Source organism: Carcharodon carcharias, chromosome 11 (genome assembly GCF_017639515.1).
Source record: "Carcharodon carcharias isolate sCarCar2 chromosome 11, sCarCar2.pri, whole genome shotgun sequence".
NCBI classification, from domain to species: Eukaryota; Metazoa; Chordata; class Chondrichthyes; order Lamniformes; family Lamnidae; genus Carcharodon; species Carcharodon carcharias.
The window spans coordinates 45,434,979-45,579,157 of record NC_054477.1 but is presented as its reverse complement, the minus strand read 5'-3'; the positions used below and the strand labels follow the sequence as shown (position 1 = coordinate 45,579,157).

General features: G+C 42.6%; 2 protein-coding genes, 1 long non-coding RNA gene and 3 other non-coding genes across 12 annotated transcripts; 2 read left to right on the top strand and 4 right to left on the bottom strand.

The window, feature by feature from the left end:
* Positions 1-26,808: 26,808 nt before the first annotated feature.
* Positions 26,809-39,360, bottom strand: LOC121283960. The gene is made up of 3 exons (XR_005944409.1): positions 39,313-39,360; positions 37,572-37,651; positions 26,809-27,328 (listed from the first exon to the last, which is right to left on the bottom strand). It is a non-coding gene; the product is annotated as an uncharacterized LOC121283960 (long non-coding RNA).
* Positions 38,898-70,764, top strand: uspl1 (ubiquitin specific peptidase like 1). Of its 7 annotated transcripts, none has more exons than XM_041198784.1 (9): positions 38,898-39,037; positions 46,200-46,371; positions 46,891-47,019; positions 48,496-49,117; positions 52,837-52,950; positions 56,014-56,143; positions 57,720-57,845; positions 57,927-58,087; positions 67,164-70,764. In XM_041198784.1, the coding sequence occupies exons 2-9, from the start codon at positions 46,246-46,248 to the stop codon at positions 69,236-69,238; spliced, it is 3,483 nt and encodes a 1,160-aa protein (XP_041054718.1). In that variant the 5' UTR covers positions 38,898-39,037; positions 46,200-46,245; the 3' UTR covers positions 69,239-70,764. The 7 variants fall into 7 exon arrangements, with proteins under 7 accessions (XP_041054718.1, XP_041054717.1, XP_041054719.1 ...); XM_041198783.1 differs by having other exon boundaries at positions 38,931-39,069; XM_041198785.1 differs by lacking the exon at positions 38,898-39,037 and adding an exon at positions 44,113-44,133.
* Positions 70,765-94,977: 24,213 nt separating this feature from the next.
* trnav-aac lies at positions 94,978-95,050 on the bottom strand. The gene has a single exon. It is a non-coding gene; the product is annotated as a tRNA-Val (tRNA).
* A 192-nt stretch (positions 95,051-95,242) lies between these two features.
* On the bottom strand, positions 95,243-95,316 carry trnan-guu. The gene has a single exon. It is a non-coding gene; the product is annotated as a tRNA-Asn (tRNA).
* Positions 95,317-101,752: 6,436 nt separating this feature from the next.
* trnae-uuc lies at positions 101,753-101,824 on the bottom strand. Its single transcript has one exon. It is a non-coding gene; the product is annotated as a tRNA-Glu (tRNA).
* Positions 101,825-129,146: 27,322 nt separating this feature from the next.
* Positions 129,147-141,930, top strand: LOC121284252 (arachidonate 5-lipoxygenase-activating protein). The gene is made up of 5 exons (XM_041199580.1): positions 129,147-129,303; positions 129,425-129,506; positions 135,644-135,714; positions 139,303-139,384; positions 141,602-141,930. Exons 1-5 carry the CDS (start codon positions 129,234-129,236, stop codon positions 141,762-141,764), a joined length of 468 nt encoding a protein of 155 aa, XP_041055514.1. The 5' UTR covers positions 129,147-129,233; the 3' UTR covers positions 141,765-141,930.
* Positions 141,931-144,179: the final 2,249 nt, after the last annotated feature.

Below are 144,179 nucleotides of genomic sequence, written 5' to 3'. Positions count from 1 at the left end.
TTCCAGTAGATTTGTCAAGCATGATTTCCCTTTCATAAGTCCATGCTGACTCTGTCCAATTCTACCACTGTTTTCCACATGCTCAGCTATTAAATCTTTTATAATGGAGTCAAGAATTTTCCCCACTATCGACGTGAGGCTGACTGGTCTATAATTCTCTGTTTTCTCTCTGCCTCCCTTTTTAACTAGTGGGGTTACATTAGCTACCCTCCAATCTGTAGGAACTGTTCCACAGTCCATAGAATCTTGGAAGATGACCACGAATGCATCCACTATTTCTAGGGCCACTGCCTGAAGTACACTGGGATGTGGATTATCAGGCCCTGGGGATTTATCGGTTTTCAATCCCATCAATTTCCCCAATACCATTTCCCAATACTGATTTCTTTCAGTTCCTCCCTCTCACTAAACCCTGTGATCTGCAATACTTCATGCCACTAGGTGTTGTTGCAAAACTTATAGAATATTGGCCACTCAGTATGATGAATTTAGCACCAATTCCTGGCAAGCAATTGTTTTTGAGACAGTTAATTCCTATTTTTCAAAACAGATTGTGCATCATGAATATGCTTTGATGTTAAGTTTTAAACCAAAGATGTTGCTCCTTTACTTGTAATTTATATTCTGAAATGTAGATGTTAATGGTTGTTCTTGTGGGGCACTGATACTTTAATAAGTGCAGTTACTTCTATTCAAAGTAACAAAGGGCATATCATCTGAAGACCATCATGTCTAAACTTGTACTTAGAGTTTTATGTCAGGTTCAAGCATTGTCAGTTACAAGTTGGCTTCTTATATTCAGTAATGCCACCATTTCATAAATCAGGAGAAAAACTCTTGAAAATCAAGGGCAGGATTTTCCGCTTGTTGTGCGGGCGCAGGCCCAACACGCCCGAACATGAAATAGCTTGCAGTGAGGTCGGGCAAGCATCCCAACATCATCGCACACTCACTCAATATTTCAGTCAGTGGGTGCGTACAAGAGTCAGCAGCACACCCACCGACAATTAAGAGGCCTATTAAGGCCATTAACTGTAATTTTTGCTGCCCATCCAATGTTATGGTTGGCGGGCAGACAAATTGGCAGGCGGCCTTTGGATTTTTGAGGAAACCTCAACAATGGGCAGGATGAGGTTTCTGTAATTAAATTTTAAAAATACAAATTTTTGGACAGAATTTTTCAAATATACATGTTAAGGTGAGTGAGTCCGCTGTATGGATGTCTTTTTCTGGAATTTTAAAAACTTTATTAATTGGTTTAAAATAATTCAGCTCCCTGAGGCAGCTCTCTACCTTCAGGGAGCTTTCATTGCACGCTCCCCACCAATGCGCAGACTTCAGCGCTCACCCTCCTCCCACACCCACCCTGGCAACGCTAAGCTCAGCGTGCCTTTCATGCTGGCTGGCTGTTAATTGGCCAGCCAGCGTGAAATAGCAGTCAGGGGCCGATTGCAAGTAGCAGGCCATTTCCTGGCCATTCCCGGGCCCACCCACCATCCTGCCCGAAGAGATTTGCTATAAAAATCATGGGTTGCTACCTTTTTTCCAAAAATAAACAATATAGACTGACAGTTGTTTATAAAACTCATTGCTGGTGGCATACTTAATCTCTGGCAGGTCAGAGCTATTTACAAAAACTATGATACTTCCATTTGGGTGTAACATGGCATAATTTCAAGAACCAACATTCTGTATCCCAGAAGAACGTCTTATCCAACATTGAGTCAGACCACTTTTCAGGCATCCAGAGTGAATGCCTAAGACCAGGCATTTGACCTCCTACATAAACTTCTTGGCATTTTTTCATGACGAAGAAAGGACGAAGTGCTCCAGAGATTTTAGAGTCATAGAGTCATAGAGGTCTACAGCACAGAAAAAGGCCATTCGGCCCATCGAGTCTGCCCCGATCAAACAAGTACCTAACTAATCTAATCCCATTTTCCAACACTAGGCCCATAGCCTTGTATGCCAAGGCATTGCAAGTGCACAACTAAATACTTCTTAAATGTTATGAGGGCTTCTGCCTCTACCACCCTTTCAGGCAATGAGTTCCAGATTCCCACCACCCTCTGGGTGAAAAAAGTTTTCCCCAAATCCCATCTAAATTTCCTGCCCTTTACCTTAAATCTATGCCCCCTGGTCCCACCTCAGCCTACTTTGCTCTAAGGAAAACAACCTTAGCCTATGTAGTCTCTCTTCGTAGCTGAAACACTCCAGCCCAGGCAATATCCTGGTGAATCTCCTCTGCACCTTCTCTAGTACAATCACATCCTTCCTATAGTGTGGCGACTAGAACTGCACACAGTACTCCAGAAGTGGCCTAACTAATGTTTTATACAGTTCCAGCATAACTTCCCTGTTCTTGTATTCAATGCCTCAGCTAATAACGGCAAGTATCCCATATGCCTTCTTAACCACCTTATCTACCTGTCCTGCTGCCTTCAAGGATCAATGGATATGCACACCAAGGTCCCTCTGATCCTCTGTACTTCCTAGGGTCCTACCATTCATCATGTATTTAAATGAACACTTGAAACAACATAACATACAGGGCTACAGGCCAAGTGCTGGAAAATGGGATTAGAATAGATAGGGTCTTGATGCCAGCGTGGAAACGATGAGCCGAAGGGCCTCTTTCCATGCTCTAAAACTCCATGACTCTATGACTCTATGATCTAGCTGTATGTCTCATGGCCTTCAGAGAGTGGAAACGAAGGAGAAGAGAGCAACAGAGGTGTCTGGCTGGGCAAAGGGAGGATAAGCACACTCAGGAAGAAGGGACAGCTGGGGCTCCTGCATATGCCGCTGAAGAGTCACAGCGAGCCATCGCTGGTCAGCACCTAGCTGGTCCAAGGCCCATGGGCACCACCTTTCATTCCTGCCGATGACCAAGAACCAGTGTCGGCGAAGATTGCACATGTCTAGGGAACTGGTCGGTCATGACTGCCAGCTACTGCAGGATTTGGCACCACAGGGACATGGAGGGCATCCACTGCCTTTGGGCGTGAAAGTGACCTTGGTGTTCAATTTTTACGCCAATGGCTCCTTTCAGGGCTTCACAGGTGACCTCTATAGGATATCTCAAGTCTTCACCCACAAATGCATCCATGGACGCCATCTTCACAAAGGCACACAGCTTTGTGCACTTCTCCCAGGATCAGGAAAGCCAGAAAGCGACAATGCTGGGATTTGCTCAGATCTTTCACAGATGCCGGGTGCCATCGACTGCACTCACGTGGATCTCCGTGGCAACAAAGGGTCAACTATATCAACCGCAAAAGCTTTTGTTCAGCTGGTAAGTGAGCACCACAAATGCATCCTGCAGGTCTGCGCACAGTTCCCGGGGAGCATTTATGACTCCTACATGCTCAGTAGGTCTCAAATCCCTGACATCTTTCGGGGTCCACAGAGGCTACAGGGAAGGCTCATCAGGATCAATATAGTCCACAGAGGATGTCAGGCATCGTCGTCACCTGCTGTGCCCTTTACAACCTGGCACTACAACGGATGAGGAGCTGGCTGAGGAGGAGATGGAGGAGCTGGACTTTCCTCTGATGCGGAGGACGTCAACAGGGATAAGGGTAAGGATAACGGCGATGAGGCCATTGCACTGGCCAGATGAGGCGGGCGTGCTTGGGAAGCTCTCATAGCTGCTAGATTTGTGGAGGATGATGACAACATACAGTGAGGAGACACCATAGATCCTCACATAGCCTCTGTGTGAAGATTTGACTCCAGTCTGGCTGATGGCAGCGCACATACCCTCTGTGATAAGGCTGCTGTCATGGAGATGCAGCGGAGGTCCTAAGAATCACTCAATTCCAGGAGGATGATGACGACATGCAGTGAGGACACTCCATAGGTCTTTGCGTGGCCTCTGAGAATGTCTCACTCCAGTCTGGCTGAGGGAAGCTCGCTTGCGCTCTGTGATCAGGGTCATATCATGAAGGTGCAGCCGTCAAACTTTAAATGCACCTGATCCTTTGTCCACCTTCAGCACCTGAGCCCTTCAGGAGCACAGCATCACCGGTCACAGATGCTGACAAGATGGGGGCCAGTCCTACTTCAAAGATGCTGAGAGCATACAGAGAGAATGACGCAATTCCTTGACATATGTCCACAAAGTTCTGGCAGCAATGACAAGCAATATCGAGGTGCAGGCATCAGTAACTTATTCAGTGAGTGTGAAGCCAGGTGATCACTCCGGTCTAAAGGTTACACACTGCACAGGGAAGAGGCCCTGGACTGAGACACCCGCTTTTATCTTATGCAGAAACTAAGGTGTCTCATCTGAGTGACATGAACATTGCTCATCTGAATAAGGAGCCATAGACAAGGAGACATTCTTGGGAATTTAGTTACAATAGTGAGCATTATGTACAAGTGATTAACACCCATTCCTTGGCTGTGCCTTCCTAACCATGGTCGCCCGGCATCCACAGCGGAAGTGGAGGCAGTCTGCTGACTGCTACGCCCTATCTGTGATGACGTTGACAGACATCCTCTGGAGGACCGAGACCTGGAGGGCCCCGGCCTGCTTTCGGGACCTGTTGTGTGGCAGTGGTGCCCTCCTCAGCCTGTGGGGCTGGGGCTGCTGGGGTCACAGGAAGAGGGGATTCAGATGGGCAGGACACTCCTGGAGTCACCTGGATAGATGGTCCTGAGGTGTGCACCTGCTGATCCTCTCCCCTATGGGTGCCAAAGGGCCTCTGGCTGACTCCTTGTGGAGAAGGGGAAGCTGGAGAGAGATCGAGCCACTCAGCACACAGTTGGAGGCCAACTATGGCATCAGCGATGGAGTTCAGCCTGCACAGCAGGAAAAGACCGATGTCCTGGACCAAGGTCTCCATGGCGGCTGCCATCCTACCAACGTTGACCTCAGTGTGATGACATGCTGGCTCTATCACCTCAGCCTGAAAGCGGACGGACTCCTCCAAGTGTCTTGCAATCCGAGGAAAGCAGTGAACATCCCTTCCTGATGTGCCTGAGTTTGCCTTTGCAGCTCCAGCAACTGAGGTATGACCAAGTCCAGAGGCTCCTCATCTGACTCGGACTCAGCAGATTTCTGGCCTCCAGAGGTCCTCTGAGTCCTGGAAACCTGGGAAGTCCCTGCCGCTGCGTGCTGTGGATCAGACAGTGCGATGTGCTCACCAGATTGTGACTGCGAGGCTACTCTAGAACTAGGTCCCACCGAGGTGTGTGTCTCTGGGCTGGTGAAGGGTGTGGGTGGGTGCTGTGATGGGTCTTCAATGAGGGTGCCTTCAGATTCTTCTTTCAATTTGCCTTCAGGGCTTGATTAGAGTCCCTGGGTAGTGGACTCCCTTGGCTGTTTCCCAGATGTGCCAGTGAAAGCAAGGACAGGTAATTAGTGCATCAATAAGAGCTTGGCTGTCTGATGAATGGTCCACTCCTGGACCCTCACTAGGTAGAGCATCACCGACCTCACCATTAGCACAGGAACTGACCAGATCTTCGGTGACCAGCTGTATGATTCTATTTTCAAAGTCCATGAGGACCTTGATTTTAGGCATTCCTCCACCAGTCTGCGACCTCTCCCTCTTGTTGTCCGTCAGCTTGTCCTGCATGCATACAGATGCTGCCAGACCTGCTGAGTTTTTCCAGGTATTTTTGTTTTTGTTGCAGATGATAAATACATCTGGCCTGTGTGGGTGGTAAGTGGTCCCATGGACAGGATGAGGACATTGAAGGTGTGTATAAGAGAGAGTGAATGGTGATGTCCCTTGAACTGGCAGTGAGTGAGATCTCTGTGGATGTGTGATGGATTTGTGAGCGTGTGAGTTGAGAGTGATGAGAAGAGTGACCTACCCTGGCAGAATGGATGATATCACTCATCCTCTTGCGGCACTGGGTGGCTGTCCTCTTTTGCAGGGCGTTGGCACTGACCACCACTGCCACCGCCTCCCATGCTGGACTGGTGATGTTGCTGCTGCTCCTGCGGCCAGACCGGGGGTAGAGGACATAACTGCGGGCCTCCACGGTGTCCATAAGGTGCTCGAAGGGCACATCACTAAACCGGGGAGGCTGCAGTCTTTTTGCCTTCCAGGGCCATGTCTTCTTTGCAGCAGTCCTGGGCTGGAAGCACTGAGAGATGTGTGCATGGCTGGATTTTAAATATGGCGCCCGGCGTGATGAAGCAGTGAGGTGATAGCGTGGCGGGCGAATTGGAGGCCACCCGCCATCGAAACAGATGTTTCCCGGGAATGCATAATTAATGCAGCGGGATTGAGAGGAGTAGCCAGCGTTGTGATCTGTCAGGCTGCCTTGCTCCGAGACACAGACCTCACTCAGGGCCGCTATATTGAGGTCTAGCCTGGCTAGCCCATGCTCCACCAGGGCTGAGCATATTATTATCACCAGAGTTGAGTATTGCTCTCACATTCCAGCAGGTTAGCTTCAGAATTTTTCTCCTTTTCCAACCTTTTGAAGTGAGGTTAAAAGTTCACATTTTCTTCTCTGTTGTAGTTTGGCTGCATTAAAAGATGCCCTTTGATCATGGCAGCCAACTGGGTGGTGGGGAGACGAGCATTTGTTTAGGCCACCTTTCCTCGACACTTCTCCAATTCAGGAGCAAGCAGTGCTGTCCTTCAAAAAGGTTGCTTGGTTGCTCAGGGTGCTACTGAGTGATGATGCCTTTAGGTCACCATCAAAACGAACAATATCCTACATGCAGGATTGGAACTATAGCTGCCAGTATCATCTTACACCTGCTGTTTCTGCCCCTTTCCCATCGCTCCAGCACTTTCTTGTTGAGTTGAAGTTGGGGTGGACATTTTTTCCTTCCTACCTGAGCAGTGGAGCTTTAAAGTGGAGTACAGTTTGCTCTGATTGACCCACCCTTTAACCCTGGAGTTCATCTTTCGTGGCGCAGCAAACTAGGAGGGCGGCAGTGAGGTCTCCAAGCCATAGGTTGGGATTCAGAGTTTCCCTCTCCAAAGTAGGTTGCCCATCAAGGCTTGAAGGGACTCTCCTCACCTAATTATTTTATCCATAGCTGGTATACCAACAACTATAGTGCATGCAATGGCGTGGCACACCTTTGGTCCAGAACATGATGGTCATTTGAGCCACATGCAATCCTTCTGCCCTGGCCGTTATCTTTATCAAGGAAGACATCCACCTAGTGGTGTCATGTTCATTAGTTCTCTCCTCACTACGTTTTACCTGTCATCTGAGACAGTGTGCCAGGGTGTGGCGCTTGGAGCCAGCAATGAGAGTTGGGTATAATGAAGGGATTTAAGTTCACCCTACAATTAAGACACAGCTGAATGGAAATACAAGGGTACTACCTCTATCTGAACACCCACACACCCCTCTTACATAGACTAATGAGGAGTTTAATGCCTGATTTGGGACCCCCTTCGTGAAACTGGGGTGTAGTCCAAACCCCCAAATTTTGTTGTGATCCCGTTTAGGGACCACTAACTTTTGTTGTAAAATTGGCAGAATTTGAAATCCTGGTTATTTACTAAGGGAATGAAGCCACATGATTCCATGATTTTAAACAAACAGAAGAAATGTTACTATACAAAAGTCAGTAAAGCAAACAATCAACATTATCTATCTTATACTCTAACATCCGGAATTATAGGTAAACATAAATTAACAGACAAACTGTGGTTGGATACAGCGAAAACTGCTTATTAAATAGCAGACACAACCAAGACAGTCCCAAGAATTTTTCAACAACCCAGCCAGGAATCAGTGATCACGGTGAGTCACATAAACCTTTAAAAACTCAGCCTTCCTCATGAAGAATTCCAGATCCTCTCTTTAGAGGCTATAGCTTCTGATTTTTCTCAACAGCCAGTCTGATTCAGACTATCCCAACGACTGTTCACATCGTGGTTATTCAATCGCTCCTCCTGGCTAAATTTGACTGAAAAATTGTGTCTCTGACAATCAATTGGGAGAGAAAGCAACCCTTTATGTTTGAAAATAGTATTCAATATTTAAACATTTCCTGAGAAAACTGTAGGTTCTTATTTGGCTTTTCTTATCAGTAATACTGCATTATCCAAAGCATGAAATTAAATAACTTGTGCATAAACACAAATAGTACCCAACTAAGGAATCCTTCTTCAGACAATATAACTTGGTATTCTGTGAGCCCTGACAGTTTCACCTTAACCCTTAAAGTACAAGCATTTTTTATTTGTGCACAAAGAATAACAAAACAATTATGCCTTTATGTAGCACCTTTAACATAGTAAAACGACACATGGTGCTTTATAAGAGTAATCAAGTAAAATTTGACATTGAAGAACATAAAGGAGGTCTTAGGCCAGATAAACAAAATCATTATCAAAGAGGTCGTGTTTAAGTTCTTAAGATTTGGGGAGGGAATTCCAGATGCTAGGGCCTTAACAGCTGAAAGTGCATCCACCAATGGCGAGGTGATTAAAATCAGGAATGTTCAAGGGGCCAGACTTGGCAGAATGCAGATACCTTGGATAGCTGTAAGGCCTGAGGAGATCACAGAGCTAGGGTGGCATGGGGCCATGAAGGCATTTGAAAATAAGGATGAGGTCTTTAAAACTTTTATTAAAGTTTAAGTTTTAAGATCAGAATTAAAGCTGAAAGAGTGTTTTTAATGCTGCTACCTCTTTGTTAGATAAATCCTTATGTCAGAACACCAAGACATATTAATATCTATAGCTTAAAATGTATTTAAATTAATGAAAACATTGATTTAAGCTTTATATTGGCCCCCAGGCTCCAAAGCATGCATTTAAGTGGCCCATGAAGACAAAGGACGTTGACATTATTGCAGCACAACTAATTGGCTCACTCCCAAAATAGTACAGGTTAATTTGCATGTTACGGACAGGAGAAAGCGGCAAACTGAACTCCTTTATTTTTCTCGCTATCTGTCCATAAGCATAGATGTTTCAATTTTTGAAATAGTCTGTGGCTCATTTCCACAAACCCTGTGTTTGTGAAGTCAGTTTTAAATTTTGCAGCAAACTCTATTTAGGGTTAAAACAGAAGTATGTTTATTCATACATTTAAACCCGGGGATGGTTATTGCAATTGCATACACACACACAAGCACACAAGGAGATAGCAAAGAAAATAGTTTTACAACTAGGGATAACTTAAAACAAAAAAAACCCAAAGATATGGATATTAATTCATGTGAATATCAGAGTCCAGAAGTCAGTCCAGTGAGTGTTCCTTCACGTTGGAGTTAAAGCTCAGGCAGGTTCAGCTAGCTGAAAGCAGGAGTTGAAAAGTTCCTTCAAAGTTGGTGATAATGCAGCAAGATGAGGTTGATATACAGAGGCTTGGCCCACTCTACAGGAGATGGCAGGAATCTTCCAATGAACCAGGCTTCGAGGAAGCTTAAACTTGAGGCTTAGACTTGATTTTGTGGTCAGACTGGAGTCCTGTTTTGGAGTTGACAAACTGGATGTTAACAGCAGATTGCTCTGGGGTCCAGGAATGTAACATTAAAACTTTCCAAAGGCCAAAGTAGCTTCGGTCATGTGGTGTTACCCATTGCTGTGTCCATTTCAGGTTAACAACCAGTTTACATGTCTCTGGTCAAAATCCATTTTTCACCTGAGGAAATAGATGGTGGTTATTAGTGCCTTCACAGATATAACAAGTTTCGATGGCTTTCTCTCTTTGTCATAAAAAGGCTGAGGAGATAGACCGCCTGCTGCTCCCTTGTTTCATTGATTGTAATGGGTCCACCCAATGACAGATTTGAGATTCCACAAGGATGAGGGTTGATCTTTGTCCTGTAATTACTGTTGGAAGTTTCCAGAACTGCAGCCAACTTGCAAATCATGTGAACTGTAGCAACCATGTTTTTTGGTCCAGCAAAATCCATTTTTAAATAAGCAGAAAGTCAGGTTTGATTTAAACAGTTTAAGATCTCTTTCATGTCTTATGGACATGACACTGCATCATGAAAATGTTATAACATTATAATGAAACCATTATAACATTTAACTGATTAGTCTGCAAGCACATACTATTCTGTTCAATTGCAATTTTGAAGCCTTGATGAAATTTGCTGATCTCAGCCAGTTAATTAGGATTCTACAATTGGCCTTGGCACCCCAGGGATGGGGAGAATCAAATAGAATTCTCACTATTCGATATCATTTACAGCAAAGGGCAGAAAATTGACAGTAGCGATTGGTCTCCTGTTACACACAATGCTTTATTTTCTTTTTCTTTGCATTTGGAATTGTAAATGTAACCACATATGTAACTGCCATTGACCCACCACCACCAGATTTCCACCCCTGAGGAAACTGGGAATGAAACCCTGATTGATGCATTCTTCTTTTTGATGTAAATGTACCAATCATATACCAAGGATTGGTAAAACAATAATCTGGGTTCTTTACTTGAAGATAAGATTATACACAGACAATGTTAACTGGGAGGCTATGTAGACATAAAAACAAAAAAACTGCGGATGCTGGAAATCCAAAACAAAAACAAAAACAGAATTACCTGGAAAAACTCAGCAGGTCTGGCAGCATCGGCGGAGAAGAAAAAAGTTAAAGTTTCGAGTCCTCATGACCCTTCGACAGAACTTGAGTTCGAGTTCAAGAAAAAAAGACATGTAGACATGTCTGTCCTGTAGGACTGCTGCTGTATTCTGGCTGAAGAATCGTGGGATTATACATCACGATCTGTCTCATGGTGGATAATGATAGACAGCAGTTTAAGGTACACTCCCTTAAAGGTACATGGACATCATATCATGACACTGATTGCTATCGAATGACTCATGGTGCAATGTATACATGTGAACATTGGATGAGAATAGGATCTAGGTTGGCTGTGCTTCCCTTCATGGTCAGATAGTCTGCCAACGCTCACTGGCTAGTTCACACACAAATAGGCACTTGGGAGAGGCATTGGTGGTTAGATCCTGTCAAATTGTACCTTGATAAGAATTGGCTTTTTTGAGAGAGAAAGGGAGCAACTATAAGAAACATGTAAATAAAATACAACATAATGCTTCTGAATATAATCTATAATATCCCATTAATAATTGAATATATTTTCCAAACAAAACTCAATAACTATCATGTGATGATTGTACCATCAAATGATAATTACTTTTAGAGGTGAAGGGGTTAATCTTTGTGTTCTTCAAAGTAAGAGATGTCAATGCTAGGGAAATTTACCTCTCGAGGTAAGACTGAGCACTTCTAAGACCAATATAGCACAGATCAGATGCAGACCCAAGTTCCCGGTATTCTGCCCAACACGAACAACTATTGGGGTACTTGGGAATGATGGGCAGAATTTTCCCAAATTAGCACTAAGTGTGGTAGCAGGCGGGCAAAATGGCGTCCTACCCGCCAATGGCGATGGTAGGTTTTCACACCATATCGTCCCCAACCCACCACATTATTAATGCATTCCATGGAAACACGCCATTTCCATGGCGGGCAGGCTCTCACTCGCCCTCCCACCATTGCATCACACCGGCCGCCATGTTTAAAAAGCAGCTGCCAGCACACCGCTCATCGTTTCCAGCTCACCATCGCTGCTTGGGAGACATAGACAGAAAAGGCTGTTTAGCAGATGTGGCTGCGAAAGCAAGGAGGGATAATTAGTACATGGCAGTGGCCTGTGAAAAAGGACACATCACTCAGAGCGTCCGGCAGTGCAACAGCCCCCTGGTTTAATGACAGGTCCCTCAAGCGACTGCTGGATGCCGTGGATGCTCGCTGGGATGTCCAGTACCCCCGCTCTGGCCACAGGATGGGCAGCAATGTGACCAATCCAGCTAGGGAGGTGGTCAGCACCAATGCCCTTCAAAAGAGGACAGCCACCCAATGCCATGAATGATCTCTTCCGTTCTGCCAGGGTAAGTCACTCTTTTTATCACTCCCAACTCTTGCACTCACAAACCCAGCACACATCCACAGGGCCCTCACTCACTGCCAGTTCAAGGGACATCGCCATTTACCCTCTCACACACATTGTCCTTCATTGTCCTCAGCCCGTCCATGGGACCACACACCAACTGCACAGGCCAGGCATATTTAACATCTGGCCTGGCAGGCGTCCTGTTTGCACTTGCTCCATCGCAGAACAAGCTGGCACACAACAAGAGAGAGGGGTCGCAGACAGGTGGCGGGATGCCAGAAATCAAGGTGCTCATGGACTTTGAAAACAGAGCCATCCAGCTGGCCAACGATGACTGGGACCGGTCCTGTGCTGATGGTTACGAAAGGGAGGAGATCTGAAGGGTGAGCAGTTTTTGGAGCGGTTGAAGCAGAGTTTAAGCGGGGAGCTGAGCCAAGTGGAGGAAGGAGATCTGGAGGTTTGCAGGCCCACAGGCAACATCACAGTGAGGGGCACGGGGTGACAGGCTCAACCGAAGACAACAAGGCCGCAACCGCAGCCCTTCACGAAAATCGACCACCCACAACCACGCCCTCCACCCAACTGAAGAACCTTTACAAATTCCACATACCAGAACCACGTGGAGACGGCACGCTGCAGAGGACACAAAGAGCGTACCCCAAAACTGCAACCGGCTTACCTGGCTGGATTTCGAACTGTCAAGGAACCCTGGTTGGTGAGCATGATCCCTGACCTCTCCCAGTTCAATTTAGTTAGGTTTTGGGGGTGGGACAAGGCTAAGGGGATTAGTAGCATGATTTTCCCTCATTATGCCGTGTGTTCCCCATTCTTAACTAAGTGTACTTTGTAGGTCTGTATAATCTAGGTGTAATCCTAATGTTATAAGTTCATTTGTAACTTCAATAAACCCACTTTATTTTCTTGAACCAAAGCCAGTTGTCTGCTGCACTTTGTCACAACCCCGAAATAAGTCCAAGGTCTAGAACCCAGGGAGTGGGAGTGATTTGGGCCACTAAGAAGTCAGAGGTGAAGCTGACACACACCACCACCCCCTACACTCATAGACTTTGAAAACAGAGCTATCCAGCTGGCCGGTGATGACCGGGACCTGTCCTGTGCTGACGGTGAGTTCGGCGCTGCTCTACCAAGTGAGGATCCAGCAGTGCAACATCCATCAGACAACAATGCCATGAGTGATGTGTCCTCTTTCTCAGACCACTGTCATGCACTAATTTGCTTTCGCAGTCACATCTGCCAAACAGCTAACAGAGTCCGTGACCCAGGGCCTCCAATCAAGCTCCGAAGAAACCTCCAAAGAGGAATCTAAAGGCACCCTCCTTGAAGTCCCATTACAGCGCTCACCCACACCCTCCACCAGCGCAGAGACGCACACCTTGGTGGGACCTAGTTTTAGAGTGGCCTCATGATCACAATCTAGTGAGCACATCGCACTGTCTGATCCACAGCAGGCGGCGGCAGGGACTTCCCAGAGTCCTGGCACTCGGAGGATTGCTGGGAGCCAGAAATTTGCTGAGTCCAAGTCAGATGACGAGCCTCTGGACTCAGTCATGTCACTGTTGCTGGAGCTGCAAAGGCAAGCTAGGGAACATCGGGAAGGGAAGACTGCTGCACTCCTCAGATTCCAAGGCACGATGGAGGAGTCCATCCACCTTCAGGTTGAGGTGATAGCGCCAGCAAGTCAACACACCGAGGTCAACACTCAGTTGGATGGCGGCCACCATGGAGACATTGGTCCAGGACATCACTCCTGCACTGCTGCATGGGCTCAAATCCATCACTGACACCATAGTTGGCCTCCAACAATCTGTACACAAGAAGGGTGCGGGGCTGCTCAGTCTCACTGCTGCTACCCCTTCCCCTTAAAAAGTCAACCAGGGGCCCACAGGCACCCGTAGGGAGGAGGATCAGCAGATGTACACTCTGGGCCCATCCACCCAGGTGACCCAGGAGTGACCAGCCCATCCAAAGCCCCTCTTTCTGTGACCTCAGCAACTCCAGCTTCACAGGCCGAGGAGGGTGCCACTGCCACACAACAGGACCCCGAAAGCAGGCTGGGGCCTTCCAAGTCTCGGCCCTCCAAAGGATGCCCACCAAAGTCATAGAGTCATAGAGCTATATGGCACAGAAACAGGCCCTTCGGCCCATCATGTCCGTGCTGATCATCAAACACCTATCTATTCTAAACCCATTTTCCAGCACTTGGCCCGTAGCCCTGTATGCTATGGCATTTCAAGTGCTCATCAAAATACTTCTTAAATGTTGTGAGGGTTCCTGCCTCTACCATCCCCTCAGGTAGTGTGTTCCAGATTCCAACCTCCCTCTGGGTAGAAAATATTTTCGTCAAATGCCCTCTAAACCTCCCGCCGGTTATCTTAAGTCCCCCTCAGCCTTCTCTGTTCTTAGGGAAACAACCCTAGCCTATCCAATTTCTCTTCATAGCCGAAACACTTCAGCCCAGGCAACGTCCTGGTGAATCTCCTCTGCACCGTCTCAGGGGAATCACATCCTTACTATAATGTGGTGATCAGAACTGTACACAGGACTCCAACTGTGGCCTAACTAGCGTTTTATACAGCTCCATCATAACCTCCCTGCTCTTATATTCTATGCCTCAGATAATAAAGGCAAGTATCCCGTATGCCTTCTTAACCACCTTATCTCCCTATGCTGCTGCCTTCAGGGATCTACGAACATGTACACCAAGATCCCTCTGATCTTCTGTACTTCCTAGGGTCCTATCCTTCATTGTGTATTCCCTTGCCTCATCACAAATAGGGTGTTACAGTCAGCAGGCGGCCTCCACCTCTGCTGTGGATGTCTGGGGAGCACAAGACGTGGCAGCAGGGTTAGGAAAGTTAAGGAGAATTAGTTGTACAGCCTGTGAATGTGTGTTAATCACTTGTACATACTGTTCACTGTCGTCAATAAACTCTCAAGAATGTCTCCTTGCCCATGGCTCCTTGTTCTGATGAGCAGTGTTCTAGTCACTCAGATGTGAAACCTTGGTTCCTGCACAAGATAAGGGCAGGTGTCTCAGTCCAGGGTCTCTTCCCTGTGCAATGTGTAACCTTCAGACCAAAGTTATGGTCCAGCCTCACAATCCCTGAAGATATTACTGATGCCTGCACCATGGCGATGCTGGTCATTGCTGCCAGAATGTAGAGGGCAGGCGCCACAGAGTTCCCTCATTCTCTTGATGTGCTCTCAGCAACTTTAAGGTGGGGCTGGCCCCCATCTCTTCAGCATCTGTGACGACTGATGCTGTGCTCCAGCTCCTGAAGGGCTCAGGTGCTGAAGGCAGACAAAGCATCAGATGTTTCTAAAGTTTCATGGCTGCATCTCTATGATATGACCTTGATCACAGAGTGCAAGCGAGCTGCTCTCAGCAAGACGGGAGTCAGACATTCTCAGAGGCTGTGCGAAGATTTGTGGAGTGTCCTCACTGCATGTTGTCATCATCCTCCTGCAATTGAGTGACAATTAGGGCCTCCACTGCATCTCCATGACAGGAGCGTTCTCACAGAGGGTATTCATGCTGCCAGAATCCAGACTGGAGTCAAACATTCACAAATGCGATGTGAGGTTCTATGGGGACACCTCACTGCATGTCGTCATCATCCTCCACAAATCTAGCAGCTATGGATGCCTCCCGAGCACGCCTGCCTCGTCTAGCCAGAGCGAAAGCCTCATCCCCTTCATCGTCGCCTCCGAGGACACGCTCACCCTCATCTCCATCGGGGAAGTCCTCATCTGAAGAGACATGCAGCTCCTCCATCTCCTCCTCAACCAGCCAGTCTCCCCATTGGAGTGCCAGATTGTAGAGGACGCAGCAGACAATGACCATGTGTGACCCCCTCCACAGACTGTATTGCAGGGCTCCACCAGACCTGTCCAGGCACCGGAAATACATCTTCAACATCCTGTCAGTCTGCTCCACTAACTTGTGAGCTGTTGCATGAGACTCATTATAACATTGCTCTGACTGCCGCACGGGTGTCATCAACCACGCCCACTATCGGTAGCCATTGTCCCCGAGGAGCCATCTTTGCAGCTTCTATAGACCCTGGAAGACACCAGGGATCTGTGCCCAACTGAAGTTGTGGGTATCATGCACACTCCCTGGAAACCGTGCGCACTCCTGCAGCATGTGTTTCTGATTAAATGTATCCCAGTCTGTTGAGTGAGGCAAGGGAGGAGACAGCAGGGACGCTGACAATAATTTTCAATACCTCGCTGGCCACAGGAGAGGTGTCAGAGGACTGGAGGACAGCCAATGTGGTATCATTATTCAAGAAGGGAGGAATGGATAAACCAGGGAACTACAGGCCAGTCAGTCTAGCCTCAGTGGTGGGGAAACTATTGGAAACAATTCTGAGGGACAGAATTAATCTACATTTGGAGAGGCAGGGATCAATCAAGGACAGTCACCATGGTTTTGTTAAGGGGAGGTCATGTCTGACCAATTTGATTGAATTTATCGAAGAGGTGACAAGGTGTGTAGATGAGGACAATGTATTTGATGTAGTCTACTTGGACTTCAGCAAGGCTATTGATAAGGTCCCGCATGGGAGACTGATAACGAAGGTAAGAGCCCATGGGATCCAAGGCAATTTGGCAAATTGGATCCAGAATTGGCTGAGTGGCAGGAAGCAGAGGGTGATGGTTGAGGGGTGTTTTTGTGACTGGATGCCTGTGTCCAGTGGGGCTCCACAGAGATCGGTGTTGGGTCCCTTGCTGTTTGTGGTATATATAAACGATTTAGACTTGAATGTAGAAGGGTTGATCAGTAAGTTCGCGGATGACACGAAAATTGCTGGGGTGGTAAACAGTGAGGAGGATAGCCTTAGATTACAGGAGGATATAGACGGGCTGGTCAGGAGGGCTGATCAGAGGCAAATGGAATTTAATCCAGATAAGTGTGAGGTGATGCACTTAGGCAGGGCAAACAAGGCACAGGAATACATGATGAATGGTAGGACCCTGGGAAGTACCGAGGATCAGAGGGACCTTGGTGTGCATGTCCACCAGTCTTTTAAGGTAGTGGAACAGGTAGATAAGGTGATTAAGAAGGCATATGGGATACTTGCCTTTATTAGCTGAGGCTTAGAATACAAGAGCAGGGAGGTTATGCTGGAACTGTGTAAAACGCTGGTTAAGTCACAGCTAGAGTATTGCATGCAGTTCTGGAATCTGCATTATAGCAAGGATGTGATTGCACTAGAGAGAATGCAGAGGTGATTTACCAGGATGTTACCTGGGCTGGAGAGTTTTAGTTATGATGAGAGATTGGATAGACTGGGGTTATTTTCCCTGGAGCAGAGGAGATTGAGGGGGGACATGATTAAGTCATAAAATTATGAGGGGCATAGATAGGGTAGACAGGAAGGAAATTTTCCCCTTGGTGGATGGATCAACAACCAGGGAGCATAGATTTAAAGTAAGGGGCAGAAGGTTTAGAGGGGATGTGAGGAAGAGTTTTTTTCACCCAGAGGGTGGTGGGAATCTGGAACTCACTGCCTGAATAGGTGGTAGAGTTAGGGTTAGGGTTAGGGTTAGGATTAGGTTTAGGTTCATAACATTTAAGAAGTATTTGGATGTGCACTTGCGATGCCATGACATACAAGGCTATTGGCCTAGTGCTGGAAAATGGGAATAGAATAGTTAGGTACTTGTTTGATTGACACAGACTCGATGGACCGAAGGGCCTTTATCTGTGCTGTGGCCCTCTATGACTCTTTGGCTGTGGTATACCAGCTGCATATTCAGTGAGTAGAATCCCTTGCAGTTGATGTAGTCTACTGTGCGCAGTAACAGAGACCTGAGCGTCACATGAGTATAGTTGATCGCATCCTGCTCCTGTGGGAATCCCAAGATTCAGGCGAATCCAATCGACCTTGTATCCTGGCTGTCCCAGTCCCGGGCGGAATGCACAAAATTGTGTGCCATGGAGAAGATGGTATCTGTGACCTCATGGATGCATTTGTGGGTGGCGGATTGTGAAATCCCACAGGGGTCACCTGTGCAGCCCTGAAAGGAGCCACTGGAATAGAAATTGAGCACCACGGACACTTTCACAGCCACTGGCAGTCGATGGCCTCCATGTCCCTTTGGCACCAAGTCCTGCAATAAGTGATGGATATGAACAAACTGGTCCCTAGACATACACAGTCAGCATCGACACTGGCTCTCAGTCATCTGCAGGAATGAAAGGCGGCGTCTATAGACCCTGGGTGTCGCTAGGCTCGCTGTTGCTTCTGGGTAGCGTACGCAGAAGCCCCTGCTGCCTCTTCTTCCTGATGTTGCTGCTCCTGCCTTTGCACAACCAGACACCTCAGTCACGCTCTCCTCCATCTTCTTCGCTCTCTGTAGGCCATCAGGCATAAAGCTAGGTCACCAGGATTCATGCTCCTGATGTGATCCTCCTGCAGCATGAAAGAACGAGAGAGAGAGAGAGAGACGTGGTTATCATGGCTGTACTTAGCACCTTTCCAGGCCCTGTGTGACTGCCCCTTAATGCTTCCCGGAGAGTGCTGGTCACCCCTCGGATGGCCAGAGATGAGTGCGCTGCTTGACCGCCCTGTCAACCTGCGACATGGGGGACACTGGTCCAAATCAGGATGCTAAGATTGCAAGAGGCTGTGGGAGCCTCCAGCAGTGACTGCTACATGGTCAGCGTTGGCGAGAAGATTGTACGTGTGCAGTCCAACCGCCTTGCGGTCCAATAAATTGGTCGCAGACTCACAGTCTGTGCCGGGGAGCAGGGGGGGTTCAGGGGTGGGGCAGGGGGGATGGGTAAGGTATGGAGTGCTTGGTGGCCCTTTGTTGCCCCTGCATTGCTTGCATGGAGGCAGGCTAGGAGCCCAATCTCAGTCATATCACTGTGGCTGCACCTGATCTGTCTTAGTTGCAGAGGAATGGTCTGTTTATCCAGGTGTCCCTAATGTGTGGCCACTTCCCTCACCTACCCTGCCCCCCATCTCAATTTCTGCGCAGGATCCAACACCAGGGCAGCATTTGCCTCCAGACACCCAACCCTGAAATCAGTCACCTCCAAGGCAGGGTGGCACTTCACCCAGGCCCCTGCGGTGCCCCCGAAGCCTGCAAAGCAACAGGCAACTCTGGCAAGCTGCGGAAAATGCTACTGCTCACTCATCTCAGGTCCCCAAAGTGAAGGCTGCAAAGTGCACATCGCCTGTGCGCTGTTGTAAAACACGTAAGCGTGCTTTCCCGCCAACGTAGATGGATGATATGGAGGGGTTCCAAAAGCCTGGCAGGATGGCATTTTAATGATATGCTGGTGCTTTACAGTGAGCTCCCCAACAACAGTTGGCGGGAAATGTGGCCCACCGTTGGCGGGCTGAGCAGAAGAATGTGACCTGCCTTCCCACCATCATGAAACTGATCACGCCATATGGTCTGCACATGCCACCTATCACGCCCGCCGCCAGCGGGCACGGAAAATCCCATCAGATGTTTATACCTCAGCACTCTCATCACGTGAAGCTGTACATGAGAAGCGTTATATTGTTAAATTTATGTCAATGGCTCCTAATGCGAAGCCCAAGAAATTGATCGTGTATGGCCTTTGTCAGGGCAAATTCATCCAAATTCCACAACACAAAACCATGCATGCAGGGGACTCTTACTTTGTAAGCTTTCTTTAATTTAAAAAAACGCACATCTAAAGAAAGAAAGATTTGCATTCATACAGCAGCCAGGATGGCCCAAAGCGCTTTACAGCCAATTAAATACTTTTGAAGTTTAGTCTATGTTGTAATGTGGGAAATCCAGTACCCAATTTGTCTATGGCAAGGTCCCAAAGACACCAGTGAGATAATGACCAGATCATTGTGATGTTGCTTGAGGGATAAATATCAGCTAAGACACTGAGGAGAACTCACCTCCTCTCCATGGAAATAACACCACTCCCAATAAGTACTTTTACACTTCAACAAAAACCTCAATGTAGCCTCTGACCGTACAGGACCCTGTCACTGGATTTTGTGCTCAGCCTAAATTTTGTGCTCAACTCTCTGGAGTGGGAAGACAGAATTACCTGGAAAAACTCAGCAGGTCTGGCAGCATCGGCGGAGAAGAAAAGAGTTGACGTTTCAAGTCCTCATGACTCTTCAACAGAACTGAGCGTCATGAGGACTCGAAACGTCAACTCTTTTCTTCTCCGCTGATGCTGCCAGACCTGCTGAGTTTTTCCAGGTAATTCTGTTTTTGTTTTGGATTTCCAGCATCCGCAGTTTTTTTGTTTTTATCTCTGGAGTGGGACTTCAACCCACAATCTTCCAACTTGAGACCTGAGTGTGCTACTATTGAACTTCGAAAACCACAAAGCTCTCATTGCCTGATAGGACTTTTATCATAGGCCACACCTTTCCAACTTATACTTTCCCTGGATCTCTTTCTGGTTTTTATTGTGTATATAGAAGTGTGAATTCCTCAAGAAAAATCCTGACATCCTGTGTGAAGAGAAGATTATTTTTTTTCTTGTGAGGGGTTTGCCCAGGGAAATACAGCTACTGAGTTTTGTAAGGTTGAAAAGTTGCTGCATTTGACTCTTAGATCATAGCTGTCATTTTCATTCAGGCCCTGAACACCAATGTCAGCACTGTCATCTCTGTCAGAAGGCCATGTGTTAAAGTCCCACTCCAGTTACTTGAACACAGTCAATGATTTTTAGTGCAGTATGGGGTAAGTGTTACTATAGTACTATAGTTTTGAAAGTGTTGTTTACCTGATAAGATGTTGAACCAATTCTCTGCCTGCCTATCCATTTATGTAGGTGGAAAAGATCCTTGGCAATTTTCAAAAGAGAGAAGTTCTCTCAGTAACCTGGCCAATAATAATTGGTTTGAATTCTAGTTTATACATAAAGAAAAGAAAAACAGCTGCTGTAAACATTGAAAATCTATTACCAAGTATAAAGACTTACCCTTTTTCATTCTCCTCAGCTGTGTTTGTGTTTAGCTTTCTTACCATCCTTGCCAACTCTATTTGTAACATATTAACTAATATATAACATGCACTATTTTTGGTTTCAAAATTCATCAGAAAAAATGATCCTGTTTTTTATGTTTTATGAAGAAAAACAAAATTAAATTACTTTAACAAATGCCAAAAATATCTTGGCTACATGATTTCATCTGTAGAGACTTGAATACAGAGGTGTGCAAAGGCGACAAGTCTTTTAACAACAATTTATATTTATGTAGGGCCTTTAGCATCGTTTAAATATCCCAAAGTGCTTTGGGACAACTAGCAACGGCACTCTGAACGGTTAGTCTCTAGTGCCAACTAATTCTGTGGATTGTGATTACATGTCCTCACTGGGAGCTGTAATTGAAAACCAGTGCACCTGCCAGCTGATCAACTGAGCTGATCACAGTGTAGAAGAGGCCCTTCGGCCCATCGAGTCTGCACCGAAACATGAGAAACACCTGACCTATCTACCTAATCCCATTTACCAGCAATTGGCCCACAGCCTTCAATGTTATGATATGCCAAGTGCTCATCTAGGTACTTTTTAAAGGATGTGAGGCAACCCGCCTCCATCACCCTCCCAGGCAGTGCATTCCAGATTGTCACCACCCACTGGGTAAAAAGTTTTTCCTCACATCCCCCCTAAACCTCCTGCCCCTCACCTTGAACTCATGTCCCCTTGTGACTGACCCTTCAACTAAGGGGAACAGCTGCTCCCTATCCACCCCGTCCATGCCCCTCATAATCTTGTACACCTCAATCAGGTCGCCCCTCATTCTTCTCTGCTCCAACGAAAACAACCCAAGTCTATCCAACCTCTCTTCATAATTTAAATGTTTCATCCCAGGCAACATCCTGATGAATCTCCTCTGCACCCCCTCCAGTGCAATCACATCCTTCCTATAATGTGGTGACCAGAACTGCACACAGTACTCCAGCTGTGGCCTCACTAAGGTTCTATACAACTCCAACATGACCTCCCTACTTTTGTAATCTATAACTTGATTGATAAAGGCAAGTGTCCCATATGCCTTTTTCACCACCCCACTAACATGCCCCTCTGCCTTCAGAGATCTATGGACACACACACCAAAGCCCCTTTGTTCCTCAGAACTTCCTAGTGTCATGCCATGCATTGAATACTTCCTTGTCAAATTACTCCTTCCAATCACCTCACACTTTTCAGGGTCAAATTCCATCTGCCACTTATCTGCCCATTTGACCATCCCGTCTATATCTTCCTGTAGCCCAAGACACTCAACCTCACTGTTAACCACCCAGCCAATCTTTGTGTCATCCGCAAACTTATTAATCCTACCCCCCACGTAGTAATCATTTATATAAATATAAGGGGACCCAGCACAGATCCCTGTGGTACGCCACTGGACACTGGCTTCCAGTCACTAAAGCATCTTTCTGTCATCACCCTCTACCTCCTACAATCAAGCCAATTTTGAATCCACCTTATCAAATTACCCTGTATCCCATGTGCATTTGCCTTCTTTATTAGTCTCCCATGTGGGACTTTGTCAAAGGTTTTGCTGAAATCCATATAAACTGCATCAACTGTACTACCCTCATCTACACACCTGGTCACCTCCTCAAAAAATTCAATCAAAGTGTCAATCAAAAAATTCAATCAAAATGATGTTTGGGCATTTGTTGCACAGGGTGAACAGATCAGGAGACCTACTGGTGAATCTGCATCTGGGCCTAGAGATATTTGCTGTGTACAGATTCTTGATTCAGAAGTAGAAGATCAGGAAAGGAAAGGTCCATTTTCCCCAAAAATATACTTTATTAATAAAATTTGTAACACTACATTACAGTAGAATCATAGAATGGTTACAGCACAGAAGAAAGCTATTTGGCCCATCATATTCTCACCAGCTCTTTGGAAGAGCAACTCACCTACTTCCACCACCCCACCTTCCAATTACAGCCCTGCAATTTCTTATCTCCAGCAGGTGATTATCCAATTCACTTCTGAAGGCATTGATTGAATTTGCCTCCACCACACTCTCAGAAGTGCATTCCAGATCCTAACCACTCACTATGAAAAATGATTTTCCTCATGTCACCATTGCTTCTTTTACTGACCGCCTTAAATCAGCGTCCTCTGGTTCTTGACCTTTTTTCCGAAGTGAACTGTTTTCTCCTATCAATTCTGTCCAGGTGCCTCATGATCTTGTAAAATTGTATCAAATCGCCTCTTAATCTTTTCTTCTCCCTGGGGAACAGCCCTAGCTTTTCCAATCTATCCACATAGATCCCTGTTCCAATTCAATTAAATTCAAATCTGGCAGTTCGCATTGTGTAATATGGATCAATTGCTTAAATACAGAATGTGGCACCAAAGGGTGTCTCGCTGCACTTACAATGCAGATTGCATCTACATTTACATTATATCAACTATTTCCTAATGTATATAGCCCAAGGGTTTTAACATGATTCAAGCATCTTGGTGTACTTTTTTTATCTTCATTCACGGGATGTGGGTGTTGCTGCCTAGGCCAGCATCATTGTCTATCCCTAACTGCTCTTGAGAAGGTGGTGCTGAGCCGTCTTCTTGAACAACTGCAGTCCATGTAGTGTAGGTACACCCACAGTGCTGTTAGGGAGGGAGTTCCAGGATTTTGACCCAGCGACAGTGAAGGAACGGTGATATATTCCCAAGTCAGGATGGTGTGTGACCTTGGAGGGGAACATCCAGGTGATGGTGTCCCCATGCATCTACTGTCCTTGTCCTTCTAGTCAGGCTTGTCCAACAAACTCTGATTGGAGGAGCAGCGAACACTGGCATTGGTAAGTGTGCTGAGGGCTGCAGGCCAAAGGAAGCAAAGGAGTGGCGGGGTTGAAGCCCAAGGAGACAAGCCACAGCGGGGCTGGACACCGGGGAGACAAGCAATGGTGGGGCTGGAGTCGGGAAAGCCAGATATGTTAGGCCTGGGCAAAATCTAGACCTGGGAGGTCAAAGTCACATCAGGCCAGGGGATGGCAAAGTTCTGGCAGCCTGGGAGGGCAAAGTTGCGTTGGGTGGACCTGGGGAAGGTGAAGTTTTGGCGGGCCTGGGGAGACCAAAATTTTGGAAGGCTTGGGGAGGAGACGGTGTGTGGGAGTGAGAGAGTTTGTTTGCGTATGTGTGTGTGTGTAGAGTAAGAGAGTGAATGCATGTGAGTGTTAGAAGATATGTCTGTGAATGTGTGTGGGAGTGAGTGTGTGCTTGGGAGTGAGAGAATGTGTGTGTGTGTGTGGGAGCAAAACAATGTGTGTGAGTGAGAGTGAATGACTGTGTGTGTGTGGAAGTGAGAGTGAGTGACTGAGTGTGTGTATGTGGGAGTGAGGGATTGACTGAATGTCTGGGAGGGAGTGAGAGTGAGTTACTGAGTGCGTGAGAGGGAGTGAGAGTGAGTGACTGAGTGCATGTGTGAATGAGAGTGAATGACTGAGCGTATGTGAGTGAGAGAGAATGACTAAGTGTGTGTGTGGGAGTGAGTGACTGAATATGTGTATGTGTGTGTGTGTGTGGGAGCGAGAGTGAATGATTGAGTCTGTGTGGGAGTGAGAGATTGACTGAATGTGTGGGAGGGATTGAGAGTGAGCGACTGAGTGCATGAGAGGGAGTGAGAGTGAGTAACTGTGTGTGGGAGTCAGGGTGAGTGACTGAGTGTGTGTGTGTTTGTGGGAGTGAGACTGAATGACTGAGTGTATGCGTGGGAGTGAGAGTGAGTGACTGAGCATGTGTAGGGAAGTGAGACTGAGTGAGTGTGTGTATGGGACTGAGATTGAGTGTGTGGGAAGAGTGCAAGAGACTGAGTGACTGAGTCTGTGGGAGGGAATGAGAGTGAGTAAATGTGTGGGAGAAGTGAGTGACTGAGTCTGTGCGGAAGTGAGAGTGAGTGAGTGATTGAGCATGTGTGGGAGTGAGAGTGAGTGAGTGGGTGTATGGGATGGAGTGAGAGTGAGTGAGTGACTGAGTCTGTGCGGGAGTGAGAATGAGTGAGTGGGTGTATGGGATGGAGTGAGAGTGAGTGGGTGACTGAGCATGTGTGGGAGTGAGAGTGAGTTACTGAGTATGTGGGAAGAAGCAAGAGCAAGTGACTAAGTGTGTGGGGGGGAGTGAGAGACTGAGTAGCTGGTAGCTGAGTGTATTGGGGGGGGGGGGGGGGGCGGTGAGGGGGGGGGGGGGGGGGGGGGGGGGGGGGGGGGGTGAGTCTGCCTTGCGCCCAGCCTCAAGTTTTCTCACTCACTCTCATTACCCCACACCAACACATACACACACCTTCAGCACAGAAGGTGAGGGTGAGTGAGTGAGCACCATGAGACTGGGAATGAACCTGGCACACACACACACTCTGACCCGCTGACACTCTGGTTATTTTTATTAATTACTCTGTTTTAACTTAACAATTTATTGCTATGATATTGCTGTATTTTTGCTCAGCAATTGTTTCTTTCCTTAAAACTTCAGTTTTTTTTTAAATTGAGTTTATTGTTGTACTAAACCTCATCTTCCCAAAATTTGCTCATCAGCCCCTTGAGTGAGAAAAATATGCAAATGTGGCCCCCCGACTGAAAAGGTTGGACAAACCTGTTCTAGGTGGTGGTGTTCATAGGTTTGGAAGGTGCTGTTGAAGGAACCTTGGTGAGTTGCTGCAGTGTGTCTTGTAGATGGTGCAAACTGCTGCCACTGTGCATCAGTGGGGGAGGGAATGAATGTTGAAGATGGTGGATGAGGTGCCAGTCAAGCAGGCTGCTTTGTCCTGAATGGTGTCAACCTTCTTGAGTGTTGTTTGAGTTGCATCATCCAGGCAAATGGAGAGTATTCCAACACACTCCCGGCTTGTGGGCAGGCTCTGTGGAGTCAGGAGGTGAGTTACTCACCACAGAATTCCCAGCCCCTGACCTGCTTTTGTAGCCACAGTTGATGTTCTTCCAGCAACAGCTGATGTTTATCTCAGTGTACATTCCTGGAAACAGCCCATAGAGCACCTGTCTTATGGCGCTGCTCGGGATGAATCTTGACAAAAACCACTGCATCCTTCCGGATGTTCCTTGCAAATGCACATTCCAGAAAGGGGTATGGGTCAGACCTATGCCACATACAGCAACACCTAGGGCATATTGCACCTGATGTCCAGGTTCTTACCTGCAATCGAGAGGAAACATTGCTCTCACATTCCCATTTACTGCTTTATCTTAGCTACATGATTCTCCCAGTTCTTGGTGAATGCTCCAGTGCCTCCAAACCAAATTCCAATGCCTTCAGGTAAACTGATTTGACAGTGGAGGGGACGAAGAATCAGTAGATCCAGTTCCTAAAGAATATGCCCTTGCTTTTGCTGTGATTTTCTCTGGCTCCCAAGGCAGTCTCAAATTAGTTAAAGATGCACATCAATCTGTAAACTGACAGTGGAGCTGAGGTGATGTTGTGCATGTTCAAAGAGGCCTTGACCTGAATATTGCCGCTGCCTTCCCACATTCTTCCTGATGGACTTGGCAAAAGGTCTGTTACGCACAGAAACAAGATGGAGGAGAGAAAACAGCCCAACCTGTTTTGAGATTTTATCAGAAAGTTTTGCATTTTCAATTCATTGCTTAAAATAGTGCTTAAGTGTTTGTGTAGAGTAGTTGGATCCAAATGTGGATTCCCTCCCCAAACAGCATTTTGGAAAGTCTGCCCATCATATACGTGTGCGATATTCTATTAAAGGCCTTCTTATGATTCAAGCTGATAAGGCAAGTATCCACTCTCGACTCTACGATGCTGCCAGACCTGCTGAGTTTTTCCAGGTAATTCTGTTTTTGTTTTGGATTTCCAGCATCCGCAGTTTTTTTGTTTTTATTTTTTGTTTTTATCCACTCTCCTGTCCTGCACCTAAGTGATCATATCCTTGACTTGCACAAGTTAGCAGAAATCTTGCTGCTGGGTATGGCATAGGTCTGATGCACATGGATCAACAGTTCCAGGGCAGACTTGACCTGACTGGTGATGGCCTTGGATAGAATTTTGTCATGAAACGGGCTGCCCATTTCAAATCTCTTCCTTCTCCCTCCTTTGCTTGTATATGATGGCTTTCCTCATCTGATTATGATTCTGATTATGCTGCCAGCCAGGTGCTTGGTTCCATACACTTTCAGTGTGTTAGGATTGTTCCAGTCCCACAGTCCAAAAAACTTGACCAGCACATTGTTGCTTCTGAGAGTTTTGCTCTTCTCAAAGGACCAGAGGCCTTTGTCAACATGTCTAGAGATAGCGGGTGATCAAGACTCTCCTGCTTGCTGCCATATAAAACCTCCTGGATGGGGGACAGGAAGGACAAGTGTCAGTGGGTTTCATGTCGTACAGCCTGACATTAACTGATTTGCTGATCCTTAGTATGTCAGCCTGTGAGGACACCAGTGAATCATCTTCTTCCTTCAGCCATTGATCTTAGAATCCTGTGTGAACCTTTTGAAAAAAGAAACAGAAGCATGACTCATCCTGCTCCATGGAGTGAACTCTGGACCAGAGGAAGATATTGGAGGACTCTGAGACAAAGAGAGAGGCTTGCTGACTTCTTGGAGTTCCTCATCTACTGTTATGGACAGGGACGGAAGAGAACTAAAACCCTTGCGAACATACGACCATACGAATTAGGAGCAGGAGTAGGCCCCTCAAGCCTGCTCCATCGTTCAATAAGATCAAAGCTGATCTTGTTTTAACTTCATATTCTTGCCTAACCCTGATAACCTTTCACCTCCTTGCTTATCAAACCCCCTTGCTTGTCAAACCGCCTTGTCCTCTTTCCCGTAATCGGTTGGCAGAGATCGCAGGTACATTTCTCAAGCTTGGAGTGTGTGTTAACTTTTAAATAATCAGCAGCAAACTTTCATGGGGTTAAATTAAGATTCACCTAAAAGTCTAAATGCTATGCCACTTACTCAAGCACACACACTCAAGAAAGATATAGCTCGAGAGGTTCAGATAGGTCAGGTTCTGATCTATTGATGATTCTTATTTCTAGGATGATAGTGAGTGATGTACCTCCTGCACTTTGTCTCCAGCGAGTCCTGAAGCTGAATTGCTGGGTTTGATTCGAACCTTGAACTTGACCATTTGGCCCTTCAGTGGGAAATTCTACACTGGCTGCACTTGTGTTTCCCTCAGGGATTTCACAAGTGCTGTTCATCTTATGGCATATCACCTTCCCTTTTTCCTTTACTTTGGGCATGGGTTTTCCTCTGGGGCAACTTGTAAGCAGAAGTTGCTGTCCAGCTTCCACTGCTCTCCCCTGTAGCACTTCAGCTAGGTGAGGCATCTCCTTCACTCTCTCCCTGCCTGCTTGGGAACTTTCTTGGTCCCTATTTAAATTCTGGAAGAAGGTTTCTACCAATCACACCTCTGGTGCATCCTCTTCAATCTCTGCTGCTTTTATCCCAGTCTCTTGGCATTCCTTTGGCCTTGTCTTGGCCACTTTAAATTCTACAAGCTCTACCTTGGCCCATGTAAATTCTGCGGGTTCTATCCTGGTCCTTTAAATTCTATTGGCTTTCCATTAACCTCCCTAATTCTTACTGGCTCAATTGCCCCCTGTAGGATCTCTGAAACTTCCTCAGCCCTCTCTGCAGCAGAACAGGGCAGAATTTTGCTGGTTTGCATCATTTTCCCCCGTCTCTGTGGACTGCTCTGGTCCCAAGACTTGACATCCCACCAAATCATTGCCCAGCAATAGGTTGGCCCCTGCACTGGTAAGCTTAGAATGACCTTGACCGTCACTACCTTGGTAACCAACTTACGCTGCAGGTAAATTTTTATTAAAGGAACCTTTACATATTCTCCTGTGAGTCTCTTCATCTGGACTTTGTCATCCACTCTGATTTTGGGCAGAAATTCCCCATGTGTGCCCATGAGCAGTGTTCGCCAGCAACCAGTATCCCCGAGGATGCTGATCTCCCTTTCTGACTTTGTGGAAAAGCTAGGGGTCATTTGCCCCTTAAACAAAAAATCTTGACAAATGCCTGGATTGGTGATTGTAACATTTGAACATAAACTGACCATTTTTATTGCCACAGTTACTGGGTTGGCTACAGGTCACCCTGTTGGTCTTTTGGCATGTCAATAATTTCCCCTCTGGCACCCAGGCTTTCCACACTGAAAACACCCTGGGCGGACTCCTGCTGGTTTACCATCCAGGTTCCTTCTTTTGAAACTCACATACTGATCTGGTTCTTCTTCCCCGCTCTCCTTATCTCTGGAACCTGTTTCCGTTTCATCCACCTCCACCCTATCTGCCCCTAGCTTGTAAGTGTTACAAGATCCAAATTTATTGAGTTCGTGGTTTGTGGGTTAAGGCATAAGTCATCTGCTATGATGGTTGCCTCCCTGGCTTTTGAAACTCTTTGTTCCTCTATGTGAGTTTTAAGGCTGTATAGAAAGCAAATTTTGAACTCCTCTAATAGGATTATTTCCCTTAATCCCTCATTAGCGCAGACAATTTTGATTGCTCACACCCACAAGTAAAATGCAAGTTATTTAACTCCTTCAAATTCAAGGAATGTTTAAGTGGGCTTTTTTGCAAGGATTCTTATACTTTTGATAGTATGATTCCAGCACTAATTCATAAGCACTCAGTTAGCATTTTTCATTTGTTCATAACTCGCAGAGCTCTCTGCAGGCAACATGGAATAAAACTCAGCAGGTCTGACAGCATCTGCAGAGAGGAGCACAGTTAACGTTTCAAGTCCATATGACTCTTCAACAGAACTAAGGAAAAATAGAAAAGAGGTGAAATATATTTTCTATTTTTCCTTAGTTCTGTTGAAGAGTCATATGGACTCGAAACGTTAACTGTGTTCCTCTCCGCAGATGCTGTCAGACCCGCTGAGTTTTTCCAGGTATTTTTATTTTTGCTTTGGATTTCCAGCATCTGCAGTTTTTTGCTTTTATATTATGGAATAAACCTTGCAGGCTTTCCCTGCTATGTGACCCTGCATTCAGAGTCCAAATCTCTGCCAGCTATGTTAACTCTTTTGCCAGCTTCTCAAAGGATACAAAGAAGATTTCAATGTCATCTTCTTCAAATTTGGATTCTAATTGGGAATACTTTAAGAAATCAAAGCTTGCCTTTCAGCCAGGGTTATTTGAATTACCAGCAGCTTCTCCACTACATAAAGACAATATTTCCCTATCTGGCACAATCTGCGTTATCTCACTGTCTATTTGTGCTTATAATATCTTCTCAAGTTTTTCCCTCTGGGATTCTCTCTGTCAATTCTTTTCCTGGAATCCTCTCTCTCTCTCCTGCCTTTCTCATCCCTCCTTTCTTGCTTGAAACTGTAACTCTAGCCTCCATTCTTCTAGGTGAATTTTTGCTAAAGTAGCCTGGTCTGTTTTGGGTTCTATATCTTCTGCCTGTTCCAATTCTAGGGCGAGGTCAAAATGCTCAGCGAGCATTATTAGCACCTCGAGCCTTCATGCCCGTTTTCTCACATTAAATTCCAACTAGTCTGCTGTTGCTCTAAACTGTTCCTTGTTAAATCCTCCTGTTCTACAAGTGACTTCACATTAAATTTGGCCATACTATTTTCTAGTTAATATATGCGAAGCCTGCTGCTGTAGTCCTTTTTGGAAAAGAAACAATTTCAACTATTGAACTTTCCCTTTCTGTTTCCAATCTATTCTTTTATTGTCAGATTCAGCTCATTTTAGTCCAATTGATTCAGATGCAGCCCCAAATTCTGTTATGGACAGGGACAGGAGAAGGCACATTTTCATTTCCTAAACCATTGGTGATCATGCAAAGATTCAAGCTCAACTCTAGAGTAAGGGTCCGCAGTGAGCTGATCGCAACATACATTGCGAGGTTAAAACAGCTAATGGAGCACTGTGATTATGGAGGTGATCTAAATGACATGTTGCAAGATTGTTTGGTTTATGTTGTACACAATGACGTCATTCAACTGACCTGCAGAAGTTAATATTGACCTGAAGCACGCCTTGGAGATAGTGCTAGCAATGGAGAACGCTGAGAGGGACCCACTGGCTTTGAAGAGTGTGCAACATGGTGCTGTTTTTCAGTTAGGGTGGGAACCTGCCACTGGGCGTGGCGCAAAGACCAGGGAGACTGCCGCGAAGCAGGACATGGTCCCTACCACTCAAAAATCAAAAGGAAATACTGGAAGCAGCTCACTAGTAATTCAGAAATTAAGGTGTTACTGATGTGGGGGTTTTCATGTACCCAGAAACATGCAGAGTCCAGAACTAGGGGGCACTGTTTTAAAATTAGGGGATGCCCTTTTAGGACAGAGATGAGGAGAATTTTTTTCTCTCAGAGGGTTGTGCGACTTTGGAATTCTCTGCCTCAGAAGGTGTTGGAGGAGGGGTCATTGAATATTTTTAAGGCAGAAGTACATAGGTTCTTGTTAGGCAAGGGAATCAAAGGTTATCGGGGTTAGATGGGAACGTGGAACTCAAATCACAAGATCAGCCATGATCTTATTGAATGGCGGAGCAGGCTCGAGCGGCCGAATGGTCTACTCCTGTTCCTATTTCTTATGTTCTTATAGCATTACACATGGTTCCAGTACCTCAAGAAGTTGTAATTGTGTTGAATTTCCTTGACTTCTCATTGGTCTGTGTGAAGCAGGTAAAGAATTGGGCAAACTGGGATCCAATTTTAGCAAGAATCCGAGAACAGGTATTGCATGGATGGTCAAATGCACAAGTCTTTGAAGAATTAAAACCATTCTATGCCTGTAAATCTGAATTAAGTTGTTAAAATGGTATGTTGTTGTGGGGAGCAAGAGTTGTTGTCCCTTTGAAAGGAAGGGAACCACTAATGGTAGACCACAATAGTGCACATCCAGGCATTTCGAAAATGAAGATGCTCGCAAGAAATTATATTTGATGGCCAGGTATAGACAGTGATGTAGAAAAAATGGTTAAACACTGTCTCCGGTGTCAGCAACAGCAGAAGCTGCCCATCTTAGTTCGACTGCATCCATTGGAGTGGCCTGGTTGACCCTGGGTTAGACTACACATAAACTATTTAGGTCAATATTAGGTACCATGTTTTTAGTGATCAACGGGCATTCAGAGTGGTTGGTTGTGTATGAACTGAGATCACCTACATCGTGTGCTACTATTGAAAAGTTGCACCAATGTTTTAGTGTACATGGGCTACCAGATGAAACTGTTTTGGATAATAGTACTGCTTTCGCTAGTATGAAATTCGAGAGATTCTTGAACCTAAATGGGATTGAACATGTCAGAACAGCACCGTAGCATCCCTCACCCAATGGATTAGCAGAAAGAGCAATACAAACCTTTAAAACAGGCATGCAGAAACTATCTGAAGAAACGTTAGAAACACGAATTTCAAGATTTCTTTTCAATTATCGCGTGGCTCCTCATGCAACAATGGGTCCAACACCATCTGAATTGCTAATGAAACACCACCTTCGTACAAGATTAAGTCTAGTATTCCCTAACTTAGAGGGAAAGGTGGAGAAAAACCAGAGTAGTCAGAAAGTGAATTCTGGTGTTCACTGTAAAAGATCGAGAATTTTTGTGCGAAATTTTGCAATTGGACTGAGATGGGTTCCTGGTATAATCATCTCTAAAACAAAGCCCTTTTCATACCAGGTAGAAATGGGAAACAGGATTGTTAGAAAACACATGGATCATCTCAGAAGTAGAAAGACACTCCAACAACCAGTTACTCCAACCGAAATTGAAGTCGAACCTTTGATCCCTGAGGTGCCAGATCGACAAAGAATACACATCCCTGATATTTCTGTTTAAGTAAATAATTCTGAACTGCCATTGTCTAAGGGTGTCCCGGATGCTGCAGTTCCTGGTCAAGTTGATCCAATGGAAGAGTCTCAAGTTGTACGGTTGCGTCGCTCTACCTGAATCAGGAAACCAAGCCAAAAACTTAATCAATAATTGCATTGTACCAGAATGCTGCTTTGGGCTGCATCAGAGCGCTTCAGTTGGAGTTTGGTGAGATAGGGACTTTTAAGCATTAATTTCTATCTAAAGCCTAACATTTCTTTAATTTAGCAACTAATTAAAAGTTGCTCTTTGAGTAGGGAGAAGGTGAGTTTTAGTCCAGCTTTAAAACAGAGGTTATACAGACTCTGCTTGCAGCTGCAGCCAGTAAATTAGTAAACTGGCTTAAACAGGTTTTCAGAAGCTCGATTCTAACAGCATAAAAGCAAGCCATCTACAGTGCTGCTTTTGTCTGCACTGGAGTGCTGCTTTGGGCTGCATTAGAGCACTTCAGTTGGAGTTTAGTGGGAGAGGGTGTTTGGTGAAGAGGGAAAGAGATGATCCTTTCATTTTCTATCTTTCCTCAGTAAGAAGAGCAGGGGCCTTGGTATGTAGGACCTGGTTCCTTCTGTCTTTAATGTTCTAGAGGAAGTAAAAGTAAAGGGAGTAATTTCAGGGTAACTCATGGCAGGGCAGCTCGGCCAAGCAGAATGCTCCTCCTGTGTGATGTGGGAGGTCAGGGACACTTCCAGTGTGCAGGGCAACCATGCGTGCAGGAAGTGTCTCCAACTGCAGCTACTTGAAATCCATGTTTCGGAGCTGGAGTTGCACCTAGTCACTGTGGAGCATCTGCAAGAATGAGATCTATGTGTTTAGCATGTGCAGTGAGGTGGTCACGCTGCAGGTAAAGAGTGCACAGGTAGAAATGGAATGGGTGACCACCAGACAGAGTAAATGCACTAGGCAGGTAGTGCAGGAGTCTCCTGGGTTCATCTCCCTCTCCAACAGATTTTCCATTTTGGATACTGTTGGGGCAGATGGTTTCTCAGGGGAATGCGGCAAGAGCCAAGTCCATGGCACCATGAGTGGCTCAGCTGCACAGAGAGGAGAGAAATAAGAGTGGGAGAGCAATAGTGATAGGGGGTTCTATCATAAAGGGAACAGATAGACATTTCTGTGACCACAGAGGTGACACCAGGATGGTATGTTGCCTCCCTGGTGCCAGGGTCAAGGATGTCACTGAGCAGCTGCAGGACATTCTGAAGAGGGAGGGTGAACAGCCAGAGGTTGTGGTCCATATCGCTACCAATGGCATAGGTGAAAAGAGGGATGAGGTCATGAAAGCAGAATATAGGGAGCTAGGAAATAAATTAAAAAGCAGGATCTCAAAGGTAGTAATATCAGGACTACTCCCAGTGCCACGTGCTAGTGTGATCAGGAACAGGAGAATAAACCAGATGAATGTGTGGCTGGAGAGGTGGTGTAGGAAGGAAGAATTTAGATCCCTGAAGCATTGGGACTGATTCTGGGGAAGATGGGACCTGTACAAGCAGGACTGGGACTAATATCCTCGCAGGGATATTAGCTAGTACTGTGGTGGAGGGTTTAAACTAGATTGGCAGAGGGATGGGAACCCGAGAGTGGAGACACAAGAGAGGGAAATAAAGATAGGAGTGAAAGACAAAAAGGTAGAAAGCAAAAGGGGATGCAGAGGAAACAAGGACTAGCCGCAAGTAGGGCAAAAGAACATTAAAATGTGTAAAAATGTTAAAAAGACAAGTCTAAAGGCACTGTACCTGAATGCACGGAGCATTCTCAATAAGGTAAATGAATTAACAGCGCAAATAGATGTAAACAGGTACAATATGATTGCAATTACAGAGACATGGCTGCAGGGTGACCAAGGCTGGGAACCAAATATCTAAGGGTACTCGATATTTAGGATAGACAGGCAAAAAAGGAAAAGGAGTTGGGGTGATGTTGTTAGTTAGGGATGAAATCAATGTAATAGTGAGAGAGGATATTGGCTCAGGAAATCTAGATGTAGAATGAGTCTGGGTGGAGCTAAGTAGCAACAAAGGGCAGAAAACATTAGTGGAAGTTGTCTATAGTTCTCCAAACAGTAGTGATAAGGTGACGGCATTAAACAGGAAATTACAGATGCATGTAACAAGGGTGCTACAGTAATCGTGGGTGACTTTAATCTACATGTAGATTGGGCAAACCAAGTTAGCAATAATACTGTGGTGAATGAATTCCTGGAGTGTGTATGAGATGGTTTTTTTAGACCAGTATGTTGAAGAACCGACTGGGGAACAGGCTATCCTAGATTTGGTATTGTGCAATGAGAAGATTTAATTAGTAATCTTGTTGTAAGGGGTCCTTTAGGGAACGGCTACCATAACATGATAGAATTCTTCATTAGGATGGAAAGTGAAGTGGTCCGATCTGACATTAGTGTCCTAAATCTAAACAATGGAAACTATGAAGGAATGAGGCATGAATTGGCTAAGATAGATTGGGGAACTTCATTAAATGGCATAACAGTGGATAGTAAATGGCTAATATTTAAGGAATAGATGTATGCATTGCAACAATTATACATTCCTTTCTGGTGCAAAAACACAACAGGAAAAGTGGCCCAACCATGGCTAACAAAAGATATTAAGGGTAGTATTAGATCCAAAGAGGAGTCATATAAAGTTGTTAGAGAAAGTAGCAAGTCTGAGGATGGGAGCAGTTTAGAATTCAGCAAAGGAGGACCAAGAGATAGATTAAGAGGGGAAAAATAGTATGAGAGTAAACTTGCAAGGAACATAAAAGCAGACTGTAAAAGCTTCTATAAGTATGTAAAAAGAAGATTGGTGAAGACAAATATAGGTCCCTTACAGTCTGAAACAGGAGAATTTATAATAGAAAAAAACAAAATGGCAGAGCAATTAAACAATTACTTTAGTTCTGTCTTCATGGAGGAAGACACAAATAACTTCCTGGAAGTACTAGGGAACCAAGGGTCTAATGAGAAGGAGGAATTGAAGGAAATTAGTATTAATAAAATAATAGTGCTGGAGAAATTAATGGGACTGAAAGCAGATAAATCCCCAGGGCCTGATAATCTACATCCCAGGGTACTAAAGGAGGTGGCCATGGAAATGGTGGATGCGTTGGTTGTCATCTTCCAAAATTCAGAAGTTTCTGGAACAGTCCCGGCAGATTGGAGGGTGGCAAATGTAACCCCTTTAGTTAAAAAAAGAGTGATGCAGAAAACAGTGAATTACAGACCAGTTAGCCTAACCTCAGTAGTAGTGAAAATGCTATAGTCTATTATAAAGGATGTGATAACAGGACACTTAGAAAATATCAATGGGCTTAGACAAAATCAGCATGGATTTTTGAAAGGGAAAATCATGTCTGACAAGCCTACTGGAGTTCTTTGAGGACGTAATAGCAGAATGGATAAGGGGAACTAGTGGATGTGGTACAGTGGATTTTCAAAAAGCTCTTGATAAAGTCCCACATTAGAAATTAATGTGTAAAATTAAGGTACATAGGATTGGGCCAATATATCGGCATGGACTGGGAATTGGTTGGCAGACAGGAAATAGGGAATAGGAATAATTGGGTCATTTTCATAGTGACAGGCAGTGTCTAGTGGGGTACCATGGGGATCAGTGCTTGGGCCTCAGCTATTCACAATATACATCAATGATTTGGATGAGGGAACAAAATGTAATATTTCCAAGTTTGCTGACGACACAAAACACAGTGGGAATGTGAGCAATGAGGAGCATGTTAAGTGGCTTCAAGGCGATTTAGATAGGTTGAGTGAGTGGGCAAATACGTGGCAGATGCAGTATAAAGTGGATAAGTACAAAGTTATCCACTTTGGTAGGAGAAACAGAATGGCAGAGTATTATTTAAAGGTTGATAGATTGGGAAATGTTGATGTACAAAGGGATCTGGGTATCCTTGTACACCAATCACTGAAAGCAAGCATGCAGGTTCAGCAAGCAGTTAAGAAAGCAACTGGTATGTTGGCCTTCATTGCGAGAGGATTTGAGTACAGGAGCAAGGATGCCTTACTGCAGCTGTACAGGGCCTTGGTGAGACCACACCTGGAGTAATGTTTGCAGTTTTGGTATCCTTACCTAAGAAAGTATATACTTGACATAGAGGGAATGTAGCAAAGGTTCACCAGACTGACTTCTGAGATGGCAGGACTGTCGTATGAAAAGGGATTGGGTCGACTAGGCCTGGATTCACTGGCGTTTAGAAGCATGAGAGGATATCTCATTGAAATATATAAGATTCTGACAGGGCTGGACAGTCTGGGTGTAGGGATGACACTTCCTCTGGCTGGGGGTTCTAGAACAAAGGGTCACAGTCTCAGGATATGGGGTAGACCATTTAGGACTGAGATGAGGAGAAACACCATCACTCAGAGAGTGGTGAACCTGTGGAATTCTCTACCACAGAAGACTGCGGAGGCCGTCACTGAATATATTTAAGAAGGAAATAGATAGATTTCTGGACTCTAAAGGCGTCAAGGGGTATGGGGAAGATTGCAGGAGTATGGCATTGAGATAGAGGATCATCAATGATCATATGCATGGCAGAGCAGGCTTAAAGGGCCGAATGACATTTTCCTGCTCCTATTTTCTATGTTTCTATGAACTGTATATAGTTGTATATGATATGGGTTAAGATAAATTTGCAAATAAGAAAGGTAAAACAAAATTAAAGGGGGAGGAATGTAGTAATTGTAAGTAAAACCTTTCATACTGTTATGGGGATCATGTGACTGTACAGACGAATTAGTCCTAAATGTGGGTAATCTTAGGGCCTTGGGCTTGGTGCAAGCATGTAGATTCATCAGCAGCTCGGAAGTAAAGTTTACTGTTTTTAACAAGAAACCTGTTTGGTACCTCAGGTTTATTACCTTTTTGAGTTACTCATTGTTTTCTGGAGTCAGTGGTTTCATGTTCAGGTTCCATGTCCCTCTGCCAACCCTCTGGTTTCCTGCAAGAGACGGTCGACTAGTTGGAGACAGTGGTCAAAGAACATTGGCTTGTCAATGGTGGATCTGAGCGTGAGTACTTTGAACATAAACAGGAAGCCTATCCTGGGAGGGATGGGCCTGTTTTGTGTCATCCACATGTAACTACACATGCTCCCACTGCATGGTTGCTGAAAACATCATGCAGCTTGGTGTCTTTTATCACTTTCATCAGAACTCTGGACTTTGCTGTTGATTCTGCTGGATCTCCAGCCTCATTAATGATACAGTAAAGTCACTGTCCAGAAGAACAGGACATTGCCAGGAGCACAGGAGCTGTGAGGAAGAGTCTCCCCAGATGACCATATTTCTTAAGAAAGGTCCTTGACCTACAAAGTTAACTGTTTCTCTCTCCACATGTGCTGCCAAACCTGCTGAGTATTTCCAGCATTTTCAGTTTTTATGTCAGATTTCCAGTCTTTGCAGTATTTTGCTTCCGCCTATATTTCAATCTCTGGTGAACAACTGGGTGATTAAAGAACATAAAGAGAGGTATTCACTGACTCACTTGAAAATTTATACGACCAGTGGACTCCAAAATGCATTTAACTATATTAATTGGTAAAACTCATCAAACTATGATATATATATAGTACTAAGCACACTTTTTTAATTTGGACAGGCTGCACTAAAATTGCCCAACAGCCTGAACAAGAGGGAATCCCAACTGAAAATTAGAGTTTGATAGCTCTGAGAAACCTTCTTTAATTCTAGGATTTTCATACAGGCACCGAGACACAGATTTTATTTAGACTCGCTCGCTGCTTCATGTTCTTGAAGCCGTTCCCGCTCAGAAAACAAGGGGACACAGATTTAAAGTGATTTTCAAAAGAAGCAACTGTGACCGGAGGGAAAACTTTTTCACACAGCACGTGGTTTGGGTCTGGATTGTATTGCCTGGGAGTGTGGTGGAAGCAGGTTCAATCGAGTCATTCAGGAGGGCATTGGATAATTATAGATTGAAACAATGTGCAGGGGTACGGGGAAAAGGCAGGGCAATGGCAGTAGGTCATAATGCTCATCTGGAGAACTGGTGCAGACACGACGGGCCGAATGATCTCCTTCAGCGCCGTTAAAGCTCTGTCATTCTGTCTTTAGGTTCGGTGACCGACTGTCACACCCTGTACTAAACAGCAGGCGGAAACTTAAATCCGGACCAGGGTTGCAGTCAAACCGGAAGTGGAAGGGGACTGCCGGAAGTGGAGGGCTGAAAACGTTAGGCGAACGTCGGAGCAAAGGCGGCGGCGGTAGCGGCGGGAGAGACAGACAGACCGACCAACCGCGGCTCGCGGGAGCGGAGGGACCGGGGGGCGCGCGAGCACCGCCGGCGCGGGACCCAGGAGCAGAAGGTGCGAGAAAATCGGCAGCGCCACAGGCACAGGTTAGGGCCGGTTTCACGTGAATTCTCCATGTGTTTGGAGCCCCAGCCCGAGTCTGGCCCCACGGAGGCCGGTGGAAGCGGTTAAGGTTGAGGGAGGGAGAGGCTGCGTTTATGTGGGTTCGGTTTACACACACGCACACACGTTACACCTTCAGCCTCTCTGGGGCAGAAGCTTCAGGTCCGCGGCTCTTTGAACTTGGGTTGATGCCAGGCCCGCTGGAGCCTGTCATTTTGGATATTCACCTTGCTTTGGGAGATCTCACTTTGACGCATTCTCTTCCAGCGCAAATCTCATCCCCTGACGCCCCCCTGCTTGAATGCTCGGAACTATTCCTTTGGTCTGGGGTTCTGCGCAGTGGCATGTGATGGTTTCTAACCAGAATGATAGAATGGTTCCAGCACAGGAGGAGGTCATATGGCTTACGAAAACAAAAATTGTTGGAAAAACTCAGCAGGTCTGACAGCGTCTGTGGAGAAAGAAAGAGATTTAACGTTTCGAGTCCGTGTGACTCTTCAGATCTAAAGGGAGGTAGAGATGTGGTGAAATATATACTGATCAAGGGAGGGGCAGGGGGGAGGTGCGATGGAACCGGTGAAGCTGAATAGAGGGCCAGCAATAGTTGGAGGCAAAGGAGAGATGGCAAAAAGATGTCATAAACAAAAGGTCAAAAAGTAGTTAATGGTGGTGGTACTGGCTAAATGAGTTGCTCATGGTAATATTTAGAAAGCAAAATGTGATTATGGCCAGACCAAAGTAAGCACTCTGGAAAGTGACATGGCCCTATTGGGGGTGGTGGGGGGGGCAGGGGTGGGGGGGGCAGGGGTGGGGGGGGGGGGGCAGGGGTGGGGGGGGGGGGGGGCAGGGGTGGGGGGGGGGGGGCAGGGGTGGGGGGGGGCAGGGGTGGGGGGGGGTGCGGGGGGGGGCGGTGGGGGGGGCATGGGGGGTTTGGGGGGGGCGGTGGGGGGGGACGTTGGTGGGAAGTAAGATTGAAAATAGGCTAAAAGCTGGGGATAAAACAATGAATGAAAATGGAAATAAATTTTAAAAATAATAATGAAAATAAGTGGAAAAAAATTAATACTTTTTTTTTAAAATGAATATGGAAAGGGGGGGTGGGAATGGAGGAGAGAGTTCATGCTCTGAAGTTATTGAACTCAGTGTTAAGTCCGGAAGGCTGAAAAGTGCCTAATCGCAAGATGAGGTGCTGTTCCTCCAGTTTGTGTTGAGCTTCACTGGAACATTGCAGCAGGCCAAGGATGGACGTGTGGGCATGAGCGCAGGAAGGGGTGTTGAAATGGCAAGCGACAGGAAGATCTGGGTCATGCTTGTGAACAGACCAAAGTTGTTCTACAAAACGGTCACCCAGTCTGCATTTGGTCTCTCCAATGTAGAGGCCACATTGGGAGCAGTGAGTGCAGTAGATCAAATTGAAGGAGGTGCAAGTGAAGCGCTGCTTCGCTTGAAAGAAGCGTTTGGGCCCTTGGATGGTGAGGAGGGAGGATGTAAAGGGGCAGGTGTTGCACCTTCTGTGGTTGCATGGGAAGGGGGTTGAGGTGTTGGGGGTGATGGAGGAGTGGACCAGGGTGTCCCGGAAGGAAGGTCCCTATGGAATGCTGATGGGGGTGGGGTGGGGGAGAGGAGAGAGATGTTGGCGGAAATGGTGGAGGATGATCCTTTGAATGCGGAGGCTAGTGGGGTGAAAAGTGAGGATGGGGGGAACCTATCATGGTTCTGGGAGGGAGAGGAAGGCGTAAGGGCAGAGGTGCAAGAAATGGGTTGGACACGGTTGAGGGCCTTGTCAACTGCCGTGGGTGGGAAACCTTGGTTAAGGAAGACATGTCAAAAGCACTGTTTTGGAAAGTGGCATAATCGGAACCGATGCAAAGGAACTGATAGAATGGGATGGAGTCCTTACAGGAGTCAGGGTGTGAGGAGCTGTAGCTATGGGAGTCGGTGGGCTTGTAATGAATATTGGTGGACAGTCTATCACCAGAAATTGAGACAGGGGTCAAGGAAGGGAAGGGAAGTGTTGGAGATGGACCATGTGAAAGTGATGGGGGGGTGGACATTGGAAGCAAAATTGATAAATTTTTCCAGGTCCGGGCGAGAGAATGAATCGGCACCAAAACAATCATCAATGTACCGAAAGAAGAGTTGTGGGAGGAGGCCTGAGTCAGACTGGTGTTCCACATATCCCATAAAGAGACAGGCATGTGGGGCCCATGCAGGTACTCATAGCCACACCTTTTATTTGGAGAAAGTGAGGCAAGTTTAAGGAGAAATTGTTCAGTGAGGGAACAAGTTCAGCCAGATGGAAGATAGTGGTGGTGGATGGGGATTGTTCTGGCCTCTTCAAGGAAGAAGCGGAGAGCCCTCAGACCATTTGGCTTGTTGTCTTTGTGTCAGCTTTCTTGCCTGAGCTGCTCATCTGGCCCCACTTTCCTGCCTTTTCCAATAGCCCTGCATTTTTGTCTCTTCACATAATTGTTCAATTCTCTTTTGAAGGCCTTGATTGAATCTGCCTCCATCATACTGTAAGGTAGTGTATTCCAGATCCTAACCACTGGCTGTTTCTTCCTCATGATACCTCATGGTTTTGAACACCTCTATCAAATCTCTTAATGTTCTCTTCGAGGAGAACAACCTCAGCTTTTCCAATTTATGCAAGTAATTGACGTTCCTCATGTCTGGAGCTCTTCTCATGAATCTTTTCTGCACCATTTCTAATGTCTTTGCATGTTTCCTAAAACTTGGTGCCCAGAACTGGATACACTGCTCCAAATGAGACTGAACCTGTGATTTATGCAGGTTGATCATAACTTTCTTGCTTTTGTACTCTATGCCCCTATTTATAAAACCTAGGATCCTGTTTGCTTTATTAACTGCTCTTTCAACCTGCCACTTTCAATGATTTGTGCACATGTACCCCCAGATCTCTCTGCTCCTGCACTCCCTTTAGAATTGTCCTCTTTTATTTTATGTTGCCTCGTCTCATTCTTTCTACCAAAATGAATCACTTCAGACTTCTGCCTTAAATTTCATTTGACAATTGTCCGCCTATTCCACCAGCTTGTCTGTGTCCTCTTGAAGTCTATCACTATTCTCCTCATAATTCACAAAACTTGAAGTTTTGTGTCCTCTGCGTATTTTTAAATTGTCCCATGCACCCAAGTCTAGGTTATTAATGTATATGAGGAAAAATGGGTCTTAACACTGACCCTTGGGGAACCCACTCTATAGCTTCCTGCAGTCTGAAAAACAACAGGAGACTTTTACTCTTGTTTCCTGTCACTCAGCTGACATTCACTATATCTCGTCTTCTCCTTCAAGCTATTTATTTCCTTGTCACTGCCTTTTTAAATAAAACTTATTGATTTACTCACCATACCTGATTTATCTTGAAGCTTATGATTCATTCATACATGGGTATGAATACCAAGGAGCCCCCAGCACACTTCTCTCCTTGTGCATTTTACCTGTGTCATCTTAACGTGTGAATATGTATCATTCAGGGAGCATTACAACACAGCTAGCTGCTAATTTTCACATTAAATTTTTCATTATGCCTCACCGGGTAGCAAAAGGTACAGTGGAATAAGTTATTGATTCCATCTCCTTTTCCATTTTTATACCCAATAATCCCACCTGATATTGATAAATTCAGTGCAGACCATGATAGAATATGAGGCATTTTTGGATCCTAAGGCTGAGATGTGATCACAGTTCAAAAAAGCCTAACTATATGGTTTTAGTGTATCTGGGCTGCTTGTGGTTTGTTTATTTCTCCCTCATAAAAAAGGAAAAAAGTATGTTTTAACCTCATCCATCTAATCCTGAAAAACAATATAAAGTCAAAACACACATTATTTCTTTTTTCCCATCTATGTAAACAGTTCAGGATCTTTTCTTTGACAATGTTGAATAGAAAGATGGATTCTAATTCAAAATATATTCATTAATTTACAGTGTACTATTGTATCCTGCAGGCATGTGTGCTTCTTGCAAGAAATTTATTTTGTGATGCCCAAAGAAAGTCCCTGCTTTGAGTTTAATCTCCTTTCCCTCTTCTCCATGTCAGTCATGCTGTGCTCTATATGAGTATTGCTGTCACTTGATATTTACTGTATTTTTTAAAGTAGAGGGCCACGGAAGCCTCGTGCTGATGTCCAACTTAAACAGTTTATTCTACTCAGAATAATTGGCTCATGGAATGGGTGACCTGAAGTATAGAAACTCACCTAGATTTTTAAAGAACAAATTTTGTTTAAAAACTGTTCCATTGTTAGGCCTGATTAGTGCATGTATCCATGTTTGGGAGTGTTTTCCCACTGGAATTTTGTTATGTTGACCTTCCTGTTGTAACACATTCTGTGATGGTAAAGTATCATGGCCAGTTGAAATAGGTAGAAATTTTGATAGCTTCTCTCAAAGCACATAATTCTGATTCAGATGTTTTCATTCTTTAGAACTGCAATGGAGGTAAACAAGTGTGGTTAATCAAAACACAGATTTAGGGGCAAATATTACACTTGGAGCTCTGCTACAAGAGCACTTTTCCTATTAGTCATGATTCCCAAAAAGCAGACTTTGGACTGTGCTTCCTACTGGTGGAAAAAGCTTTCACTGAGGCAAGAAGAGTAAAAACTGGTTTAAAAATGACAAATCTGTATAGCTCAACAGCTATTGTCCTCTTGGTCCATCTGAAATAATTTGAGGATAATGTTAAATCTAAAGCAAATCTTAAAATACTGACTGTGAGTGCATAGTATCAAGAATAGGCCAGTTGGAGATAACAGCAAATCATGTGGGGAGGAAGAGTGAACAGGTAGAAGTTGGTGAAAGGTAAGTCTTATGTAATATTTTTACATTATATTGTCTGGGCTTTTCTGTGTGGTAAAACTGTTTTCTCAAAAATGTACCCATTATAGTTTAAAAAGCAGAAAAGGTTGGGTTGATTAGTGGTTGCTTGATATTTGACCTAACAGTGGGAGCACTTTGTTATTCTGACTGCAATTGGATGGAATTAGGATACAGATGACAGATTATTGCATTTCTTAAACAAGGTGAGTGAAATTTAAAGCTCAATTTTGGTAATGGCAGTTACACTTGTAAAACAATCTTAATGATGTGTAGCCCCTGCAGATGTTGCTAATGCTAATCAATAGAGCATTCTTTTCAGCCTTTCATTTGAACCAAAGGCTGGTAAAATGCAGACATAAATTGGCTTGATTCGTGATTTTTTGATGGCACCCTGTTTAAAGCATTGGGCTTTGCAAGTGTGCTGACTTGATTTTTTTTTAAATAGCTCTGGAACTGCAATGTTATCTACCAAAGTTAACGCAAAATAGTTCAATTTTTGGAAGGGATTTTTAAATGTAACAGGCTATCGATGGTCTTCAAAATATGGTGCAAAATTTTTTGTTGCATTAGAATTTTCAATTTTAAGCTAGGATTGATGCGGGATATGGATAAATCACAATAATGTCAAGTAATGTGCAAGAGTCAGCACAGAAGGAACCTTTTGACCCATTGTGCCTTTGTTGATGCTTTGAAAGAGCGATCACGCTTAGCTCCACAGTCCCCTTTTTTTCTGCAACCTGTCTCAGTTCCTCATCCTCAAGTACCTGTTCAACTTACTTTTGTTTTTGGCGTCAGCTTCCACCACCATTTCAGGCAGAACATTCTAGATCCTAATGGCACAGTGAAAATAATTCTTCTCATCTTACCTCTATATCTTTTGGAATGATTTTGACAATTGCCACTGGTTATTGACCTACTACCCAGATAGAATACTTTCTGTATCTATTCTGTTGAAACCTCAATGGTCACCTCAATTTTCCCTGTTCCAAGGAGTACAATTCTAACTTTACCAGCCTCCATTCATAACTGAATTTCCTCATTCCTCGTAATATTCTGGTAAACTTCCTCTGTACCCTTTCTGAGACCTTTGCATCTTTCCTGAAGTGTGATGCTCCAAATCATTCACAGTATGTCAGCTTAAACAGTGATTTATAAAGTTCTATGACGATCTCTCTCTTTTATATTCAGTTCCTTGATTTCTGAAAGTACTTATTACTCTGCATTTGACCTGAGGCTACAGGGCTTCACTTCCATTGAGCACAAATATATACTGCCAACTTTATCCTGCGTTTCCTTTACTATTGAATTCCAGTAAATCAAAGAAGCAATTGTTTATAGAGTTTTTTTATTTCACCTTTCTGCTCTTTTTCCCACCTTTCTTAGATTTTCTACTTTCATCCAGAAAACATTGACTTATGGGATACAATTAATAAGATACCAGCGTTACTCTGGTACCTCACTTATGTGAGCTTGGACAGCAGGTGTTGTCAGATTATTCAATTACTGTGTAATCCTGTTCTCACTTAGTGTCCAGTAATTCACTTGCTAGTGGCATTCATTGCATAACAATGCTGACTGATTTTAGTTCTCTCTCCCACTACCACCTATCCTAGCAACACTTTAGCCAATTGGCTCGTCGGGCTTACATTGACAAGTACAAATTATTGTATTTTGCCTTTAGTGTGAAGTGGTAGTTCTAAAGAAATTTTGGAAACAGGTTGCATTATAGCTGTTTGAGGACAAAAGTGCTAATAGAGGTTAAAGTGACTTTTCTGTTCCCTTGCATCCACCTGTAAATATATTCATTCAAGTTTCAAGCAGGTATAAGATTTCTATGATTTCAAAGACCACCAATTAGATTATGAAAGCCATAGATTTCATTTTGAAGACCTAGATGGGCCTCCAGGCCTAACCTTTTGGAGGAAAACCTTAGTGTTACAACTTTTTCTTTTGTCCATCAATTTTAATAATGTCATTTTGAGGAAGTGAACGAGAACTTGGCTACACCTCTCATTAAGATGGCAATGGGATTAATCTCAATTTAACACTCTGGTGAGCTGATAGTAGCTAACTGAATTTGATCTGGATTTATTTCAAAATATCTTAAACTAAATGTCATTTTGAATTTGTGCTTGATGTATATTTTTAGTATGATACTCAGTATGAGTGCTTGCATTTTAACAGTTTTAAGTTTACTGATTACTTGCAATTTAAAAAATATTAGGTTTTATATATCCTCTAATGATATCTTCAACTTTTATTTTAACAGCATATTCTGAGAAGTTCCTGATGGTGTACTTCAAATCACCGGTGAGATGGTAAAGGTTAGCCTTTGGCTCAGCATGGCGGATAAACAGAAGACCAAGACTGGTTTGCCACTGAGTGGTCCAGACACTGATATAAATGTGTCTTCCATCCACACGGTGGGGTATTTGGGAAAAGTCAGTAAAACTGTTTATTCCTCTCTAAACTGAGCAAAGTTCTAAATTTTATTACATTTTCAAATTATTTTGAATCTATTGTCTTTTCTGGAAAAGGTGAAGAAATATGGAACATTCTAAACTCATTCAAAGTGACACGGAAATCTTGCACAAAGTGCTATGGCGAAAGATTTGTCTGAAGTGAAAACATGGTTACCATGGTAATCCTCTAACTACTGAGTAGTTGTTGAAACATGCACCTGAGGGCACTGAGTCTTACTTTCAAATGAAAACCAGAATATGAAAGTAAACTTAGCTTAAACGATACTGTGTGTCATTTTTGTCCGACTTAAAACCGTCCTTGAGTGTGCACTTCATCTTCAGTATACTGAAGATGAAAATATATGAAATGGATTTTAAGTCTATCTGGTCATGAACAGATGAATGGTGTAAAATATTTGATTTTTTTTTTTTAAAAACCCCGAATTGTAAACATTACAGGTAACTTTTCTTGCTCCAATTTTTTTTTTCCCTGTGCAGTTTTCTGAAATCACCTCAGTCAGTCTACAGGAATACTGTCCTACCTGTGCTACAAAAGGAGAAAAGAAAGCTTTACGCAGATATTATATTAGCTTGGAGGAATCCATTCTTCTTTGTGAAAATCCACAGGTAAAGGAAATTTTAGATGTGAGTTTGTTGATGCTTTTCCTGGAAACTCACTGGAATGTTTTCCATACAATAAGCTGCTACAAAGCGGTTAGTCATATTTAAGATTAATCAATTTGCTAAATTCAGAGGTTATTCAACATTGTTAGCCAATATAGTAAGTTCTCACAAAGTTGTAGTTGTGTTCTGGAAAATTGTGGCTTTAAGTGAAACGACTTTAAGCAAATCACATTTTCCCATTAAAACCAATGTAAAAACTGAGGTTAGCTTCTGTAGGACCTTCCTCATCAGGGAAAAAAATTAAAACATTACACCCTTTACGTTGAAATACTTACAAAGTTCCTATATTAACTTTAGAAATAAACTTAAATATAAAAAAAAGGTAAGTTTCTACTTACAATACCTCCTGCTTGCTGCCGCACTTGCTCGTCCTTGTGACCTTCCTGGTCACTGCTGGCCCTTCTTCTCACCGACCCTCTGGTTCATGGCCTTTCTGGCTCCTAACCCACCCTCTTGCTGCCAAACCTCTGACTTGCGGCCTTTGCCATTCCCTAACACCTCGCTGATTCTTGCTTTTCCTGAACCTCCCACTCCCTATCAGTACTGCTCGCCACTTCCCTGCTATGAGCCCTTGCTGTGAGCGTGGGCTCTGGAGATGAGCAGTGAGAAGCAGGAGGAGCAGCTTCAACTTGCAGGAGGCAAGTTCTCTTCAAGTGGGTTTGTGATCAGCTTCAGCCCTTTTTGATCAAAAATCTCCCTATCCACCCCTGTCCAGGTTTTAAAGCCGACAGGAGAGGCTTCCACATCCATAGCACGGGCGGTCGCAGTGGAGAGGAGTTGAGTCCCAGGCCAGGGTCCCAATTCAATCTATTGAGTAAATTGTTTCATGGTAATATATCCCTGATCCTGACAGATTTCTGATCACAAACCCACTTGAAGAGAACTTGCCTCCTGCAAGTTGAAGCTGCTCTTCCTGCCTTTCACTGCTCATCTCCAGAGTTCTCACTCACAGCAGGGGTTCAAGACAGGGAAGCAATGAATGGGAGATTCAGCAAGAACAAGGATTGGTGAGAGGATGAGTCAGGGAGTGGCAGAGGCCACTCCAAAATGGCACTGATCAAGCCATGCAGCCCTACATCAGACCAGCAGGTAATGACATTAAAATTAACCTGCGATGCTAAATGAGATAACAGGCACCATTAACTTACATTAAAGTGAAACAATGTTAAACGGGGATTTTCTGTGCTTGTAATTCATTACACCTACATCTGCAACATAGTTCACAGGTCCCTTAGGTGGTTACTATAGCATTGATCTGCAGTTTTGAAAAACAGTTCTCTTTTCCAGCTATGCAATTGTAACATGTTTGTGGCGAAATTTCTAACGATTAGATTAGACACACAAAGATAGTGTTTGCATTTATTCGGTCATTAATTACGTTTCTGATTTTAACTAAATGTTTTCTTTAAATCCTTTTAGTGTGTCTTTCCTTTGGGATGTAAACCATTAAATGAGATCCTCATTTCACCTACCTTACCTCGACCATCAAATAATGCTGTGAAGAGCACCTGTGGACCAGGTTCACTAATTCCGCTGTGTAAACGGAATGTAAAACGACAGAAAACTTCTAATTGTAATAATAAAGACATTTGGAATGGTTTCACTGATGCACCCAAGGATGTTGCATTTCAACCATTAGAAAATAGCTTAAACAAAATCAACAGTTTTGTCCCTTGTTCAGAAAATGGAAGCAGCCATAAGTCAGTTAATTCAGGTGAAAGAAATGGCATGGTTGTCCCAGACAAGCCAATTCTTATGGTGCCTGGTCAATTATGTGGCAAGAGAAAGGAGCCACCAACTGAATTTGATCAGACTAGATTGGAAGTTCCAAATGAGGGGTCGCAGATTGAACAATTATTTCTTCAGTGGAAGAACACATCTGCTCTCTGCTGGCTAGACTGCATATTGACAGCTTTGGTCCACTTGAAAGTGATAAGAGAAGTCATGTCTAATCTAGGAACAGAAATGGAATCTCCAGTTAAGAAATTATGCACAGAATATGATCAGGCATGCGCACTAATATCTAACTGCCAAAGCAAAGGTAGGAGTTGATACCTGGTGTTCTGTATTACTTAAGAAAATCGTTGACATACTATAATGTATGTGAGTCAATATCTTGCATTGCTGTTTACGCATCGACACTTGTTTTGAAACATTAATCCTGTCCAAGAAAACTCCTGTTACTATTTTCCAACCCCACAACTGCTACCATCTTGATGGGCAAGGGCAGCAGACACATGGGAACACAACCACCTGGAAGTTTCCCTTCAAGTCTTTCACCATCCAGACTTATATTTCTATCATAAATGTTTCAGTGCCATACATCCCGTATATCCCAAAAACAGCATGTCCCAGCCGCTATTTGCATCGGGCATGGTAGAAGTCGTACCCAACCAGCCCGTGCTTGCAAAACTCGCAACAGTGTCCAATGTTAGATGTGATTCTGCAATTAGACAACATTTTGCTAAATAATCCTCTGTGCTAAGAATTGCGCTGGCAGCCAAAATAAGATTGTCAGTCAGTGTGGTGCATTTGCATGTACAGGAAGCTGTATATATTAATACACAAGGCCCTGTTCTTTGCAGACAGAAATAATGTGTGTACACCGCCTGTTTCAGCTAAACAAAATAAGTGAGAGCATTTGCTGACTCATTCCTCAGGGCAGTGCCTTGACCAATCAGGGTCAAGCTGCCTGGTTGAAATTGAACAATGCTTGGCAGTTGACTGTCAGTCACCATTGAGGGAGGCAATGGCATAGTGGTATTGTCACTGGACCCAAGGTAATGCTCTGGGGACCCAGGTTCGAATCCTGCCGCAGCAGGTGGCAGAATTTGAATTCAATTAAAAGTCTAATAACCATGAATTTTTGAATTGTAAAAACCCCATCTGGTTCACTAATGTCCTTTTAGGGAAGGAAATCTGTCCTGGCCTGATCTGGCCTACATGTCACTCCAGACCCCACAGCAATGTGGTTGACTCTTAAATGCCCTATGAACTAGGGTAATAATTGCTGGCTTGGCTGGCGATGCCACTTGCCAACCATTCAGCACTCTTCACATACAATATAAATTGTTGTTTTTCCCTTAATATTGGTATTCTTGCAAGGTGTCCTGGTGATTGCAAGACTCAAAGCTTAAACATGTCACTGTTTTTCAGCAATACTCAAGACTGGGAAATGTTGAGGTATAAAGGGACTTGGGTGTCCTTGTACACCAGTCACTGAAAGCAAGCATGCAGGTGCAGCAAGCAGTTAGGAAGACAAATGGTATGTTGGCTTTCATTGCAAGAGGATTTGAGTACAGGAGCAAGAATGTCTTACTGTAGCTGAACAGGGCCTTGGTGAGACCACACCTAGAGTACTGTATGCAGTTCTGGTCTCCTTACCTAAAATAGGGAGGGCAGCGGCGGTTCACCAGACTGATTCCTGGGATGACAGGATTGAAGAGATTGGGCTGACTAGGCTTGTATTCACTGGAGTTTAGAAGAATGAAAGGGCATTTAATTGAAACATATAAAATTCTTGGAGGGCTGGACAGAATGGCTGCAGGGATGATGTTTCCTCTGGCTGGTGGGGGGTCTAGAACAAGGGGTCACAATCTCAGGACACAGGATAGGCCATTTAGAATTGAGATGAGGATAAATTTCTTCACTCGGGGCTTGAATCTGTAGAATTCTCTACCACAGAAGGCTGTGGAGGCCAAGTCACAGTATATTTTTGAAGGAAATGGATTTATAGACACCAAATGTGTGAAGGGTATGGGGAGAGAACGGGGGTATGGTATTGAAATAGAAGATCAACCATGATATTGAATGGCTCGAAGGACCGAGTGACCTACTCCTCTTGTTTTCTATATTTCTATGTATATACAGTGTGATTTTTATGTAAGACACTCTGGATACTGTATCCCGAGCCACCAAAAATTAAACTAAAGCAGAGCACTCTGGAATAATTAACTATAGTCTGTACCATCAGAAGAAGAGGGGTTTCTGGATTGTATTATTCAGAGTGTGATTGAGCTCCTCAGGATGGTGTCCTAGGCCTAACCATCTTCACCTGTTTCATCAATGACCTTATCTCCATCATAAGGTCAGAAGTAGGGATGTTCACTGATGATTTCACCATGTTCATAACCATTTGTGACTCCTGCAGAACTGAAGCAGTCCTTATCCATATGCAGGAAGACCTGGACAATATTCAAGCTTGGGCTGTTAAGTGACGAGTGCCAGGCAATGATCATCTCCAACAAGAGAGAATCTGACCACCTCCTCTTGACTTTCAATGGCATTACTGTCGCTGAATGCCCCACTATCAACATCCTGGGGGTTACCATTGATCAGAAACTGAACTGGGCTAGCTATATAAATACCATGGCTATAAGAGCGGGTCAGAGGCTTGGAATTCTGTCGAGAATAGCTCACCTCCTGACTCCCCAAAGCCTGTCCAAGACACAAGTCAGGACTGTGATGGAACTTGCCTGGATGAGTGCAGCTCCGACAACATGAAGAAACTCCACACTATCCAGGACACAGCCCGCTTGATTAGCACCACATCCATCTCCTTCAGCATTCACTCCCTCCATCACCTATGCACAGTGGCAGCAGTGTGTACCATCTACAAGATGCGTTACAACAGCTCGCCAAACTCCTTCGACAGCAACTTACAAACCTGTGGCCTTTACCACCTGCAAGGACAAGGACAGTAGATTAATGGGAACACCACCACCTGCAAGCTCTCCTCCAAGTCGCACACCATCCTGACTTGGAACTCTTATTGCCATTCCTTCGTTGTCGCTGAGTCAAAATCCTAGAACTCCCAAACAGCATTGTGGGTGTACTGACACCACATGGACTCCAGCAGTTCAAGAAGGCAGCTCACCGCCACCTTAAGAGCAATTGGGGATGGGCAATAAGTGACTGCTTAGCCAGTGATGTCCACATCCCATGAACAAATTTGTCAGGGATGAGGGGGAACGAGCAGCGGTTGATCATTTAAGATTAAGGGGTGGTGTTTTAAGAAAAATGGTTAAGTACCTTGAAACAGAGAGAGGGACGGAGACACTGGGAACAAGGATCTCCAAATTACCTAACCTGTCCAACAGATGAAGTAGTTGATAGTGTTGGATAAATAAGGTGGATAATTATTCTGGGGGGTAGGCAGGAGCAAAGTTAGGACATTGCGGAGCGAAGGAATTCCCAGAGAGATGAAAAGCAGTTGGTCCACAGGAATAGGATAATAGACAGAAATTCTATAGTCAGTGAATAGTGCTTTTTGACTAAGTATGTCCGATTGAAGGTGTAAGAACAGAATGAATGGAAGGGAAAGTGGTCAAAAGTCATTGTCCCAGTTGGAATCAGTGGCTAAGTTAGTTAATTTTTTAAAATCTTGCTGAAAGAATTTAAGGTGCTTGATTGAAACACAATGCCTTACGGGTGTTAGCCCTCCCACCTCCTGACCACCCCCCACCGTGTTCCAACATCCAAAGCCAACCACTTAGCACTTGACCTCACCATGACCATCTCCACAACAGATCTGTGCATGCTCATTAGAGTAAAAAAAAAGGATCCAGACTATGCTACGTGTTAACATTGACACTTCCATGTGACGTGCTGCATCATTATGCTTTAAGTTGAGTTTGACTTCAATTTCAATTTCTTGTCACCATTATAGAAGTAAAATTTCCACTAATTTTAGACTCTTTGCCACCAGTTTTGGGGATTTTTATCTTTCTGGTGATTTACTGAACTTTTTTATGTTTGTAGGTAATGGCTTGCGGAAGATTCCTCGTAAAACACATGCTCAGATTGAATTACTACTGAACAATGTACGAGAGAGCCTCTTCCAGCTTCTTCAACCAAAACTGAAATGTGAATTGGGTAATTGTTACATATACAAAATTAAAAGATCTCTTTGTTTTTACAAAAGTGCATTTTTGTTTAATTTACTGATTAGATTACTATTATTGTAATAAAAGCAAAAATGCTGAAAATATTCAGCAGGTGTGGCAACATTTGTGGAGAGAGACACGATTAATGTTTCAGCTTAATGACCTATCATTGGAACTCAAAAAAAGTCAAAATGTAATAAGTTTTGAGCAAGTGAAAGGTGAGAGGGTGGGACGAACAAAAGGAAAGGTCCGTGATAGGAGGCAAGGAGAGGTTAAATGACAAAAGGTTTAATGGTGCAAGGCCAAAGCGAATGTAATAGGACAAGTAAAGAAACAAAAAGATGTCTTGGAGATGTGAATGACAGAATACTGAATATCTGCCACCAGTAAGCAATGTAAGGAAATATGAGAGAAAAATCCAAACCAGCAAAGAAGCACAAAACAAAATGGGTAGCAAAGGTTACGGTTTAAAATTGTCGCACTCAGTGTTGAGTTCAGCAAGCTGGAAAAGTGCCCAGTCAAAAGATGAGGTGCTGTTCCTTGAGCTTGTATTGAGCTTTACCAGAACACTACAGTTGGCCAAGGGCAGAAAAATCAGAGTAGGAGAAAGGCGTTAGAATTAAAATGAAAGGCAAGTGAGAGCTTGGGGTCATGTTGACGTACTGGTGTTCCACAAAGTGGTTGCCTAGTCTATGTTTGACTTCCCCACTGTAGAGGAGACTACATTGTGAGCAGCGAATAAAATATACTAAATTGAAAGAAATGCAAGTAAATCACTGCGTGCCCATTAGAGTAAAAAAAGGATCCAGACTATGCTACATGTTAATATTGACGTTTCCCTGTGACTTGCTGCATCGTTGTACTTTAAGTTGAGTTTGACTTCAATTTCTTGTCACCAGTGTAGAACTAAGAATTCCACTAATTTTAGATCCTTTGTCACAAGTTTTGAGGACTTTTATCTTTTTGGCGATTTATTGAACTAGTTTTACATTTGTCGGTAATGGCTTGTGGAGTAAATCACTTTCATCTAGAAGGAATGTTTGGGATCTTGATCATTGGGAAGGGAGGAGGTTATAGGGCAGGTGTTGCATCTTCTATGCTTGCCTGGAAAGGTACAGTCAGAAAGGGTAGTGTTAAGGGTGACCGAGAATGGACCAGGGATCTCTGGAGGGAACGGTTTCTTCAGAATGCTGAAAGGGAGGGGAAGATGTGTTTGGTAGTGGCATTGTGCTAAAGATGGCGAGAATGGTGGAGGATTATCAGTTGAATACAGGGGGCTGAGAGGTGGGAGGGTGATGAAAAGGGCTGAGTGAAGTAGAATGGACACGATCGAGGGCCCTGTCAGTTGTGGTTGAAGTTGGAGTCCTCTGTTGAAGAAAAAGACAGCATATTGGAAACTTCCTTTTCAACACTCTGCAGGGACCATTTTTTTATGCCCTTTGCTTTCAGGGACAGCAGCTATTCAGATCCTATCATTCACATCTCCTTTAGACAAGTCTTTGTTTCTTTACTTGTCCCATTATCAATCCATTTGGTCTTGTACCTTGAGCACATCTGTCATTTAATCGATACTGCCCTCCACCCTATCACAGTCATTCTCTTCTAGTAGTTCTTCCCATTCTTCCTCTCCCACCCCGCAACCCCTTTCACTTCAACAAAATCTATTCCATTTCTAACGTCACCAGTTCTGATGAAAAGTTGCGAAACTGAAACATTAACTCTGTTTCTCCACAGATGCTGCCAGACCTGCTAAGAATTTTCAGCATCTGCAGAATTTTGTCTTTATACTATTTTTGTACTTCTATGTAAAACAAGTAAAAGAGCATATACTCCGATGTTGCAGCTGTGCTTTCTTCCCAGCATCAGTCTTAGCACTTGACCTATCGGAATTGTCTTCCTTACCCTTCTCCCATCAACATTCTCCCTCTCTTGAAGGTGCCACTTCACGCCAGGGTATTATTGTGTAAGAATTCTCCAGTAGCACTTAGTTCAATTTCAGGGCACGTCAGCAATGTCAGGCTGCAGAGGAAGAGTGGAGGAATTGCACTGCACTGTACTGGATAAGTTACTGGTTACCATAACTAATGTACCTTTCCTGGTGTGGTAATATTGAAGTTGACTGTAGTACTTTTATGAATGCCCTGGCCCAATATTAGATAATGCGATACAGGTTAATGAGTAGCTATGGTGCCTTCAGGAATATCTGTCCATGCAATTGCAGATTATTTTGAAATTTTTCATCCAATCATCTTGCTCTAATTATATTAGCAATCCTAGGAATGGCAGTTTTTAATTTTTTCAACAAACCTTTTTTCTCCCAGTTCTCTCATCTAATTTTTCTTGCCTATTGCAGAACTAAAAAAGGAACTTGGGTTGGTATAGTACCTAATCACATCCTAAAACTTTGTCCACACGTAGCGTGGGCAACTGCCTATATCAGGCAAAAAATGTTAACTACTTGTCAATGCCGTGGGGTCAATTACAGATGCACCATTATAAAGCTATATTAAGTGTGCCGACTATTTTGGGCAATAAATACTTAACCGTACTTATTTTTTTGAAAAACCAAAACAGCCAAAGTCAGAGTTTCAGTTATTAAAAGCACAATCACCTTGGTAATGAGATTCTGAATACAGCTGCTAACTGTAGGGAGAGGAAATTGCAAAGCAAGATGTCCTGAACTTCTGTTAGTATGCTGGTTACTTTTTAGTTTTAGCAACTGCCCCATATAGTGGGCATATCATGTTGACACTAACATACTTACTATTAGTGGGGACTGTTCTTAAATTGTGCAATTGCTGTTGTCTCAATCTTTCTGACCTCATTCAGTGCACATTTATAACTAGATGCTAGAAGATATGCAAGGGCAATCTGCACTGATTGGGTCTACATCATTTTCCCCTCCTATTGATGATGAGCTATACTTTGAAACTCTCTGTCCAGTACCACCCCCCCCAAAAAAAATTGACTGTCATTGGAGCTGCAGTGTATATTAAACAGAGCTTGTGTGGATGTAGTCTGTATCATAATGTGCATTTTTTCTTTCTTTCAGGAGTGCCCGATAGCCCAGTTTTTGCTTTTCCACATCTCCTACAGCAGGATCCATATGTTGAGGAACTGTTCATGCAGTCTTATATTTGGAGCTTTGAATGTATGAAGTGTGGCTATAAATATGATGAGAGGCAAGTGTATTTTTTTTTGAATTAAAACGTATTGCCAGCAAGATTCATTGTTCTATATCAAATTATTACAACATAGATACCAGATGAACCCATGTCTTTATTGAAAATAATTATAAATAAATATTGGAAATTCAAAAGCATTTTTAGCCTGGAAAGTTTTATGTTGCCTATTGTAATGCCATAAAATTTCAATTCAGTTTTATCGTTCATCAATGGCAAAACCATGCAGGAGTAAAATCAGATGTTAATGCAGTTTGATGCACTCTGTTTTTGAAAGCTTATGCAGATCTAATGAGTATGAGTAAAGCTAGGCAAAGCCCAAGAGCAATGGGATCTGCTTCAACCAAAGATTTCCCCCAAGTTAGTTCTGTTAACTTAATCTACTGAACAATAGTACATAAATTATGTCTCTTCTAACTTAAAATATTTGAATACTTCTTCATTTGGTTTTCTCCCCTGGACATAAACTAGGCTAGGTGCATCATTTTGAAGAATCCATTTAGAAAATGTCTAAGTGTTCATGCACTCTGTTACTTAAAGAAATTTACAGTTATTTGTGAATTTTATTTACTGTGTTGCCAAAATTCAAAACAGTCTCATTTGCTGTTATTTTTAGTCAATCCACATTTCTTCTTTCTAAAGAAACTAATTAAAATTTAGAGCTTTATCAATGATGAATTCTGTATTTTGATCAATGTTTCTGGCACAGCTAGGGAAAAAGCAGACATACAGGCCAAGATATACAAGACATGCCAGGGCTTCCAGCTTGTGCACCATTGTCCAACAATTCATAATCACATTCTGACTTGAACATGAGACAACTATCATGCATTGAAATTTTTTTGGAACGTAGAAGACAAGAGTAGGGGTAAAGGAAATCGATTCTGATTGGCAGAATGTGATTAATTCCCTGGAATCTGCACTGGGCCTGCAGCTTTTTAACTATATATTTAAATGTCTTGGATAAAGGAAAAGAGAGCTTTTAAATCCAAGTTACAGATGATACTAAGGAGGCACAGTAAGATACATAGATGGGAGCAGAAACTTAAGGGACATAGACAAAATAAACCAGTGGACAAAACTGGCAGGTGGAGTTCAACTTGGAGAAATGTGAGGTAATCCACTTTGGATCCAAAAAAAATAAAATTCAGAATACCTCATGGGTGACTAGTATCTTTGGAAGAACAGGTACAAATAGCAATCAAAAAGGCAATTGGAATATTGGGATTTTACCGCAAAGAATCTGTAATATTAAGGGTAAAAAGCGATGCTTCAGACGTTCAGAGCCACTGATCAGACCTCAGCTGGAGTACTAAGTACAATTTTACAACGTGTTTGCTTCCCCCTTTAAAACATTACCTGGGTTAAAAGGAGTTGAATTTAATGTGTGAGGGAGATATCATTGCAAACAATGAGGCCCGTAACAAGTGGACAATTTATTTTGCTGTAAAAATTATCTTTAAATATACAGTGTAAACTCCCTTTTTAGTTTAAGTCAGACATAAATATGGAGCAGACATGTTTACTGAAATGAAACATTTGCGTGTGGTGCTTATGGAACATTTTCTTTTTATAGGTGTATGAAAACCTTGACTACATTTACAAAAATAGTTTCAGATTGGCACCCACTGAATGCTATTCATAAATCACCCTGCAATAAATGTCAAGATGAAGATCAAAGAAGGAAAATGCTTTTAGATCGGTAGGTACACTGTTTATGAATATTTCTGCTTATATTGAATTGTGATTTGGAACTACTAAAATCAAATTCTGTTTCTCCTAGTGTATCGTCATTATATATGCTACATTTTGTGGATGGCCTACCACATACAGACTTGGATACTTATAGATTTGACTTTCAGGGGAACTCTTACAGAATCTGTACCATTATTCAGTATTTACAAGCTGTGAAGCACTTTGTGACATGGATTCAGAACCCTGATGGTATGTATTGCTTTTTCAGACACTAATTTTCAGGATTTTGATTAATATTTGAGCCCTGTTAGTAGTTACATTGCATTTCTGTTGATGCTTGAAATGGTTTTGTGAAAGGGAAATCATGTTTAACCAATTTATTGAAGTTCTTTGAAGGAGTCACATGTCCTGTGGATAAAGGGGAGCCAGTGCACGTACTGTACTTAGATTTCCAGAAGGCGTTTGATAAAGTGCCACATGAAAGGTTATTGCGGAAATCAAAAGCTTATGGTATGGGGGTAACATATTGACATGGATAGAAGATTGGCTAGCTAACTGGAAGCAGAGAGTAGGCACAAATGGGTCTTTTTCTGGTTGGCAGAATGTGACGAGTGATGTGCCACAGGGATCAGTGCTGCGGCCTCAACTTTTTGCAATTTATATAAATGTCTTGTGTGAAGGGACCGAAGGAATGATTGCTAAATTTGCTGACAATGCAAAGTTAGGTAGGAAAATAAATTGTGAAGAGGACATAAGGAGGCTATGAAGGGGCATAGGTTGTGAGTGGGCAAAGATCTGGCAAATGGACTATAATGTGGGCAAATGTGAAATTGTGCATTTTGGCAGGAAGAATAAAAAAGAAGCTCATTATCTAAATCGTGAGAGATTGCAGAGCTCTGAGGTTGAGGGGTCTGGGTGTCCTAGTGCATGAATCATGCAAGACTAGAATACAGATACAGCAAGTAATTAGGAATGCCAATAGAATGTTATTGTTTATTGTGAGGAGAATTGATTACAAAAGTAGTGTGGTTTTGCTTCAGTTGTACAATGCACTGGTGGGACCACATCTGGAGTATTGTGCACTGTACTGGTCTCCTTATTTAAGGCAAGATCTAAATGCATTAGAAGCAGTTCAGAGAAGTTTACTACACTAATACCAGGAATGGGTGGGTTGTCTTATGAGGAAAGGTTGGACAGGTTAGGCTTAAATCCACTGGAGATTAGAAGAGTAAGAGACGACTTGCTTGAAACCTTTACGATCCTGAGGGGTCTTGACAGAGTGCATGTGATGAGGATGTGTCCTCTTGTGGGAGAATCTAGAACTAGGGATGACTGTTTAAAAAGAAGGGGTCGCTCATTTAAGACAGGAGTGAGGAGAAATTTTTCTGAGGGTTGAGAGTCTTTGGAACTCTCTTCCTCAAAAGACAGTGAAAGCCGAGCCTTTGAATATTTTTAAGGCAGAGCTAGATAGATTCTTAATTAATGAGGGGGTGAAAGGTTATCGGGGGTAGGCAGGAATGTGGGGTTGAAGTTGCAATCAGATCAGCCATGATCTTATTGAATGGTGGAGTAGGCTCAAGGGGCCGAGTGGCCTATTCCTCCTCCTCATTTGTACATTCATATCATGTTGGAAAAGCAGGAATATAAAACACTAAAAGGTTCTTTTGTGTTGCAACTGCTGGACTGGGTGGGGAGAGGGAGTCAGGAGCCACAGTTTCAGTTCCTGTCCCCGAATTGTCCCTTTGCATCCAGATATAATATTATTCTCTGTCTCCCAGCAGTCACCAGCGTCAAATTTGTCCAGAATTTATTTTATCTCTGACTGTACCTTGCCCTACATATTATGGGAGCCTTGTTTATTTTCATATTTTGTGCTTCATAAAAATAAAACTTAAGGGCTTGTTACTACACTTTTAAAATCTAAGTACTGTAGCAGTAAAGACAAAAATTAGGGCTTGAACTTAGTCGGGTTAATTAACAAAGGCTTCAACATTTCTAGTGTTTATGGAATTCTTGTATCTCCTTCATTTTTTTTCTTTCACTGGGTATGGGTGTCTCTGACTAGGCCAGCCCTAATTGCCCTTGAGAAGGTGGTGCCACCACCTTGAATCACTGCATGCCATGTGGTGTAGGTATATTCTGTTGTTAGGAAGGTAGTTTCAGGATTTTGACCCAGTGACAGTGAAGGAACAGTGATTATTGTACCAAGTGTCGTGGTGGTTGTGTTCCTATGCATCTGCTGCCCTTGAACTTCGAGGTGGTAGAGATTACGGGTTTGGAAAGTGCTGTCAAAGGAACCTTGGTGAGTTGCTGCAAATGGTACACATTGCCTGCCTGTTTGCCAAGGGTAGAGAGAGTGAATGTTTAAAGTGGTGAATGGGGTGACATTCAAGCTGGCAGCTTTTTCCTGGATGGTGTCAAGCTTCTTGAATGACTGCAGCTCCAGAAACATTCAGGCAAGTGGAGAGAATTCTATCACACTCCTGACATGAGTTTTTTTAGATGGTGGACAGGCTTTGGGGAGTCAAGAGGGGTGACTTACTCACTGCAGAGTTCCTAGCCTTTGACCAGCTCTTGTAGCCACAGTATTTATATGGCTGGTCCAGTTCAGTTTCTAGTCAAAGGTAATTCCTGAATGTTGGCAGTGGGGCATTCAGTGATAGTAATGCCATTGAATGTCATGGGGCAATGATTAGATTCTCTTGTTGGAGATGGTCATTGCCTGGCACTCGTGTGGCATGTTACTTGTCACTTATCAGCCCAAGCCTGAATGTTGCCCAGGTCTTGCTGCATTTGGACATGAACTGTTTCAGTATCTGAGGAGCTGTGAATGGTGCTGAACATTCTGCAATCGTCAGCGAACATCCCCACTTCTGACCTTATGGAGGGAAAGTCACTAATGAAGCAGCTGAAGATGGTTGGGCCTAGGACGTAACCTTGAGGTTATGCAGCAGTGATATCCTGGAACTACGACAATTGACCTCCAACAACCACAACCATCTTCCTTTGTGCCAGATAGGACTCCAACCTGTGGAGAGTTTTCCCCCGATTCCCATTGACTTCAGCTTTTCTAGGGCTCCCTGATGCTATCCGGTCAAGGGCAGTCACTCTCGTCTCACTTGAGTTCAGCTTTTTGGTCCATGTTTGGACCAAGGTTACAATGAGGTCATGAGCTGAGTGGTCTTAGTGGGACCCAAATTGAGCGTCACTGAGCAGGCTATTGCTTAATTGCTGGTTGATAACACTGTCGGCGACCCCTTCCATCATCTTGCTATTGATTGAGAGTAGACTGAGTGCGGAAGGTGGAGATTAGCCAGGTTGGATTAGTCCTGCTTTTTGTGGACAGGACATGCCTGGGCAATTTTCCACATTGCATGGTAGATGCCAGTGTTGTAAGCTGCACTGGAATAGCTTGGTTAGGGGTGTGACTAGTTCTGGAGCACAAGCCTTCAGTCCTATTGCTAGAATGTTGTCAGGGCCCTTAGCTTTTCCCATGTCCAGCGCTTTTCGAGCCTGATTTTTCTGTTTAAAAATCGTACTCAATTTAAAAATTATTTACAACAAGGGCACTTAAATGACAACAGCAGCCTTGAACTAAAGACTGAAAACAAGCTGAGGTTATCTATTCCACTCGGGTTATCTTTTAGAGATAACTTCACAATAGTGAAAACTTAGTTGCATACTGAGGTTACATACAAAACTAGAACTGGCTGATTTAAAGATTGCTAGGCTGATTCCTGGAATGATGGGGTTGACTTGTGAGGAAAGATTGCAGGTTGGGCCTACACTCACTGGAGTTTAGATGAATCAGAGGTGATCTTATTGAAGATTCTGAGGGGACTTGACAGGGTAGGTGATGAGAGGATGTTTCCTCTTGTGGGGTAATCTAGAGCTAGGGGACATAGTTTCAAATTAAGGGCTCTCCCATTTACGATTGAGATGAGGAATTTCTTCTGAGGGCTGTTGGTCTTTGGATTCTTTTCCACAGAGAGCTGGACAATTGAATATATTCAGGGCAGGTTAGATAGAATTTTGATCTGCAAGAGAGTCAAGGGTTCTGAGAAGCAGGCAGAAAAGTGGAGTTAAGGTCACAATCACATTGAATGGTGGAGCAGGCTTGATGGGCTAAATGGCCTACTCCAGCTCCTAGTTCTTTTGATCTTATGAAGTAGGATTTTGAAGCATTGAGTCCATTTGGTTAATGCAAAATTGATTCCATTGTCCAGGTACTTTTCAGTCCTGTATCTTCACCTGGTTCCAATGTTTATCTTTTTTATTTTCCATAAATGCTGAAGTGGGATCCCTGCCTCAACCCCTCCAATGGTAAGCATTCCATTGTCCAACAACTTTGCATAAAGCAATGTCTTTAATATATTTCTCCTCACCTCTTGGTAATTTTAAATTGATGATTCTTCATTGCTAACTCCCCAACTGGTGGAACTAGTCTTTTGCCATTTCTAAAACTTCTATTATATCTCCCGTTAGCCACTTTTGCTCCAGTGGAAATAACCCTAGTGTATCACCTTATTTCTATAGTTTCCAATCGCTGGCATCACCTAGTGAATGTATGCTATGTACACACTGGCTTTAATTTATTTTCTATAATGGGGTGTCCAACCCTTGAGTGCAATAACTAATATTTTAGTGAATTTAATATTGGTCTTTATTCCTGTACTCTATGCTCCTACTTGTAAAATCTCAAGTCTAAACCATTAAATTTAATCTTTAAAGATTGAATTTAAAGAATTTTTGAGGAAAGAATGAGGGACTACATTCAATTAGACAACATAAACATACATTACAAAATTTCCTGTATTTTAATGCCCATGCTGCAAGCATGTGGCTTCAGAACAGGGCTTTAGGAGAAAATATGCTAGATAATGAGCTGGTTTATATGTTTTTAAAAAAAAGACCAAGTACAGATTGCCTCTTAACATTTTAGGACAACTTGAAGCCTGATTAGGGTCTGAATAGATGTTGATTACTATTTGAAGCTTGACTAGTGAGTAATCTCAGCTCACCTCAGCTCTGTTTAAGAAAGGGACGATTAGAAGCATATGATCAGTGAGCTTGCACACGAGCAGGGGAGAGACCTCATCATGAGTAAGAGACAGCCAGAGTGAGTGTGGGTATTGGCAATTTGGTGCATAGTGGGAATTCAGTGCAGAGAGGTGCATTTTTTCTTTGCTATCCAACTTCTTAAAATTTCAGAGTGGTCTTGTCCTGCTGCAGCAGTAGAGGCTACAAGGGAGAGAAATGACTGGTAAGTAGTGGGTGAGATCGGGTAAGTATTTACTACTTTTATCGCTTATAGTTTAAGGTCTTTTTGTGGTTTATAGTTTGTATATTCTGTAGTAACGAGGATCAGGAAAGAAGGGCCCTAAAGTAATTGATTTAAAAGGTTTAATTTAAAGGGATAATACATGGCAGGAGAGCTCAAAGCCGTGGTGTGCTCCATGTGGGAAGCCGGGAACATGTCCAGTGCCCAGGACTAGCATGTGTGCAGGAAGTGTGTCCAGCCGCAGCTCCTGGAAGCTCGGGTTTCAGAGCTGTAACGGTGGCTGGGGGCACTGGAGCATCCGCGAGTCTGAGAGCATCGTGGACAGTACGTTTAGAGAGGTGGTCACACCACAGCTGAAGGGACTTGAGGAAGGAAGGGAACGGGTGACCACCAGGCAGTCCAAGAGAAACAGGCAGTTAGCTCAGGAGTTCCCGGGTCCCGCTCGCAAATTGATATTCCATTTTGGAGGCTTATGAGGGCGCTGGTTCCTCCAAGGAGTGCAAACAGAGCCAAGCTTCTGGCACCACAAGCAGCCTGTCTGTAGAGGAGGGGAGGAAGAGAGGAAGAGCAATAGTAATAGGGGATCCTATATTCAGGGGAACAGATAGGCGCTACTGTGGCTGTCAACGTGGCTCCAGGATGGTGTGTTGCCTCCCTGGTGCCAGGGTCTGGGATGTCACCGAACGGCTGCAGGGCATCCTGAAGGGGGAGGATGATAAGGTAGAGGTCATGGTACATGTTGGTACCAATGATATGGGTAGAATGAGGGATGGGGTCTTACATCAAGAATTCAGGGAGTTAGGCAGTAGACTAAAAAGCAGGACCTCTCGGGTTGTAATCTCTGGATTACTCCCAGTGCCACGTGAACTAACGTCCTGGAGGGCGGGTTTGCTAGTGCTATTGGGAGGAGTTTAAACTAATTCTGCAGGGGGAAGGAACACAATGCTAGCAGAATAGGGGCACATCATAATACAGCAAAATCAAGTCAGAGAGAGTACAGCTGCATTAAGTTTCAAGGGAGTAAGGCAAGGCTGGATGGCCTCTACTTTAATGCCAGGAGTATTACAGGTAAAACAGATGAATGAAGGGTGAGGATTGACACATGGAATTGTGATATAGTAGCCATCACTGAGACATTGTTGAGGGAGGGGCAGGATTGGCAGCTCAACATTCTGGGATATAGAATCTTCAGGCAAGACAGGGGACGGGGTAAAAGAGGAGGAGGCATTGCATTATTAGTTAAGGAGTCAGTTACTGCAGTAAGGAGAGATGATATCTTGGAGGGGGTCTTCGAATGAAGCTTTGTGGGTAGAGCTTAGGAATACAAAAGGGGCAGCCACATTGTTATGTGTTTATTATAGATCCCCAGATAGTCAGCAGGAAATTGAGGAGTAAATATGTGTACAATTCACGGAGGTGTGTAAAAACAATAACAACAGGGTAATTATATTAAGTGATTTCAACTTTCCCAACATTAATTGGGATAGACGTGGTGTTAAGGGCTTGGATGGAGTGGATTTCTTCAAATGTGTACAGGAGAACTTTTTAGGTCAATATGTAGAGGGTCCAACAAGGGACGGCGCAGTGCTGGACCTAATTCTGGGGAATGAAGCCGGGCAGGTGTCTGAGGTGGTGGTGGGGGAGCATTTTAGTGATAGAGACCACAACATGGTACAATTTAAGCTTGTTATGGACAAAGAAATAGGCAAATTGCAAAAAAATGTTTTGGATTGGGGGAGAGCGGATTTTAGTAAAATAAGGCAGGATCTGGCCAAGGTAGACTGGGAACAGTTACTTATGGGGAAATCCACAGAAGAGCAGTGGGGGGGGCATTCAAAAATGAAATGGGGAGGATACAGGCTTAACATGTTCCCACTAGGGTGACGGGAAGGAGTAACAAGTCCAGAGAACCATGGATGATCAGAGATATTCAGGATAAGATGAGAAGGAAAAGAGAGACTTTTAGCAGTACAAGGGAAGCAAATCAGCGGAGGCATTAGTGGAGTACAGAAAGTGTAGGATGGAGCTTAAGAAAGCAGTTTGGGTCTCCTAAAAGGGGATATGAGAAAGCTCTGGCTTTTAAAAGTAGGGGAAATCCCAAGATATTCTATAAGTATATCAATGGGAAGAGGATAACCAGGGAACGAGTAGGGACCAAGGGGGCAATCTATGCGTGGAGCCAGAGGACATCGCTAGAGTGTTGAACGAATACTTCGCATTCATCTTCACCCAAGAGAATGAGGATGAAGGTATGAATCTCGGGGAGAGAGACTGCGAGGTTCTTGAGCAATTTGATATAGGGAATGACAAGGTATTGGAGGTGTTGGCCAGCTTAAGAGTGGACAAATCCCCAGGTCCGGATGATTTGTGCCCCAGACTGCTGAGGGAGGCAAGGGAGGAGACACAGGGGCTCTGACCTAAATTTTTAATTCTTCTCTGGCCACGGGGGAGGTGCCAGAGGACTGGAGAACAGCTAATGTGGTTCTGCTATTTAAGATGGGTTGTAGAGATAAGCCAGGGAAATACAGGCCAGTGAGTCTCACGTCAGTGGTAGGGAAACTATTGGAGAAAATTCTGAAGGAGAGAATCTATCTCCTCTTGGAGAGGCAAGATTGATCAGGGATAGTCAGCATGGCTTTGTCAGAGGGAGGTCATGCCTAACAAATTTGATTGAATTTTTTGAGGGGGTGACCAGGTGTGTAGATGAGGGTAGTGCAGTTGATGTAGTTTATATGGCTTTCAGCTAAGCCTTTGACAAGGTCCCACATGGGAGACTTATAAAGAAGGCAAATGCACATGGGAGACAGGGTAATTTGAAAAGGTGGATTCAAAATTGGCTTAGTTGTAGGAGACAGAGGGTGATGAAGAAGGCTGCTTTAGTGACTGGAAGCCAGGGTCCAGTGGCGTACCAGAGGGATCTGTGCTGGGTCCCCTATTATTCGTCATTTATATAGACATAGATGACTATGTGGAGGGTAAGATTTGTAAATTTGCGGATGACATAAAGATTAGCCGGGTGGTTAACAGTGAGGTTGAGTGTCTTGGGCTACAGGAAGCTATAGACGGGATGGTCAGATGGGCAAATAAGTGGCAGATGCAATTTAACCCTGAAAAGTGTGAGGTGATACACTTTGGAAGAAATAATTTGACAAGGAAGTATTCAATGAACAGCATGACACTAGGAAGTTCTGAAGGACAAAGTGACCTTGGCGTGTGTCCGTAGATCTCTGAAGGCAGAGGGACATGTTTGTAAGGTGGTGAGAAAGGCATATGGGACACTTGCTATTATCAATTGAAGCATAGTAGGGAGGTCATGTTGGAGTTGTATAGAACCTTGGTGAGGCCACAGCTGGAGCACTGTGTGCAGTTCTGGTCGCCACATTATAGGAAGGATGTGATTGCACTGGAGGGGGTGTAGAGGAGATTCACTAGGATGTTGCCTGGGGTGAAACATTTAAGTTATGAAGAGAGTTTGGATAGACTTGGGTTGTTTTTGTGGGAGCAGAGAAGACTGAGGGGTGACCTGATGGAGGTATATAAGATTATGAGGGGCATGGACAAGGTGGATAGGGAGCAGCTGTTCCCCTTAGTTGAAGGGTCAGCCACAAGGTGACACAAGTTCAAGGTGAAGGGCAGGAGGCTTAGGGGGGATGTGAGGAAAAACCTTTTTACCCAAAGGGTGGTGACGGCCTGGAATGAGCTGCCTGGGAGGGTGATGGAGGCGGGTTGCCTCAAATCCTTTAAAAAGTACCTGGACGAGCACTTGGCACATCATAACATTGAAGGCTATGGACCAAGTGCTTGTAAATGGGATTAGGTAGGTAGTTCAGGTGTTTCTCATGTATCGGTGCAGACTCGATGGCCAAAAGGCCTCTTCTGCACTGAGAGATTCTGTGATTCTGTGACATGGTGATTGTGAGTAAATACTATATTTTTTAAAGGCTATTAATATTTTATATTTTCTAGTTAGTTAACAAAGTGCAATTGTTTTTAATTTATTATGTATTTGTACTTCTAAAGGTTTTTTGTTGTCTCATTTTACAGGGTCATGGCTTGAATGTGATGACTTGAAAGGTTCCAGCAGTTGCAGACATTCAACTTTAAAAGTTTCTGCACATGAAGTTCATATTGTAGTCTGGGAAAAGAGTGACCTTGAAAATACAACTCAGAGCAGCAATATGCTTCCATTTAGTAACTCATCCTCTGTGACATGCATCAATACCCCGACCTTCAAGAGTGATGACACTTCCTTTGTATCGCAGCTGCTCTGTGAAACATCATTGAATAGCCCTATCCAGTTAAGTCCAGTTAAGAAACCGATGTTCAGTACATTTGCAGAGGTTACTGCACCAAATATAAACTGTGTAAAGGAAAATGAACAAGGAATTTTAAATAGTAACTTACTTTCAGGTCTGGAGCACCTGGCAGATGATGCAATGGTAACACTGAATCTTGTAGAAATTAAAGTGGACAGTGAAGGGAACCCAATAAACAATAATCAATTCATACCAAGTGTTGAACAATGTGATTTACAGAGACAGAAGACCCTACCTTTACAAAATTCATCTCTTGCGACTCAGATGACTGTTGATCATATTGTACCTGTACAGCCTTTTGCTGAGGAACAGTATTCTAATGAAATTTGCCAACAAATGGACCAGATTGTAAAACCTGAAGTACCTCAAAAATATATTTTACAGTCTGAAGCACCTTCCTGGTCACCTAGAACATCTCAACAACAAGCAACTGATGCTGCTGGTGTTAATCCTACCATGTTACAAAAGGATGCTGCTGTGAAAAAGTTAACAATGAGCCCAGCTGCCTGTCCTATGCAAGAAATAGAAACTACATCCGTTGGTTCAGAAATACAGTCTTGTAGAAAAACACAAAAGAAAAGTCCCATCAAAATCCCAGCGTCACGGATGTTGAAAACATCGACTATAAATGGGTCACCAGCTGAAATTTCTCGGCCTCTAGCAGCTAACAGAAGCTTTGCGGTAGGCTGGACAAAGAGCTTGTTGAACCGTCACCTTTCAACATTGGCCAGCAATGAACCTAGAATATTGCCTCGGAATGAAGTTAAGAATGCTCATAAAGGCAATGCTTTGCTAAAAGTGACTGATCCTAAGCACCCTATAAAGGAACATTTTGATGGGTTCAAAACCAAATATCTCTCAAAATACAATCAGAGAGTCAAAAAATTACCCAGCTCTCAAGATTCAAATATTCCTAATGTTGCTTGCGTACAGAATGCCAACCATTTGCCTCCAGACTCTGGTATTATGAAGGAAAACTACAAAGTATTGTTGTCCAGGACAGCATCTTCTGGTGTCCACACTTTAAACAAAGCATTTTTTTCTAATTCATCAAAATGTGGTTATCCCACAATGTATGAAACAGGGACTACTAATATGAAGAAAGAGAGCTCCGACCCAGTCAAGAAAACCGAACTGAATCATCTTGACTCAAAAGCTCATGGCCTTCGTCTCAAGTTGCTCAAAAAACTTCAAGTCAAAAAAGATCAACTAGCTTCACTTGACCAACTAATGAAGACTAAGCAATATGGTGAATTTGCTACCGAATATGTTAGTACTTCTAGTCTTGAAGGACAGTTAAACATTGCAAATGATGGAAGCACGTTGTATGATGATGTATTGAATGAACTCTGGCGTGAGCTTGGTGTTGAAGATAGTAAGTCTGTTTGTACAACCAGTTCTAGTGCTTCATTAAGTAGCAGCCCAAGCCATGATGAATTACTTGCAGAATTGTTCATTCCAGCTACAACCACTATATCTAATTATATGCAAAGTGATGACTTAAGGCTTTCTGGAGTGTCAGCAGATGGAGCAGCAAACTGTAAACTGAGTAATGGGTGTACCATAGATCCAAGGACTGCTAATGGTGATCACCCATCACCTATTTCAGCTTTACAGATGGAGCACCATGCTTATAAAAATGAGTCTATCAGTGTAACTAATACCTGTGCATCAGTTTACGAGAGTCCCACAAAGGAGGAAATGTTGGTAGATTTGTTGTCCACTTCAACTCTTAATTCTTTAGCAGGAGATCATGAAGATGAATTGCCTAACTTTGATGAAAATCTTTTTGAAAACTGCTAGGAAATGGTAATTTTATGAAAGCAGTGAGAATCTTTGTTTTAATTATAGTTTTGTTATTTCTCATTATTTGTTGTCTATAATTTGGAACATATTAAGAGTAAATTGTTCCCAGTCCCCCGCATGTTTAAAGATTATGGTTCCTTCTTTTTGAAATTTCATGGCAAGTAGGTAGTTTGTGCATTCTGTGAATGTACCTACTTTGTTTTCAGGTCGTTTCATGGTATTTGAAGGATATGTAAGGCTATAATGACACTACTGAATAAAATGTTGGTTACCTACATTTGATGCAATGTTGCTAATGTTTGTTTAAGAAACTGAACCAGATGTGCTGTTTTTACAAATGGAATTCAACTTGCTGAAATTTGCTTTAACGTATTCACATGAATACAAAATGTTGTCAAAATTCATTTGAAGAAATGTGTAACTTGTCAATCCTTATTCTTTGTGAGCTGCAAATATTTATATAAACTTACAGTGATTATATTATCAGTCTTTCCCTGTAACACTTATTACAGACATAGGCACAACAAACAAAACTTGCGTGAAACTAATTTAACAATATACTATAAAAATAGATTAAGTTCAAAGTATGAAGCAAATGATCCATTGACTTCTAGCCTGTAGCACCATTTCTGAGTTCAGTTATAATCCACTTGGGTTCTGCTCCTGCAATTCATATCATCTAAAGCCATCTATTAGACTCTTATCCTATAAATTTCCCACAGTGTGTCCTTCTTACTCAAGTATAATGGGATATTTGCCTCTTGTGCAATATGGTTTACAATTGCTGCAAATAATAAAGTTCTTTCAGTTAAAGTTGTGAAAGAAGTTGGATTTACAATTTAAACTAGCATATCATGTAAAATAAGGGTGAAAATACATTTTAAAAATAAATTGGGTCACAGAAAATGCTAGAAACACACTATAGGTCAATAAGGGTCTGTGGAAAGAAGATTATGATCAATCTTTTGGGCAGGAGCCTTCTCCAGGGTTCTGCCCAACGCATCAACTGGTTTTCTCTCCATAAATGGTGTTTGTTTTCAATTTTTTCTATTAATTCAGATCTCCAGCACTTGCAGTTCTTTGTTTTATTTTATACTATGCTAAGTGTTATTTCTTGGGTTTTGAAAATTCAATGTTGAAATTTGTGCTGAAAGTTCTAAGATGTGTATATATTTTGTTCAGTGGCTACAAAGTTATAACTGCCTTTCTAGGCTGATTTATTTAAGGAATGTTTTTGATATCTAGTAAAACTTGTTGTTAATGTTTGTGAACTCTAATGTAAGATATGCATCTTATGCTGAGAATTACATCAATAGAACATAACTTGAACCAGAACGCCAAACCAAGGCCCAACAAATAAGAGTATTAGTGGGCTCTTAGTAACACAAAATAATTTATATATTTTCCAGTCCTCGTGTAAAATATTTGTTCCATTTGAATTGTTTTGATGTGTTCCTCTGACATACTTTCAATGAGAATGTTAAGTTGGCCATGCTGCCAAACAATAAACTTCTTCCAATTTACCTAACTCTCAATTGTCAGTATTAGAAATGTGCCTGTTCAAGCACTCTTGTGTTATTTTAACCTAAATTTCAATTTTAGAAATCTCCTTGCAAAAGACACTTGGCTAAAAGATAACCACCAGGGGAGTGGAGAGTAAAGTTGACCTGATGTGAGGAACAGGAGAAGCTAGGAATTTAGGATTGACAATTGAAGTAGGATGGAACGTAAATGAGGATATTTTCACTTGATACTGGCTGTCGTCTGAAGGAGTTTAATTGGTAGGGGATGGACGCTATTAGACATGTTAGTGTGTGTCAAAGACAATGCTGAGAATGAATCAGTGGAGTCGACCCTGGGTGGTCAGGAAGAATGAGGCTCAAATTGCATGAGTGCCCACTTCTGATCTGGCTAATGTCAGAACTCCAGGGCAGATGCATCCCAGCACTTAAATGGGATGTCTTTCCCATGTTGTTTAGTAAAAGGTTGTGAATCAGTATAAATTTGAGTATGAATATAATGCAATTATGATCAGCTGGTCTAATTAGGACTCAGATGATACCTAGAGAGAACTTGCAGTATTTCATATTGTGTTGTGTTGAAAAAACACTGGACTAATCTTTGTGTACCTGGGAAATGTTCAGGGTCTGAGGCGCATGGCTATTTGAAAAAGTGATGGAGACCAGTTACAAAAGGGGCAGAGTCCCTATGTATTGTCCAGCAATTCCTTGAGGGTGTGACTATACCCACATCAGGTGTAAACAAAGTCAACCCATGCAAATGAGGAAGGGAGCAAGGGATGTAACCAGTCCTACCAATTTTCCTAATGGAATTCTAGGCAAATGCCCTTCACGTGCAGCATCCAGAAGAAATGGTGCCTGAAGTTGGTGCCCAGCTCCATGTGAGGGTCGTGTGTGCCATACGCATGTGTGTGCCATACATTGGAGCCATGTAGCAGGTTTTTTTTTTTTGGAGGGCTTACTGGTTATTGTGATGAAATCAAACACCTAGGAGATTTCAGTACGATTTTCGATCGCTTATTCAAACAAACGCAGGGAGAGCCTGCCTTAGTTAATCCAATCCAAGTCAGTACTCTGCCCACTGAGTTGTTATATTGCCTTTTATACATTTAGTCCCTGTCCTGCGGGTGTGTTCTTGGTCACAGATTGAGAGCTTATCACAATAGGTGCAAATGTTTCAGATCAACTGTATCGTTCTGTTGTGTAACTTGGCTTTCCAGTGACTTGACACTGTTACCTGCAATTGCTGTCACAATAAAATGTAGATTTCCTGAATTGTCTTACTTGACATTCTAATGACCGATACCTATCTACCTATAATCACTGGGTTCACACTCTCTGTGGGCTATTCTGGACTAGTTTTTGCTGTGTCCTTTGTCTAGTATAACGTGTCAAGTATCCCAGCAACCTTTGCTTTATGGTCTCCTACCTAATCATGACTAAAACTACTGCTGTCATGCTATGCTGCCAAACATTTGCTAACAAATGAAAAATGCCTTGTTAACTAGACTTGCTGTCAGCCATTGCACTACTGCTGCAGGTCTAAGAAGATACATGTTGCTAAGTGAAACAAGTGAAGAGGGCACGTGCAGCGGGCGTATACCTTTGCCATGCTGCATTAACTCAACAATAACACAGCTCTTGAGGCTTTTCCCTTCTTGGTTGATGCTGTACAAAGTTGAAAAAATAAATTAGTTTATTAAGAGCTACCACCTTAGAGGAGGTGTCAGGCCAATCTGCATCCAACAACCTGCTCTGAAAACTCTGCTCACATTTTGACAACTGACAAGTTCCACCACAGCAGCTGAGATAATCCTCAACATTCTAAAATAGTCGACAACCTTCTAAATAAAACAACCCACCGATTCTAAAAATAAAGCAAAGTCTTGCAAAAGTGGACTGGTTGCAGCTACTTGAAGGGAAATTGGTGACGGACCAGTGAGGACATTCAAAAGTGAGATTCTATTGTCACAGTGCAGACATGTCCCCACAAAGAAAAAGGGTGCTACTGCCAAACCTATAGCCCCCTAGCTATCTATAGTAGCTAGCAGGGTAAGATGAAGCAGAAAAAGAAAGCTTATGACAGCCACAAAAAAATACATTAGACAGTCTAGAGCGGTATAGAAATTACAGAGGCGAAGTAAAAAAAAAAATCAGGAAAACAGGATATGAAAAAATATTGGCAAGTAAAATCAAGGAAAACCCAAAGATATTAGATCCTATCGGGAATGTACAAGGTAACTTAAGGGTTAATGCAGAAGATGTGGGTAGGTTTCACTAAGGAGAGGGATTTTTCTAATATATTTGTTCATGAGATGTGGCATCACTGCACCATTTATTGCCCTTGTTCAAAGGGCATTTTTTTTTTTTTTGGAAGAGTCAAATCACATTGCTGTGAGTCTGGAATCACATGAAGGCCAGGTAAAGACAGCAGAACCAGTTGGGTTTTTACAACAATCAACAATGGCTTCATGGTCATCATTAGACTTTATTGAATTCAAATTTCACCACCTGCTGTGGTGGGATTTGAACCTGGGTCCCCAGAGCATTACCCTGGGCCTCTGGAATTCTGGTCTAGTGACTATGCAACCACCTCCCCCATGCTGGTGCAGACATTGTAGTTAATGAGGATATTAGATACAATAAGCACGATGAGAGAGAAAGTACTGGAGGGACAGACATCCTACAAGGTGGATAAATCACCAAGGCCAGATGGATTGTATCCTGGGTTGTTGAAGGAAGCCAGGGAGGAAACAGCGGTTGCCATGCCTTGAGGATCGTTTTTCAAAACAAAAACAGAATTACCTGGAAAAACTCAGCAGGTCTGGCAGCATCGGCGGAGAAGAAAAGAGTTGACGTTTCGAGTCCTCATGACCCTTCGACAGAACTTGAGTTCGAGTCCAGGAAAGAGCTGAAATATAAGCTGGTTTAAGGTGTGTGTGTGGGGGGCGGAGAGATAGAGAGACAGAGAGGTGGAGGGGGTTGGTGTGGTTGTAGCGACAAACAAGCAGTGATAGAAGCAGATCATCAAAAGATGTCAACAACAATAGTACAATAGAACACATAGGTGTTAAAGTTAAAGTTGGTGATATTATCTAAACGAATGTGCTAATTAAGAATGGATGGTAGGGCACTCAAGGTATAGCTCTAGTGGGTTTTTTTTTTTATTTTATATAATGGAAATAGGTGGGAAAAGGAAAATCTTTATAATTTATTGGGAAAAAAAAGAAGGGGGAAACAGAAAGGGGGTGGGGATGGGGGAGGGGACTCACGACCTAAAGTTGTTGAATTCAATATTCAGTCCGGAAGGCTGTAAAGTCCCTAGTCGGAAGATGAGGTGTTGTTCCTCCAGTTTGCGTTGGGCTTCACTGGAACAATGCAGCAAGCCAAGGACAGACATGTGGGCAAGAGAGCAGGGTGGAGTGTTAAAATGGCAAGCGACAGGGAGGTTTGGGTCATTCTTGCGGACAGACCGCAGGTGTTCTGCAAAGCGGTCGCCCAGTTTACGTTTGGTCTCTCCAATGTAGAGGAGACCACATTGGGAGCAACGAATGCAGTAGACTAAGTTGGGGGAAATGCAAGTGAAATGCTGCTTCACTTGAAAGGAGTGTTTGGGTCCTTGGACGGTGAGGAGAGAGGAAGTGAAGGGGCAGGTGTTGCATCTTTTGCGTGGGCAAGGGGTTGTGCCATAGGAGGGGGTTGAGGAGTAGGGGGTGATGGAGGAGTGGACCAGGGTGTCCCGGAGGGAGCGATCCCTACGGAATGCCGATAAGGGGGGTGAAGGGAAGATGTGTTTGGTAGTGGCATCATGCTGGAGTTGGCGGAAATGGCGGAGGATGATCCTTTGAATGCGGAGGCTGGTGGGGTGATAAGTGATTCAAAGGATCATCCTCCGCCATTTCCGCCAACTCCAGCATGATGCCACTACCAAACACATCTTCCCTTCACCCCCCTTATCGGCATTCCGTAGGGATCGCTCCCTCCGGGACACCCTGGTCCACTCCTCCATCACCCCCTACTCCTCAACCCCCTCCTATGGCACAACCCCTTGCCCACGCAAAAGATGCAACACCTGCCCCTTCACTTCCTCTCTCCTCACCGTCCAAGGACCCAAACACTCCTTTCAAGTGAAGCAGCATTTCACTTGCATTTCCCCCAACTTAGTCTACTGCATTCGTTGCTCCCAATGTGGTCTCCTCTACATTGGAGAGACCAAACGTAAACTGGGCGACCGCTTTGCAGAACACCTGCGGTCTGTCCGCAAGAATGACCCAAACCTCCCTGTCGCTTGCCATTTTAACACTCCACCCTGCTCTCTTGCCCACATGTCTGTCCTTGGCTTGCTGCATTGTTCCAGTGAAGCCCAACGCAAACTGGAGGAACAACACCTCATCTTCCGACTAGGGACTTTACAGCCTTCCGGACTGAATATTGAATTCAACAACTTTAGGTCGTGAGTCCCCTCCCCCATCCCCACCCCCTTTCTGTTTCCCCCTTCTTTTTTTTCCCAATAAATTATAAAGATTTTCCTTTTCCCACCTATTTCCATTATATAAAATAAAAAAAAACCCACTAGAGCTATACCTTGAGTGCCCTACCATCCATTCTTAATTAGCACATTCGTTTAGATAATATCACCAACTTTAACTTTAACACCTATGTGTTCTATTGTACTATTGTTGTTGACATCTTTTGATGATCTGCTTCTATCACTGCTTGTTTGTCGCTACAACCACACCAACCCCCTCCACCTCTCTGTCTCTCTATCTCTCCGCCCCCCACACACACACCTTAAACCAGCTTATATTTCAGCTCTTTCCTGGACTCGAACTCAAGTTCTGTCGAAGGGTCATGAGGACTCGAAACGTCAACTCTTTTCTTCTCCGCCGATGCTGCCAGACCTGCTGAGTTTTTCCAGGTAATTCTGTTTTTGTTTTGGATTTCCAGCATCCGCAGTTTTTTTGTTTTTATATTTGTTTGGATCGTTTTTCAATCCTCACTAGATAGAGGTGATGTACCAGAGGATTGGAGGTCTGCAAATGTTATACCATTGTTTAAAAAGGGTGTGAGGGAAAGGCCAAATAATTATAGGTTAGTCAGTCTGACTTCAACGGTAGGCAAATTATTAGAATCAATTCTGAGAGCCAGGATAAACCATCACTTAGAAGGGCATAGATTGATCAAGGATAGTCAGCATGGTTTTGTTCAGGGCAAGTCATGTCTTACTAACTTAATTGAATTTTTTGAGGAAGTAACAAGGAGGATTGATGAGGGTCGTGCAGTAGATGTGCTCTACAACATGGATTTTAGTAAGGCATTTGACAATGTCCCACATGGCAGACTGGTCAGAAAAGTAAAAGTCTATGGGATACAGGGAAATGTGGTGAGTTGGATCGAAAATTGGCTCAGTGACAGGAAACAAAGGGCAATGATTGATGGGTATTTTTGTGAATGGAAAGCAGTTTCCAATGGCACTCCACAGGAGTCAGTGTTGAGTCTCTTGCTGTTTGTGGTATATATTAATTACTTGGATTTAAATGTGGGAGGCATAATCACAAAATTTGCAGATGACACAAGAATCAGTTGTGTAGTTGACAGTGAAGACGATAGCTGTGGACTCCAAAATGATATCAATGGTTTGGTTGAGAGTGCAGAAAAGTGGCAAATTAAATTCAATCCAAAGTGTGGGATAATGCATTTGGGGAGGGCAAATAAAGCAAGGAAATATGCAAACGGAGCTATTGAGAGGGGTAGAGGAAGTGAGAGACCTTGAAGTGCATGTCCACAGGTCCCTGAAAGTGGCAGGACAGCTAGTTAAGGTGATAAAGAAAGCATATGGAATGCTTTCCTTGGGCGAAGTATAGAATACAAAAGCAGGGATGTATGCTGGAACTGTATAAAATGCCACAGCTAGAGCTTTGTGTACAGTTCTGGTCACCACATTACAGGAAGGACATAATTTTTCTGGAGAGAGTACAGAAGAGATTTACAAGAATATTGCCAAGCCTTGAAAATTGCAGCTATGAGAGAAGATTGGGTAGGCTGGGGCTGTCTTCCGTAGAACAGAGGAGACTTAGACGTGACTTAGTTGAGATGTACAATATTATGAGGGGCCCAGATAGAGTAGACGAGGAAGACTTGTTTTCCCCAAGTGGAGAGATTAATTACCAGGGGATACAGATTTAAGATGATTGAAGGATTAGAGGGGATATTAGAAAAAACATTTTCACCCATAGTATGGTAGGTGTCTGGAATTTGCTGACCAGATTGGTGGTGCAGATACTCATTTAAAAGGTTCCTGGATCTGCACCCGAAGTGCTATAACCTGCAAGGCTCTCGATCAGGTGCTAGAAGGTGGGATTAGAATGGGCTGAATGGCCTCTTCCTATGCTGTAACTTTTCAATGGCTCTAATTTGTCCTATCTCCCAATGTTAATGGATCCTTTTAATAAATTCCAGATTTTTGGATACTCGGCTTTGCCAAAAACTAATCAATCCTTCCTTGGACCATACCCTATCCCTGTACAAAGTTTTGTTGAAATCCATCCCTTAGTTTGAAATATATTGTTTACAGACAAATAGACGAGCAAGGGCAAAAACATTACCTCTGCCCACCTTCAGTGGTGGAGGTAATAAGCCCATGGTCGGTCTAGTTTGTCTTCTATCATTCTGGTAGTCACATGATACGTTGATACTGGGGTTGTTAACTAATTATAACAATCAATCTCTATCAGTTGGACTTCAACAGACCCAGAAATGACATGATGAAAGGGCTCATGATGGAAAGCTTTGGGAACCATAGGTCCAAAGTCACCTGTTCCTCTCAAGTATACTGCATTTACTATCTCATGTCTCATATCACAAAATTGTTATGTGTAGATGGAGGCCATTCAGCCCATCATGTCTGCACCAACTCTGAGCATTTTAACTGCGTGCCAGTCTCCTGCCTTTTCTCCGTAACCCTGCACGTTGTTTCTGTTTAATCATCCAATGCACACTTGAATGCCTCAGTTGAACCTGCCTCCACCAGGCTTCCAGGCAGTGCATTCCAGCCCTAACTATTCGCTGTGTGAAAAGGTATTTTTCTCACCTCGCATATGCTTATTTTGCAAAACACTTCAGAACTGTGCCCTCTGGTTCTAGATCAGTTTACAAGCAGGAGCAGTTTCTCCCTATCTACTCTGTCCAGGCCCTCATTATTTTGAAAACTTCTATCAAGTATCTTCTTAGCCTTCTCCTCTCCAAGGAACACAGTTCCAACTTCTCCAATCTTTCCTCATAATGCAAATGCCTCATCCCTGGAACCACTCTCATAAACCTCTCCTGCACTCTCTCCAATGCATTCACATCCTTCCTATAGTGTGACACCCCAGAACTGTACACAATCCTCCAGTAAGACCTAATCAGTGTCTTATATAAGTTCATCATAACCTCCCTGCTCTATGCCCCTACTAATGAAGCATGGAATACTGTATGCTTTAGAAACAACTCCCTCTACCTGTCCTGCCACCTTTAATGACTTATGTACATATACACCCAGGTCTCTCTGCTCCTGCACACCCTTTAGAACAGTATCCTTTATTTTATACTGTCTCTCCATGTTCCTTGTACCAAATTGTAACACCCCACATTTCTCTGCATTGAACTTCATCTGCCGCCTATCTGCCCACACCACCAATGTGTCAATATCCTTTTGAGATTCTACACTGTCCTCACAGTTTACAATTCTCCCAAGTTTTGTGTTATCTGCAAACTTTGACATTGTTCCCTGCACACCAAGATCTAGGTCATTTATATATAGCAGGAAGACCAAGGTTCCCAAAACTGACCCCTGGGGAACGCCACCACAAACCTTCTTTCAGCCCGAAAAATACCCATTAACCATTACTCTCTGTTTCCTATCTCAGCCAATTTTGTATCCATGTTGCTATTGCCCCTTTTTTTCCATGACCTATAACTTTCCTCACAAGTCTGTCATGTGGTACTGTATTGAACACCTTTTGGAAGTCCATATACACAACATCAATAGCCTTGCCCTCATCAGCCATTTTTGCTGCCTCTTCAAAAAACTCCAAGTTAGTTAGACATGATTTTCCTTTAACAAATCCATGCTGACTCTTCCAAGTCAATTTTTCCATGTGACTATTAATTCTATCCCAAATAATTGTTTCTAGAAGTTTCCCCACCACTGAAGTTAAACTGATTGGTCTGTAATTGCAGGGCAGATCTTTACAACTTTTTTTGAACAAGGGCATAATGTTTGCAATTTCCAGTCCTCTGGCACCTCCCCCGAATCCAGGGAACATTGAAAGATTATTGTCAGTGTCTCTGCAATTTCCACTCTCACTTCCTTCATCTCATCTGGCCCCGGTGGTTTATCAACTTTAAATACTGACAACTTATCCAATACCACCTCCTTATCAATTTTAAGCCCTTCAAGTGACTGAGTTTTCTCCTCTGTCTCCACGGCCTGGGCAGCATCTGCCTCGTAGGTAAAGACAGATGCAAAGTATTCATTTAATAGCTCAGCCATGCCTCTTCCCTCTGTGTAAATCCCCTTTTTGGTCCCTAATCAGCCCTACTCCTCCTTTTACCATCCTTTCACTATTGATGTTCTTATAGAACTTTGGGATTTCCTTTTGTCTTAACTGCCAGTCTTTTCTCATAATTCCCCCTTTGCTTCTCATATTTGCTTTTTCACATCCCTTCTGAACCTTCTGTATTCAGCTTGGTCCTCAATTGTATTTGCTACCTGACACCTGTTGTAAACACTCTTTTTCTTCTTTAACTTAATTTCTATCTCCTTTTTCATCCATGGGAGCTCTGGATTTGTTTGTCCTATCCTTCCTTTTTAAGGGAACACACCTTGATGGTGCTCAAACCATCTCCTCTTTGAAGGTAGGCCTTTGTTCAGCTACTGTTTTTCCCACCAACCTTTGGTTCCCGTCTATCAGGCCCAGCTCCGTTCTTGCCCCATTGAAGCCCGCTCTTTGTCTGTTGATTATTCTTACTCTGGATTGACCAATGTTATTTTCCACCGTCATCTTAAACCTTATGATACAATGATCACTTCCCCTAAACGTTCCCCCATTGTCACTTGATCTACTTGGCCCACCTCATTCCCAAGAACCAGGTCTAGCAGTGCCTCCTTTCTTGTTGGACTGGACACATAACTGCTGTAGGAAATTCTCCTGAGCACAACCTAGGAACGCATGTCCCTCACTGCCCCTTACATTACCACTGTTCCAGTCTATACATGGGTAATTAAAGTCCCCCATTATAACTACTCTATGATGTTTACACCTCTCTAATTTCCTTGCAGATTTATTCCTCTATATCCTTCCCACTAGCTGGGATTACACTGAGCAATGTAATTGCACACTTCTTATTCCTTAGCTCTAGCCAAATCAATCCTGCCCTTGAATCCTCTGACACATCCTCTTTCTCCACAACTGCAATACTCTCCTCAACCAAAAACGCCACCCATCCTTCTTCTTTCCCTTTCCTATCTTTTCTGAACACCTTGTAACCAGGAATATTTAACACCCTGATCTGCCCTTCCTTAAACCAGGCCTCCATTATCACCACAACATCACAATCCCACAAGGCAATCTGTACCTGTAACTCCCCAATTTATGAACTACACTCCATGCATTCACATACATGCAGTGTAACCCTGATTTCAACTTCATTACTTGCTCGCTTACTCGAACTCCATCTATTAACTTATTATTCTGTATTTTAGTGCTATCTGCCTCTCCCAGCGTTCCGTGTACTCTGGTATTACTTTCTAATTTTCTCTCCTGGTTTCCACGCCCCTGCTGTGTTAGTTTAAACCCTCCCCAACCGTACTACCAAAATTACCCGCAAGAAATTCAGTCCCGGTTCTGTTCAGATGCAACCCGTCCGGCTTGTACAGGTTCCATCTCCCCCAGAGTCAGTCCAAGTGTCCCAGGAATCTAAAGCCCTCCCTCCTGCACCATCTTTCCAGCCACACATTCATCTGCCTTATCCTCCTATTTCTGTACTCACTGGCACATGGCATTGGGAGTAATCTGGAGATTACTACATTTGAGGTCCTGCTTGCTAATTTTCTATCTGGCTCCCTAAATCCTGATTACAGGACCACATCCCCCTTCCTGCCTAAGTCATTGGTACCAATGTGGACTATGGCCTCTGGCTGATGATCCTCCCCCAGAAGAATGTCCTGCAGCCGCCCTGTGACATCCTTGATCCTGGCAACAGGGAAAAACATACCATTCTGGAGTCACATCTATGGTCAAAGAAACAGCTGCCTAACCAAGGAATCCCCTATCACTGTTGCTCTTCCTTTCTTCTTCCCTCCCTCCTGTCAGCCAAGCCACTCATGGTGCTACAAACTTGGCTCTGACTGCGCTCCTTTGAAGAACCAGCACGCTCACCAGCTTCCAGAACGGAAAGCCGATTTGTGAGCAGGACCCCAAGGGACCCCTGCACTACCTGTCTACTTCTCTTGGACTGTCTGGTGGTCACCCATTCCTTCTCTGTCTCCAGGCCCTTAAGATGTGGTGTGACCGCCTCTCTGAACATGCTATCCACGTAGCTCTCAGCCTTGTGGATGTGCCACAGCGACTCCAGATGCCGCTCAAGCTCTGAAACCCAGGGCTCAAGTTTCTGCAGCTGACAGCACTTCCTGTACATGTGGTCATCATGTCTCATTACTGACACATTTGGGGACACATATGAAAGAAATCTAACTGACCACAGCAGCAAATAACTTCCTACCCCTTTTCTCTCACCCCACCTCTAGAGGATGGACCCTGTCGAGGAGCGGTCTTGCACTGAGAGAGTTTCTGGCACTTCAAGGGCTCTCCGCTGACTACTGCCCATGAGGTGCATAGAGCCTACAACACAGAAATGGGTCATTCGGCTCACACAGGCATTCAAGCTTAACAGCATATCCTATTCTTTTTCCCCCATGCCTATTTAGCTTTCCCTTAAATGCCGCTACTGCTTGTGGTGACATGTTCCACATTCTTACCATTCTGAGTAAAGAAGTTTCTCCTGAATTCCTTTTGGATTTATTAGGCAGAGTGAAATCAGTTCCACTGTTCCGTTGTTTGAAAAGAACTTAAATATTAAAAGCAATAATGAAAGCCCACATCAAATGTCCGGGATATAATTAAGTTGTGGTCCACTCCAGCAAAGATATAACACTTTGCCAGAGTGAGTGGATTAATTTCTCTGCTGTATCCACAAAATAAAAGTAGCAACAAAATGTTTTGTATGGTGCCATCTCATGACTTGTATGCAGTACTACATCATTAACAAACTGACAAGAAAGGAATTCAAGGTGATGAGCAAAATTAAAAGTCTACCTTCATCTCCCTTCATTTTACTGCTGTTTTTTTAGAGAAAGTAGGCATTACAACAGTATCACTTGCATCATGCTAAAAGGCTTTGTCTTCAAAGGCAACGATTCAACTATGTCACACCCACACTAAATTACATCAAGAGTAAACAAGTTTACCAATTGAACGATGAAAGTTCCAGGTTTGGTTGGTTTATAAAGCCATCTGATTTCTGTCATGGTGCTGGTCGGGGCACTACAACTGGCCTCAACTTCTTTAAAATAGGAAGGAGAAAATCATGTGTGTGTGTGAATGCTGGATGAGACTATTACTAGGCTGGATTGTAATGTCTTACTGCCTACCTTTGTATGAGTACCTATAAGCACACTTACTGAAGCTGGGTTATTCTGGTGCACCAGCTGGCAGTACTCTCACCTCTGGTTAGAAGGTGAAAAGTTTGACTTTTTTGTACCATCCAGGCTGATACCCCAGTACAGTTCTGATGACATGCTGCATCATTGGAGAAGACTGTCCTTGAAGAAAATTGTTAAACTGATGCCCCATCTGCCTGTTCAGGTGGGTGTTTAAAGGTGCCATGGACGATATTCAAAAAATAGTGATGTCCTGGACAACATCAGTCTCTCAAGCTATACTGACAAAAATAAATTTTGATTGGTCATTCATCTCATTACTGTTTTTGGAATGCTAGTTGGAGTTGTCATTGTACTTACCTACATAATAATAATTTTATTAGTAAAGTCTTTTATTAAGTGAGAAAAATACTGCGGATGCTGGAGGCCTGAAATAAAAACAGAAAATGCTGGAAACAGACGAGTCCAAAGAAGAGTCATATTGGACCTGAAACGTTAACTCTGTTTCTCCCTCCACAGATGCTACAAAACCTGCCGAGTTTTTCAAGCATTTTCTGTTTAAAATTATTATGTGAAGTACTTCTAAATATTTTGAAGCAGTGATATTCGTTATATAAGTGCAACTATTTCTCCTTTCCATTGCTAACAATGTAATTAAACTTCACGCTGGAACTTTTTGATAGATTTTGAAAGTGCCTTTCACACTTTAAGCTAGAGTAACTTTGCACCTTGAATTAAGTTTCTTCTAGTGCAATAGTGTAAGTAATGTTGTTTATTTAATATATAATGTTCTTGGCCGAAAGGTGGCACCAAATCTCATTCTGATCTTTCAGTAAAGTCTGAGGGTGACCCAATCAACTAGTTCTTTTTCTAAAATGTAACAAGTATTCCCTGCAGCAGTTTTAATGTTACCCTCGATAGTGTTATGAATATTGTTTAATCCAACAGCATTTTCAACCTAAGTCTTTCATAAAATATGACATTGTATAAGTTATTTTTGATAGAACTTTTAGATCAATAAGTTAAAAATAATTAAGATCAAAGTATGTTGTAAGATTTCTAAATTTTCAAGGCAATGGCCAAAGATTGCAGCTCAATGTCCAATTGTGCAATTACAGAGTGTGGAACAGATGGAGTGAAGGGTAGCATATTGTGCAAAGTTAGCAGCAACTTGTTAGGTTGTTGTTCATTGTGGACCCTGATGAACATGAGAAGATGAGATGTGGTTTCCCCTTTCTGTTCCTCTACTTAAGGAAAGGACATAAATACTCAACTGTACTTTCAGGCTAGTACCTAGTTTTGTTATTGGTCAGTGCAAGCTGGGAATTGATGTGTTTCTTATCTAAGACTTATGCAAAACATTTGTGTTGATAAGTCATACCTTACATTTTTTGTCAATCTTGCAAAATTATTTCTCATTTTTGTTTCCCTTATTGTACCTCTATCCTTTGAGCTAAAGGACAACAGTCAAATCTGTCCCTAATTTTCAACTACTCTATCGCCAGCTACTTAAGAACTGTATGAAAGTAGCAAGGCGTAATTCAGTCTTACATTTTGCGTAACCTTTCTCAAGTGCCAGTTTTTTATCCTGCAGTTTCTTTGTCCTGTGATCAGGAACTTGTGGTGTGAGCCTACGTGGAATTGTAGCAGCAGTATCCTGCTGATTTAATTTAAGATATTTTTATGTTCAACTGTTTGAAAGCAAACTTTGTCAGTTTTGTTAAAAGACCATTTAAGAATATATTTTCAAGGGATATAATTAAAAAGCAGAGAAACTTGCACAGAACATTTGTTAGACCACACTTGGAATACTATACACAATTCTGATCCCCATCTTATAAAAAGAGAAGGTGCAAGATAATTCACAAAGATGGTACCAGAATTAAAAGGGTACAACTACCAGCAAAGCCTAAACAGGCTGAGGCTCTTTTTGCTAGAAAAAAGAGTGGTTGAGGGGTATCGTTAAAACTATTAAAGAGTTTGATAGTGTGGAGGGGGAGGGTTTTTCACTTATGAAGCGTCCAAAACTAGAGTCCATTAATAAATCCAATAAGGAGCTCAGAAGAAACTTCTTTACCCAAAGAGTGGTAAGAATGTATAACACACTAACACAAGGAATAGTTGAGGTGAATGGAATAGATGCATTTAAGAGGAAGTTAGATAAGTTGATGACAGAGAAGGGAATAGAAGGAAATGCTGGTCAGATTAGATGAAAATGGGCAGGAGGGAGCTCATGTGGAGCATTAAATGCGGGCAAAAATCAGGAGGGCCAAATGCTGTGTTTCTGTGCTATAAACTCTGTTAAATTTGTATATAATCTTGGCTGGACCATACTTAAGTTCAGTTTGAGCATATTGAATGGCAGAGCACGCCTGAGGGACCGTATGATCTTCTGCTCCTATTCTTTACGTTGTGTAGCAATTTCCATTAAAACACTTAATTTAATTCAGACTACATTTCTAAAAATCTCACTTTTCCATATTTTTATGTGCATTCATGATTCCATTTTTCTTTATTCCTCTCCCCATCCCCATTCAAAATCAAATAGTTTCTCATGGTTGACCTTTAACAAGGCCATAACCGTCTATAAGCAGCAATTTCCTTTTCTTACCATGGTAGCAGCAGCAGCAAGAAAATAAATTTATATATTGCATTTAATGTAATAACACATCCAAAGGCATATCACATGTTATAAATCAAAATATGACTCTGAATCACAGAAGGAGATGCTGAGGCAGATGACTAAAAATTTGGCCAAAGAAGTAGATTTTAAGGAGTGCCTTAAAGGAGAAAGTGAGGTGGAGAGGTTTAGAAAGGAAATTCCAGAGCTTAGGGCTTCAGCATCCGAAGATGTGGGTACCAATGGTAGAGTGATTAAACTTGGGGATGCTCAGGAGGCAAGAATTAGAGGAGTGCAGATATCTCTGAAGGTTGTGGGGCTGAAGTAAATTAGAAATAGGGAGGGGTGAACTTGTAAGAACTTGGAGAAAAAGAAGAGAATTTAAAGCTGAGGCACTGCTTAACCCGATGCCAGTGTAGGCCAGCAAGCACAGTGGTGATGGGTGAAAAGAATTTGGTGCATGTTAGCTCAAGGGTCCATTAAAGAGAGTGGGGAGAGAGACAGGAGGCCATTAAAGAGTGCAGAGAGAGAGGGAGAGAACAGAGGCCATTGAAGAGTGTGAGAGGAAAAAGAGCTGCTGATTGGTGAGTAGGATTGGTGAGTGTCTCTAGACTTTAAAATAAAAATAAGGTCTTTAGTTTGTGTTTAGATCTCTAGTCCTTATTTCTTCTTTTTTCTTAAAAATAGCTTGTTAAGTATAGGATTGATACTGGTGTAAAAAAATAATTACAATGAAGTGTAAAGAGCAGGTATACTAGAGTAATTAATTAATAAATTAAATTAAATACGATAGCGATGGCAGGATGGGTGATGTTTTGTGGTTGCAGCATGTGGGAGCTGCAGGACACCAAGGTGATCCAGAGCGAACACATCTGTAGTAAGTGTTTACAGCTCGAGGGACTTCGGATCCAAGTTAAGGAGCTGGAGTCTGAGCTGCAGACATTGCGTCACATCAGGGAGGGGGAAAGTTACCTGCACACTTTGCTCCAGGAGGTGGTCACACCCCTCAGATTAGATAATTCAAATTTGGTCTGTGATCAGAGGCAGGAGGGTGTGACTGCAGGCGAAGCAGGTATAGGAACCCAGCGGGTAGTGCTCGAGGAGCCTCGGCCCCTGCAACTGTCCAACCGTTAAGAGATTCTTGCAAGCTGTGTGGATGGGGGCAGGGACTGCAGGGAGGATGAGCGAACTGACCGTGGCACTGTGGTACAGGAAGCCATTCAAGTGAGGGGAGGAAATAGGAATGTAGCAGTGGTAGGGCACAGTATAATTCGGTGGATACATAGTGTCCTCTGCAGCCGTGAGCATGAGTCCCGATGGCTGTGTTGCCTGCCCAGTGCAAGGGTTAAGGACATCTCCTCAGGGCTGGAGAGGAACTTGGAGTGGGAGGGGAGGGTTCCAGTTGTTGTCATCCATGTTGGTACCAACAACATTGATAGGACTAGAAAGGAGGTTCTGCTGAAAGAATTTGAACAGTCAGGAGCTAAATTAAAAAACAGAACCTCCAAGGTAATAATCTCGGTATAGCTACCTGAGCCAAGGGAAAACTGGCATACGGTAAATAAAGTCAAGGAGTTAAATGTGTGGCTCAAAGATTGATGTAGGAGGAATGGGTTCAGTTCATTGGGCACTGGCACCAGCACTGGAGTAGAAGGGAGCTATTCTGGTGGGATGGGCTTCACTTGAACTGTGCTGGGACCAGTTTCCTGGTGAATCGAATAACTAGGGTTGTAGAGAGGGCTTTAAACTAAATAGAGTGAGGGGAGGGGGGGTGGCAAAGCAAAAGGATATGGTAACCTTGCAGGGCAGCTATTTAGGTAATGATACCCCAAGTGTGAAAAGAAGGGACAGAGGGTACAAACATAAAAAAAATAGCAGCAAATATGGTCAAAGGGGGGAAAAAATGGTAAAAAGGCTAAATTAATGGCTCTTTACTTAAATGCACATAGTATTCAGAATAAAATAAATGAATTAATGGCACAAAAAGAGGTTAATGGATAAGATCTCATAGCCATTATGGAGGCATGGATACAAGCAGATCAAAGCTGGGAACTAAATATTTGCAAAGGGACAGGCAGGAAGGAAAGGTGGGTGGGGTAGCTTTGTTAGTATGAGATGGAATAAGTACGATAGCAAGAAATGATCTTGGATTGCAAGATGTAGAATCTATATGGGTGGAGGTAAGAGATAACAAGGGGAAGAAGACACTGTTGGGAGTAGTCTTTAGGACCCCTAACAGTAGATATACTGTAGGACAACAAATAAACCAGGAGTTAATGAGATCATGTAGAAAAGTTAGTACAATAATCATGGGTGACTTTAATCTTCATGTAGATTGGGAAAATCAAATTGGCAGAGGTAGCCACAAGCAAGAATTCATAGAATGTATTCGCGACAGTTTCCTAGAACAATATGTTGTGAATCCAACCAGGGATCAGGCTATTTTGGATCTAGTAATGTGTAATGAGGCAGGTTTAATAAATGATTTCAGAGTAAAAGATACCCTAGGAAACAGTGACCATAACACGGTGGAACTTTGCATTCAGTTTAAGAGTGAGAAACTTGAGTCGGAAACAACTGTGCTAAACTTAAATAAGGGTAATTACAAAGGAATGAGGGCAGAGTTGGCTGAAGTGGACTGGGAAAGGAGTTAATCAGGAAAGTTGGCTGATGAACAATAACAATTGTTTAAGAAAATAGTTCATGATTCACAACAAAGATATATCCTAGTGAGGAAGAAGGATTCTACGAAGGTGATAAACCAACCATGGTAACCAAGGAAGTTAAGGATAGTATCAAATTGAAAGAAAAAACATACAATGTGGCAAAGATTAGTGGTAAGCCTGAGGATTGGGAAAGTTTTAAAAGCCAACAAAAGATGACCAAAAAAATAAAGAGGGAGAAAATAAACCAGCAAGTAATATAAAAACAGACAGTAAAAACTTCTTTAAATATATAAATAGGAAGAGAGAGGCCAAAGTGAACTTAGGCCCCTTAGAGAATGAAGATAGGGAAATAATAATGGGAAGCCAGGAAATAGCAGAGGAGTTCAATAAATATTTTGCGTCAGTCTTCATGGCAGACGACACTAGTAGCATTCCAAAAATACTAAATAATCAAGGGGCAAAAAGGGGGGAGGAAATAAATACAACAACTATCACTTGAGAAAAAGTACTAGGGAAACTAATGGGGCTAAAGGCCAATATATCCCCTGGACCTGATGGGTTGCACCCTAGGATATTAAAGGAAGTAGCTACACAGATATTGGATGCACTGGTAGTAATCTTCCAAGAATCTTTAGATTCTGGAAAAGTTCCAGAGGATTGGGAAATTGCCAATGTGATGCCCTTATTCAAAATGGGAGGGAGACAAAAACACAGGTAACTATAGGCTAATTGGCTTAACATCCATCATTGGGAAAATATTAGAGTCTATTATAAAGGATGTAATAGGGAGACTTATAAAGAAGACTAATGCACGTGGGATACAGGGTAATTTGATAAGGTGGATTCAAAATTGGCATAGTTGTAGGAGGCAGAGGGTGATGACAGAAGGATGCTTTAGTGACTGGAAGCCAGTGTCCAGTGGCACACCACAGGGATCTGTGCTGGGTCCCCTATTATTTGTCATTTATATAAATGACATAGATGACTATGTGGAGGGTAGGAATAGTAAGTTTGTGGATGACACAAAGATTGGCTAGGTGGTTAATAGTGAGGTTGAGTTTCTTGGGCTACAGGAAGATATAGACAGGATAGTCAGATGGGTGGATAAGTGGCAGATGAAATTTAACCCTGAAAAGTGTGAGTTGATACACTTTGGAAGGAGTAATTTGACAAGGAAGTATTCAATGAATGGCATGACACTAGGAAGTTCTGAGGAACAAAGGGACTTTGGCGTGTGTGTCCATAGATCTCTGAAGGCAGAGGGTCATGTTAATGGGGTGGTGAGAAAGGCATATGGGACACTTGCCTTTATCAATCGAGGCATAGATTACAAAAGTAGGGGGGTCATGTTGGAGTTGTATAGAACCTTGGTGAGGCCACAGCTGGAGTACTGTGCGCAGTTCTGGTCACCACATTAAAGGAAGGATGTAATTGCAATGGAGGGAGTGCAGGGGAGATTCACCAGGATGTTGCCTGGGATGAAACATTTAAGTTATGAAGAGAGGTTGGATAGACTTGGGTTGTTTTCGTTGGAGCAGAGAAGACTGAGGGGTGACCTGATCGCGGTGTACAAGATTATGAGGAGCATGGACAGGGTGGAAAGGGAGCAGCTATTCCCCTTAGTTGAAGGGTCAGTCACAAGGGGACATAAGTTCAAGGTGAGGGGCAGGGGTTTAGGGGGGATGTGAGGAAAAACTTTTTTACCCAGAGAGTGGTGACAATCTGGAATGCACTGCCTGGGAGAGTGGTAGAGGCGGGTTGCCTCATATCCTTTAAAAAGTACCTGGATGAGTGCTTGGCACGTCATAACATTGAAGTCTATGGGCCAAGTGCTGGTAAATGGGATTAGGTAGGTAGGTCAGGTGTTTCTCACATGTCGGTGCAGACTCAATAGGCCGAAGGGCCTATTCTGCACTGTGTGATTCTGTGTGTGATTCTGTGTGTGACTTATAAATTCATAATATTATCAAACAGAGTCAGCATGGCTTTATGAAGAGGAAATCATGCCTGACAAATTTATTAGAATTCTTTGAGGAGGTAACAAGCAGGATGTAATATATTTGGATTTCCAAAAGACATTCGATGATGCACTGCAAGTAAGGCTACTTAAAAAGAGAAGAGCCTATGGTTAAAGCAAAATACTGTGAATGCTGCTCTCAGAAGGGTCATACGGACTCGAAGTGTTGATTCTGTTTCTCTCTCCAAAGATGCTGCCCGGCCTGCTGAGTTTTTCCAGCATTTTCTGCTTTTGTAAGAGCTCACAGTGTTGGGGCTTGTATATTAGCATGGATAGCGGATTGGCTAACTAATAGAAGACATAGAGTTGGGATAAGGGGGGCATTTTCAGGATGGCAACCTGTAACCTGTGAAGTGCCACAGGGATCTGTGCTGGGGCAATCCTGGACTTAATTTTAGGGAATGAAGCCAGGCAAGCGGTAGAGGTATCAGTGGGGGAGCATTTTGCAGATAGTGATCATAACTCTGTTAGATTCAAGGTTGTTATGGAAAAGAACAAGGATGGAGCAGAAATTAGAGTTCTAAATTGGGGGGAGGCTGATTTTAATAAGATCAGATATGATTTGGCCAGAGTGGACTGGGAGCAGCTACTTTTAGGTAAATCTGCATCAGAGCAGTAGGACTCATTCAAGAAGGAAATAGGGAGAGTACAGGGCCATTATAGTCCAGTAAAGATAAAGGGCAGGTCCAAGAAATCCAGAGAACCCTGGATGTCGAGGAATATACAGGATTGGATAAAGAGAAAAAGGGAGGCTTATAGCAGATACCAAGGGCTCAAAACAGCAGAAGCCCTAGAGGAGTATTGAATGTGTAGGGGGGAAATTAAAAACGAAATTAGGCAAAAAACATTGGCAGGTAAAATAAAGGAAAGTTATTTTACAAGTACTTTAAGGGTAAGAGGATAACTAGGGAAAGAATAGGGCCCATTAAGGACCATAGTTATAATTTGTGTGTGGAGCCGGAAGACGTAGGTAAGGTTCCAAATTAATACTTTATATTGGTGTTCACAAGTGAGAGGAACAACGTGGGTATGGAAATCAGGCAGAAGGACTGTGATATAATTAAAGAAATTTGCATAGAAAGGGAGGAGGTTCTAAGTGGTCTGGCAGGCTTAAAAGTAGATAAATCTCCAGGCCCGGGTTAAATGTATCCCAGGCTGTTGAGTGAGGCAAGGGAGGAGACAGCAGGGGCGCTGGCAATAATTTTCAATACCTTTCTGGCCACAGGAGAGGTGCCAGGGGACTGGAAGGCAGCCAATGTGGTGCCATTATTCAAGAAGGTAGGAAGGGATAAACCAGGGAACTACAGGCCAGTCAGTCTAACCTCAGTGGTGGGGAAACTATTGGAAGCAATTCTGAGGAACAGAATTAATCTACATTTGGAGAGGCTGGGTTTAATCAAGGACAGTCACCATGGTTTTGTTAAGGGGAGGTCATGTATGACCAATTTGATTGAATTTTTCAAAGAAGTGACCAGATGTGTAGTTGAGGGCAATGCATTTGCCGTAGTCTACTTGGGCTTCAGTAAGGCTTTTGATAAGGTCCCACATGGGAGACTGATAACAAAGGTAAGAGCCCATGGGATCCAAGGCAACTTGGCAAATTGGATCCAGAATTGGCTGAGTGGCAGGAAGCAGAGGGTGATGGTCGAGGGGTGTTTTTGTGACTGGATGCCTGTGTCCAGTGGGGTTCCACAGGGATCGGTGTTGGGCCCCTTGCTGTTTGTGATATATATATGAACGATTTAGACTTGAATGTAGGAGGGTTGATCAGTAAGCTCGTGGATGACATGAAAATTAATGGGGTGGTAAACAGTGAGGAGGATAGCCTTAGATTACAGGAGGATATAGCCAGACTGGTCAGGTGGGCTGATCAGTGGCAAATGGATAATTGTGAGGTGATGCACTTGGGCAGGACAAACAAGGCATGGGAATACACGATGAATGGTAGGACCCAGTTAAGTACCGAGGATCAGAGGGACCTTGGTGTACATGCCCACGGGTCCCTTAAGGTAGCGGGACATGTAGATAAGGTGGTTAAGAAGGCATATGAGATACTTGCTTTTATTAGCCGAGGTATAGAATATAAGAGCAGGGAGGTTATGCTGGAACTGTATAAAATGCTGGTTAGGCCACAGCTAGAGTATTGTGTGCACTTCTGGAATCCGCATTATAGGAAGGATGTGACTTTACTAAGAGAGTGCAGAGGAGATTTACCAGGATGTTGCCTGGGCTGGAGAATTTTAGTTATGAGGAGATATTGGATAGACTAGGGTTATTTTCCCTGGAGCAGAGGAGATTGAGGGGGGACATGATTGAGGTGTATAAAATTATGAGGGGCATAGGTAGGGTAGACTGGAAGGAACTTTTCCCTTTGGTGGAGGGATCAATAACCAGGGGGCATAGATTTAAGGTAAGGGGCAGGAGGTTTAGAGAGGATGTGAGGAAGAACTTTTTCACCCAGAGGGTGGTGGGAATCTGGAACTCACTGCCTGAAAGGGTGGTAGAGGCAGAAAACCTCATAACATTGAAGAACTATTTGGATGTGCCATGGCATACAAGGCTATGGGCCTAATGCTGGAAAATGGGATTAGAATAGTTAGGTGCTTGTTTGCCTGGCACAGACTCGATGGGCTGAATGGCCTTTTCTGTGCTGTTGACCCCTTTGACTCTATGACTATGACTCTAGGTTAGTGAATCTATGAAATTATTTACCACAGAGGGGTCTAGAACGTGGTTCGTTAAGTATATTCAAGGTTGAGATAAACAGATTTTTAATCAGTAAGGGAATCAAGGGTTATGGGAAAAAGGCAAAAAAGTGGAGTTGAGGATTATCAGATCAGCCATGATCTCATTGAAAGACGGAGCAGATTTGATGGGCTGAATGGCCTACTTCTGTTCCTACGTTTTATGGTCTTATGGAAGTAGATTTTGGATGACCTCAAGTTCACAAAAGATAGAGTGTGGGAGACTAATGAGAAAGGCATTAGAAAGTCAAGTCTATAGGTAACAAAAGTATATGAGCTTCAGCAGCAGATGAGCTGAGGCAGCGCTGGAGTTGGACAATGTTACAGAGATGGAAATAAGAAGTCCTAGTGATGGCATGGATATGTGGTGGAAGCTCATTTCAGGGGTCAAATATCACACCATGGCTGTGAACAGCCTGGTTCAGTCTCAGACTGTAGCCAAGGAGAGGAATAGAGTCCATGCCTTAGGGAATGGGGTTTGGAGTAGGTCTGAAGACAATGTCTTCCCAATATTTAATTGGGGGAAATTTCTGCTCATCTAGTTCTGGGTGTTGGACAAACAGTATGACAAGTTAAAGACTGTTGTGGGGGTTAAGAGAGGTGGTGCTGAAACAGAGTTGGATGTTTTCAGCATACGTGGAAACTGACATTTTTTGGATGATGTCACCTAGGAGCCACATGTAAATAAGAAATAGAAGGGTTTAAAGCTAGATTCTTCACGAACACAAGAGATAACCATACAGGAATGGAAAGAGAAGCTGTTGCAAGTGATAATGTGGTTATGATTAGATAAGTATGGAAGCAGGCAAATGCTGGATGATGGTGAAGAAGCGTTGGAGTAAGACGTTCTGATCAACCATGTCAAAGACCACAGACTGTTGGAAATGCATAAGGAAGGAGAGTTTATCATTGATTGTCACATAGGATGTCATTTGTTGTCGCGTTGACAAAAGCATTTTGATACTGTGGCTGATACGGAAAGCAAGACTCAAGATAACTGGAGAAAAATCTGTTTTACTTTCTCAATTTTACTCAATGGTTTACTTATGTTTCAAATAAAGAAGTAATAATGTCAGAGGATATGACACAAGGTTTTTCTTAGCCGGGATGAGGACTCCAGCTATGTCAAGGGACTGGAGAAGCTGGGGTTGCTCTCCTTTTAACACATAAGATTAAGGGTCTGAAGAAGGTCATACAGACTCGAAATGTTAACTCTGTTTCTCTCTCCACAGATGCTGCCAGGCCTGCTGAGTTTTGTCAGCATTTTCTGTTTTTGTTTCAGATTTCCAGCATCCACAGTATTTTGCTTTTATCTTAAATTAAGGCTAGGGTCATAGAAACTCGAAACATTGTTTCTCTCTCCAAAGATGCTGCCAGACCTGTGGAGCTTTTCCAGCATTTTCTGTTTTTATTTCAGATTTCCAGCATCTGCAGTATTTTGCTTTTATTTTAAGATTAAGGGCAGATTTGCTAGAGGTGTTCAAAATCATGAAATGATTTGATAGAGTAAATAAGTAGAAACTGTCTCAGTGGCAGAAGGGTCAGTAAGAAGGGGCAGATTTAAGGTGGTTGGCAAAAGGTCGAGAGGTGACGTGAAGCAACTATTTTTTACACAGCAAGTTCACAGCAATTCAGTAGTAACATTTAAAATGGAATAGAATAAATTTGAAGAAGGGAAAATAAATTACAGGGCTTTGGGGAAAAGCAGGGAAGTGGGATTAATTGTATAGCTCTACCATAAAGTTGCCATTGGCACAATGGGCCAAATGGTTTCCCTTTGTGCTATAATTTTATGTAAGTGAATCTTACAGGAGGTGGACGGTGGTGAAAAAACTTTCCTTAGAAGGCAATTGCAAGTTTAAAGAAACATATAGGAATCAATTTTCACAATAAAAGCCTGGTTAAAAATTGCAAAATTAATAATATTTACACATATAGAACTCAGTAACAATAATATTTAATATTATTAGTGGTAAAGTAAGATTTTATTAAACATTCAACAACAAATAAAAACCTTTAAAGGAGGGATATGCTTTAATCGGCATGCCATTCTATTTTTAATTTGAATTTTTTTCTGCTTATGTTTGAAATTTTGACTTAGTGAGCAGCTTGCAGCTGTTTCTGTTCGGCTGCAGCGGACCCTGATTCTCAGTGACTGTCATTGACAGAGAAGTGATTCATGGTGGTCGAGACCAATTGCATTTTATTTAATTTCATTAAAATATGATCGGCTAAAGGGATCATGGTACATCACTACCTTAACTTGTATGTTTTACTGTTTCTTGTATATTTTAGTTAATGCAAGAGGCCTAAATTTTTACCCATTGACTGAGACCTTGGGGATATTAATAGGCTCTGCGTTTTTACAGTCTAAACACATATTTGTGGGCCAACTTTCTACTGAGAATTAAACTGGGTTGATTATTAAACTTCCGCTAATTAAGTTATTTATTAAATAAAAGCAAAACTGTTTCCGCCCGGTTTCGAACCGGGGACCTTTCGCGTGTTAGGCGAACGTGATAACCACTACACTACGGAAACTTGCCTGACGATGCATCGCAGCTTCTCCTCTATAAACCTTGAGCACGAATATCAATGACAATGAATATATTTCAAATCCTACTTAGTGAGTCCTACAGTGGACCGACATGACCTGCACACGCGTTAGCAAACAAACCAACAAAGCTTCACCAAAACAGCAGATTTTGTGTCAAACATAAAAAAAAATCTCCGCGTCTCTGGGTGGGCTCGAACCACCAACCTTTCGGTTAACAGCCGAACGCGCTAACCGATTGCGCCACAGAGACTACACTGAACGGCGGAGTGGAAGTTGAGTAGGATCACAGGAGTGCGGCTAATCTATTCAGTTTATAATATATCAGTGGCCGGGCTCTCCTGGTGATGGGGGATCAATTTGCAGTTGGGTGGATGGGTTTCACATTCAGTTGCAACAGCATCTAGTCAGGTAGATGAGAGCAGTGACCAGTTGCCCATCAGAAGATGTCGGATTTTTAAGCCAACCAGGACTGCCTGAAAACAGCAGAATGCCGCTGCAAACATGGGTGCATTTAACCTGGGTGTTACAGATTACTTGGTTCATGAATGGCTGGGTAAGGGAAAAATATAGAAAGAGACAACAGAAGCATGTTGTAGAGAAAATGAAACAGGGAAGACAGAGGAACAAGAAAATTAGAAAGTGCAGCTAAGCATTTTCATATAAATGCTAAGACCACATACATATTATTTACATATTACATACATTCATTAATATCAAAAACATATTTATATATTTAAGATAGTAAAACACCCCAAAGGTGCATCGCAGGAGTTACAGAATCACAGAATGGAAACACATACGGACACTATTCAGCACATCATGTCCTTGCCAGCTCATTAAACAAAATATGTCACTGTGTCACATAAGGAGATGTTCTGTCAGGTGACCAAAAGCATCTTCAAGGAGGAAAGTGAGGTTAGAGAGGCCGAGGGATGTAGAGAGGGAATTCCAGAGTTGGGGCCTAGGCAACTGAAGACATGGTGGAGCATTAAAATTGGGGATGTTCAGGAGGCCAAATTAGATGAGTGAAGATATCTTGGTTTGTGGGGCTGGAAGAGATTACAGAGATAAGGAGGGGAAAGGCTATGGAGGGATTTCATAGAATCATATGACGGTTACAGCACAGAAGGGGTCCATTTGGCCCATAGTGTCTACGCTGGCTCCCTGAAGGAGCAATTCAGCCATTGTTACTCCCATGCCATCTTCCCATAGCCCTGCACATTCTTCCTTTTCATATAATAATCCAATTCTGTCTTGAATGCCTTGAATGAGCCTGCCTCCACCACACTCTCAGAGATGCATTCCAGATACTAGCCACTTGCTGCATGAAAAAGGTTTTCCTCATGTTGCCATTGCTTCTTTTGCCAATTACTTTAAATGCGTCCTCTGGTAGAATCCTTCCATCAATGGGAACAGTTTCTCCCTATCTACTCTGTCCAGGCCCTTCAAGATTTTCAAAATCTCTATCTAATCTTCTCTCAAACTTCTCTTGAAGAACTATCCCAATCTATCTGCATAACTGATGTTCCTCATCCCTGGAATCATTCTCGTGAATCTTTTGTGCAACCTTGCTAATGCCTTCATATCCTTCCTAAAACGTGACACCCTGAACTGGACACAATACTTCAGTTGAGGCTGAACCAGTGTTTTATACGGTTTTAACATTAATTCCTTGCTTTTGTACTCTATGACCCTATTGATAAAGCCTAGGATGCTGTATGCTTTATTAACCGCTTTCTTAATATGTCCTGCCTCCTTCAATGATTTATGCACATATACACCCAGGTCCGTCTGCTCCAACACCCTATTTAGAATTCTACCCTTTATTTTATATTGTCTGCATTCTTTCTACCAAAATGAATCACTTCAAGCTTCTCTGCATTCAATTTCGTCTGCCACTTGTCCGTCTTTTCCACCAAGCTGTCTATGCACTTTTGAAGTTCTACACTATCCTTTCCACAGTTCACAATACTTCCAAGTTTTTTTTATTCATTCCCGGGATGTGGGCTTCTCTGGCTGGGCCAGCATTTATTGCCCATCCCTAGTTGCCCTTGAGAAGGTGGTGGTGAGCTGCCTTCTTGAAACGCTGCAGTCCATGTGGCATAGGCACACCCACAGAGCTGTTAGGAAGGGATTCCAGGATTTTGACCCAGTGGCAGTGAAGGGACAGTAATATATTTCCAAGTCAGGATGTTAAGTGACTTGGAGGGGAACTTCTAGGTGGTGGTGTTCCCACCTATCTGCTGCCCTTGTCCTTCTAGAAGGCAGTGGTTGTGGGTTTGTAAGATGCTGTTGAAGAAGCCTTGGTGAATTCCTACAATGCTTCTTGTAAATGGTACACACTGCTGCCACTGTGCATTAGTGGTGGAGGGAGTGAATGTTTGTGGATGTGGTGCCAATCAAGCAGGCTGCTTTGTCCTGGACAATGTCAATCTTCTTGAGTGTTGTGGGAGCTGCACTCATCCAGGCAAGTGGAGAGTATTCCATCATAGTCCTGATTTGTGCCTTGTAGATGGTGGACAGGCTTTGGGGAGTCAGGAGGTGAGTTACTCATTGCATGATTCCTAGCCTCTGACCTGCTCTTATAGCCACAGTATTTATATGGCTAGTCCAGTTCCCTTTCTACTCAATGGTTACCCCTAGGATGTTGATAGTGGGGGATTCAGTGATGGTAATAGCATTGAATATCAAGGGGTGATGGTTGGATTCTCTCTTGTTGGAGATGGTCATTGCCTAACACTTGTGTGGCATGAATGTTACTTTCCAATTGTCAGCCCAAGACTGGATATTGTCCAGGTCTTGCTGCATTTGGACATGGACTGCTTCAGTACCTGAGGAGTCACAAATGGTGCTGAACATTGTGCAATCATCAGTGAACATCCCCTCTTCTGACCTTATGATGGAAGGAAGGTCATTGATGAAGCAGTGAAGATGGTTGGGCCTAGGACACTACCCTGAGGAACACCTGCAGTGATGTCCTGGAACTGAGGTGACTGACCTCCAACAGCCACAACCATCTTCCTTTGTGCTAGGTATGATTCCAACCAGTGGAGAGTTTTCCCCCTGTTTTTCCTCCAGTTTTGTTAGGGCTCCTTGATGCCACACTCTGTCAAATGCTGCCTTGATGTCAACGGCAGTCATTCTCGCCTCACCTCGGGAGTTCAGCTCTTTTGTCCATGTTTGAACCAAGGCTGTAATGAGGTCAGGAGCTGAGTTGCCCTGGCTGAACCCAAACTGGGTGTCAGTGAGCAGATTATTGCCATGCAAGTGCCACTTGATAGTACTGTCGATGAGCTCTTCCATTACTTTACTGCTGATCGAGTGTAGACTAATGGGGCGGTAATTGGCCGGGTTGGATTTGTCCTGCTTTTTGCGTACCTGGGCAATTTTCCACATCGTCGGGTAGATGCCAGTGTTGTAGCTGTACTGGAATAGCTTGGCTAGGGGTGCAGAAGGTTCTGGAGCGCAAGTCTTCAGTACTATTGCCGAATATTGTCAGGGCGCATAACCTTTGGACCAGTGCCTTCAGCCATTTCTTGATATCACGTGAAGTGAATCAAATTGGCTGAAGGCTGACATCTGTGATGCTCGGGACCTCCGGAGGAGGCTGAGATGGATCATCCACTCGGCACTTCTGGCTGAAGATTGTAGCAAATGCTTCATCCTTATCTTTTGCATTGATGTGCTGGGCTCCCCCATCATTGACGTTGGGGATATTTGTGGAGTCTCCTCCTTCAATCAGCTGTTTAATTGTCCACCACCATTCACGATTGGATGTATTTTGTATTCCCCACAAATTTTAAAATTGTGTCCTGCACACCAATGTCTTGGTTATTAATATATAACAGGAAGAGCAAGGGTCCCAATACTGAGCCCTGGATTACTCCATTATAAACCTTCCTCCAGTCCAATAAACAACCATTAACCACTACTCTCTGTTTTCTGTCACTCAGCCAATTACATATCCATGTTGCCTCTGTCCCTTTTATTCCATGAGCTCTAACTTTGCACATATGTGACCCTTTATCAAATGCCTTTTGGAAGTCATGGGAAAACAAGGATGCAAATTTTAAAATAAAGATGTTTCTTGACTAGGACCCAATGCAGGTCAGCGAGTACAGGGTGATAGATGAACAGGACTTGGTGCAAGTTTGGAAATGGTCAGCAGGGGTTTTGATGATCTCATGTTTACGGAAGGTAGCAAGTGGGAGACCAGTCAGCAGTGCATTGGAATAGTCAAGTCCAGAGGTCATCGGTGGTCCCTCAAGTTTGGTGACACTTCAAATGACTGAAGAGCCCAATTCTGAATCCACATGTTCTTGTGCAGTTGTTGCACAGGTGAGTGGAAATCACAGTCCCGGGTTTGCTTCCTTCTTCAGCCTCTGCCGCCGTCATTCCACCTCACTGTTGAGTCGCTGAGCCTCGAAGTGGCTTGCGCCTTGATGCACCAGGTGGTGCCATGCTGAGCGATCGACAGCATTCTCCTCCCAGTCAGTGGTGTTAATGCCTCCTAGGGCGGCCTTGAACGTTTCCTTACACCTTTTCCTTTGGCTGCCCTTTGAGCATTGGTCAAAGGAGAGCTGTGAGGAGAGAGCCTGCCGAGGGAGGCGGTTTTTGGGCATCCGGACACAATGGACCATCCATTGCAGTTGGTTCCACAGAGCTCTGAAGAAGGGTCATGCAGACTTGAAACATTAACTCCATTTCTCCCTCCACAGATGCTGCTAGAGCTGCTGAGTTTTTCCAGCATTTTCTGTTTTTGTTTCAGATGTCCAGCAGCCACAGTATTTTGCTTTTATCTAAGTTTCTCACATTCCAAGCTCCAAAGTTTAGTTGGTTTTGTTTTGACCGCAGAGTTAGTGATCCTGCTGGGTGTGGTTTCCAAGCTAGGGGAAACGGAACAGCCTATTTTTGGGGCACCTTTTCTAGCCGCCTCCCCGTTCAGAGTGAGCAGAGGGTATCCTGAAGAGGACTGCTCAGTCATGGGTGCAGCTGCTGAAAGGCACCCCTGTCCTGACGCAGGTGCCCGACAACCGTCACACATCCGCCACGGCCTGTGTGCGGAAGCTTGGCTGGAGGCCTTCAGGTATCACAGCCCTGCCCCTGTCGCCAATCTATCGCCACAGGGCTTTTCGTCTGACGGAGGCCTGCACATGGCGTGGTTTAGTGCGGGGACTCTAGTGCGTAGGCAGGTTCCACATGGTCTTGGCGGTTGGTGGCCAGATTCAGTGGCATGGCGGACCAAGACAACTAGGGCCACTTCCCCATTGCAGCCTTCTTCCACCTTCACAGCTGTTGGGGCCACAGCCCTCCATTGCCTGTTCTGCCATTGAGGATTTCTTGGATTGTTCTTTGTCTGGAACCACCACCACCACCCCCCACCACCCCCCCCCCCACCCCCCCACCACCCTCCCTACCCCCCAACCTTACCGCCATTGGAGACACTACCAGGAATGAGAGCTCAGGATGGCATTGCTCTCAGGTTCATTGGGACACATGAGCCTCTCCACCTCCGTAAGGGGACGATCCTTGGAAAGGAGTCCAGAGGTAACTGAAGTATGAATGAGTGTTTCAGCAGCAAATGAGTTGAATGAGGGGTGAAGTAGGGTCATGTTACAGAGGTAGAAACAAGCAGTCACAGTGATGGCACAAACATGTGGTCAGAAACTTATCTCAGGGTCAAATATGACACCAAAGTTTTGAACAGGCTGGTTTAATCTCAGACTACTGTATTTCAAGAGAGAGGAGTTACGTCAGCAGTTTAGGAGTGGAGTTTGCATTAGGAACTGAAAATAATAGCTTTGGTCTTCCCAATGTTTAGGTTAATCTCAAACTCTTCTGCTTTATAAGGATAATTTTAAAGGAAGGTAAATATATATGCCAGAATCACATTCTAGTAACTGTATTAAACAAGCTGCAGCATTACATCACAGCAACAATACGAAATATGTTGCCCCCAAAGCCTCAAAAGTGCTCATGAAATGTTTTACGCCCAGGGACTTAGCACAGTGATTGTAATAATAACACAGTAAGCGTTATTAAATGTGTGGCACTCAGAGCCTCAGCATATATTGATTGCATTTAACGTGCTGCACACCATAGTAACTGCATTAAACATGCTGAATCCAGAACCACTGCTTAATGTCTGCATTAAATGTGCTGCACCCAGCGCCAAAGCAGAGAACGACTGTATTAGATGTCAGCACAGTAAACCATTGTAGAGTGACAGCTTAAGACAGAATTCCCCTTCAATAAACATGATGTGCACAGATAAGCCACCAGAATGATTCCGTTAGATGTGCTACCTCGAGAATTAGCAGCGTCTGCATTAAGTGTACCACACCTGCAATAAATATAATGGCACCCAGAGCCACAATTGGCAGCTCCCCCAGTAACCGAAGTGCATATTGCGGCGTTTATTTTCTCCAACGCGCCCTCTACGTCTATTTATTAAATTGCTGTGTGCGCCTCACGCTGCAGCGATCCCAGCTGCTCTGAACCATGAACTGCCTCTCATCTCCACAAATGGTTTCATGAAATGTTCAGAGCAAGAACGGAGAAGAGTTCGAATGTAAACATTTTCAGCAATGTGTGCTAAGTGATGAATTCAAAAGAACCGCAGATAATCATAACATTCAGAATTTGAAAAAAAATGAGCCCTGTTTGGAGTATGAAAAAAATGCAGATTCCCATACCGGGAGTCGAACCCGGGCCGCCTGGGTGAAAACCAGGAATCCTAACCGCTAGACCATATGGGACGCTGAAAAAGCCTCCTCTGTTTTACAAAATGTTTGTCATAGTCTCCTATTTATTTAGAAACAAAATGGTTTATTTAAATAGTCTTGATGTTATTTATTAATGTAATCTGTTTCTTATAAAATAACTATATGGCGTTTAGCCATGCACGTACAATCAAATAACTCAGCACATGCTGACATCAGCAATCACTTTACCTCAATTGAAATTTAGCTTGGCTTAGCAGCGTTCTTTATAAAGTCAAAAGTTAAGGGCTCAACCTTTATTCCAGGATAAGGGCATGTAATCCACGCTGACATTTCATGTTCCTGTGAGGTAACGTTGCAGTGTTTGTACTGTCCCAGTGCTCTCCTATATCTCACCTGTGAGTCGGAGAAAAAACTTGAGGATACACTGATGTCCCCATTCAGGAAAACTTGAAAAACCTACCAAGAAAGCACTTAAAAATCGCACCAACCATTTGGGGAAACAGCAGCTAATATTCATGTAGCTGGTATCAATGTAGTATCCAGGTGGACAAAATTTTGTGACGTTTGCAGTATATATAAAAAGACACTTAATCACTGACCCAATAAGCAAAGTGCCTGACTACCTCCCTCAAAGATAGTGGATAGTTGTTCAGTTGAATCCATGCAGGGCATGGGCAATGAGGTCACAAGTGGAAAATGAGGGATGACCCAAAGTGTAATTGGGGTCATGATTCCCAGGTCATGGAACAAATAAGAACAATCTACCAACTAAGATCTTTTGAGGGAGGCATCTCCTTTCTCCACTCAGCATTTTAGGAGACCGTTGAATAGATACTCTCGCTCTCTCCCCATTCACCTTGACTTCTTTAGTGTCTAGAAATCTATCTATTTCCTTCTTAAATATATTCAGTGACTTGGCCACCACAGCCTTCTGTGGTAGAGAATTCCACCATCCTCTGACTGTAGAAATCTCTCATCTCAGTCCTAAATGACCTAACCAGTATCCTGAGATTGTGACGCCTTGTTCTAGACTCCCCCCCGCACCCACAAGCCAGGGGAAACATCAACCCAGCATCCATTCTGTTCAGCCCTGTCAGAATTTTATACATTTCAATGAGATCCCCTCTTATTCTTCTAAACTCCAGTGAATACAAGCAAACTTACCCAGTCTCTCCTCATGCGACAATCCTGCCATCCCAGGAATCAGTCTGGTGAATCTTTGTTGCAATCCCTCTATGGCAAGTATATCATTTCTTGGGTAAGGAGACCAAAACTGCACACAATACTCCAGATGTGGTTTCACCGAGGCTCTGTACAACTGCAGTAAGACATCCTTGCTCCTATTCTTGCAATGAAGGCCAACATACCATTTTTCTTAAGATAAAAGCAAAATACTGCAGCTGTTGGAATCTGAAACAACATCAGAAAATGCTGGAAAAACTCAGCAGGTACAGCAGCATCTGTGGAGAGAGAAACAGATTTAACATTTCAAGTCCGTATGACCCTTCTTCAGTGGTGAAGAGAAGTGGAAATGTGATTAAATTTATACTGTTTAAGGGGGATGGAGCAGGTGAAGCTGGATAGGCCAGCGATAGGTGGGGACAAAGGGAAGATTGACAAATATGTCATGAACAAAAGGACAAAGGGAATGTTAATGGTGGTGCTAAGGGCTAAAAAAGGTTTTGATAGTGGTATAAATGTAAGAAAGCAGAATGTGATAATAGCAGAACAAGGATAGCACTGTGTGAAGGAATAACATGGATCAAGTGACTGATGGCCCTGTTGGGGATGGGTGGGAGGAGGTGATGGTGGTGTGGGAAAAAAAGGATAGAAAATGGGATAGAAGGGGGAATAAAAAAGGCAGATTAAACCACGTAACATCTACCCCTTTACCTCCTCCCTCCTCACCATCCAAGGGCCTAAACACGCCTTTCAGGTGAAGTAGGATTTCACTTGCACCTCCTTTAATTTGATCTACTGCATTCACTGCTCCCAATGTGGCCTCCACATTGGTGAGACCAAACGCAGACTGGGTGACCGCTTTGCGGAACACCTCCAATCTGTCCACAAGCTTGACCCAGACCTCCATTACCATTTCAACATACCATCCTGCTCTCATGCCCACATGTCCACCCTTGGCCTGCTGCAATGTTCCAGTGAAGCCCAATGCAAACTGAAGGAACAGCACCTCATTTTCCGACTAGGCACTTTATAGCCTTCCGGCTTTAATATTGAGTTCAACAACTTCAGACCATGAACTCTCTCCTCTATCCTCAGCCTTTTTAATCCCCTTTTTTCTACATTCGTTTTTATTTTTTATCCACTTATTTTTATCTTTATTTTTATTTTGATTCATTTATCCATGGTTTCATCCCCCTTTTTTTTATCCCCCCTTCTATTCCATTTTCTACCCTTCTTTTTCCACACTCCCCACCCCATCCCCAACAGGGCCATCTGCCACTTGTCCCATGTTGTTCCTTAACACAATGCAACCCTTGTTCTGCTGCTATCACACTCTGCTTTCTTACCTTTATGCAGCACCTCATCTTCCAATTAGGCACTTTATAGTCTTCTGGATTTAATATTGAGTATTTAGTATTATCAGCACCTTCTTTAGCCCTTACCACCACCATTGACACCCACTTTGCCTTTTTGTTCATGACATCTTTGCCAATCTCTCCTTTGTCCCCTTCTATCCAGCTTCACCTGCTCCACCCTCCTTTAACAGTATAAATTTAATCACATTTCCACCTCTCTTCAGCTCTGAAGAAGGGTCATATGGGCTCAAAATGTTAACTCTGTTTCTCTGTCCACAGATGCTGCTAGGCCTGTTAAGCTTTTCCAGCATTTTCTGTTTTTGTATACCATTTGCCTTCCTAACTGCTTGCTGCACCTGCATGCTTGCTTTCAGTGATTGATGTACAAGGACACCCAGATCCCAATCTATCACTATTTAAATAATACTCTACCATTCTGTTCACACTTCACACTCATCCACATTATACTGCATCTGCCATGTATTTGCCCAATCACTCGACTTGTCTAAATCACCTTGAAGCATCTTTACATCCTCCTCACCACTCACATTTCCATCTTGTTTTGTGTTGTCAGCAAACTTGGAAATATTACATTTGGTTCCCTCACCCAAATCATTGACACATTGCATTTTTGTCTTCCACTCATCAAAACACTTTGCAAGAATACCAATATAAGGGGAAAACAACAATTTATAGGGCAGAAATTTTCACTCAGTGGGTGGGCAAGCACCTTGTTCGAGCGTGAAATGACAACATCAATGCGCAGTCACGCGATAGTTCAGTCGGCAGGCGCACACAGGTGCCAGCAACATGCCTGCGACAATTAAAAAGCCAGCTAAGGCCATTAAATAATCAATTAAATTTAAATTTTCACTGTCCAGCCAACCTAATGACTGGCAGGCAGGCAAAAAGGCCAAGCATCCTTTGCATTTCTTTTGGAAACCTCATCCACAGGCAGGATGAGGTTTCCAAAAGCAAATAAAAATAAAATAAAAGCTTTCATTTTTCATTAATAACATGTCCCTGCTTATGTGACAGAATCACATGAGGAGACATATTTCATTACATTTTTGGGTTTTTTTATTTAAAAATTTTTTTTTTTCTTTAAATCTCTTCATCTCCCTGAGGCAGCCCCATGCCTTTGGAAGATTATGCAGTACTCACTCGCTCACCCTCCCTACACAGGCAGCGCTCAGCACTGCCACTCACGTTTCACATTGGGCTGGCCTAACTTATCCCGCCAGCGTGAAATCGCGGTCTGGTGCCAGTCGTGGGTGGTGGTTGTCTTCCTGACCACTCCAGCCCACTGCCACCGAGCACCCCACCAAGGGCAAAATTCTGCCCGTACTGTATATGAAGGGAGTGCTGATTGGTTGACAGGTGGACTCTGATTGGTAGAGGCATTGCCATGGAGAATGCACCAGTGATGGTGGCAGACAGTTAAGTGCCAAACATTGTTTGACATTTTAACTAGACATCTTGACCCTGATTGGTCAAGGCATTGCCCTGAGGAATGAGTCAGCAAATGGCTCTCACTTATTTTGTTTAGCTGAAACAGGCGCATTGTGTGTACATGTTCTTTCTATCTGCAAAGAACAGGGCCCTTTGTATTAATATACGTAGCTTCCAGTACACGCAAATGTGCCACACTCTGAGCCCAACTGACAATCTTAAATTGGTTGTCAGCCTAAGTATACTAAGAATTACTGATGTTAGGCTAACTGGTCTGTAATTCTCTGTTTTCTCCCTCCCTCCTTTTTCAAATAGTGGGGTTACATTTGCCACCCTCCAATCAGCCAGGACTATTCCAAAATCTGTAGAATTTTGGAAGATGACAACCACCATTTTCCAGGGCCACCTCCTTTAGTGCCTTAGGATATAGATTATCAGACTCTGGGAATTTATCGGTTTTCAGGCCTATTAATTTCTCCAGCTCTATTTTTTTTAGCAATACTAATTTCCTTCAATTCCTCCTTCTCACTAGACCTTTGGTTCCCTAGTATTCCTGGGAAGTTATTTGTGTCTTCCCCTCTCTGAAGGCAGAAATAAAGTAGTTGTTTAATTGCTCTGCTATTTCCTTGTTCTCCATTATAAATTCTCCCGTTGCGGACTGTAAGGGACTATATTTGTCTTCACTAATTTTTTCTTATATACTTATAGAAGCTTTTACAATCCACTTCTATGTTCCTTGCAAGTTTTCTCTCATGCTCTATTTTTCCCCTCTTGATCAGCCTTTGTCCTCCTTTGCTGAATTCTAAACTGTTTCCAACCCTTGGGCTTGCTACTTTTTCTAGCAACTTTATATGACTCCTCTTTGGATTTAATGCTATCCTTAATTTCTTTTGTTAGCTATGATTGGACAGCTTTTCCTGTTGTGTTTTGTGCCAGAAAGGAATGTATAACTGTTGCAATGCCTGCATTAATTCCTTAAATATTAGCCATTGCCTATCCACCATCATGAGTTGTAATGGAGTTTCCCAAGCTATCATAGCCAACTCATTCCTCATACCTTTGTAGTTTCCTTTGTTTAGGTTTAGGACCCTAGTTTCAGATTGCACTACTTCATTTTCCATCCGAATGAAGAATTCTGTAATGTTATGGTCACTGTTCCCTAAAGGACCCCGCATAACAAAATTATTAATTAACCCCTTCTCATTGCACAATACCAAATCTAGGATATCTTGTTCCCTCATTGGTTCCTCAATGTCCTGGTTTAAAAAAACTATCTTGTACACACTCCAGGAATTCATCTGTCACAGTATTGTTACTAATTTGACTTGCCAAATGTTTGATGTTTGTACGCGCAGTATACACAGACACAAAAGAAATTGCAGCATTGTATTTGGGTGAATTCAAAACAATGTCCTCATCCAGTCCAAGCACTTTGCCAAGGTTATCTTACCTTGACCGAGCACAAACTTAGCATAGGATTTTCAGAGTCATTGAATCTTATAGCACAGAAGAAGCCCGTTTAGACTCTCATTCCTAGGTTCTTTAAAAGAGCTGTTCAATTTAGTCCTACCTGCAAATAACATTGCAAATTAATCCTCTTCAAGTATATGTCCAACTGTCTTTTGAAAGTTCCTGTGGAATCCCATTCTTCCCTTTCAGGTAGTGCATTTCAGATCTTACTGTGAAAAAAATCTTTTTGCCCCTCCAGTTCTTTTGCCAATATTTTTAAATCTACAGCTTCCAGTTATTGCCCCACTTGTCAGATGAAATAGTTTCTGCCAATTTTCTCTATCAAAGTACCCCATAATTTTGGACACCACTGTTTGTTCTCTCCTTGTAAGATTTTGATAACACTACTCATTTTTGGGGTTTGTTGTTGGTCTGTAGCATCTATGGATTTTATTGTTAACCACTTTTTAAATGGTCCAGTTGGAATTTCTGCCAGTTGGGGAACAGGGTGGGGGAGCTGTTGTTTGTGAGAAACTATACTTAATGGATTTATGACTTTAAGTTGCCTGAGAGTCTGGATTCAGCAGCTCTATGTTTGAAGAAATGGCTGAAAAGCAGTTTGGACTTAGGATGACACCTCACCTTTAATCTAAATCCATGCATTGATTTAATTGATTAGCCATATTTGTGGGGTAGAATATTTGTATCAGAGGGAAACTTTTCTTTCTGTTTTTACATTATGGTATGAAGTGTTATTAACATTTGTTCTTAATGACTTTAGGATCTGTGGGACTTGGGTTAAAATATGTTGAAGAGGATGTGACTTTGTAACTGCACTGTATCTAAGGGAAATGTATTATTTGTTCACAATGGAATGTAAGTTCTGAAGGCTCAGGGGAAAAGAGATGGACATTTGTCTTCAGTCTATATAGCTCTACTTACATAGGTGGGGTGACACAAGATGACTCACACACTATGCCAATGGAGGGGGTGAATTTGGAATATTTCCAAATAAGGGATTCTGGAATAATGAGAAGTGGGGATAAAAGTTGGAAACTTGGATTCTTTGTTGGCACAGTGTTACCATGGCTTCTGGGATACGATTCTTCTGGACACAGTTGAACATCACTTCAGAGGCAGAAGAAGAGAAAGACATCACCTGTGCCGGCAACACTGAAGGAATTCTAGGAACTTGAGGGATGAGGAACTTCCAAGTTGTCTTCACTGTTTTTTGTTAAGCATATGTAAAATTTTGTTTAATAAATTCTACTTGATTCATAAATACTAGTTATTTGTACCTTGTTAGGTCAGGCACAACTGAGGATCCTAATGTTAGAAATTAAAAATTTGGAACTTAGCGGTTTTAATGAGAAGAGTTTTATACCTCAAAACCCTAACATCTTATATCCATAACCATCTCTGTTCCAAGTAGAATAATCCTAGCTTCTACAACCTATCTACATAACTAAAGCTGCTCATATCTGGTATCTTCTTCATAAACCTGGTCTTCACTGTCGCTAACACCTTGGCATGCCTCCTAAAGTGTGGTGGTCAGAATTGTACACAATATGTCAGCTGAGGTCTAACCGGATTTGTAATGGTTTAGCATAACTTCCTTGCTATGTATTCCATATTCCATTTACAACGGCAAGTATCACTCTTAACCATCTGATCTATTTGCCCTGACATTTTCAAAGGAATAAGAATATGCACCCCTAGGTTTCTCTAGATCGCTGTCACTTCTCTCAAAGGTGCATAACTTCAGTTATCTGCATTAAATTGGATCTTCAATTTCACTGAGCATGTATATGCTCTTTGAAGTCTACTAATATCTTGTTCACTATTTACTACATTATCAAGTTTTGTTATCATCCACATTCTTCAATATTGTACTCCCTATACCCAACTCCTGATCATTTATAAATAACAAGAAAAACAAAGGGTCTAATACTGAGACCATATCTGCAGCTGCCTAGGCCCTTAATTGTGGAATTAATTACGTAAAACTCTCTGCCGCCCTTCCTCTCTTTCCTCCTTTAAAGCACTTCTTAAAAACCTGCCTCTTCGACTAAGTTTCTCCCCTAATCTGTGCTTATGTGGTTCAGTGTCAAATGCTGTTTGAAAACACTCCTGTGAAGGACATTGTGACATTTTACCATGTTAAAGGGGCTTTATATGGACAAGTTGTTGTTGTTGCTGCTTCTGTGTCCTAGTGACCCTTCCACTGTCAAATTAGTTTAAACCCTCGCCCATAACAATAGTAAACCTCACCATGAAGCATTGGTCCACTGTTGTTACAGACTTTTTATAGAAAGGGGTCCATCATGTCAAGCTAACACAGGAAATTAAAATATCACAAATCACTTGTAATAAATAAACAACAACAGAGGTTTGAATGGATGTGTAGGGGAGGCTTGAATCATGAATTCCCGGATAAACCTTACGGGGGAGCAGCCAAAAGAAACATCATTCCAACAAGCACACAACCCAGTAATAATTGACAATGGCCTGAACTTTTCCTTGGAGGGGGCACCACGATCGGCGGGTGTGGGAACGGTCAGGAAACAAGCCTCCGACCACAGTTGGCCCTCGACTCCATTTTCACATTGGCTGGCCAACTAACGGCCAACCAGTGTCAAACACACACTGAAAACCTTAGCGCTGCTGGGGTAGGGGCGGGAAGAGAGCGGGCAATGATATTTCCGTGGGCGTAGGTGAGCATTGGGAGAAAGCTCCCTGAAGGCAGAAAAGTTGGACAGGCCACGAAAAATCGGAGACAATTGCACCATTAATGGGCTTAATTGCCCTCTTAATTATTGGCAGGTGCTTCTGACTTTTGCACATGCCCACCGAGCGAAACATCACGTGAGTGCGCAATGACGCCGGGACACTCATCTGACATCTTCTCGCGCAATTTTACACCCGATTGGGTCAGGCGTGCCCGTCCGCGAGATGTAAAATTCAGCCCAGTATAGACTCATGACCTAATGTACTTTAGGGAAGAAAATCTGTTATCCTTCCCAGTCTAACAAAGAGTCAATGAAGTACAGAAGGAGGTCATTTGGCCCATCCATCCCATGCCGGTTCTCTGTAGAGCAATCTGGTCAGTCTCATTTCCCCACTCTATCCCCATAGCCCTGAAAATTTATTCCCTTCAAGTGTCTAATTTCCTTTTAAAGTCATTGATTGTGCTCACTTCCATCAGCCTCACAGGCAATGAGTTCCAGGTCATTGCTACTCGCTGAGTAAAAAAAGTTGCTCCTCAAACTCTTGCCCAAAACCTTAAACCTATGTCCCCTACACCTTGTATGAACAGCTAATGGGAACAGTTTTTCTTTGTCTTTCTCGTCTAAACCTGACATAACTTTGCACACTTATTGGTGTTCTTTGAGGAAGTAGCATGTGCTGTGGATAAAGAGGAACTGGTGGTTGAACTGTACTTAGTCTTCCAGAAGGCACTTGATAAAGTACCACATCAAAGGTTATTGTGAAAAATAACAGCTCATGGTATGGGGTAACATACTGGCATGGATAGAAGATTGGTTGGCTAAGAAGAAGCAGAGAGTAGGCATAAATGGGTCTTTTTCTTGTTGGCAAGATGTAACAAGTGGTGTGCACAGGGATCAGTGCTGGGATCTTAACTGTTTACAATTTATATAAATAATTTGGATGAAGGGATTGATGGGATGGTTGTCAAATTTGCTGATGACACAAAGATAGGTAGGAAGGTAAGTTGTGAAGAGGACACAAGGAGGCTACAAAAAAATATAGATAGGTTAAGTGATGGGCAAAGATTTGGGAAATGGAGTATAAGTGGGAAAATGTGAAATTTTCCATTTTGGCAGGAAGAATAAAAGAGAAGCATTTTTTCTAAATGGTGAGAGATTGCAGAGCTCTGAGGTGCAGAGATATCTGGGTGTCCTAGTGCATGAATCACAAAAGGCTAGTATGCAAGTACAGCAAATAATTAGGAAAGCTAATAGAATGTTATCATTTATTGCAGGGAGAATTGAATACAAAAGTAGGGAGTATATGCTTCAGTTTTACAGGGCACTTTTGAGACTACATAGATTCTAGGTATGCAAGGTGGTGATAGGCTATCAGTGGTAGTTGGGATGCAGATTTCACATAATGATGAGATCAGCCATGATCTTATTAAATGGCGATGCAGGCTTGGGGGAGCTGAATGGCCTTCTTCTGTTCCTTGTTTGTATGTTTGTATGTCCGTAGGTATGCATGTTACTATGTTAAATCTCTCCTTCATCTCCTTTGCTTCAAGGAAAACAGCCCCAGCTTTTCCAACCTGACTTTGTCGATAAAATCCTTCATCCCTGGAACATTCTGGTAAATCTTCTCCGCACCGTCTCAAAGACTCTCACATCCTTCCTAACATATGGTGACCAGAATTGGACAGAAAACTCTAGCTGTGGCCTAACCAGAGTTACATATAGGTTCAGCATAACTTCCCTGCTTTTGTATTGAGTATCTTTATTTATTAAGCCCAAGATCCCATGTGCTTTGCTAACTACTCACTCAATTATTCTTTCATGGGATGTGGATGTCGTTGGCTAGCCCATCTTTATTGCCCATCCCTAGTTGCCCTTGAGAGGTGGTGGTGAGCTGCCTTCTTGAACCTCTGTGGTCCATGTAGTGTAGGTACAGGCATCGTGCTGTTAAGGAGGGAGTTCCAGGATTTTGATCCAGCAACAATTAAGGAAAGGTGACATAGTTCCAAATCAGGATCATGTGTACCACATTTAAAGATCCATCCAACTGAATTCACAGGCCCTCAGTTCCTATATAGTCTTTAAAACTGTGCCATTAAGTCAATATTTCTTTTCCCTGTCCCTGCTGCTAAAATTCATCACCTCATACTTCTCTGCATTGAATTCCAACTGCCACTTGTCTGCACATTCTGCTAGCCTTTCTATTGTCCTGTTGCAGTTGATCCCTACTGTTTGCTACACTTCCAAGTTTGACTCAAACCTCTCCAAAGTGCCTATTGATTTTTTTTCCCTGATTCTTGTTTCTAAAGTCTTACCCAAAACTTTTAAACTGACAAGTCTGTAGTTACCAGGAATTCCCTATACCCCTTCTTGGATAAGCAAATCACATTTCTCACTCACCAATCCAATGGGGCACCTCCCCCATATCTAGAGAAGATATAAAGTTTATAGCAAACCCTTCCATTATCTCCATCTACACTTCCTTTAGCAACCTGATATGCAAGACATCTGCACTAGGTAACATATCCATTCTAAGCATAGTCAGCCTCTGCTGTGCATCCTGCCTATCAATTTTCATCCCATCTATTACCTCTACCATCTCCACTTCTACCAATATTTGGTCAGCATCCTCTTCCTTAATAAATACTGATACAAAGTACTTAATAAGTATTCTAGTCTTGTCTTGCACCTCTAAGCATATATCAACCCACTTGATCCTAATAGGACCCACTCTTAGTACCTGCTTCCCATCTAAATGCCAGTAGAAATTTTGGGATTTCCTTTTATGCTAACTGCCATTCTACTTTTATCAGTCTTATCTTTATCAGTCTTAATTTTCTCTTCATTCCCCTCTTAACTTATTACATTTGTCCTTGTTTGAAGATTCACCTGACTGGCATCATACACCCTCTTCTTTGTTTCATCATATCCTCTAATTCCATCTTCATCCAAAGACCCCTGGCTTTGATTTGCTTACCTTTCACCCTTGTTGGAATGTATCTAGCTGGTACCTCAAACATCTCCACCTTAAAGATCAGATATTGTTATGTACAGTTTTTCTTGTCAGTCTTTGGTTCCATTTTACCCTGGTTAGATCCCCTGTCATCCCATTGAAGTTAACCCTCTTCCAATTTATAAGTTCTGCTTTAGATTATTCCTTGCTCTTCTCCATTACTATTCTAACGCAACAATACAATGATCACTCTTAACCAAGTGTTCCCCCACAGACACTTGGTTCATTTGGCCTACCTAATTTGCCAGAGCACAGCTAGCCTTCCTTATCCTAGTTAAGCCTAGAACATACTGATTAAGGAAGTTCTCCTGAACATATTTCAGAAACTTTTCCTAATACAAAAGCAAAATACTGTGCATGCTGGAAATCTGAAATAAAAACAGGAAGTGCTGGAAAAAAAACTCATATGGCCTGACAGCGTTTGTGGAAAGAGAAACAGAGAGCAGAATTTTTACGTCAGTAGGTGGATGCGATCGGCAGGTCCGGGATCAGCCGGGGAACGGACCACTGACCGCGATCGGCCCCCAACCGCGTTCTCATGCTGGCTGGCCAATTAATGGCCAGCCAGCGTGAAACATGCACTGAGAAGCTCAGCGCTGCCAGGGTGGGGGTGGGAGGAGGGTAGGCACTGATATCAATGCGGGCGAGCGCTGACAGAAAGCTCCATGAAGGCAGAGACCTGGATCAGGGAGCTGAAGATCTGAAAAGCACTAAATACATTTTGTTAAATTAGGGAAAAATGTCCGAGCATCACAATCAGTCACCTGGACATATATTTGATAAGAATGCTGTCCATTGATTTTTATTTTTCTTTTATTTAATAACGGAAACCCCATCCTGCCCTTGGATGAGGTTTCATGAAAAATGTAAAGTCCGCATGGCCAATTCACCCAACCGCTAACCATAAGGTTGGACGGACCACGAAAAACTGGAGACAATCGCACCTTTAATAACCTTACCCGGCCTCTTAATTGTTGGCGGGCGTGCTTCTGAGTTTTGCACCTGCCCACTGACTGAAACGTCACGGGAGCATGGGATGATGTCAGGGCACTTGTGCGATTTTACGTTTGATCAGGTCAGGCATGTGCTCCCCCACCGAGCTAAAAACCCTGCCCTGTGTTAACATTTCAAGTCCAATATGACTCTTATTTGGAACTTCCCCCCCTCCTCACCCTTTACTCTAACGCTATCCCAATTGATATTTGAGTAATTAAAGTCCTCCAATATCAACACTCTTGCATATTTCTTTGATTTTCCTCCAGATTTGTTCCTCTATCTCTCACTATTTGGAAGCCTATGGAATACCCTCAGTAACATGATCATACCTTTCTTGCTTCTCAACTCCGAATAAATGGATTCTGTCACTGCCCCCTCAAGGACATCCTCTCTTTCTAACACTACAATGTCTTCCCTAATTTGTACTGCTCCCCAACTCACTTTTTTTCTTATGTATCTTTTCTGACTACTTTGTATTTCAGAATATCAAGCACCCAGTCCTCAGCAGTTTAAGGCACTTTTCTGTTATTGCCACCACATCACATTCCCACAGAGCTATTTGTGCTTGTAGCTCACTAACCTTATTTACCACACTTAGTGTGTTTATATGGGTGCATTCTAAAACTGTCTTTGTATTTTTCATAGTCCTCCTTAGTCTGGTCTTATCTAATGTGGTATTACTTCCTTTTCTAGTACTGTCCAACACTCTAATTTTTAGCACCTTATTCTTCTTTTCTGCTTCTATATGCTGGTGTCCAGCTGCTGCCAATTTAGTTTAAACACTTGTAATTACACAAGTAAACCTTCCCATGAGCCATTGGTCCCAGTTGTCTTGAGGTGCAACCTGTCCCTTTTGAATAGGTGCCTTCTGCCCCAGAATTGCTCCCAATATCCCAAGAATCGGAAGCCTCCCCTCCTGCACCATGCCTCAAGCCATGCATTGATCTTCCCTATCTCCTATTTCTACTCTCATTAGCATGAGGTACTGCAAGTAATCCGGAGATTATTACCTTCAAGGTTCTACTTAATAACTTCCTCCCTAACTCCTGAAAATTTGACCACAGGACTTCAATAACTGCCCTCTCTATGTTGTTGGCATAAATGTGTACCACAACTTCTGGTTCACTCCTTTCCTCTGCAGCATATTCTGCATCCTCTTCATAATGTCCTTTACCCAGGCACCAGGGAGGTATCACACCCTGCAGGACTCACAATGATATTTACAAAAATGCCCATCTGCCACCCTCTAACTAAGGAGTCTCAAATAATGACTGCATTGCTACTCTTTGCTGTGCCCTCCTGTGCATTCCCTTGTTCATTGGTGCCATGGTCTGGATGGCACTCCTGCAAAGTGTTGACACTCCCAGCAGTCTCCAATGGTGAGTACAGGTTGAGAGTAGCACATGCCCCAAAGACTCCTGTACTTCCTGTCTCTACCTATTCTTCCAGATGGCCACCCATCTTCTATTCTGAATTCTGACTACCTGTGGGGCACCACCTCCTGGGAACATATGATCTAAGAATCTCTCATTCTCCCTGACTCCAGATGCCCTTCAAGCTTCGAAATCCCGAGTTTGAACTCAAACAGCTGGAGACACTTCCTATACACACGGTCACTCAAGTGTCATGTAGTATCCTGAAGTTCTCACGTGGGTCAGGAATTGCAAGCAACAGATCGCTGTTATAGGGTGCAGAAAAATTGAAAATAATTTTTAACATAGAATGGCTTAGAAGCATTTATTTGTTACAGGAATTACTGAAAAGGTAATTTGTCACACTGACACCTCAATTCATACTTAACAAAGAGGGAGGTTACTGCCCAACATAACATACTATGGTAATTTCTGATAATAAGTAAATTTGTCAGGTGGATGTTTATAATTATTTTTTGAGTGAGGTAATGAAACACAGATCAGAATGGTCCTACAAGTAAAACAATTCCAGTTATGATTATATGTTTACACATGTTGCTGTTTGCAGATTGGTACAATAAGTTCTACAGCACTATCTCAAAAGATGAAAATTCTCCAGTGCTGGGAACCTAGGAACCTGAGCAGTTTCAGTTAGCTTTAGAATTATAAAGGAAATCATGTGAAAAATTAAACTTATTCATGCCTATCATAGATCTGTGGTTGAGATAGGATATCCTTGCTCTTACTCATGCTTAAATTACAGATACGTGTTTGAGATAAGTCACTTCTTGCATCTTCTGCACACAAACCCAGATAAAATGTTCTTCTGTGAAACAGCATTTATAATTGACCTCCATATAAAGTTTCACTTTTATATTGTATAGCAGCAGAAATTGCAAATGCACACACCCACAAAATATTTTTAATTTGCCTTAACCCTTTTTAAAAAATGTATTCATTCTCAGGATACGTTCAAAACAAGGATGATGTCAGCTAGGCCCTCATGCGACTCAGCACACCAATCATGAAGCCACCGGCCCTTGGGCAGAAAAGACAAGAGCTGCCCTGAGGGAAGGGGGTTCTCGAGCCAGGGTTCTGCTCTGTCTCCTTCTGCAACACAATTGGATACTAACTATACTAACTGCATAAACTCTGCTGTGGAGAAGCAATGAAAGCGGCTTACCATGTACAACCAGTACGTAATAGGGTTTGCACATTGGCCTGCAACTGGGAGTTTATCTTCAAACACAGCCTTATATGCTTTCAGTCTAAAATAATTGTAAATGCCTTGAAATAATGTATAATCTTGGGTAGTTAGGAGAGGACCTGAAAGTAATTGATTGGAAGATATAAGATATACCTATCTCAATTATTGATTCCTATTATTAGGACCACGTAATGGCAAAAGAGCAGTAAAATTCCTGTAATATTCACTCCCTATGTATCTACACATCTACCTCTTCCCTTTACACTATTGTTCAAGAATAAGGCAATGTTCACCACACTATCACACTCTATTAAACAGCAAATCCTTCATTCTGCACTCATAATCATGTTATTAATACTAACATGTATTGCCTTAAATTTTCCATAGAATGATAGCAGTGAAGTAGATCATTCGGTCCATTGTGCATGTGTTGGCTTTTTGATAGAGCCACCCAATTAGTTTCACTCTCTCACTCTTTTGCCATAACTTTTTGTAGTTTTTCCCTTCAAGTTTTTATCCAATTCCCTTTTAAAAATTACTATTGAATCTACTGCTACAATCCTTTCAGGGTCTACATTACAGATCACAACAACTTGTTGTGTAATAACTGCTTCCTCATGTAGTGTCTCCTTCTTGTGCCAATCACCTTAAACCTGTGTACTCAGGTTACTGAACCTTCTAACACAGGAAACAGTTATTCCTTACTTACTCTATTAAAACCTATCATGATTTTGAACACGTCTATCAAATTTCCTCTTAATCCCTCTGCTCTAAGAAGAACATTCCCAGATTTTCCAATCTCTCCACATAACTGAAGTCCCTTATCACTGATGGCATTCTAGTAAATCTCTTCTGCACTCTTTCTATGGCATTGACACCCCTCCAAGTGTGATGCCCAGATTTGTGCACAATACTGTAGCTGAGCCTGAACCAGTGTTTTATAAAAGTTTAGTATAACTTCCATGGTTTAGTACAGTATGCCTCTATTAATAAAGCCAAGAATCCCATATTCTTTATTAATAGCCTTCTTAATTTGTCCTGCTATCTTCAAAGATTTGTATATGTGGTCACTCTGTTCCTGCACCCTGTGCTCTGTTCCTGCAACCCCACCTGCCCCCACTACACCCCACTTTAAAATGGTGTTATTTAATTTATACTGCCTCTCTTCATTCTTCCCATCAACATTCATTACTTCGCATTTCACTGCATTTCATCTGCCATGTATCTACCCATTTCATTCTTCTGCCTATATCCTCCTGAAGTCTGTTACAATCTTCCTCATTGTTTACTACATTTCCAATTTTAGTGCCATCTGCAAAGAGGCAAAGAGGTTGCAAAGAGGTATAGGCAAGTTAAGTGAGTGGGTAGATCGGGTATAATGTGGGGAAGTGTGAGGTTACTCATGTTGATAGTAAGAATAGACAAGGAGAACACTTTTAAGAAGGCATGAAAGTTGTAAATGTTGATGCACAAGGGAACTTATACAAGGAACACAGAGAGTTACCATTCAAATACAATTAACAAGGGGAATGGCATGCTGACCTTTATTGCAAGAGGATTGGAAAACAAGAATAAGGATGTTTTGCTCAAACTGTACAGCGCTTTGGTGAGACCACATCTTATGTGCAGCTTTGGTCTCCGTATTTAAGGAAAGATATATTTGCCTTGAAGGTGGTACAGCGAAGGTTCATTAGTATGGTTTCTGGGATGACAGAGTTGGCCGATGATGAAAACCTGAGTAAATTGGGCATATACTCTCTGGAATTTAGAAGAATGTGAGGTAATCTTGTTGAAACATACAAGACTCTGAAGAAGTTGTTTCCCCTGACTGGGGAATCTAGAACATAGCAGCATAGTCTCAGGATGAGGGGCTGATCATTTAGGACTGAGGTGAGGAGAAATTGCTTCAAACAAAAGGTTCTGAATCTTTGCAGTTCTCTATCCCATGGGGTTTTGGACGTTCCATCCTCAAATACATTTAAGGCTGCGACAGTTGGATTTTTGGTCCCACAGAGAATCAAGGAATATGAGGAGCAGGCGGGAAAATGGACTTGAGGCCAAAGATCAACTATGATTGTATTGAATGGCAGAGCAGGCTTGAGGGAAATGTATGATCTACTCCTGCTCCTATTTTTTTATGTTCTTATGTTTAAAGTTATGCCCCATATACCCAAGTTCAAATCAGTAATATAAATCACATAGAGCAGTGGTCTAACACCAAAGCCCAGAGGATACCTTTTCCTATGGTCTGTAAAAGAAGGGTTCTTTTCTGCTGTCTGATTTCTGTCTCTTAACTAATTTAGTATCCACACTACCACTGCCTCATTAATTCCAAGGTCTTTAATTTTACTAAGAAATTTGAAATCATAGCATCATAGAATGGTTGTAGCACAAAAGAAGGCCACTCTGTCTGCCATGACCATGCTAGCTCTCTGCAAAAGCCACTCTCTTGCCCTTTCCCTGTAGCTCCGCAAATTTTCTCTGCAGGTTCTTAGCCAACCAACAAAAAAAAACAATTTCCTCATTATCATTGCTTTTTTTGCTAATCACCTTATATTGGTATCCTCTTGCACTCGACACTTCCACCAATGGGAGCAGCTTCTCTCTATCCGCTCTGTCTGGGTACCTCATGATTTTAAACAACTCTATCAAAACTCCCCTCAGCCTTCCCTTCTCTAAGGACAAGAGCCCCAACTTCTCTATGCAACTGAAGTCACTCATCTCTAGAACCATTCTTGTAAATCTTTTTTGCACCCTTTCTAAAGACTTTACAACCTTTCTAATGTGTGGTACCCAGAATTTGATACAATACTCCAGTTGAAACTGAATCAGTGTTTTACAAAGGTTCATCATAACGTCCCTGCTTTTGTACTCCATTCCTCTGTTTATAAAGTCCAGGATCCCATGAGCCTTTTTAACCATTTTCTCAAACTTTCCTTCCGCCTTCAATAATGTCTGCACATATACCCTGATGTCTTTCTGCTCTGAAACAACTTTTAGATCTGTATCCTTGATTCAATAATGGCTTCCCTTGTTCTTTCTACTAACATGTATCATTTCAAATTTCTCTGTATTAAATCTCATGTGCTACTTGTCTAGCAACCCATCAGCCTCTCTATGTCCTCTTGAAGTCTTTCACTCCCTTCCTCATAATTCACAATTCATCCAAATTTTGCATCAACTGCTACACCTAAATCTAATTCATTAACTTAAATCAAGAAAAGCATTGATCCTCATGTCGACCCCAGGGGAATCCAACTATATACCTTCCTCCGGCTTGGAAACAACCATTTACCACTACTCTGTTCACTGTCACAATATCCATGCTGCCACTTTCCCTTCTATTATTTCATAGGCCTCAAATTTTCTGGCAAATCTATTATGTGGCACTTTATCAAACGCTTTTTGGAAGTCCATTTATACCACATCAGCCGCAATACTCTCATCAACCCTCTCTGTTACCTCATCACAAAACTCAGTCAGTTAGTTTACCTTTGACAAATCCATTCTTAATTAATTCACACTTGTCCAAGTGACTCTTAATTTTTATCTAAAAGCTTTCCCACAGCCAAGGTTAAACTGGTCTGTATTTGTTGGGTGTATCCTTGTACCCTTTTCTGTACAGGGGTGTAATACTTGCAATTCTCCAGTGCTCTGGCACCATCTAAGGAGAATTGGAAGATTATAGTCAGTAACTTTTTCTACCTTTACTTCCCTTAGCATCCTCAGATGCAACCTATTTGGTCCTGGTGACTTATCCACTTTAAGTACAGCCAGCCTATCCAATAACATTATTTTAAAATCAATTTTTAGTGCCTCCATTTTTATTTCACTATCTCCTCTTTCCTACAACTTTTACAGCAACTTCTTCCTTGGTAAAGAGAGAAGCAAAGAAATCTTTTAATATCTCAGCCATGCCCTCTATCTCTGGACCCCTGTTTGATCCCTGATTGGCCCCACCCTTCCTCTTACTACCCTTTTACTATTTATATGCCTATAGAAGACTATTGGATCCCCTTTTATGTTAGCTGTCAGTCTCTTCTCATACTCTCTTTGCCCCTCTTATTTCCTTTTGCACTTTCCCTCTGAGATTTTTATATTCAGCTTGATTCTCATTTGTGTTCCACCTGACGTCTAACTATCATACATTCCCTTCTACCGCTTCATATTGCTCTCTGTCTTTTCCATTATTCAGGGAGCTCTGGCTTTTGTTACTCTAACTTTTCCACTTGTGGGAATGTATCTGGACAAGAGTCAGCCCATCTCCTCTTTAAAGACATCCCATTCGTAGATCACAGTTTTTCTTCCAACCTTTGATTCTAATTTACCATTCTGGCCCCACTGAAATTTGTTCTCTTCCAATTATGTATTTTTTTAAACTCTAGATTGTTCCTTAGCCTTTTCCAAAGCTAACCTAAACCTTATGATACCATGTTTCCTAAATGTCCCCCTATTTACATTTGATCCACTTGACCCACCTCAGTCCAAAACCAGATTATGCAATGCCTCCTTCCTCATTGGGCCAGAAGCATACCGATCAAGAAAATTCTCTTGAATGCACTTCAGAAGCTCTTCTCTCTCTCTCTGCCCTTTATGCTATTACTATCCCTGTCTATTTTAGGACAACTAGGGTCCCCCATTATCATTACTCTATCGTTGTTACACCTTTCTGTAATTTCTCTGAAAACTCTGTATACCCTTCCCACCACTTTGTGACCTCTAGAATACACCTAATAGTGTAATGGTACCCCTATGGATTCTTAGCTCTCAGCAAATAGATTCTGTCCTTGACCTCTCCAGGACATTCTCTCTCTCCAGCACTGTAATATTCTTTCCTTAAACAATATTGCCACCCCTCTTCCTTTCTTTCCTTCCTTATCTTTCCTGAACACCTCATATCCGGGAATATTTCACACCCATTTCTTCATTTTCTTGAGCTAGGTTTCCATTATCACCACAAAACCATATTCCTGTATGGTTATTTGCAAGTTCATCTCACCAACCTTATTTACCATGCTTTCTGTATTTACCTACATACACTGTAAATCTAATTTAGAGCTTATTGTGTTCCATCTTATCCTAACTCCATCCAATATCTTCTTTTAGTGCTATCCCACTCTCCTAATCCTTTGTGTGCCTTGTTTCTCTTTTCTGATGCTATACCCTGGTTCCAATCCATTTGCCACGTTAGTTTAAACCCTCCCCAACAGCACCAGCAAAATGCCCCGTGAAGATATTAGTCTTAGATCTGTTAAGTGCAATCTAGCCGGCCTGTATAGGACCCACCTGCCCTAGAACCAATCCCAATGTCCCAGGAATCTAAAGCCCTCCCTCCTACCCCATCTCTCCAACCATACATTCATCTGTTCTATCTTCCTACTTCTATACACACTAGTGGTTGGTACCAGGAGTAATCAAAGATTACTCCTTTGAGCCTCTGCCTGTTGATCTCCTTCCTAGTTCTGTAAAACATTCCTGCAGGCCCTCATCCCTCATTATACCTGTGACATTGGTATTGATATGAACTACAACCTCATTTTTTGCCCACCTCCTCACAGTGCTACACAGTCGCTCAGTGATATTCTTGACCTTTAAACCAAGAAGGCATTTCTGGAATCATGTCTGCAGCAGAAGAGATGCTTATCTGTATCTAACTATAGGGTCCCTTAGTAATAATGTTTTCCCAATTTCCCATCTGCCCTCATTAAGCTGAGCCAGTCATGGTGCCATGGACATAGCTCTAGCTGCACTTCCCAGAGGAATCATCACTCTCAGCAGTATTCAGAACTGAACACCAGTTGGAGAATAAGATGTACTCAGGGGAATCTAGCATTACCTGCCTGGTCCAGCTTGACTGTTTGGATGAGACTCTCAGTCTTGGGGATGCACCACAGTGACTCTAGCTACCACTCAAACTCCAAAGCCCAGAGCTTCAACTCCTCCACTCTCTGCATATCTGGCTGCCCAGTACTGTTACAACTGGCCCCTGGGTGAGGTCCCCAATTTGCTATGATCCCAGATGAGATACCCCACATTGTTAATTTTCCAAATGGACCCCAATTTGTTATGATCCCAGGTGAGGAGGAAAGAGCTGGCTCCCCTTCCTTATTCAACGCCCTCAGTTGGTCGCAACAAGGTTAATTTAAAAAGGATCCCCTCCCTCTTGGTAACCTTTTCCCAGTCCAAATGAATTTATGTTTTAGAAGGAGCCAATTTAACCAGGCTTTCTTGAACCAAAGAAAGAGTAAGTTTATTAGTTGCTAAAAACCCAAGAAAAAACAATAAAAATGGAACACACATGTACACGGATCAGAAATGAGAAGTTGAGTCCAAAAATCAAAGTTTAAAAAAATATACAAATCACTCTTTGGCTTGTCCATGAGGAGTAGATGGCAAAATGTTGCGGCTGTTAAATTGGGTGATTCCAGTGGAGCTGACTTTTACAGTTGAGAGTTGGTTTGGAGACACTTGGTTCTACAGGTTGGCTGAAGGAGCCGTGCTATTTCTTTTTTGACTGTGGCATTGCTGACTTGCCCCAGCCACAGAGAGATAGATAGTGACATTAACCTGCAAGCTGCAGGGATGCCTAGTTGATGTTCTTCAGCTGTGATCCTTACAGCACACATTAGCACACCAGATGAACACACAGATTAGGTTTGCAGCTGGCTTTTTAACCCATTTTATTGTGTATTCCTGAAGGGAAAAAATAAACATGTTTTTCACCCAGAATCTGCATTCTTTCAACTCAGACCGTTTCTACGTTCTGAGATATTATTCAACAGGTGATGGTTTCTGCTGAGATGTTGTAATCAGTCTCCATTGTCTCCACAACCATGGGAGATTAAAGTTCAGTCTTTTGCATTACATTTCTTCCTTTCAAGTGTCTCTGTCTGAAGTATGCCTTAGCACCTTTTTAGGTTCGACATTCCATATTCTCTGGACTAATCAGTCAAGTATTATCCAGATAGGGATTTTCCAGCAAGTGGTTACTTTACATATTCAGCCAGCTTTTGCTTGCATGTCCTTTAAAAACAAACACGTTCCTCTTAAAAAGTTCAATATGCCCGTAAGTCATTCAGGGCTGTGATCTGTTGTCATAACAGTATCTTGGAGTTTCCACATGGAGCAGGATGTGCCTCTAACAGGATGAAGATGCCCTATCATGCCTCTATTTCTTGGGCTACAAGATAAATTTATCAAAAATAAAACTTAAGACTTTAAAAACAACCTTAGGATTTAAAATTCAAGTTAATTATTCTAGTTCTTATCTTGGACCTAGATCCTTAGCTGAATATCTACTCTCTCTACTGATCTTGATTTCTTAAAATCCTGCCACTCCTTCCTCAGTAATTAATTGTGTCCCTGATTATGGTTGGTTTAAGTTCCTTCTGAGATGTGAGACTGACTGGCCTGTAGTTGTCTGGGTTATCTCTTTCTGCTTTTTAAAATAAGGGTGTAAGGTTTGCAACCCTCCAGTTGTCAGACACCACTCACTCCCGTATCCAAGGAGGATTGAAAGGTTATGGCCAAAGCCTCCTCTATTTCCACCCTACTAGAATGTAATCCTACTATTGAATAGACCATGAGTCAGTTTCGCCAGTGTGCAGTTTTGGAAAGTATGTAGCACAGATACTAATATGATAAAGGTACTGAAAAAAGTGAGGGTAGACTCCAAGATCTTGGACTTCTCAATTGAAAGGAGGAGCCTGTAGGAGATACACTTTATATTAATAAAATTAGAGCTACTTGAATTGATATAGCGCAGTATGAAGTTTGACTTGAGAAGTGTTAGATTCAGCCAGGGTGGGAGGAAACGAAATTAGCTTGTGGTTATATAGCTCCTTTAATTTAACAGAACCTCTCAAATTGTTGTCAGTGCTGACTACCAGCTTGGTTGGGTAGCTTACGGAATGGCTGATAAGAAGCAAGTAGCTGCAAGATGTCAAAAAAATCCTGTTCCGTTTGACTGCACTTAAGGTAAACTCTAATATAAATTACTCAACAGTACATGGAAAATATTTACAAAAATCCTGTAATAACTGACTAACCGTGGAATGACATTAATTCTATACGTGCTGTGAAACCATGACGAACTTTTGCAAACAATTTCTGTGTTTTACTCAGTTACCATCAGCCTGAAACAGTGGCCAGTCCTGCCCTAGGTAACTGCATAAGATCCCTACAGATAACGCAGTTTAGTTCTGCTTGTAGCTTATTTCCTTATAAAGCCTGCAGCACTGCTAAAGGCATTTCTTGGAGTTTTTCAGTTGAATGGTGTACTTTTTAGTCTTTTATCTGTAATGCAATATGATAACCAATCGAGCCTTGATGCAGATACCAAGTTTGTAGTTGGAAAATTTCTTTGAATAGCAAAGCCAACTGATAGGGCTAAAATAAAAGCAAAAAACTGCGGATGCTGGAAATCCAAAACAAAAATAAAAATACCTGGAAAAATTCAGCAGGTCTGGCATCATCTGCAGAGAGGAACACAGTTAACATTTCGAGTCCGTACACCCACAGCTACCTCGACTACAGCTCCTCACATCCCGCTTCCTGTAAGGACTCCATCCCATTTGCTTAGTTCCTTCGCCTCCGTTGCATCTGTTCTGATGATGCCACTTTCAAAAACAGTTCCTCTAACATGTCTTCCTTCTTCCTTAATCAAGGTTTTCCACCCACGGTGGTTGACAGGGCCCTCAACCGTGTCTGGCCCATCTCCCACGCATGCGCCCTCACACCTTCCTCTCCCTACCAGAAACATGATAGGGTCCCCTTTGTCCTCACTTATCACCCCACCAGACTCTGCATTCAAAGGATCATCCTTTGCCATTTCCGCCAACTCCAGCATGATGCCACCACCAACCACATCTTCCCTTCACCCCCACCCCCGGCGGCATTCCGCAGGGATCGTTCCCTCCGGGATACCCTGGTACACTCCTCCATCACCCCCTACACCTCAACCCCTTCCCACGGCACCTTCCCATGCAACCACAGAAGGTGTTACACCTACCACTTTACTTCCCCTCTCCTCACCATCCAAGGGCCCAAACACTCCTTTCAAGTGAAGCAGCATTTCCCTCAATTTAGTCTACTATGGTATCCTCTACATTGGAGAGACCAAACGCAGACTGGGTGACAGCTTTGCAGAACACCTTCGGTCTGTCCGCAAGTATTACCCAGACCTCCCTGTTGCTTGCCATTTCAACACTCCACCCTGCTCTCATGCCCGCATGTCCGTCCTTGGCCTGCTGCATTGTTCCAGTGAAGCTCAATGCAAACTGGAGGAACAGCACCTCATCTTCCGACTAGGCACTTTACAGCCTTCCAGAATGAATATTGAGTTCAACAATTTTAGATCATGAACAGATGAGGATGGACTCAAAGGAATGAAAGAGACACAATGGAGCTCGTTAAATCGGGTCAACAAGCCTCTGAATTAGCTAGTGTTATGAATTCATTTAATTTATCATATCTATTTAAACGGAAACCTTAGACGTTTTTTTCAGAAACACTTCTAAACCATGTCGTCAAGTAAGATGACAAGAGAAGTACATTATTAATTGTCTATTTCAGAGAGCTTTATCTTTAACAAACAGGATTTATGTGGTCACGCTTCCATGGTGATCATTTGCGCTCATCTTGCTTATAACATTACTAAACCTATAATATTAATGATGGTACTGTAGAAAATTCAAGTCCTGTTTCTGGGCAAGGGTAAACCAATGCAGAAAATGCATCTCCAAAACTTGGGTGGAAAACATGATTGACCTAATTTAAAAAGTTCGCTCCCGGAGAGATCTTTTCCCCTCGCTGTTTCTTATACTGCAGAAATAGGAAGAAAAATCCCACGGTCTGCTAGATCGCTTTAATTGTCTAAGACATCTATTAGGCCTCCATATATTTTTTGCCGATGGTGGTTTTCAGCTCACCATTAGATTCTGGTCAACATATTTTTAAATATTTGCTTCAGAATATGCTAAACAAGGTTTGGGCACGGCGGTATCAAATCAGAGTTAGGGGAAATAAAGAGACAGAAGGGTTGGTTATCAGAGGTCACAGATTTATTTCAGAAGTAAGAAGAGAAGTTTTTTTTATATACAGGGAATTGTTATGATTTGCAATGCAATGACTAAAGGGTGATGGAAGCAGATTTAATACTTTCAAAAGGGAATTGGATATATCCTTAAGGTCATAAGAATTAGGAGTAGGAGTAGGCCATTCGGCCCCTCGAACCTGCTCTGCCATTCAATAAGATCATGGCTGATCCAGTTGTGGGCTTAACTCTACTTTTCTGCCTATCTCTCGTAACCCTTGACTCCTTTGTCGATTAAAAATCTGCCTAACTGAGCCTTGAATATAATCAATGATCCAGCCTCTTCTGCTAGCTGGGGAAGAGAATTCTAAAGACTAATGACCCTCTGGGAGAAGAAATTTCTCCTTATCTCCACCTTAAAAGGGAGACCCCTTATTTTTATACTGTGCCCCCTAGTTCTATATTCTCTATAAGGGGAAATAACCTCTCAGTATCTAACCTGTGAAGCCCCCTCCGAATCTTATATGTTTCAATAAGATTGTCTCTCATTCTTCTAAACTCCAATGAGTACGGGCCCAACCTGCTCAACCTTCCTTCATAAGAGAAATCCCTTATCCCAGGAATCAGCCTAGTGAACCTCCTCTGCCTGCTTCCAAAGAAACTATATCTCTAGTTAAGTCAGAATACCAAAACTGTACCCAGTACTCTAGATGTGGTCTCATCAATGCCCTGTACAGTTGAAAAAATGCTTCCCTACTTTTATATTCCATTACCCTTGCAATGAAGGTAACATCCCATTTGCCTTCCTAATTACTTGCTGAAACTGCATGCTGTTTTTTGTGCTTCATGTACGAGGACACCCAGATCCCTCTGTACTGCAGCATTCAGCATTCTCCCCTTCTATTTTTCCTGCCAGAGTGGACAACCTCACATTTCCTGATATTACATTCCACCTGCCAAACTTTTGCCCACTCACTTAACATATCTCTATCCCTTTGCAGACTCTTTGTATCCTCCTCACAACTTGCTTTCCTACCTATCTTTGTACCATCAGCAAATTTGTTCCTTCATCCAAATCATTAATACAAATTGTAAATAGTTGAGGTCCCAGCACTGATCCCTGTGACATTCCACTAGATAGCTTTTGCCAACCTAAAAATGACCCATTTATCCTGATCCTGTTTGCTGTTAGTTAGCCAATCATCTGTCCACAGTAATATATCACCCCCAACACCATGAGCTCTTATCTTGTGTGGCACAAGATGCCACCTTTTATGTGGCACCTCATTGAATGCCTTTTGGAAAAATACAGTACATCTACAGATTCCCTTCATCTACCCTGCATGTTGCATCCTCAAAGAACTCTAATAAATTTGTCAAACATGATTTCCCTTTTACAAAACCATTTTGACTCTCCCTGGTTATGATGTTTTAAATGTTCTGCTACTGCTTCCATAAAAATGGGTTCTAATATTTTCCCGGTTACAGATATTAAGGCTAACTGAGCCTATAGTTTCCTGCTTTCTGTCCCTCTCCTTTCTTGAATAGGGGTGGTACATTTGCAATTTTCAAATCTGTTGGGACCTTTCTAAAATCTAGGGAATTTTGGAAGATTACAACCAGTGTGTCCATTATCTCTACAGCCACTTCTTTTAAGACCCTAGGCTGCAGGGCATCAGGCCCAAGGGACTTATCAGAATTTAGTCACCATTAGTTTACCTAGCATTTTTCTTCCCTTTTGTCCCCTGCTTTTTGACTATTCTTGGGATGTTTTTAGTGTTTTCTACAATGAAGACAGACAAAATACTTGTTCAAAGTCTTTGCCATTTCCTTGTTTCCCATTATTAATTCCCTCGTCTCACCCTCTAAGGGGCCCGCACTATTTTAGTTCCTTTTTTCTTTTTAAATACTTCTAGAAGCTTTTACTGTGTTTTTATATCGCGTGCTTGTTTTCTCTCATATTCTATTTTCTCCCTTTTTTTAGTTATCCTTTGCTGGTTTCGAAAAATCTTCCCAATGGCTTACCACTAACCTTCACTGCATTGTATGACTTTACTTTCAATGTGAAACCACCTTAATTTCCTTAGTCAGCCACAGATGGTGGCATGAAGTCTTTCTTTCTCAATGGAATGTATCTTTGTTGTGAATTATGAAATACCCTCTTAAATGTCTGTCAGTGCTTCTCCACCATTTTACCTCGTTTTCCAAGTCCTTGAAGGGAAAAAAGTTCATGGCTATGTGGAGATGTGGAAAGAGCGGGGAATGGTATTAACTGGATAGCTCAACAGGCGCGATGAGCCGAATGGCCTACTTTTAGCTGATAAGAACGATACTTGTCAGATGGTATTTATCACGAACTGTGCATTCTTTACTCGTTCTCCCTCCTATCGACCTTACAAAGAAACTCCTTTGACACGACTAGGGCTTGTACGAAATAGTCGAAATGTTAAAAAATATTGCCCCCTCCCCCACGCCGCCCAAGTGTTAGCATTCTTCCGCTGCATGCAACATAAAAGAAAAATCGGAAGTTTAACCGATAGAAAGATAAGGAACCGGACAATTTTTTTGCTCTTAACACATCCTCTGGCAGACGCACAGGGACCGTTAGATCGTGAGCATGGACATTGATATTCTGGACAATGTGATCTTTCTGGGCACTGTCACTGTGCTCAGTGCTCTTCAGAATGGTAAGAGGACTGGCTTTACTTGCAACCAGTATGCACATCCAGATTGAAATGTTTGCATTTGGTTCTCCGATAAGAGATGTTGTTCACTAATATGAGAACTGTTTGGCCTTTTCTGTTGCAGTATTCTTTGCGTACAGAGTGCAGAATGAATCCCTCCAAAAGCGTTCGGGACAAACAGCTTTCGACCGGGTCAATGTAGCAAAGTAAGTCTCGGAAACGATCGCTTTCTACACATTATTTCTATTAGTAAAGGCTCAAGAACTTATGCGCTTTATTTAAGATCATAAGACAGTTTTAAAATCAATAGTGATGTAATAGTAAGGTAAGGCCGACTCTTCAGACGTTTTACAAAGGTGAACTCACAGATAGAATCAGTTAACTCATTCCCAACACCAGTCATTGCTGCCAATTGTAATAAGATCAACGAATCCCCAGAGAATATTGTTTTATGAATCCCGATTACAAAATAAAGCAATACATTCTCATAGGAATATAGTCAATCGATTCTATTAGAGAGAAAATACTTTAAGTAATTCGTCCCGGTGAGTTCCACTACATTGCGCAGACGATTTCTTACATTTACTTGCCATCATCCCAATTCATATCTTAAATATTATTATTTAGCAGGAATTTAATTTCGGCACAGCGGCCTTCTCATTTCCGTGGTGTGAAGGCGTTTTATTGGGTAACCACGAAAATGATTGCAGAACATCTACTGGTGGTTGCAGAACATCTTCTGTTCAATTTTGAGGCTGAACATATGGATTATAGGGAAGGAGTTAAACATTAAATTGAGGCTTAACAATGGCATAGATAAAATAAACCTGGAGTACAACTTCAAAGTAGCTAAAGACAAATTGTAAATCTGGGTAAAACAAAAATAAACTGATGTTTAAAACAGCTTAGAATATTTCTTTTTTACTTTCAAGGGCAATTAATGTTTAGAATCGAATTTGTGGACCACACTGCTTGAGGTTGCTTGATTATTAACCTAACTGAAGCTCCTGGAATTTGGCAGTGGTTTTCTTTCCAAGAGAATCCCTTAATGGGTATCTTAAAGGAGGGCTTAAAAATAGAGAGGCAGAGAGGTTTAGGTGAGGATTTTCCAAGCCTGGGGCCTAGGCAGTTGAAGGCACAGCTACTAATGGTGGAAGGATTAAAATTGTGGAGCTCAAGAGGCCAAAATTAGAAGAGCATAGATACCTCAGAGCATTGTACAGCTGGAGGATATTAAGGGATGGGATTGGGTGAAACCATGGAGGGTTTTAAAAACAAAGATGAAGATATTAAGGTGTTGTTTAATCAGGAGCCAATGTAGGTTTAGCGAGCACAGGGTTGATGGCTTCATGGGGCATTGTGCAAGTTAAAAAATATACAGAACCATTTGTTAGTTCTATTGGTGTAGAGTGGTCAGTTTCTTAGTAAATGAAACAAAATTTATATTCAAAAGCTTTTAAAATATGCCCTTTCCTGTCCTTGCACCAAAAGCAACCAGTTTAATTTTAACAGCCTCTAAAGTTCTGCCAGTGGATGCCATTAGTGGAAACTCACAATGATGTTTAATTCATTTTGGGGGCAAGGCCAGTTCTGTGGGTGTTAACTGATTTCTGGGCAAGATCCTCCAATTTGTTATGATCCTGGATGAGGTCCCCCAAATTGTTACGCCCCTGGGTGAGGAGGGATGAACTGTCTCCCTTTCTTTCTTCAACCACCGCCCCCACCCCCCACCGCACCCTTGGTTGACTGTTGTTGCCCAAATGTATTTATGTTTTAAAAGGAGCCAATTTAACCAGGCTGTCTTGAGTCAGTGAAAGAATAAGTTTGTTAGTTACTAAAACGGGAGTAAAAATAATAAAAACACAAGAAACATACACACAGATTAAAATTGAGAAGGCAGTCCAGAAATAAAGGTTAAAAAAAGTATACAAATCAGTCTTTTGGCTTGCCTGTGAGGAGTAGATGGTGAAATGTTGCAACCGTTAAGTTGGATTGTTCCAGTAGTGCTGACTTTGGCAGTCCAGCCACTGATTTGGAGATTCTTGGTTCTGCAGGTTAGCTGAAAGGAGTTGTCCTGCTTCCTTTTCGACTATGGCTTTGCTGACATGTGATTTGCTTCCAGCAATCAGAGAGAAAGGACTTTTTACCTGCAAGCATAAAGATGCCTAGTTGATGTTCTTCAGCTTTGACCTTCACAGCACACACTAGCATCAGAACACCAAAACTAGCACACACAACTAGGATTGTATTTGGCTTTTTAAAATCCCTCTCCTTGTGTATTCCTGGAAGGGAAAATAACAAACATGTCTTTTGTCCAGATCTGCTTTCTTTTCAACTCAGTTCAGGTCCACAGTCTGTGATATAACACAGCAGGAGGTGATTTCTGCTGAGATGATAATCAGTTTTTCATTATCTCTGCAACCACAGGGGATTACAGTTCAATTTAGGTGTGACATTGCATTCTCTCTGGACTACTTGGTCAAGTAATCCACATAGGTACTTTCCAGCAAGTGGTTATTTTACTGTCTCAGCCAGATTTTGCTTGTAGGTCCTTTTTTTAAAAAAAGAAACACGTCTTACTTTAAAGTTCAATATGCCCATAAGCATTTTGGGGCTATGATCCGTGGTCATTACAGTGGGTCCCAAAAGCTGTTTATCCTGTCAAAGAGAAGAAATGTAAGGATTGCCATTTTTGTGACAAGCCCAAAGTCTGATGTATAGTAATGCATCAAAACAGGAAGTACTACTGTTAGCTGAGTAATACTAGTCTTGGCATAGTGGGTGTTAAATTAATTCCAGTTAAATCAAAATGCATTTCGGGAGGTGTATTCTGTCTGCACGGTTGCCTCTGAAATTTTGAATATGCATGCTGCCACCTGACAGTTATTTAGAGGGAGAGGGGAATGGGAAAGGCCATTTAGTTACAGGACTTCAATCAAATAGAATTTAAAATGCAAATCTACTAGGTTATAAAGTAACCATCCCAACTGAAAGAGTAAGGATTACTGACAGTGAAGTGATACAAATTATCTCAGAGTGCTCTTGTACATCTTCCAGCTTAATGAGGTGATAAAATGTAAAGGATGTTGGGATTAAGAAAATAAATTAAAGATCAGGGGTCTAATGATTCTACATAGTCGATGACATAATGAATCATCTAAATTTTTAATGCCTAGCAGCTGATGGTGAACTTGCACTATTATCCTGATTGAGATTCCAAGTTACTATCACTTACATTATCACTATAGCTTTCAATTTGAGACTAAAATTATAAACTCTTTTTAGCTTATTGTGCACTTTTCTCTGCTTATTTTTCAACAACTAGCATAGCCAGTTCAACCTGATGCAACAAGCAATGAAAGAATACCACACAATGGTTAGCTTTACTTTTTTACATTTTACCTTTTTAGCATCATCTGTGTCAAGACATTTTGCACACTAACTGTTCTTCTGCTGCTCTGCGGCCTTCTGCTATGTGGCCTGACTCAAAGGCTGATTGACTCAGTAAGAAAGAGCCTGGCTTCACTTGTGACAATCTGTTTGGAAGGCAACAAACTCACAGTCTGACACATCGTGATACTGATTAGCCTTCAACTTTACTGTTTAAAATGAAGCTATAACACTTCCATCAGCTAGTAAGTTCATCTCAATTTAACCAGCTCAAAAATCACCCAATTTTCTCAATCACTGATTTTATCATTCAGTATTTCAATTAACCTCTTGGCATTTAAATGCCACAGGTATGGTATTGGACAATATGATGGAATTTAACCATTGTTTACCTGATACCAGTATACTGGCGCAGACTGGTAGCACTGAACTGTATTTTTCACAGCCTGAATTTACACAAGGGACTTAGCTCATAAATCTTTGAAGCAGCTGGATGATACTTGTCAGATGCAGAACTTGAGCAGGAAACTTCAAGAAAAGGATTTCCTCTTTAGCAATATACCGCTCAGTGTAAAGTTATATTCATTTTAAAAGTCTCAACTAAAATGATGTCACATCGGGTTTATTTCTTGTTGCAGCTAGCCATCACGTTCTTTAAGTGGTTGCTTGAAATATGCAATCTGTTTCTCCTTCTTTACAGTTCGTAAATACACAAACTATTTTTGCAGAATTATTCTGCTCTTTTCTGGTAATTTTGCCCCCTTACCTCCCTTTTAATGAAGATGGTACCATATGGTGTCACAGATACCCAAGGACCCTTAAGTGCCTCACACAAAGAGCTATTGTTCTTATATAAACCTAATTGTTGAGTAATTTGTCTTTAGCAGTGGTCAGAGCCATGACTAATGCTGTTCCCATTGAATTCCCACTCTTGCACTTTTTGATTTTCCAGTATGGGCAACTAGTTAGCAATAAGAAGGTGGAATTCCCATCAATATTGACAGAACAGGTCCTCAGGTTAATATCTCATGTCTATTTTCCCCTCCCACATGCATCTGGGCACTAGCTAGAGAGAGTACACCTGAAGTGTGTTCCTCCTACTATGTCCTGAATTTGGCTGGATACTAGATTCAGGTCCCACCCCTACAATGTGAAATGTGCAGCCTCAGTTGAGTTTTAAGTCCCATCTCCTATCCATCACTCAGTCTGCCTTTTACCACTTCTACTAATTTGCTTGCCTCAGCCTTTACTTCAATCCAATTGCTGTTGAAGCCCCCAGACATGCCTTTGTACTTCTCCAGCCTCTAGAGTTCTCTCCTATAGAAATTCCAATTTATCCAAAACTCTGTCTGTATATCCTATTTCTCCTTTAGGCCTCATTTGTCTTTCAACCCTGTTAACTGTCCCATAATATTCAAATCAAAACTTCCACCCTTGATTACAAAGGTAATAAAAAGGTCAAATTTTTTTCAATAAAGTCAGGTTAATTTTCACACTGCTGGAATTTTTTTCTTTATATGCCTGGTTTTCCATTTCAGTCTTCATTGTATATATTTTCCATTTCAATGTCACAACTTGCTACATTAACTTCCTTTGAAGTTGGATCAGTGTTACCTTTGAGTAGGCTTTGGTTAAGGCTCCAAATTTTCATTGCCTTATTTTTAACCTGCTCACTAACCTTGGCATCCATCTTTGGCTGTGCGATGTACATTTTAAATGAATTCTTCAAATGATGTACAGCATTTTCTTTATTATTCATTCTCAGCTGCCATTGGCAAGGCCAACATTTATTCTCCATTCTTAGTTTGCCGTGAGAAGGAGATGGCCTTCTCCTTGAACTGCTGCACTTCCATGTGTTGAATCTTTATAGTGGTTTCTTATAACTGAGTGGCTGGCTAGCTCACTTCAGAGAGGAGTCAACTACATTGGTATGGGACTGGACTCATGCATAGGCCAGGTTGAGTCTGGGCAGCAGCTTGCCTTCCATAAATCAGTTGGGACTCGAACCAAGTCTTTCATTTTGTCTTCAGTCAATTGTCATCTTACTTTACATTTCTATATATCAAGATTGCTTCTCCAACTTGATATATGGAACTTTTCAGTTCAAACAGTTGCTTTCCTTTCAATTTTCCTCCTACTCCTTAAACATCATAGATGCAAATTTCATTTCATTCATGATCTGGAGGCTATAACTGAAATACAGAAGCTACTGAAACATACTGATCAGGTTGACAAATATATGAATCTTTTTTGGTTCTAGTGAAATGAAACATGTCTATTTAAGATGTTGCAAATATCGCGGGCGCTTTGTGTATTAACAGGTGAATTTCTAATGCCACTATTTATTCCAATTGCCTAAATGAACATTCACTCAACGATTTCAACAAAATAATGGCTGTAATTGGACACTGCACCTTAGAATGGATATATTGGCCTTGAAAGAAGTGCAGTGCAAATTCACCAGAATTTACCAGTTCTCCTAGGGCTAGATTATGAAGAGAGATGGCATAAAAGGCTTGCTTTTCCTGGAATAGAGGTGATTTGACTGAGGTTTTTAGGATTTTGAAACAAATTGATAGGGGAGAAAAAAATAAACTTTGCCTGCTGGTGGCAGAGTCTAGTAGGACACATTACCTTAAAATCAGAACCAGGCCATTCAAGAGAGTTTGGAAACATTTCTTCATGCAAAGGGTGATAGAAGTGTCGCATCCCTCTCACAAAAAATAGTAGATGCTAGCTCAAGTAATAATTTTAAATTTTGGATCCTTACACCTTTGCTAGACAAGGAAATGGGTCAAAGCAGAGGATGGAGGTAAGCTATAGGTCAGCCATGTTATCATTGAATAGCGGGAATAGGCTTGAGGGTCAAATGGCCTCCTCCTGTTCCTATGTTCCTATAACATTGTCAGGAAATTGATGTTGCCTTCTATTATATTTTCTGTTTTGTTTTTAGTCATAACTGCATTGAGGTTTATCCCACATTTCTTGTTTTGCTGTGGACTGCTGGACTTTTCTGTAGTCAAGGTGAGGTATTATTTATATAATTTACATATGAAGAACTCACTTGTAGTTTGGGAAATTAAACCCATGTATTTCTGTTATTGTGTTATTTACTTGACCTGTATTAATATTCCCTCTCATGTCTCTGACATTTTTATATATAATCCAAGTCATTTGAGACTTTGGTAGCATTTTCTATCAAAATTAAAGTAGCATTATTGATTCTCCTATGGTACATAAAGAGGAATCAATGATTGGCATTGGCTTACAAAGTAATTCTTACCAAGGGTTTGTAATGCTTTATGCTGTGAGAACAATGGGCAAGAATTTGATAAAAATTTCAGGAACACCTTGTTCATCAACATTTTCAGAACATTCAATTACTATCCTGAACTCATAACATTAAGGCCTGGATTTTCCTCCATTATACCTCCAAAATGAGGTGATCTAACAGAGCAAAATGAAAGATTTCGCATGGTACATTGGAGGAAAACCAAAGAAGATAGTATGGGAATAAACTACTATAGATATTCCTGTCCCACTTACATTTACCTCCCCCCAGTCCCATAGGGAAGGCCTCTGGATGCCCCTTCGCCAACCTCCTGCATATCAGTCATGGTGGGGAGGTGAGGCCTGGCAGCGTACCTGGCTTTCAGGCCATCCCCTCATTTTATTGCTGACCCCAGAGGCCATCAGCACAGGGATGATAGTAGTCAAAGGTATAACAGCAGAAGTCCTAGTGATTAGCTTTTAGGAGGGAGTAAGCCCAGTAGTAACACCTCATTCTCTGTTCCCCCAACCTACTTCTTTAATGCTCAGCTTAGTTTGAGACCTAAAAATATTGAATCTTCAGATCTTCGTGCCTTTGCTGCCCCTTAAATGGGTGTAACATTGCAGCACCACCTGCATCTTTCGCTTTCTCGGTGGTAAGCTTCCCCTTAGTGGCAAAGATCCCATTGGAAGCCCAGCCTTGATACTTGATGATGCCCAGCCCATGAAATTGATTTGGAAGCATAGAGTGGTTGGTGTAGCAGTTAGAATACTTAACCCCCATCCTCCATCCTTATTTCTGTTATAATATAAGTCAGACAAATTAACAGCTTTGAATAACAAGCCTAGCTTAGTATTTTACTGTTAATCTTACAGCTTCAACAATACGATACCCTGATCTTGTGCAAATTTTTTTCCAAAAATATATTTTATGCATAAAATTTCTAAAAGCACATTACATAACAGTACAAATGTGGCGAAGGGGCAACCAGAGGCCTTCCCTGTAGGACTGGGGGGAGGTAAATGTAAGTGGGACAGGAATATCTATAGTAGCTTATTCCCATACTATCTTCTTTGGTTTTCCTCCAATGTACCATGCGAAATCTTTCATTTTGCTCTGTTAGATCACCTCATTTTGGAGGTATAGTGGGGGAAAATCAGTTTCTTTTATTACAGTACATGAGGTGCCTCAAAAATCTGGTTATATTTACAACATGTATTTACATTTCACATCAAACATTCTCTGGTGCACACAGCCTGAAGCGTTACACATGGTTTGAGCCCCTTGGCGTATTATGGTGGGAGGGCCTTAGAAAGTGGCCTTTCCTCTTTGAGCCTTTGCACTGGCTGCCTCAAGCTTTAGTGCATCTTTCAGCTCATAGTCGTAAACCTTGGAAGGTGGCACTTTGCAACACTCGATCATCAATAGCTCTTTGTACTGGCAGACCAAAACATTTTGAGCAGACCAAAGAGCATCTTTCACTGAGTTGATAGTCCTCCAGCAGCACTTTATGTTTATCACAGTATGCGTTCCTGGGAACAGCCCGGTGAGCAGAGAGTCTTGTTACGGAGCTGCTCAGGATGAATCTGATAAAAGCCACTGCATCACTTTGAAGATCTGCTTTGCAAAGGCTCATCCCAGAAGGAGGTGGGCAATGGTCTCTTCCCATCACAGCTGCCAGAAGGGCAGCATGCATTGGCATCAAGACTCCAATCTGACAGGGAGAGCCCTTCTCACTACCAGCCACACCATGTCCTGTTGATTTTTTTGAGAATTCTGGAGATGGGGCATTCTTCTAAATGAGTTTGACAATCTGCTTAGGGAACAGTCCAACAGGATTTACCATCTCAGTTTCCTACAGGACATCAAGAACATTACAGTGCACTTGTGATCAAAGATGTTTTTCTGTACGCTCCTTCCTAGAGGGACTGGTGGTACAGCATGGTCCAAATGACTGGAGTGTTCTGTGGCCAAACCCATCCTTTTCAACACCAAGGACAGACTAAACTTCAGGATGTAGTGACACTTTGGTGTTTGTGCACAAATTGACGCAGCAACACACAAAGTTGGACATCAGAATAAGGGTGACGTTGGATTCGTATCTCTCCCCTTTATCTAAAGATATGTGCATCATGTCCCAGTGGACATGCTACACTTTTGATTTCCAAATTAAGCCGAAGATGCCTTTGGTGACCACCACAGTGCAGGAATGGGGTGAGGGCCAGACCTGCACCATGTAGAACAACACAGAACGCACCTTGCACCTGATGACCAGGCTCTTATCCACAATGGCCACCACATGACCAACTTCTGTTACACCATCGTACGTTCCTTCTAATTCTTAGCACACTCTGCACCCCTCTGAGTACCTTCAGATAGTTTGACCTGACTGTGAATAGGGCAAGGGATCACTCAGCCCGGTTCCCAAAGAACATGGCCTCACTGTTGCTGAGATTTACTTTGGCTCCCGAGGCCAGTTCAAACTGATTGCAGATGCTCATCAGCCTGTGAACTGTAGGGGATCTGAGCAGAAGATGGCAGCATCATCCATGTACAGAGAGGCTTTGAACTGAGTGCCTCAGTTGCCTGGGATTGCCACCCCTCTTGTGCCTATATCCCTCCTGATGGACTCAGCCAAACGTTCGACAGAGCACATGAACAATACAGGGAAGCCCTGCCTGACTCCAGATTTAACCTACAAATTTATCCATCTAAATTCAGTTCTTTCACCTTTCTCTAATCATCTGTGCTCAACTCTGGTATGCCAGCATGTTGAATCTCCTATCGTAGATATGGTATCCACTTTCTCCTCGGCTGTTTGCCTCTTTACTGGGTTGAAACATTTGTGTTTATGTCATTTTTCCAGGGTTTCTGCAGCTCATCTGCCAACATTATAGCAAATGATTAGAAAAACAACTGCGGTAATTCACCTCCACAACCTTTTATACATTTAATTTCACAAGGTACGCTGCCTATCCAGGTACTGACCAATCTGATTGAGACTTAACGTGTCAACCTTCTTAAAGAGACACATGTTAAGGAATTACAATGAGCCAATTTTAATTATAAGACACAAACTGGATGTCCTTGTAACTCCTTTACATTACATAACAATAGTCAGACCTCATCTTGCTAAAACAGCATAACCTCAATGTAATCTCTGGGATTTTGACAGCCTCAGGCTATTAGCTCTGGTTGTGAAAGGTACTTTGCACTCATAATTCTTAAAAACTGATGTCTTCTGTTTTCCGAGAGTTCAATGGGATTGTTGCAAACACCATTTGCAATGGTTACTAAGATTCAGAGTAACTAATACTGCTCTGTGATTTCTTTTTTGTCAGCTCCTGCAGCCTTCGCTGGGTTGTTGTATTTGGTTGTGAGGCACAAATACTTTGTGGGTTATTTGGGACAAAGCAGTCAAAGGTAAAAGTTCTTTGTTCCACAACTACTTCTTTAAATGTAAATCTGTAACTTTAGGCATTGTTGCTATTAGTCATCAGGATGCTTGTCTTTTTGTTTATTATTTCAATTATATTTTTAAAGAAGTGATTAACTTTTGTGCTTTTCGACTGAGGGATGAGATGTTGATGCTGAGGAATGGAAAATACCCTTCAGTTTTGTTACTTGTTGTTACTATCAGGTCAGGTTTATTGAATAGCCAGTTCTTGAAAAAACATTTTTATTTTGACCCACCTACTACCTCAGAAAAGCACCTTCTATTGCATCGCCAGGTAGCCTTACATCAGGAAGCTTCTGGAGGCCACGATACAGGATGAAACTTTTCGATCCAGTCTGATTGGCAAGCTGCCTGTGAAGGCTGGTGCAGCAACTGCAGCTCACCATTCAGATAAAAATCATGTCTTGCTCTCAAAATGACTCAGGCCTCATTCCGAGAACATCAGGCAAGTTGTTCAATTGTGCTGCCCACCTTTCTGCCGAGGTTACAGTCAACTCTGTGGTGCTTCAGCATTGCCCTGTAAATCATGTCTTGTTTTGAAATAATTTCCTCTTTCATCTAGCTGCCTAAACACTTGGTGTTATTTCCACATCAGTAGGATGAACATTGTGGTTTCCACATCCTTTAATAAATACAAATCTTCCTCTTCAGTCAAGTTGCTTTGCTCAAGTGTTGGCATTTTATAGCTGGTCCTATTTTATAATTACATTTTGAAAATGTTTTTATCACAAGGTCTCATTTGGGTGTGGTGATAAAGGTGAGGGTTAAAGATAACGATACTAACAACAAGTGATATGCCAGCAACAGAATTTGGAATGAGCTCAAGTTTACAGAGAATAGGATGTGGGAGACCAGCGAAGGGTGCATTGAAATAGTCAAGTCTAGAGGCAATGAAGGCATGAATGAGGGTTTGCTCAGCAGATGAGCTGAGATGGGTGAAATTGATTGATGTTATCAAGGTGGAAATAAATGGCCTTAGGGATAGTATGAAAATGAGATCGGAAACTCATCTCAGCATCAAGTGTGACACCAAGGTTACAAACAGACTGGCTTAATCTCAGATTGTTGCTGGGGAGAGGAATGGAGCCAGTAGCTAAGGAATGGAGTTTGGACTGGGGCTGAAAACAATGGCTTCGGTCTTCCCAATATTTAATTGGAGGAAATTTTTGCTTATCCAGCACTGGATGTCAGATAAGCAGTCTGATAACTTAGGAACAATGGAGGAGTTGAAAGAGGTAGTGGTGAGGTAGAACTGGGAGTTGTTGATATATATGTGAAAACTGATTTTGTGCTTTCAGACGATTTTGGCAAGGGACAGCATCTAGATGAGAAATAGGAGGGGGCCAAGGGTAGATTCTTGAAGGATGGCAGTGGTAATAGTGCAGGGGTAGGAAGAAAAGCCATTGCAAGTGATTCTCTGACAATGATTAGATAGAAAAGAATAGAACCAGATAAGAGCAGTCCCATCAGCTAGATAACAGTGGTGCGTTCAACCATATCAAGGTCTGAAGACAGGTCAAAAAGGACGAGAAGAGAAAGTTTATCTTTGTCACAGTCACATGGGATGTCATTCCCACTGGATTTACGATGTGACTTCTACAGAGCAGCAACACAATTTCAGGGCCAGTATGTTTGCACATCAGCCTTAGGTAATGGGCATCCTGGGAGGAAACTGTGCACTGTCATCTAATTTATTGTGGTTTTTAATACCTGTGGTTTTGATCAGCTGGAGATGTGCCTTTTATGAGGACATGGCATGTGAATTATTTTTCATCCAAAGATGTGACATTGACCTGAGTGAGGTGACTGAAGACTAATAAAGCTCAACATGGATAATTTTATGAATGTGTATTTTATGACAATGAATTTTGTTTCTTGGGTGAACGTATCAGGTAATTGTGGGACACACGTGTGATTTCCCAATATGCACTTGTGCAGACAAGGCTCACTACCATAAGGTGGAAATTTGTAAAAATGCCTGTTCTTTAAATGAGTCGAAGATTACTCATAGTTGAGGTAAACTTAAGGTCACAACTGTGAAATATCAGTACCTCAGTTGCTGCACCTATCTGCCTATGAGTTACTTATACAGATAGCTCTGTAAGCATTTATTTAAGCAAACACATTCAGTGACTTTCTAAAGCTAAACCTTTAATTCTTTTGCATTTCAATTATTTTTACAGCCTTCCCGGTTTCTTTTTTGGAAAACGTTTAATGGCATTCTTGTTCATCATGTCGACTGCTGGAATTGTCAACTATGCAACAAACTACTTCTTTGGAATCAACTTTCTGCATTACATTCAAACAGTCACGAAAGCGTCTGCTGCTTTGCTTCTTATTCCCTAATCAAGTGGCACCAATTGTTACAGTTAACATTTAACCTTTAATAACTCCAATCCATTGCTAACATGTTTGAGCAGATCTATTTGTGGTTTTTTGATGAAGAAGTACCGATTTTAATGTCCATATTGTTTCCTTTATGACATAACAATAAATTTGAACTGGAACTTAATTATTATTCAGGACACCATGTATATACACTGCACCAAATTTACAGAACCAGAGTTATGTTGCATGAGCATGGATTATGCTGCATTTATATTACAGCTAAAAGGTATAGTATAAACAAGGCCCACTGATGCCTTCAGTAGTATGGACAGCCACTTCACGAGATGGTATCTCATTGCATGGTAACAGGCAAAACACTTCTGATGGTAGACATAAAGGGCAGAATTTTGCCCTTGATGGGCGGGCGGGCCCGACTGACTCGGCGGCGGGTGGGCAGCAGATTGGCGTCACCGAAACGGGCCCTGCCACCATTTTACATGGGTGGGCTAACTAAGGCCCGCCCAGCATGACACCCGACGGGAAGCGCTATGCGCTCCCTGTGCGGGCGGAGGGGATTCCCCAAATGCGAGAGTGTGCTCCTTGGTGCATGCGTGCAAAAGAGCGCACATCTCCCTGAGGCTAAGTGCTGTCTCAGGGAGAGCGCTGAAAGGCTGTGAAACATTAAAAATAGAAAAACAAGAAAATCATTAACATGTCCCCCCATGTGAAAATGTCACACGAGATGGGACATGTTAATGAAGTACACGAAAACTTTATTAAACTTTTTAAAATCCGAAATCAAACCTCATCCCGCCACTTGATGAGGTTTGTAAAGAAATCACTTACCCGCCTGCCCGTTGGGCCCATGTGCCGACCCGAAGTTTGCACAGGCCCCTCAAAATCCTGGTCGGTTGGAGAGTTAACGGCCTTAACAAGGCCTTTAATTAATGGCAGGCGGGCATCCCACTGCATAGCGCACCTGCTGACCTAAACATTGCGATGCTGTGCGCTGACGTCGGGACACTGGCGCGGCGTCAGCGGGTGACATTTTAAGCGCTGACAGGCGGGCTCCATCAGCCAGAAGATTCAGCCCAAATAGTGCACATGCTAATGCCCTCAACAAAACAGCACCCATAGCACTGAAAAGCCAGGGCTTTGGATCAGAATGTGGAAAGATTGTGGCACCTCCCCTCTCCCAAGGTTCTGTTCACCCCAAGGCAAGACTGTTCCTCCCTCCTGCTTTTCCTCTGCCTGTCACTGATCGTGGTTCTGTTCACAGCCCTCTTTCCCAATAGTGGCCCCTGAGCTTTTCCATTCATTTTCCAATCGGGCCTCCTGCTGCTTGCTTTTTATCCCACCCAGCCAGGATACCATTCTTGCCACCTTGCCGGGTGGGAGCTTTGAGATTGGCAAAGCCTCCACGTCACTGGCCTTGCCGAATTTGTCAGTCAATTACGATCTTCTCCATTCCCTCCCACTAATATGGGGGCTATTTGTTTCTTTAGAGCCACTTCAGGACCTTCCCAAAATAAAGCAGTTGTTTTTTTTTAATAATGACCATCTACCAATTAGAAGAACTATAAACAAAAAATGCCATCAGATTCAGTCGGAGACAACGCAAAAGGGATAACATGATTTAAATGTTCCTGAACGAATTGGGACAAAATAAACTTTAAAATAACTCTTGAAGAACTAAAACACAGGTCAGGTAAATTCAATAGCAGTTAATTATGATGACTTATGTGCATCTTCCTGTGGCAGAATAGCAAATAGAACATATCAATGATTTGAATCAAATTTGCAAATCTATGTGGTATCATTATCAAAGTGGTGCAAATAGTGTCGGAGGTACTAGCAATTGAAGCCCAGATATTTGATATGGTCTTATACAACGGCTTGCTAAGAAAAATTCTTTCCATTTATATGGATTTGTCACACTATAGCCCTTTGTAGGCAGCAGAGGGATTATTAGGTACGAAAACAAAAAATGCTGGAAGAACTCAGCAGGTCTGACAGCATCTGTGGAGGGAGAGAGAGACAGAGATAATGTTTCGAGTGACACGGACTCGAAACGTTATTTTTGTCTCTCTCTCCACAGGTGCTGTCAGACCTCAGTTTTTCCAGCATTTTTTGTTTTTGTTTCAAATTTCCAGCATCCACAGCATTTTGCCTGGATTATTAGGTACAATGGTCCATTCACATTGAAGAGAGAAAAGGTCATTTTAGTTACACTGAACACTTATAGACTTCATTAAACAGACAACCGAAAATATTGGCAGAACATGAGACAATGGTCACATGCAATGCTAAACCAGGAACGGAATTGTGTGGTTAATTGTTACTAACAGCACAGACTGCTGATAGATGTTCTGATACTAGCAGAACATGGAGCTAAGAAACTTTGCTTCACTTAGTAAATAACAAAAAAAAATT

Coding starts and splice junctions, on each gene's coding strand:
- uspl1 (XM_041198784.1), top strand. CDS start 46,246: ATGGTAAAGGTTAGCCTTTGGCTCAGCATGGCGGATAAACAGAAGACC. Junction 47,020..48,495: donor TTCTTTGTGAAAATCCACAG/GTAAAGGAAATT, acceptor AAATCCTTTTAG/TGTGTCTTTCCTTTGGGATG. Junction 49,118..52,836: donor ATCTAACTGCCAAAGCAAAG/GTAGGAGTTGAT, acceptor TTATGTTTGTAG/GTAATGGCTTGCGGAAGATT.
- LOC121284252 (XM_041199580.1), top strand. CDS start 129,234: ATGGACATTGATATTCTGGACAATGTGATCTTTCTGGGCACTGTCACT. Junction 129,304..129,424: donor GCTCAGTGCTCTTCAGAATG/GTAAGAGGACTG, acceptor TTTCTGTTGCAG/TATTCTTTGCGTACAGAGTG. Junction 129,507..135,643: donor GACCGGGTCAATGTAGCAAA/GTAAGTCTCGGA, acceptor TTTTGTTTTTAG/TCATAACTGCATTGAGGTTT.